At 48.8% G+C, this 144,179-nt stretch overlaps 1 protein-coding gene across 3 annotated transcripts; it reads left to right on the plus strand.

Moving 5' to 3' along the window:
* The first annotated feature begins 13,411 nt into the window (after positions 1-13,411).
* LOC146839163 (uncharacterized) lies at positions 13,412-116,212 on the plus strand. 3 transcript variants are annotated; one of them, XM_085603156.1, is made up of 5 exons: positions 13,412-13,666; positions 48,836-48,892; positions 50,944-50,995; positions 99,445-99,513; positions 113,251-116,212. In XM_085603156.1, the coding sequence occupies exon 5, from the start codon at positions 113,943-113,945 to the stop codon at positions 115,965-115,967; it is 2,025 nt and encodes a 674-aa protein (XP_085459282.1). In that variant the 5' UTR covers positions 13,412-13,666; positions 48,836-48,892; positions 50,944-50,995; positions 99,445-99,513; positions 113,251-113,942; the 3' UTR covers positions 115,968-116,212. The 3 variants fall into 3 exon arrangements, with proteins under 3 accessions (XP_085459282.1, XP_085459283.1, XP_085459284.1); XM_085603157.1 differs by lacking the exon at positions 48,836-48,892 and having other exon boundaries at positions 13,433-13,666; XM_085603158.1 differs by lacking the exons at positions 48,836-48,892; positions 50,944-50,995 and having other exon boundaries at positions 13,456-13,666.
* Positions 116,213-144,179: the final 27,967 nt, after the last annotated feature.

The following is a 144,179-nucleotide window of genomic DNA, read 5'->3' on the forward strand; positions in this document are numbered from 1 at the left end:
TATGCCCATCTACAGAAAATACCCAACTGGCGTTCAACTCCCACCATGCACTACAAGACTGAATAAATGAAAAAGGAAGGGTAATGTATGGCATTCCAGTATTCACCAAACTCGGCAGAAGACCACAAACCCAACAGTTTGTCGCATTCGTGGCCAATTGATGTTGGTGTAGCATGGAAACAAATGTGTTGTTGCGGAATTCACTCCTTCTCGACTCAACATGAGGTGGTAGAGTGCCATGTGTATGCATTTCAACCGTAACTTTGGGAGTAGGCTGTGTAAAAACTACGTGTAGTTCCCATCCTATGCAAGACAATATAATACACATCAAAATCAATATTATTAAAACCACTATAAAACGATTATGCAATAATTTACAATGCTTTGTGCTCATTGTTTGTATTTTGTCCATTCCCTTTTTAACAGTCATTTCCAGCTCTAAATATTGCCCGTGGCAGGAGGTTGCTTCACTCAGCTGTGATTGTCTGTAGTTCTTTATAGTTTCCTACCAGTCCCACAGGCCTAGAGCCACATCTTGGGTCACAAGTCTGAGACTTACGATCACGGCCCTGCAATCATGTGGAAATCGGGGTAAAGACAAAGTCAATGAAGCACTATTGAGGTATTTTGTTCAGTCTGGGCCTCAAATCGTACCTCCAGGAACCAGGTACAGTTTGCTCTTGGAAAAGGAGATGTGGTTTAGTAGTGTCCAATTTCACTGCCGGTGGTATAGCTGTCTGGAGGACCTCGTCGTCGTCTTGTCCTGCTCCGGCAAAGTCTAGGCACGCATCGCTGAATAGTCCAAATCTTGGTACTCTTCCGGTTTCAGAGTCACTAATTCGTTTATGAAACCATTGATCATAAGGCAATGGTAGGGGCACTTTTTTGCAATGTACCCCATGTACCCAGTTCTTTTTGCCGACCACCTTTACTGCAGTACGGGTTGTCAGTAGCACCTGATGAGGTTCTCGCCAGCGAGGTTCCAAGTTCTTTGACCTCTGGAAGTTTTTGACGCAGACCCAGTCTCCCGGCCGTATGGTGTGACCAGGATCCGTTGAAGCCTGGGGCAAAGTATCTTGTACCTGTTGGTGAAGGACACGTAACTTAGTGGTTAGATCATGTAAATAGTCAATCAACAATGGATGCTCTATCTCTGAGTATTTCTTTGGCCTTGGGACTCCCCAAACATTTGCAGGGCGTCCAAAGACAACCTCATAAGGACTAAGCCCCATACGGGAATGGGTGGTTGTTCAGGTGGATAAGAGAGCCAAGGGCAAGGCATCAGGCCAGGCAAGACCCGTGCTGGCTTGTATTTTCGCCAGTTTAAGCTTAAGGGTGCCATTATAGCATTCCACCAAGCCTGCTGACTGAGGATGGTTTGCTGTGTGGAATGTTTGCTGAATGCCAAGGCCTGTACATACTTTCTGCATGATCTGACCCACAAATTCACTTCCGTTGTCACTCCAAATAATTCTGGGTAACCCAAATCTTGGCAGAAACTCCTTCAAAAGGACTTTTGCCGTGGATAGAGCAGTATTATCTTTCAGGGGATAGGCATCTACCCATCGGGAGAAGGTACATACCACAACAAGAACGTACTTCAGATTGTTACATCGTTCCATGTGGATGTAATCTATTTGTAAAACCTCAAAAGGGTAAGTTGGGGGAGCAAAGTGTCCTGCTGGTGTTGGTGTTCCCTTCCCCGGGTTATGCATCAAGCATACAATACAATGCTTAACCAGATTGTCTGCACATTTAGGGATCCCCACATTCTTCCATACCGGAGCCAGAAGCTTGCATATACCTTTAGCGCTAATATGGGCTGGACCATGTGCCATGGTAACAACTGGGAGTACAAAAGCATCTGGTAACAACCAGCGTTGATGTTCTGACAAGTCTGTCCAGCACCCTGTCACATCCAATCTTCCTATACTTTCTTTCCACGTACTCAATTCTTTCTCTGTTGCCTCTGCCTGGATCATTTTCACACTGTCCACAGTATTCTCACACATCCCTCCTTGTGCAACCCATCTAGCAGAGCGCGCAACATACATGCGGCTTGTAGTGTCTCTAGCTGTCTCTTTCGCTATGTGGTCTGCGAAAGCATTTCCTTGACCTACATCATCAGTGATCTTCTTATGTGCACTACACTTCACAATCGCTATCTGAGTGGGCAAGGTGAGTGATTCAAGGAGGTCATTTACCAATTGGCCATGCTGTATCTTAGTGCCGTGGGATGTGAGAAACCCTCTTTCCTTCCACAGGCGGCCAAAACTATGGGCCACTCCAAACGCATACTGACTATCAGTATACACATTCACCCTTTTTCCTTTAGCCAACACACAAGCTCTAGTCAGTGCTTTCAATTCAGCTGCCTGGGCTGAGTTATGTATAATGCGTGCTGTTTCTACAACAGTGTATAAGGTAGTGACTGCATAGGCTGAGGTCGTTTCAACATTGGGAAGCTTAAAACAAGAGCTGTCCACCCATAAGGTCCCATCCGGGTCCGGGAGTGGAGTATCCTTTAAATCAACTCTGCCTTTTGTCTCTTCCTCCGTGCGGAGGAAGCAGTCGTGTTGCTCCTGAGTGTCATTTTCTACTGGAATCAGCAGCAATGTTGCCGGGTTCAAGGTATTACATTGCTTAATGTGTACGTGGCTAGCCAAGAGCGTCAATTCGTACCCCGAAAGGCGTGCACGCATGAAGTGTTGAGTCTTTGTTCTGTTTAGGAGGGTGTCTACTGCGTGCGGTACCATGACAATAAGGGTATTATCTAATACCAATCCAGCAGACTGGCGAATGGAAACTGCTGCTGCTGCTGTAGCCCTCAAACAACTAGGTAATGCCTTGGCCACTGGATCTAACGTGGCCGAGAAATAGGTACAGGGGCGTTGCTTGTCCCCAAATCGTTGCGTTAAGACTGCTAACGCGCAACCTTCTTTCTCATAAACATAGAGTGTGAAAGGCTTACTGTAATCAGGAGTACCTAACACAGGGGCAGAGCACAAGGCAGTGTATAAATCAGTGAAACTTTTCTGACATTCCGCAGTCCATGGAAGCGGGTGTGGTGTATCTTTAAGAGTGAATGCCAACAAAGGATTTGCCAGAAGGGAAAAATTGGGGATCCATTGTCTACAATAAGAGGTAATACCTAAAAAGGCACGCACTTCTTTTTGCGTACATGGAATAGGCATTTGGGCAATTGCTTGGATACGTTCTGGGGTCAATCGCCATCTCTCCTTTGACAAGAGATGACCTAGGTAGGTAACCTCTTGGCAGCAATATTGCAATTTTGATAGTGAAACCTTGTGGTTGTGGTCAGATAAGTGGCGTAACAGTGAAATGGTAGCCTTTTTACAAGTGTCTTCAGAATCTGCTGCGACCAACAGGTCATCCACATATTGAATGAGAGTGGCCCCTTGTGGTAAACACAAAGTATCGAGCTGTGATTTCAATGCTTGACTATAAATGGAGGGGCTCTCGCAATAGCCTTGAGGAGCTCGCTTGAACCGGAAGCTTCGGCCTGCTAAGGAGAAGCCAAAAATATCCCTACTTTCCTCAGCAATGGGAATGCTGAAGAAAGCATTTTTGAGGTCAATGACAGAAAACCAGGAAGCTGAGGCTGGTATCATTGTCAGCAGGGCATTAATATCCGGGACAACAGGGAATTGAGGTACCACAATCTTGATGACCTCTCTGAGATCAATCACAAAACGATAGACAGGTGGCTGGGAAGGGTTGGTTCGTTTAAAAACAGGCAGAACAGGGCTATTGCATACATTTCCCCTAGTCTCTCCGACTACATCGTTTTGTACCAAATCATGAACTATTGTCAAAAGATCTTTTTCGCCGTCACTGGGAATTTTATACTGTGGAATGCGAGGAAATTTAGTATGAGGCTTGAGTGTTACAATGTAGGGAGGAATCCGCAGGAGGCCCACATCAGTGGCCCAGAGGGTGGCTGGAAGAGATTGTAATTCAGGGGGAAGCTGATCTTTAGACAAGTACACCGGTGAGGTCAATTTCTTACCTAAGCTAAGACGTACACCAGAAGGGGAACAGTGTAATGTTGCATACAATCTCTTCAATAAATCCAAGCCCAACAAATTTTCACCACAACCAGTTGTTAAAAGGAGCGGGGCCTCCAATTTGTAAGGACCTATTGAAATGGGCAAAGGGCATGAAACGGGGTTCTGAACTGGGGCGCCAGAGAAACCTGCAGAAACATTTGTACAGCCAGACAAAGGTGCCCCAGGGAGTTTAGAGTGAATCATAGAGCTCTTTGTTGCACCAGTGTCTAATAGGAATGGCTCTGTAACACCTAGTGCTTCCACATCAACATAAGGCCCTCTTTGGTCCACCGGAACTGATACTACTCCCTTACTTTGTCCATGGCTGTCCTAGCTAGGTTGGGAATTCCGACTCTCATCCTCAGTATAGTAATCACTGTTGTAATAGTTGGTAGACTGAACATTTTGCTGATCAAAATAATTCGTGGAGTTTCCAGGGGGCATGGAACGTTGGTTATTAGGCGGCGTACCTCATCCTCTACCCCTTGGTGCTGACTGATAACCACCCTGGCCTCGTGACGCGGGAATACCGCTCGTGCGCTGTAAGAAAACCGGGCAATTATACTTTAAATGGCCTTCTTCTTTACAGTAAGCGCATTGATTTTGGCCCAGTGGGGGTCGGGGAACGAAAGGCCCAGACCTCTGCAACTGTCTCTGGAATTGTGGAAACGGTTGATATTCACGTTGGGCAGGGCGAGGAGGATAAGCTTGTTGTAAAAGAACTTCTGTTTTTAACTCTTTGGTCTTTTTATCAAGTTTCTCTCTTTCCTCTTTATCCCTATTTTCATAATACTGGGCAGTAGCCAATATCTGGGCCGAAGAGGAGACCGCCCACGCACTTTCGGAATTCTTCAACTTATTAGATATTTCCGGAACCAAATTTGACACAAATTTGTCTACAAACAACCGTTGGCCACCTTCAGTGCTCATATCCTGACCACTATGATCGATGAACGTCTCTTCGAAACGAGTGAAGAAATCAGAGATGTTTTCATCCGCTTTCTGCTTACAAGCTGCTAACTTATCCCAATTAACTCACAGAGGGGGCATCATAGTTTTCAGTAAGGCAATGATCGTAGCTGGGAGTTCTGTAATTAGAGGCTCAGGTTTGGCACCACCCACTTGGAGTCTGTCCGCAGCGAGTATGGCAGCCCAATCACCCCCCAGTTCCCCCACATGGTCCTCCTTCCGAATCCTAGCCCATAACGGTTGTGGGACCACATTACCCATTAGCTTGTCTATATCGGCCAAATTCATAATACATGCATCGACAGTTTGGGACAACTCTTTGTAGTACCCAGCAGGGTTTTTACGGAGGTCCGGTAACGACTGTTTAAGGGCCAATACCTCAGATCGTTTCCACGGAACGTGTACCCACACGCGTTGAAAGTGAGCAGGTATGATAGGATTAGCGCCCTGAGATGCAACCTCCTCTCTCCACACTGGGGGAACCTCTTGCATGGGATAGTGTTTTAATTTTCGCCTGACGGAGGAATCGCGTTTTGGCAAGGACTGGCAGGCAAGCATCATTCTAAAAGTGACAAGCGTTCCTACCGCGTCCTCGACTTCTGCGCCCACAATCAGCCCTTTATCAAACTCGGCCTGTACATCGAGCAGGCCCTGAGGGGCTGGTCCCAATCCCATATCCTCCCACTCTTGACTTAAAATGTTACACATAGCATCAAAAACATATCTCTGCGTTGGTGCCTCCCACTGCCGAAAGGTTACCATAATATCTTGCACACTATACTGGGGGCCATTCGTGATCCACCTTCGGGCTTGAAGATCTAGCACTTCCCATTCCTCCGGACCTGGTAGCTGACTACGAGTTTGTCTACGAGGAGGAACAGGGGTCATTTGAAATGTCCCAAAGAGAGGGGTCAAAAGGCCAGAAACGGTATTAATCATTTGCCTCCGAGCGGGGGGAGAATTCGTCATTAGGACAGGAGACAGAATATTAGGCGGGGCAGAAGAGGTAGTAACATTTACGGAGGGAGCCAAAGGTAAGGGAGAGCTCGGCAATGCCGGAGAAAGCTGTGGTGGGGGTGCAGGAACCGGTTGGGGAGCGACAGGTGGGACTACAGGCGGGACAGGCGGGGCAGGTGCTAACAATAAAGGTGCATTCGCGCCGGGGGAAGGCGGTAATCCAAAAGGTACATTAGCTCCCTGCGCATAGGGCGGGGGTAATCTCAACTGATGGGACATTAAAGGATCCTTCTCAGGGTCCACATTTTTCTCCGTAGGGGAAGTTGGCAACACTGGATAACATTTATCTACCGCCATACGATGTTGCCTATCTGAGACCTCAATCGCATGATCGGTTTCATTATTTTTAAACTGTTGCGCAGCTTGTAAAATAGACATATCCCTCCTATCTCTTTTAGCTTGTTTTATTTCTTTCTGTTTGGCCTCCTTACGCCATAGGCGAAAAGAGTCAAACATAGCCGGCCAGCCTTTTCGTTTAAACAAAGTGTTCTCCAAATTATCTAAAATATTGAGCTCAAAACTGCCGTTCTGTGGCCATCGTAAAACACCATCTTTCCTAGTATAGCGAACCCATGCCTCATTAAAAGCTATGGGGCCAATACTATGTTTAGAATATACTTCATAAGTGGGAGTTCCGGCCGGAGGAATTGGACAAGAGTCCTCCAGTCGGGAAGCCCTATCGCGATTACAACAAAACCATTTTCCAAACTTACTGAAACTAGGCATCGCTACCACAATAGTTTCTTTACAAACTTCAAGGGGTTAATTAGTCACTTTATAGTACAAAAAAACTGCACTCAGCCCTCGGTTTCGGCTTTTGCAAAAGTCGAACAAAGACAAAACAAAGACAAAGGAGTGGCCATTATACTTAACTTAACCAGATGTTTCCGTACGCCAACAGAGGTCCTTCTGATGTCTCGCGATACCAATTACCAAGGGAGCCAAAGCGTGGCCGCAGTCAGGGCAGCAGGTCTTTGCAGCCGTTGGAAGGGAGAAGCCACACGGTAAAATACCTTCGGTCCACTTACGACATGCAGGGGTCGATCACGTGGTGCGCGTCCTCCGGAATTTCCTTGCAGGGCTCCTCACGATCCTCGGGCTGGACCCACGACCTCTGAAGCGGCCTCACAGAGGGCACCAAATTGAAGAACCGGGCTCATTAAGCCTGGCGGCGCAGGGTACGCCTGAAATCTTCTGAGTTCGCCTTCCAAATTACAGAGACACGGAACACTCTCTCTGGCATATGAACTTCAATTTATTAGCTGCAGCTAGGTACAGTTGTCCTAGAAGTACATCAGTGGTAGGTTCTCAGGAGACTGCCACTTCAATCCGTGGCTCACAGTCTTTTATGCCGCTTGAATCCCCTAAAGCAACAACCCCCACAACGTGCAATAAAAATACAAATCATCCACAAGAAAACATTCTTTGTACAAGATACAGGATAATGGGTAATAGAAATTCCTTCCCTAAGGTCGTGTTCTCTACCCGACCCTATAGGTCAGGTGGCATGGCCATTCCTCGATTAAATTAATTTACGACAGGACGTGTTTGCGTGTTGAAGATGGTGATTCGTAAAACAACTGGAGAGGCCGAGAACGGTCACTAAAGGTCAATAGATGGTTATCTGGGGAATTAGTTGCTTCGAGCCGGGTCTCAGAATGGACTTAGTTCAGGGAAACAGGAAAGGTTGTGTAATATGTGCAACAGTACAGTGGGTGAAAGAAACGCTATGGAGGTTGAAGGGGCCTGAGTGAGGGCAACAGCGTAATGGTGTTACAAGCAAAGATGGGGCCGTATTTGAATTTCCTCAATACACTCACCCAACCATACAGTCCATCACAGATGCACTTTTAAAACCATGCACTCATAGAATCACCCACTCACACATCTATGCACAGAGTCACACACACCCTACCCACACAAACATTTAGGCACCCATACAGATACTCAGACAACCAATCAATAACCCATATAGACACTCATATAGCTATTCACAAAACTATGCAGCCACTTATACACCTACACACAGACACATACAGACATTCACACAGTTTAGTCACTAGTCTGCAGTAAGATACATTTAATGACTCACTTAAAGAGTCAGTTGCGCACCTACAAAATCATCCATTCACACACTTGTACACCCACTCATTCTTCAACAGACCTTTCCCGATATATATTAAACATATTAAATACTGTACAGAAGCACATACCTACTGGATGATGTCATCAGTGATGTCATCAGTGATGTCATTTGAGATGTCATCAGTGATGTCATCAGTGATATCACTGACCATGTCATGAGTGATGTAATATGTGACGTCATCAGCAGTGCATTGCGGGGGCGCGAGTTATAGTTAGCTGAACTAACTATAACAGGGGAATTTCTAGGGTTTTGTACAAGGGAAATGTCCAACTAACTATAACACCCCTGAAACCTATGGTTTTTTCAGTGAATATATATATATATTTATGAGTTACAGAAGCATAGCTCAGGCATAGGGAAAAAAGCAGGCAAGGGGAGAGAAATTCAGGGGAGAGAGGAAAGGACTAGGGGAGATAGAAAGAGAGTGAGGGAGGGAAGAGGTAGGGAAGGGGGTTATGAGTGATCGGATTAGGGGTTTCAGCATTATTCACAAAGGATGAGTAGTTGCCGATGTGTGAAACTGTGAGGCTTTATGCCCCGGTTTATCCATAGTGCGACAGGGCTTTTGGACTGCCGAAAGCTCGGATGGAACGCCCACCGGGGAATAGGGGACGCCTCCCGCCGCTAATGTAGAGGGACTGACTGTTGAGATGGCACGGAGTTATCACGAGGCATTATGTCCTCCGCAGGCGCCATTTTGAAGTCAGGCAGCGCCGATACCAGTTTGACTCAGTGTTTGGGGAGTTGGTATATAAACATTGCCCTGCATGTCTCGCCCGTTTTTGTGCCTGCCGCCGCCCCCAGATAGCCGTTTCAATGTCTTCCTGGGTGGTCTGCACTTCTCACCACACTGTGCGGCATCGAGGGGAAATGGCGGCCGCGTCTTCACCCGTTTCGCGCCTCGGTATCGCAGGTCGCCTTCACCGCCGGCACCGCTCACCAGTCCACGGCGCCTGCATGCATCAACTCGAGCACATACGGGAGCGGCGATCCACTCACTCCCCCCCAGCACCGCTCAACTCGTCTGTGCCCTTATAATACAGGCTCACCACTCGAGGCAGACGAGTCTTGCTTATCTCCACCACAGCTCCAGGAGTTCTCAATGGCGTGTCTGCCCGCTCCGCTTCTCTCCACCTGCGGTCACGAACCTCCTCAGCAACGCCGGTCTTATTGCGGGGGTTGGTCAGACCCGGGTCCGTCTCTCCTGCCGATCCCTCTCAGCAGGGTCCGGTCGTTCTCTCGCCCTCGCAATCGCAAAAGATGGGCAAACTCCCGGGAATTAGGTCCAAAGGAATTCCCCAGCCGGGGAGCTCCCGGACGGAGCTCCTACCCGGCGGCTATCTTGGCCCACACTGCAGCTACAGTGCCACCCTGTGGCCGGCAGCCAGGGAGAGAGCTAGTGAGTAGCCAGTCTTAGGTGGGACAAGTGCTAAGAGTGAGAGAGTCAGCGGTGTCTGTCACTGGGCGCTTTAGACAGACTGATATCAAACGAGTGTGATTCTATATTCTATTCTATGAGTTGGTTTTCTAAGGCGCTTCCACAAGTTCCAAGGCCTGGCAGTCTTACACTGACTGTTCAGAGACAGCAATGAATGTCACAATTGTTACTGCAACAGCTCAGCTGCAGTATTCACAACAGATGTGCACTCACGTGGGACCTGAGGGGGCGGTGCAAGGAGCAGGAGCGTTTTCACTTTTGGAGATGAGAAATTTGAAAGTTTTACATTATGAAACTTAACTGGATAATGTAATCACTGCACATGTGTGCGTGTCAGGGAGAAAAATGAACTCTATCCTGGTTGGCACAGGGGCGTTACCTGCCCTGTGTATTTATAGCGCTACGAGGTGCCAGCCGGTGACTGAAAGCACACTGAATGTAAAAGTCATTATTTTAAAATTACATTACACACAGTATCTCACAGGCTGCCGCAAAATGTGCAAACAGATTCACTCTTTTATGCCAAGTAGGTCAGTGCCACGAGATTTCTGAGGTTTCCCAATGGTAGCAATATTGTTTATACCTTTTTATTGCTCAAAATTGTGTAATATCTGCTTTTAATCTCTTTCATAATATGTCATTGCTTTGTTTTCCTCGTGAAAACGTGTCACTCAACGTGACACACATTTGGCAGTTTATGAGTACTTATGAGTGATAAATGTGTGGCACTTTGAGTGAGACGTTTTTACGAGTCAAACAAAGAAACCATGGACGTGTCACAGCTGACTCTAGAGCTAGTAGTGAAACACCCTCTCCCCCCTTCAGGCTCAGTGTCCTGACCCCCCCCCCCCCAGAGTGTGAGGATTCATGTCTGGATCAACCCAGGAGGCCAGTGCTTCAAGGACCGAAAACAAAAGAAGAGAAATGCCCCAAAATACAAAGTGCTGCATAAAGTGCCCTTTGGGGTTCACTGTGGGGAGTCTGAGGGGTCTCTGTGACCCCAAGTGTGAGACACAAACTGATGGAAGAACACTCCGGACATTTAAAGAATATCGGCGGTTCCATCAGCGACCACCCCCTCTGTCCTCAGACCCCATCCCCTGAGTGAGAGACCCCCGTGTGGGTGGAATACCCCCTCCGTCCTCAGACCCCATCCACTGAGTGAGAGATCTCTGTGTGGGTGAAATCCCCCCTCCGTCTTCAGACCCCATCCACTGAGAGAGAGACCCCTGTGTTGGTGAAATACACCCTCCGTCCTCAGACCCCATCCACTGAGAGAGAGACCCCTGTGTGGGTGAAATACCCCCTCTCTCCTCAGACCCCACCCACTGAGTGAGAGACCCATGTGTGGGTGAAATACCCCTCCATCCTCAGACCCCATCCACTGAGTGAGAGACCCATGTGTTGGTGAAATATCCCCTCCATCCTCAGACCCCATCCACTGAGTGAGAGACCCCTGTGTTGGTGAAATACCCCCTCCGTCCTCAGACCCCATCCCCCGAGTCAGAGACCCCTGTGTGGGTGGAATACCCCCTCCGTCCTCAGACCCCATCCCCTGAGTGAGAGACCCCTGTGTGGGTGGAATACCCCCTCCGTCCTCAGACCCCCTCCCCTGAGTAAGAGACCCCTGTGTGGGTGGAATACCCCCTCCATCTTCAGACCCCATCCACTGAGAGAGAGCCCCCTGTGTTGGTGAAATACCCCCTCCGTCCTCAGACCCCATCCACTGAGAGAGAGACCCCTGTGTGGGTGAACTACCCCCTCTGTCCTCAGACCCCACCCACTGAGTGAGAGACCCCTGTGTGGGTGAAGTACCCCCTCCATCCTCATACCCCATCCCCATACCCCATCCCCTGAGTGAGAGACCCCTGTGTGGGTGGAATACCCCCTCTGTCCTCAGACCCCATCCACTGAGTGAGAGACCCCTGTGTGGGTGAAATACCCCCTCTCTCCTCAGACCCCACCCACTGAGTGAGAGAACCATGTGTGGGTGAAATACCCCCTCCATCCTCAGACCCCATCCACTGAGTGAGAGACCCATGTGTTGGTGAAATATCCCCTCCATCCTCAGACCCCATCCACTGAGTGAGAGACCCCTGTGTTGGTGAAATACCCCCTCCGTCCTCAGACCCCATCCCCCGAGTCAGAGACCCCTGTGTGGGTGGAATACCCCCTCCGTCCTCAGACCCCATCCCCTGAGTGAGAGACCCCTGTGTGGGTGGAATACCCCCTCCGTCCTCAGACCCCCTCCCCTGAGTAAGAGACCCCTGTGTGGGTGGAATACCCCCTCCATCTTCAGACCCCATCCACTGAGAGAGAGCCCCCTGTGTTGGTGAAATACCCCCTCCGTCCTCAGACCCCATCCACTGAGAGAGAGACCCCTGTGTGGGTGAACTACCCCCTCTGTCCTCAGACCCCACCCACTGAGTGAGAGACCCCTGTGTGGGTGAAGTACCCCCTCCATCCTCATACCCCATCCCCATACCCCATCCCCTGAGTGAGAGACCCCTGTGTGGGTGGAATACCCCCTCTGTCCTCAGACCCCATCCACTGAGTGAGAGACCTCTGTGTGGGTGAAATACCCCCTCCATCCTCAGACCCCATCTACTGAGTGAGAGACCCCTGTGTGGGTGAAATACCCCCTCCGTCCTCAGACCCCATCCCCTGAGGGAGAGACCCCTGTGTGGGTGGAATACCCCCTCCGTCCTCAGACCCCCTCCACTGAGCGAGAGACCCCTGTGTGGATGAAGTACCCCCTCCATCCTCAGACCCCATCTGCTGAGTAAGAGATCCCTTTGTGGGTGAAATACCCCCTCCGTCCTCAGACCCCGTCCATTGAGTGAGAGACCCCTGTGTGGGTGAAATATCTCCTCCGTTCTCTGACCCCATCCACTGAGTGAGATACCCCTGTGGGGGTGAAATCCCCCCTCCATCTTCAGACCCCATCCACTGAGAGAGAGATCCCTGTGTGGGTGAAATACCCCCTCCGTCCTCAGACCCCATCCACTGAGTGAGAGACCCCTGTGTGGGTGAAATCCCCCCTCCATCTTCAGACCCCATCCACTGAGAGAGAGACCCCTGTGTGGGTGAAATACACCCTCCGTCCTCAGACCCCATCACTGAGAGAGAGACCCCTGTGTGGGTCACACCTGATGGTCTGTCTCATGAATTTACTGTGACTACAACCTGCTTCTTTCCTTGTTTTGAGAGTGAACCCCTGAAGGGGAGGTGCAGAAGAAAGCAGCACAGAGATGCAAACCCCGAAGTGGTGCAAAGCAACTGGAGAGAGTTGTTTGAGGACTCACAGCCCTGTCAAATATAAAGAATCACCCACAGGACCAGGAACATTAGAAACGCTGCTCAGTCTCATTGCAGCAGTTGTGTCTACATTTCACACATTTAATGAAATACAAGTCGTCATTTAAATTCACTCCTGAATATCATGTCTGTTTCTTTGCAGAAGTTTAAAAAATGAACACATTGCTGGTATTTCACTGAGGGAAGGGGGCAGAGGTAGCATGAGGGGCTGAATCTGAGGCTCCTCAAGAACACACCATGCAAGGGTGAGGCCTGTCATGGACTGTGTGTGTCTTAAAAACACGCATGTCTGGGTCTTTACAGGCACCAGTGCTTGTTTCACTGCTGGAGCCTGGAGGCGGCGGTTCCCTCACCGGCCGTTAGAGGGCGCTCCTCGCCTGCTGATGAAACCCTCTGAGCTGCACATTGGATGAAAGGAAGAAGGGTTTCCTCTTCCGGGTCAGCGGCGGCAGCGACAGCACCAGCAGCGGCGGTGACATCACTTCCGGCCTCCGCAAAGGAGGAAGGACCCCCTGTGTGTCAGTGCAGTTATCTTCATCTTCAGACCCCCTGGGACCCCAGATCTGCCCCTGCCCCCCTCAGACCCCAGATCTGCCCCTGCCCCCTCCCTCAGATCTTAAGCTGCCCCCGACCACCCCACCCCCCCTCACAGCCCCAGGAGGGGGAGGAGGACGGAGCCTGGACATGTCTGCACAGGTTTCTGCTCAGGTAGGAGATTGTCAGCACCTTCTGCTGTGTTTGTAGAAATAGACTGAATAATCCTGGAGGGAATCTCTGCAGGAGCCGGGCTGAGCTGGGCTCTTCTATCCGGGGGCCTGGGGGGCTTTTCTTCCACCCTGGGGGTGTTTGTGGGCATCATTAGAGTTAAAGTGGGGATCTGTGCACTGCATTCCATTTTACTGTACTGTGAGGGATCTGTGCACTGCATCTTTCTGCACTATGGGGGATCGGTGCACTGCACTGGATCTTACTGCACTGTGAGGGATCTGTGCACTGCACTGCATCTTACTGCACTGTGAGGGATCTGTGCACTGCATCTTACTGCACTATGGTGGATTTGTTCACTGCACTGTGAGGAATATGTGCATACTGCCCTGCATCTTACTGCACTGTGAGGAATCTGTGCACACTGCACTGCATCTTACTGCACTGTGATAAATCTGTGCACTGCGTCTTACTGCACTGTGAGAATTCTGTACACTGCACTGCGTCTTACTGCAATGTGATGAATCTGTACACACTGCACTTCATTTTACTACACTATGAGAATTGTGTGCACCTTACCGCATTATGCGGGGTCTGTGCGCACTGCATTTTACTGCACTGTGAGGAATCTGTGCAAGCTGCACTGCATCTTACTACACTTTGAGTAATCTGTGCACACTGCACTGCATCGTACTGCACTATGAGGGATCTGTGCACTGCACTGTAACTTACTGCACTATGAGGGATCTGTGCCCTGCATCTTACTGCACTGTGAGGAATCCATACATTACTCTGCATCTTACTGCACTTTTTACAGGTACAATAATTGAATACAGACATTAGCATCGGTAGCTGCGACCAGGACAGATGCAGCAGATTAGTCAATGGTTGAACACAGTTCAGGCAACAATTAAGATGGTGGTTTTACATCATGAGGGTAGTTGGTATCCTGGTGAAGAGAGTACTTAAGTCTAGCTGAGGGTGATTAACCCAGGTGTCTGTCAAATAGGAGGAGCTTGAGGTCCTTTTTAGGTCGAGGGACCGTCCGGTCTGCCGAAGGCAGAACCGGAAGTCCGTAGATCTTATGATGCTTAGAGTGGCTATTTAGCCCGCCTCTCTTTTTGGCTCTCCTCCATTGGCTGGCTTCCTAAACGGAGGCCAGCCATTGGAGGAGAGAGCCGTCCCTCCAAATAGGCTCCGTCTTTTTCAGATTCGGGGGCGTGTTCCGTGCTCTTCTTTCCACTTTTTAGCCACGCCCTTTTTAGGTCTCGGCTCAAAGACTGCGCTTGCGCAGTCTCGCTCCGAGATTTAATGTTTTGGAGAAGAGGGGCTTGAACCCGCCCCTCTTCTCTCCTCTTCTCCATTGGCTGGCCTCTTAAATGCTAGCCAGCCATTGGAGAAGAGTCTTTGTCTCGCAAAACAAGCCCCGTCCTTTTCGGATTCGGGGGCGTGTTTTTTCGCTACTTTTCGCTGGGCGTGTTTTTCTCTCCTCCAGACAATGGCAAGAGGAGAGAAAAGAAAAACACGCCCCCGAATCCGAAACCGCCGCTGCGTTTCTCCGAGGCATTTCTGCTTCGCCTCAGAGAAAGGCGGCGGTGTTCATGACTCTCGCTGCCCTATCCTCGCAACCTGGAGCTTGTGGTGAGGTGTGCTCTGATGTTTACGTTTCCAACTCAGGTCACAAACCATAACACGTTTAAATCCTGGTTTCTCCACTTGACACCAACCGTGTGATCTTGCGCAAACCACTTTAACTCCCAGTGCAAAGTTCCGAATTCCCCGGGAACAGTCTAAGCTCCAATATTAAGCCTTATCTTGGAAGACTGCATCCTCCTGCACTGGAGCCGCACTGTTGGGGTCCCCCGTACCCCAGGATATCCTCGGTGCTGGCAGAGCTGCAGAAAGGAGGTCCAAGGGTCCGACCCTGCCGCGCCGCGCCGCTCCTTATGCGCCCTTGGCTCCTCTGTGCACTGCACCCTCAGCTGCAGCGGGTGTAGAACGAAGAATCCGCTAAAGAGTGGGCGAGGTGCCCTGGCACCCCCAGGTCTGCACGGGTCCAGCTGGGAGTGCGAGGTGAGTGTGTGGGGTGCCACAGGTGCACTCTTCTTCCCCTGCAGTTAGCCTTGCGGAGCTCTCAGCTATGGCACAGTACCGGTGCTTGACACGGATCCTCCCCCCTACCTTTAAGTACAGTGCATCCGCCCTATCCAATTACAGCGCCATTTCCACCCCCCGCGGCCCCTCCCGGCCCCTTGTGCGCTCTATTGTTTGCTAACAAGCTTCTGATGCAATTTAAGAGCCGCCAGACTCTGCCAGGCCGGGAGGATGTGCCTTATTCATGAGGCGCTGCGGTGGCGAACCTTCAAGTCTTGGCACCTCCCACAGTGCCCTCGTGTGATGGGCAAGGCGCTATAGGTCACCCCTCTAAAGGCAGCTCAGTGTGTTGGGACCCTACTGCAAAGAGTACCGTTAAACCCAGGCTGTCATGATTGGGCAGATATAGGCCGCAGTCCTTACGAGGTCGATATATTTACAGCCATATGTGAAACTCAACCTGTTATCCTTCAGAGATCTATATAATCAGGGCCACTTGAATTATGCGATTCTGCAGCCGCAGTGTTTTCCACATAATTATAGATTTGCCCCATTTGCCACTTGATCCATCCACTGCTGTATCTGCAGATTTTAACCAAACAATGCGTCTAGCTGAATCACATCAAACGTTACTAAAAATGTGGCGACCCCTGTTTCCGCACAATAGAATGCCACCCGCAAAGGTTGACTGGTTATCCATCCTTCAGTTGTTTATGACCGTATTTGGTTGTTAAACTGGTACCAATGAGGTCAAATCTTTGGCCAGAAAGTGTTAGCAAGTATAAAAAACCACAAAATAATGAAGCAATACTATAAAAAAGTGCCTCATTATACTGCATAGTTGCCTTCTTTGCCTCCTAGTTTGGTCCTCCCTTTCTGCGTCATTCGAGTGGCCTAGGAGATAATAAATATCATAATTCAAATTAGGCATGTCATCTTTCCGAGGTCGATAAAAATAGTCCTGCAGGTGACACAGCGTTTAATACTTCTGAGGCTGCTAATGTGAAGGACATTCTACTCACTCTCTCCACTGTTCAACAGCAATCTAGATGATACCATGAAAGGGGCGGGGGAGGGGGGAAATAAAAGCTCTCTAATTGTATTATCTTAGCTTTTATTTGTCTCGAGGATTGTATTCACAATGTTAGCATACACTATACATTGGTTCTTTTCTCTCCGGCAGATCTAGCATCTTTGAGCTTACCCCTTTACTGCACCTCCTTTCAGCACTGAAGTTGGCAGACATAGTGATTGTGGTGCGGCTGTGGTGGGAAGGGAACGTTTGGGAGTACTGGTGAGGGGGGAGATTAAAGTTAACAACCTCTGACTGTTCGGGGCAACGCGTTCTGCTTACATGATGAGTGTGAGCTCAGATGCATGATGGGTCGTGTAGTTTCCTTGGTCCTTGCGAGGGTAGTTAATCCTGCCCAGATTGTATTTTTGTTACAGGTTCGGATTTATAATTCTCCTGTAAGAATGAGTTAAAAGTAGGGCTACAAGTCTTAGAAGGCACAGCGAAAAATATGAACTCGGCGAGCTGCTCACGCATGGATCAGGGCACACGAGAACTTAAACAAATTCGCCTTCAAAGTCTCCTAAGTAGTCGAGGTCAAAAGGCAGGTCAGTGGGTCCTATAATTCAAACAGAGGACGCAGACTTAGGGCTAGAGCAGCCGACTTTGGAGCTGACGCACAGGGTTCGAGTGTCGGCCTTGGTTGTGATATCTTAATCTTCTCGTGTTTATAAAAAATGAATGTGTCTTGTGTAAGGTAACTGGTGGTCATTCAAAGCGTTCCAATACCTTCGGGTAGAGGTTGCGCTATATCAACCTGCAAAAATATAAACAATGGATTTAGGAAGAGAAGGGGGCCGCAGAGGTGGGTGTTCATAGCTCTTTGACTTCACAGCCTGTAAGCGCTTTGTGAATATACACATCGTTAGTTTAAACAAGCGCGCGCCTCGCGCTACAAGTGGGAGGGGTGGGGGGGGAGTGCAAGAGCACACAAAGCGTTTCCCTTGCAGGAGCATTTGAGAGTGATTAAGCTATTGACATTGTAAATAACAATGCCGTTTCTTTAAATCTTTTAAAAACAACAACATAAACAAAAATAATGTCATGAGCAATGCCAATACCTTTAACTTTAACAATGCCGAGACCATTGCATTGTAAATGCTTGTTGAAGGCTGCTATGGAGGTTGTTAGGCAAAGGGAGGGAGGTAAGGAGCCCCAGATTCTTGTGGCAGAAGTGAGAAGTAGTGGCTCATGTACCATCCTCGGCTGAAGTTGGGGGGTTTCAAGGAGCAGGGATTGAGGTAGGACATTGTCAGCACCTTCTGCTGTGTTTGTAGAAATAGACTGAATAATCCTGGAGGAAATCTCTGCCAGGAGCCGGGCTGAGCTGGGCTCTTCTATCCTGAGATCTCTGGGAGGGTGGATCTCCTTCCTGTCCTGGGGGTGTTTATGGGCATCATTTGTGTTAAAGAGGTGATCTGTGAGTGCACTGCATCTTACTGCACTGTGCGGAATCTGTATACTGCACTGCACCTTACTGCACTGAGTAATCTGTGCACACTGCATCTTACTGCACTGTGAGGGATCTGTATACTGCACTGCACCTTACTGCACTGAGTAATCTGTGCACACTGCATCTTACTGCACTGTGAGGGATCTGTGCACACTGCACTGCACCTTACTGCACGGTGAGGAATCTGTACACAGTGCACTGCATCCTTACTGCACTATGAGGCATCTGTGCATGCTACACTGCATCTTACTGCACTGCGAGGAATCTGTACACAGTGCACTGCATCCTTACTGCACTGCGAGGGATCTGTACACAGTGCACTGCATCCTTACTGCACTGCGAGGGATCTGTGCACTGCGATGGAGGGCGGACGGAGACACCGACCGCCACACATCCGACGGGCTTAATGAGCCCATCGGTGCGTCAGAGGGACTGCAATCCCTACAAAAGTGGCGGTGCCTGCTCAGGCACCACCATAGGGATTGCAATGTACCTTTCCACCGGCCTTTTCATAGTGGTTATCCCGCCATGAAGAGGCTGGCGGAAAGTGAGATGGGGGTCCGTAGCAGGCCCCTCTTCACCCCCGGCTCTCTGATATGGGCCCTGGGAGACACCTATGGTGCCCCCCTACATATCCCTGCCCCACCTGGCAGGTACCTCACGGTGCCTGCCACATAGTGCAGGGATATTTGCAATGTGTTTATTTTGGACTGCGGCGTGTGCTGCAGCCCGCAGCACACGCCACTATACAAAATATATGGATTGCGACCGCCTTTAAGGTGGTCACATCCTAATCCCGATGGCGGGACCGCCGACAGCTAGTCTGGCGGTCCCGTTCCCGACATGATGGGGGTCAGACGCTCGTCCGACCGCCATCATAATCAGGCCCTATATTCTCAATGTCATTTAGAATTTAAAAGCACAAGTAAGTTAACACAGACATTCATAAATAACATAATAAGGAAAAAACGATGTATACATTTCTACCTGTTTCCTCTAGAAAATAGACAAAACACATCTAAAATGTATCCTTAATATCTATAAAAATATCAATAATAATTAACTAATAATAAAATAAATATATTTAATTACCTTCCCACCCATATATACACTTAAAAAATCTTAATAGCATAATTTACGTAATTATCAATTACACATTTAATATTAATAATTAACTATCAATATATTAATTGCATTTAATTAACTTCCCCCCCTTAACACCTACAAATGCAACCGCTCACTTAATATATAACTTAAATATTATCTTATTTACATTTTTCACACAATTAATATTCATTAACATAATTATTATACATTTATATGATTAATTATTGTTATTAAATTACTACACACTCTTTACCGCTACAAAAATCAACACACACACCAAACAAAATGTATTTCACAATTTACATAATTATCAATTAAGTTAATAATATTAATTAAACATTAATTATTAATTAATTATAATAATTTACTTCTCACCCTATACCCCTACAAAGCCCACAACCCGCATCTGGAACGTAACTAAAAAAAAATATACAATTAACATAAATAATTATCAATTAAGTAATTGATATTAATAAACACGAAATATTAATTGATTATAATTAATTTACTTTACACTCTATACCCCTACAAAACCTGCAACCCGCACCTGAAACTTATCTTTAAAAAAAAAAATACAATTAAGATAAATAATTATCAATTAACTAATTAGTATAATTACTAATTAATTATAATTAATTTACTTCCCACCCTGTACCCTTATAAACCCCACAGCCCACTACGGTACTAAAAATTACAAAAAATTATTAAAATGCATTTAAAACCGAATACAAATTTTTAAATTACATTAAAAAAATTAACAATAATTATATAAACAATTTATAACATATACTATTAAAATATATACTAAAATACGTAAAGATAGGTAAAAACTATATATTTTCAAACAATATTAATGATTTTGATATTATTAACATTTATAATACTTACTTAAAAATCGGTATTCTTTACAACGATATTCTTGCACACGATATTTCTGTATGATTAACTTTCAAACTCAGTTTTTCTGTCTGATGGTATTTTAATTGCGATATTTTGTCTGCATACCAGAGATTAGGTGTGGGAGATGTTTGGCTATTGGGGGAATTGTGGTGAGTCTGAATTCGATCTTGTGTGGAGAGAGTATTGTCGTGGAGGGATCGTGTGTTTACTAGGGAGGTGGGAGATTTGTGAGTTGTGGGTGTGGAGAACGATTTCACAGTGTCAGATAATTGACCGTGGAGGGAGATGATATTGTCTCTGCCGTGATTGGCATTGATATTGTGAGATGTGGTTTGATGGCTTGTGACCCCAAAGTGTCACGCCCACAGATGTACATGTTTCCAAAATTATTTCAGGTATCTCCTGTTCACGCCCTTGAACAGGTACTGCTGAGAGCCTCTGGTGCATGGCCAAAGCCGCTGCTTCTCGGCTCAGCATGATTGAGGAAACAGTTTTAAGATTTCCCATTCATCTCATTCCTAGATCTAGAGCTGGTGCAGCCTTGTACTCATTTCTGTTTGCCATAGTACAACGGGTAGTACCGCCAGTGAGGGTGTGCTATGCCTAGCAGTGTAGATACTTTTCCAGGTGTTGCACTCCTCTGAATGTGGCGCCCTTCCAAGGGGACGCAACACAGTCAAAATGCTAATAGCATTACAGCCTGTGGATTGATGGCTTGTATGGAACCCTGTGTCTCTGGTACAGGTCCTACTCGAAGCACTCTGCTTTGTTCTGTAGTACATACTGTCTGAGTCACCTATATAGGGTTTGGTGTGTGTACCCAGCCAGTACGGGTTCAGGGGGCCCCCGCGTTAGGGAACCCAGTCTGACATGCTGAGATGTGTGGGGTGAGTGATCAACAAACCAATTTTGGTGCTCTTGATAGGTCAAAGGGACCTCCAGGTCGATGGAGCCCCAATGAGCCTTTGGAGCCCAAAGGCGCCGATAGGGTCAAGCGTGCCCAAATATGAGGCACATGGCATCATAAAATTCTTTGAGCTGGGCAGGGTCACTCTGGCTCCTGGGAAGGCTGGGAAGTGCGTAGCCAACTTAAGCGCAGGTTCAGGAGAACGAGGCCTAGAGCGCAGAGACTCCTTCTCATCGGTTGACGGAGGGGGGAAATCAAAACACGCTTCAACTCCCTATGCTTTTTTGCTTCTTACCTGACTGACTCAAGGACTTTGAGTGGGAGGACGAAGACTTAGGACTCCCGGAGTGGCGCCTGGACCTTGTCTCTACTGGGACAGTTAATGAGACCTCCAAGGCGAATAAATTGGTCCTGAGCGCAGAACAAGTGTGAATTTGTCACCAGCATGGCGCGGTGGCAGGCGCCACACGGTTTAAATCCAAAAGTCTTCTTGTACAAGTTAGGAAAACTTACACACCAAAAAAGGTTTGACAAAACGCCAAAAAAAGCAAAAGGGGGTAGCTCTTTTCACGGATCTGCACTGGCTGGCGCTGAAAGAAAACAACTGACGTCAACGCGCCGAGCTGGTGCCTATATAGGTGACGGGGTTGTCACAACGGCAAAGACGACGCCAGTGATGTCACGCAGAGCCCACTGATGCCACCTATCAATGGGCAAGGGTATCGCAAAAAAATAATAATCTTCCGGATCCAGTCTGACGTCTGGGGAACTCAAATTCTGTGGCTAGATATCTCTATCAAAAATGTTTTTTGACTGCTCACATGCATGACACACGCAACTACTGGGCCTCCACCCTCCCTTACCCAATGTGCTGAGCCTTTTTTAGGCTATTTGGGGTAGTTTGTGCTTCTTTCTGTACCGAGTATATACCAATTCATATGGTTAATTATATGCAGAGTGCAAAGTGGATATCATGGAGACATGTGTATTTCTGAAATAGGCACAAGATATGGGGTTAAGGAGCTGCGGCTATTTGTGCATCTCTGGATTTGTGGGTACCCGCACTAGCATATGATTTGGAGAGGATTTTTCAAAATGTCTTCTTTCTTACACACTGGCTTACATTCGGAACGCACAAATGTAGCAACATCCAATTGGTAACAGCAAATGTTCTACTATTCTATCTTCCCACATGTCTTCGGATAAAATTGTTACCTTAATTGTGTGGGTCGGCCTAGTGCCCGCTACAGGAAACAGCCCAAAACGCAATATGTATACATCGAATTTTTCCACTCAAAACTGACTCTTTTGTACAAAGTGGGTAATGATGGATTTTGGTCCTGAGTTCAGCCGGCACTTAGGAAAACCTAATAAACTTGCACATCTTTGAGAACTAGATACCTAGGGGAATCCAGGATGGGGTGTCTTGCGTGGCTGTCACCAGGTGTTTTTTACCTGGAATCCCTTGCAAATCTCAAACTTTAACTTACAAAACACATTATCCTCACATTTCTGTGATGGAAAGTTCTGCAATCTGTGGTGAACCACAAACTTCCTTCTGCCCAACATTCCACCAAATTTCCAGATAGAAGTGGTACCTCATTTGTGTGGGTAGGCATAGTGCCTGCGACAGGAAACAGCCCAAAACCCAACATGGATACGTGACATTTTTTCACTCCAAATTAAATCTTTTTTTGTGAAGTAAGTAGCTATGGATTTTGGGCCCTTGTACAGCCGGTACATGGAGAATCCTAGCAAACTTGCACATTTTGGAAACTAGACACCTGTGGGAATACAGGGTGGGGTGACTTGGTCAATGGGAGTCCGCACACAAGAGCTGCCATTGGCCTTGGTCTCATCCGTTCCTGTCAGTGGCACTAGGCCTAGCCATGCAGGAGGCACACCGTTCTTATCAATCCAAGGGGCGTAATGCTTTGTGCTAGGAATTTTGTGGATTCCTGTGGATTCCGAAGTTTCCATCACAGAAATGTAGGTAAAATGCATGGTTTCATGCAACGTTTGAGGTTTGCAGGGCATTGTGTGTTGGAAAGCCTCATGAAATCCATGCAAGGCACACCACCCTGGAATGCCCTTGTTGTCTAGTATTCAAAAATGTCTGTGGTTCATTGGTTTGCATTGGTGGCGCCACAGCATGGCCCCAAAAACCACAGCTACCCCTATTGCTAATCTATCGACGTGGCGCTTTAGGGCTTTTTCAATCATGATCTCTTGGCCCACCCACACAAGTAGGGTACTGTTTTTATCGAGAGACATGCCGGAACTCAGGGTAGTAGGAAATTTGTGATTACCCGCAAATTCCAGAAGTTTTCCTTTAAAAAATGTGGGTTTTTAGTCAAAGTTTGAGGTTTGCTGGCCATTGTTTGGTAAGACAGTGTTGTGGGATCCACACAAAGCACACCACCCCGCACACCCGGGTGTCTACTTTTCAGAACTGTCTGGGTCTGGTAGGCTTTCCCAGGTGGCAGCCTACCCAAGCCCAAAAAATGCAGCCAGTCACAATTGCAAGTGCGACAAAATTGAGAGTTAGCCACACTCTCCTGGCCCATATGTAAAAACAACACCCAAAAGAATCAAATATCCCCTCGCTTGCCATTGAGATGGGATGTTTTAGTCCCCAGTGGAGCAGAAAGACTGTTTAGCTTTTAGGGGTGAGGGTGGTCCTGATGTTAGGATGGGTAAGGCCCACTCCATTATTTTATTAAAAATATATATTCCTGCCACACAGTGGGCTTTCTGCCCCCCCACCTGAGGAAAATTTGGGTCAAACCTCCTGTTGGTCCTTGAGGAGAGGGGGGAGGACAGAAAGACTCATTTATGCCATTTGGGGTGGGGTGGGGGTAATGCCAGGGTGGAAAACCTGCACCACTTTCATTTGCACTAATGGCAAAATTCCATGAGTCAGGTGGACTTTCTTCACCCCCCCCCCCCACCCCCTCAGTGGGCAGATGTGGGGCATTCTCCCCAATTCTGCCCTCAGAGGGGCAGAAAGGCACTATGGCCCCATCTGGGGGTATGGTTCGATGCCAGGGTAGGCTATACCCCCTTTTTTTTTGCTTTGACGCCATTTTGAATTCCCTGGTGTGCTATGGGATTTCTTCCCCCCACAGGGGCAATTTGAAGGCAAATACCCTGTCAGGCCTGGAGGGGGAGTGGGTTAGAAAAACTGCCTTGGCAGCACCCCCACCCTAAATGGGACAAACCAGTTTTTCTGCCCCCTCCCCTTTAGGGCTAGGCAGGGTTTTTCCCTTTATTTTTTCCCTGAGGGAAACAGAAAGGCCACTACACACCAGTGAATTCTAAATGGTGCCAAAACAAACAAAAGGAGGGAACAACCTACCCTGGTATTGAAGGGTATTGAGGGAGGGTGGTTGGTAGAAATTCCACCTGACACCAGGTGTTTTGCCTTTGGGGTAAAACTAAGTGGTGCGAGTGTTGCCATTGGTTTTGCCTTTGGGGTAAAAGAAAGTGGTGTGTGTTTTGCACTCTGGCATTGGCCACACCCCAAATGGAACAAACCAGAGTGCAACACCTGCACTACTTTCTTTTGGCTCAATCCCTGGTGTCAGGTGGATGTAGCATCTTCCCCAGCGCTGAAGCATGTAAATGAATTGTGCCACACGCAGCTTCAGCTCAGACTTCTTTAAGGTCCCACATTCACCCCGCACTGCACAATTGCATCATACATCCCATATGCACAACCTAACCTCCCAGCTTACCATGTAGTTCCTTCCCAGAGTCCCCCCAAAACCACAAAGGTCCTAGCGTGTACTGCATCAATAAGCTACATCTCCCCCTTTGTTAAATCAGAAGTGGCAGACAGCATTAAAATTCACATCGCCTTCATTGGTCAGCGAGGCGCTCGCATTGGTCTGCCATCTCTGGTAGTCCGAGGTGGTCGAGATACCCCCTGATCGTGCATCGGCGGCACAGGCTCAGGCATTTGAGTTGTACCTGCATGTGGAGTCGCCTCACACGTTGCTACATGATTTGGCGAATGTTGAGCTAGGTGTTCAAAGTGTGATGTGTCCTGTGTGATGAACTTTTTGGGACGATGTGCTGTCACCACGTATCCCTTACAACCCACTATACGCAAATGGTCAGCGGCAAAATGAGTGTCCCTTTACCATTTCTGTCACTGTTTGACCAGTACCCAGTCTCCTTTGTCAAAGTCTGTTTCCTGGGTGCGTTGTCGCTGACCTGCGTAAATTTCATTTTTCTCTTCTGAGTAGCTTCAGTGATGCCAACTTCGTCCGCATTCAGTTATTGATCCAATGTCCATTGAGGTAGTTTTGTTCAGATGGCTCTCACAAATAGCAAGGTGGCTGGACTCTCACCAGTCTAATTCATTCTAATTCTAATTCAAATTCGCTTTATTCGATTTTTGTTTTGAATTACAAAACCATAAAAGCATGATACACGGTATATATTACACAGTTTAAAACTTTCTATTTAAGTTCAATATTAGGAAGGTACTGAACATCACATAGTATTAATACTTCCTTAATTACATCTACCAGATAAAAGCATTTCTCCATATAAAACTCGGTTCTTAAAAGAAAAATGGGATGTATGACATTACAACGCGTGTCATTATAACGCGTGCAGTTACATCGCATGCCTTACAACACATGCGATGTTACAACGCTATGCCATTACAACGCAAGTCTTTACATCGACTTGCACTAGATGGCGTGCTAACATTAGAAAAGTGTAATTTACTATTCCAACTCCAGTCCACGTAATAGTAGGGAAGGTGTTGGGATAGTGACCTACACTATTTGTAATGTTAGCACGCCATCTAGCGCAAGACGATGTAAAGACTTGCGTTGTAATGGAATTGCGTTGTAACATCGCATGCGTTGTAACGCATGCGATGTAAAAGCTGCGCGTGGTAAAAACCGCGTTGTAATGGCTGTTCCCCAGAAAAATGAGTTATACAGATAAAACAGCATATTAAAATTCAGAGTCGTTTCCTAGATTTAATTAGTGCTTTTAAAAATAGTGCAATGTTTCTTGCATAGCATTCATTTTCCAGTAGTTGCAGTGCAAGATAGGCAGGGCAACATTGCCTCAAGCCCCAGATTTTTAAAATTGGAAGGATCCGCCTTTTTCTTTGTTCCCAATAATATTTACAAAATAAAACAGTATGAATTGGCGATTGGGCAGAGGAACCGTCACAGGGGCAGAGTCCTAAGTTTTTAGACCGATCATTTATTGTTGGAAACGATACTAATCGATAGAAGGAATCTAGTCTAAGACGTATAAGTACAAATCTATCATACCCAGTTCCACAGTGAGTCAGACACGGTTGCATTTCAGTTGAAAAGAGGATCTTCTGATTTAGTCGGACTGTTGGTTTATGAGCCTCGCTACCATAGCTGAGTTCTTCCAGGTGTGACATACATTGTTTTTTAAAATCTTTCCTGGAAATAGTACTCATTTTTGATGGGTTGTAAAAGAATTCAGGCTGTCCTAGGTCCATCATGAAGTCTTTAATTTACTTCAGCCATCTGAAAGCTAGGGCTTGGTCCAGTTTGAGAGAGACCCTTTGATTGAAAGTTGTTTTTGTTGAGGTCCAGATACGATGCCACAATAAAACTGGCTGGACCCTTATTTTGTCTGTAATGTATTGTAGCTGTGTGAAATAAAATTAAAACCCTAGTGGACAAGTGGACCCTTCTACCTCTGACTTTGATCGGTCGTGTAGCACTTTTAAAAATGTCAATTCTCCCACTTTTAATATTTTTGTTTGTTAACGTACCCTTAAAAATCAATGCTAAATATTTCAAGGAAATTGACTCTATGTTTAGGGAATTTGTTTGGAATAAAAAGGCGTCAAGGGTTAAACTGCCCATACTACAACTAGAGGCCTTGTTTATGGGACTAGGAGATACGGGACACGCAATTCGGTTGCTAACCTCCTTTTTCTGAGCGTACATTTTAGAGAAGTGATCTACCCATTGTCCTTCGTCAATAGCGATTTCTATTCTTGGGGTCGTCTCAGTTCTCAGAAAAGGAGAGTTGACCACATGCCACAATGCAGTACTGTCTCCATCTATACTTGCCTTGTGTAGATCGTTTTTATTTCCCTTTTCCTAGCTTGATTATATACATGCCTGCATTGTGTTATTTCCACTCTGTCCCGTTCCTTTTTATGTAGAGCGTGCTTTAGGGTAGTGTATGCTTTTGTACAATTATTATCGAGCCACCCACCTTTCTTTTCCTTCCCATTTTTCGCTTCCCTTTTCAATGTGTTCCTAATAGTCTCCGTTATGCATATATAGGACCCTAACATGTCTTCGTATGGAGTAGTCTCATCAAGGCATTTCAACATTTCCTCTATCCTGCTTTCTACCACTGCTTTCGTGATTACAGACGGTTCTACCTGGGTCCACTTTAGTGAGCAGCCATTTGTTTTGTTTATTACTAAACCCTTTAATGGTTGAATCCTTTCAGAGTGTGATGTTCATATTTTTGCAGGAACAGATATCTCCAAACTTAGGGGAAAGTGATCACTTAGCGCATGTTTATGGGTTTTAAAGTTTAGAACCCTAGAGGCAGACCTATTTGGGATTATTATGAAATCTATGATTGTACTTGACCCTCTTCCATGAAACGTCTGCAAGAACGGGGTAGATGGTGAGCTCACTACATTAGCAAAACCCATATCCAGAAAAAAAAGGATCTCATTTAAAGTCTAACCCTGTGGGCTTTGTAAAAATTGAGGAAGGTTACATTCTTTTTCGTCTACTAAACCACATAAGACATTATCACTATGTGGACACAAAGCAGTATTAAAATCACCCCACCAACCTTATAATGCATTTTCCCTGCTATCATTCTGAATGTTCAGCATTGCGTTTCTGAGTTGTTTTAAAATATCTATTACACATTCCCTATGAGCATTGTTATCCTCCCGCAGGGTCGGCTGGCAGGGACCTGGGCAAAAATGTCAGCAAAGTTCAAACAAAACAAGGGCTCCCGCTCCACCAGTTCACCCGCGTCTCTTCAGGTGCTCCTGCGCTCGTGACTCCTCCTGCAGGGCCGGCTGGCAGGGACCTGAGCCACAGGGCAAACTCGCTCCAGCTGGAAAAACGGAACCCCGGGCGGATAGACTCATCCTCTGACGGGCTGGCTGTGCTCTCTGTCAGAGGTCCTGTAATAACAGAGGGTGCCTCTCACCAGTCGTGGAATGAGGAGTTGATCGAAGTCCCGGAGGTCCTGCCAGCTTGGTTCGGATTGATTCTTTCAATTGACGTTTATTGAACCACACTCTTCAGGTTGCCCCTAAATCGTTCAACAACACCATTGGCTTCGGGCCATAGGGATGTACTCTTTTGGTGTTTGACGTTGAGTTGACTAAGACATTCTTTGTACTCTTTGCTATTGAAAGGTGGGCCATTCTCAGATTTGAGGATTTTGTGGATACCCCATGCCGCAAAGATGTAATCAAGCCGCTCTATGACCATGTCATGGGTTTTTAGGGATAGGTCTTCCACCAGAGTAAAATGCGCGTATTCGTGAATGACTGCCATGCGATGGTGTCCATTTCCAAAAGACCCAAAAAAGTCAACTGCAACTCTCTCCCAGGCACGTGCAGAAAGGTCAGGCATTATCACTGGGTGCTGTGTCACCTTAGGTGACAAGCAGTTGCAAATGTGACATGCTTACAGTTCTTTCTCGTTCGTCTAATTGAAAAAACCACACTCAATCTCTTATGGCTCTTTTGGTGGCTACAATACCTCAATGTCCTTCCTGGGCCAGCTCGATGACCTGCTGTCTTAGGCTCTCAGGTAACATGATTCTCAAGCCTCTCAGTATTTCGCCTTCTTGGGTGACTGCTAACTTATCCTGTAAATTTTTGAACTTTTCGAATTCAATAATTGACAAGAGGTCGGGTACTTTTTCTCCAGGATTGCGTTGTAATGAGGTATTTGATGATAAGCATGTCTTTGCCCATGTTGGTGGAAGCAATTACTTGTTCCATAGACAGAGCCGCTGTAGTGCTGGGCCTCAAAAAGAATTATAATTATCGCGCCACTTGTGAAAAATAATCTGCTGGGTTTTGATCCTTCCCTGGTTTGTGTATAATCTCATAGTCCTACCCTTATAGTCTTAACCCCCACCTCTTGATGCAAGGGGGCATCTTGGCCTTCAGATTTCCAAAAATAGTGAACAACGTCTGGTGTTCCGTGATGCCAGTAAATCGTTTTCCATAGAGAAATACATGAAAATGCTTGCCGGCCCACACTACAGCCAGGCTCTCCTTCTCTGGCTGAGAGTAAACATGTTCTGTAACAGATAGGCCTTGACTGGCATAGGCCACAATGTGTCTCTGAGCATCCAGGTGGCTGTTTTGTTGAGCAAGGGTTTCCCCCAGCCCCACCGGCCCCACATCTACTGTGATTTTGGTGTGTAATATGGGGCCAAAGTAGGCCATTTTGGTTGCATTCTCAATTGCATGCTTTATTTCTTTGAAACATTAGTCGCATTCCAGAGACCGGTGGAACGGTACATTTCGCGTTGTCAAGTCTCTCAATGGGGCACTCACTGTAGCATGCCTAAGAAGGATTGCAGTATTGTTACATCTTTGAGCGGGAGGACAAATGGATGACAGTGTTTGCACCTTATTTGGATCTGGAGTCATTCTCCCACCAGATAATATTTGCCCAAAAAACGTATGTTTGGTTTTGTTAAACTCACACTTTGCTGCATTCAGATTGAGACCTTCACCAGCAAGAAACTGGCACACTTGGATAAGGTCCATGTCATGTCCTTTTTCTGTTCTCTCAAAAAAACAGTATGTCATCAATGTAATTTAAAGCATGTGTAACAGGTTGCATTACTCAGCGAATAACATCTTGAAATATCTTAGCAGCCGAAGACTCTCCAAAGTTCCGTCTCTTGTATCTGAACAAACCAACATGAGTCGAAAAAGTAGTCATGTGCCTACAGTTCTCTTCTAGCTCAAGTTGACGGTATCCTTTATTCAGGTCGAGACTGGGAAAAGACTTTGGCTCAGTTCAGTTGCATGATCATGTCCGCTATCTGAGGACTAGGGTGTCTCCCCATCTCAATTGCTTTGTTTGTCTGGCGCATATCAACGCAAATGCGCGCCGTACATTCCCTGTCCTTTTTTGGTACAACTAATATACACAAAACCCATGGCGTAGGCCTGTGGAATTGTTCAATGATGTCACGCTTTAACAGTGTTTGTAGCTCTTTCTCTTTGGCTAAATGAAAAGTGACTCTGCGGTGTCGCTGGTCAACAGGGCGAATGTCCTTGTTAATATAAAGTTGTACTTTCATTTTCTCAAGTCCTCCCAGCCCATGAAACAATGATGGGAATTGTGAGAAGTTGGCCTGGTTTATGCTGTCCACTAACTAAAGAGGGAACCCTGGACCAGTCCAAATGACCCTTATGGTGATTAGGTTAAAGATAACCTTTATGAAAGCTATCCTATGGGTAGCTATGGAGATCAGCCTTCAGGCTAAGTCTTGAAGGAATGTAAAGTCAGATCAGAACCTCCTGAGTAATCAAATGAAAGGAGAACCACACAAGTGTTATATAAAATATATGTATTTATTACTAAACACGCTTTACTAACCTCTTTATGAGATTAGAGCACAAGGCACACAGTACTTAATCAATAGAACAACAGTAAATAGCACAATACACAGCGAGCTCCGGGGGGAGACCGAACCATATACTAAAAAAATGGTATAATAACAACGACTTCACTAGACACAGAGCTTAGAGCACGTAGAATTGCTGGGACCCCAAGGAACCACCCAAAGGAGTGACACAGGGAACCCACAGAGGACAGGTGCAGTGTGGGAACACAGACGCAAGCTCCGTACAACTCTATGGGAAAGTCGCGGTTGGAAAATTACAGTTTAAGGACACTTAAGAGAGGACTTTAAGCAAACCCTTTGGAATATAGAAGGTTCTAAGGCCAGCACCCTTGTGAGTACCGAGGTACCCGTGTTACCTATCCCAGAGGAGCCGGGTGCATAGGGGTCAAGTGGTGTCGGAAACCCTCGTCGTTTTCAATGATGTGATGCGAAGAAGTGCTGCTGCCGGGAAGATAAAAAGTGTCCAGTGGAATCCAAGCCTGGATCTAAGGTGAGAAGAACCTGAAAGCAGAGGGGACAGAGTCTGGATCACTTCAGGGTGACCAGGGGCTCTGTAGACAAATGTCCACCGATGTCGGGTGCTTCAGGTGAGAACATAGGATGCTTGGCTCTGCAGCCACGGGGACCAGGAGACGTCGACGAGGACCACAGTCCGGAGGTGAGCTGTCCCACGAAGGATGTGGAGTGCTGGGGGGTCAGTGTCCGGATTGAACACCAACAAGCCTTGGCAAAGGCACCCCACAATGGCAGAGGAAACAAGTTACGGTGAGGACCAGCAAGCTATGGGGAGGCATGGCACGTCTGGAGCAACCAGGGAAGCCCAAGAAAATTCAAAGTGACCTCCGCTAGGACCAACAGGCCAACGGACTAGGGATCGCGAAGGGACCTTGAGCTGAATCACGAAGTACCAGCCCACGGAGCACTCCTGGAGTGGAGGCCGGAGATCTTCGGTGGAAATACTGCTCGAGTCAGAACTACACATAGCCCAATCCACAGTCTCAGGGATTGCCAAAAAGCATATGCAGCTGCAAAATTACACGGTGCACAGGGGTTCGGGTTGCACGGTCCCCATGAGGGATACTGGTCTCAGGATTGCTGAGGGAGCATATCGACCTCAGAAACGCTCGGGAACCCACCTCCTGTGTTGCAGAAATCTTCGGAGTCCTCAGGAGCTCGGAAGATGCAAACCAGTCAGATGCGTTAAGGTGCCTGCTGCTGCAGGGGAGTAACTCCTTTACTCCAAGGGAGATCCTTCTGTCGTCCAGCGAAGTGTAGATTGTCGAAGTATGTGGTTTCTGCTTGCAGAGTTTAGTCCAGGTAAAATCCAAAGTCCTGTAGTCAGGTTTCCTACTTTATACCCAAGGAAGGGGGTTGGACTAACTCTGGGGATCCACCTAGGGGAGGGTCGGGACAGAGGGGTGGCTACACCCATGTCCTTTGTCCTGTTTTGCGCCAGAGCAGGAGCAAATGGCTCCTGCAACTGGTTTGAGCTGGACTTTGCATAGGGACACCAAATGTGCCCCCAGTGCAGACTTTCTGGCACTCCCAGAGTGCACCCACCCAGCCCCAATACACAAAAGTCTGTCTGGGAGGTGTTCACACCTCCCTGTGACTGGAAACCTTTTTTCAGGCCTTCCTTTGCTCGAGCTTGGCTCAGCAGCAGGAGGGCAGACTCGTGTCTGTGGCTGGCAGCATCCATTTTGTGATGCCCAGGTCAAGAAAGCTGGTACCGGGTGTACCGGTGTTTCACATAAGTCCCTCTAGAAGGGTGGAATCATACCTCTCCCGCCAGTTACTGGCAGGGAGGTATGATTTCAAGGTGTTTGACATTAAACATGACATGTTTCTTAGCATTTACCGCAAGTGTTAGATTTTGGGGTCTCTAGTTGGCAATGGTTTGCACTTTTGTCCAAATAGGGACCCTTGCATCTGGTCAGAGTAAGGGGCTACACTCCTAAAATAACCCCTGCTCACCCCCTTGGTAGCTTGGCACGAGCAGGCAGGCTTATCTCAGAGGCAGTGTGTAAAGCATTTGTGAACACATACAGTAATACAGTGAAAACACTACAAATGGACACCACACAGGTTTAGAAAAATAAGTAATCTTTGCTAGACTTAACACAAGACCAAACGACAAAAATCCACAATACTGTAATCAAAATAGGCTTCAAAATGGTAGGAAATAGCTCAGTTCACTTTAGATTGTAAATGCGACACTTTACTCTCAAAGTACCTTGGATGCGTAACACAGAACAAGCAAAAGGGTCGCAGGGAAGGTGATGCCTCTGTTTCTTACACTCAGGGGAGTGGATGCGTCGGTTCCTTACTGCTGCGCAGGGGAGTTGATGCTCGCTTCCTTACTGTGTGGGGAGGTGATGTGTCGGTTTCTTACTGCGATCCGCTGTGATGATGCTCCAATGCGATGCGACAAAATGGCGTCTTGATTACGGTGCAACAACATAGATGCAATGCGTGCACTCCCGATGGCCGTGCTGCGACTTGTTGATCTTCTGAGCCGCGACAGGCCCTGTGACACGCTTCTCCGGTGATACGATGGTGACCTCTGCAGCGGCGGTACGTTTCTCCGGTGATGCAACGCGCTTGGACGATGCGATGGTGACAGTGGCGGCATGCTTATTCGGCGATGCGACGACAACTGCTGCGGCTGCGACACGCTTCTCGTCATTGAGTCACACTTCCAGCTGCCAGCGACACACAGTCTCTTAGAAGGCCCAGCACAACAGCAGGCAATTCAATTCCCAGCAAGGGAATTCAAGGGGGAGCTGGGGGTGAAGTCTTGTATCCCTGAGACTTGTGGAAATATGGATTTTCATGATCAGTTATGTCCCCTATCTTGGACCCCAACGGTTCTATATGCATGTTACAAGCACATGTATGTTCCCTCCAGTTCCAGTTCTGATGACGCAAATACATGTGCGTCCACCGTCAACATGTCCTCTGTCAGATCCGCCATGAACGGGCTGGATATTCGATTCCTAAGTATGAAAGGCCACTGACTTTATATGGCTCAGTTACTCCATTTTTACAGTTCAGGCGAGTAGGCCCGATTCTGCCATCAAGCTTTCCTCTGCTCTCTGCCTCTGACAGCTTCAGCTTGAGCTCGCATCTGTATCCATGAACTTTGTCCTACTCCCTGTGCAGCTAACGGTGCCTGCCTCGGCCAGTTTTGCCTGCCTGCCAAGAAACTGTATTTCACCTTCGAATTATCTACTTTGCTCCTCAGCCGATGCATTCCTGTCTAGTAGTTTAGGTAAACATTTCCTTTAGCTACCGAGCAAAGGGCCCGGCCTCTCTGTCCTCATGCAAGTAATTCATAGCCCTGTTACCATGGAAAGTTTTCTGCCTCTTGCATCTCATATAGACACTTAGACGCTTGTGCACGCACACACAGTCAGTATAGAATAGATTCTGTCCGAGAGTCCTTCCTTGTGGATAACATAGTTCTTTAAACATAGGATGTTAGATATGATTTGGGATTAGGTTGACTTGACCCCCCAGACTTCTTGTCTCCACACGTAGAGCTAAATGTCAAGTCCCCTTCACCCCCTAGTTGTACGTCAATCACACGTCATGCTGCTGCGCGCGCATCTATGCCAAATATTATCTTATAGATCCACCTATATATGATATCCTAACCAATCATGTTTCTTTTTATTCCTTATTACGCCCATTTTCGGTTACGCATATGCATTGTCATGTTTCTTATCAATTGTTACGCCTTCTACATTTGTTTCATTGTAATGTACTTTCTATAAAAATAGTTGTCTGTCAATAAAATATCGTACTTCACTTCCTGAACCCCCGTGGTGACGGAACATGAAGGCCGCGACTCGAGTCGGCCATTTTGAAATAAAGCCCATTCAGAAACCTCTTATACCACGGATTCTGCCTCTTATTTTCCTGAGCTATTTTATTTAGATTCCGAATTAAATTCAGTCCCGGTAATGAAAATATTTACCACATGATTGGCGCCCGAACAGGGACACTTTCTCATCTCACGCGCCGGCGGTGCGTTGCAGGCCCGGTCTCCTGCCACAGCTGGACGGACCATAACGCGTACCAGCAGGATTTCCTGTAGCTCCCTCCGGTCAAGCGGGGGCGACTGAGGCTGCGATCAACCCAGACGAGGCGGTGAGAAGTGCGAAGTATCCCGACCAGAGCCTAGCTGAGAAAGCAAGATCCGAGGTATACAGAGGCCCACCAGGTTTTCGAAGTCCCGATGTCCAGAGGGTCCGATGTCCGCAGTTGTCGAGTCCAGTCCAGTCCATTTCCGAGGCCTTCCGTTTCGAGCTACCCGGTGAGTACCATTGCTGGGGAGGCGTTCTGACGTGCACATAGGTTGTGCCGGTCAAGACGGATTTGGGTACACAAATCCGGTCTGCACTGTTATAGCAGTGTATCTGTACTGTTTAGCAGTATATCAAGTATTCCGAAGTATCCAGTTATGGTCAAGAATTATGCTTGGTGATTTAGTTATGCAGACGATCATCATTGTTGGTCATTTTAAGACACAAAATGTTTAATGTTTAATGTCTAATGTGTTAAAAACGTCCTGCATATTGTGGTATGAATGACTGTTCGTTGTTGTGCTTTTCGTACTAAGTGTGTTCAAGATTAAGTATCAGATCAGTTGTCAATATGCCGCTCTTTTCGAAACTAAGACAGATCACTACTAGAAAAGGGGTACTTGAAGAAGCAGTCCCTATTCCTCCTAGGGACACTCCAGGGCACTTCATGTATCACAAACATGGCTTAGATGCCATACTATTCCTTGATTTATGGGTGGACTACACCAAAGAGTTACCAGAAAGTCAGAGATGGCCCGTAGCTGGGACCTGGGATGCAGAATGCATTATGAAAGTAGAAGAAGAGTTGTGGAAGAGGAAAGCCAGACAGTCACAGAAAGACGCTGTTGAATTATGGCGTAAAGAATCGCATAGACGTACCGAGAAAGCATTAAGACAGGAAGAGAGAAGTAAAGAAAGTGCAAATAAAGTCCGAGAAAATCTGTTGATTGAAGAGGGGATACGAGTAGAAGCAGAACAAACTGATAGACAAAGAAATGCCCTTATGAAAGGAATGTATCCCCTCCTGGCCGAAGGATTGCCTAAAGCTACTACGGCCATACCAAAAGACTTGCCACCTCCATTGTTTCCAATAAAAGTACATCCTAAAGGGCATCCCAGAACCGCAGAAGATGTTTTTCTTTCCTCATATTTAGATGACGCAGCTCCCGAGTATGCTAACCCTGCACCACATAGACCGTCTGCTGGGGGGGTTCAACATCAAGATCAGGTGTCTGCATCTGTACAACAGCAAGCCCCGACACAAGCTTCGGCAAGCACATCTGTTTCCGCATCTGTCCCCGCAACCGATTCTACAGTTGTGTCCACACCTGTAGTTGCTGTAGCACGTTCAACGAATCCTTTCACGTCCAGTACCCCAGAGGGGGCCACTGGAGGTGCTACTAGCATTTATTCTACGCCACCCCGAATGAGTAAACTTACTTTTCAAGAACCAGTGCATGCACGTACGCCCAAACTTGTAAACCCCCGTATGCTTATTGTAGATATGACCCGGTGCCCGGCAAGGAGGACGAAATGGTCCTAGCATCGTTACGTGTTAGACGAGCTGCATCGTTTTTAGGGAAACTACCAGGAATGACTATGCATCTAGATAGCATATATCATTTTGTCCAAACAGGGAAAGACCCTGAATGCATTAACAGAGCTATGGAATATCAGAAAGTGGAAATACAAGGGGAATTGTTACGTTTTCTTGTAAATTGTGTGATCAGAAATCAAGACCGACCGGGGGTGGACCCGGGAATAATGCAAACTCTTACGAAATGGAGTCAGAATATATCAGACGGGAGACATGATAAACAAGGAAGTATAGTAGCCATGTGCCGAAAAATTAGGAAAGAAATAGAACGTATACATGAAGAGAGATTGGAGACAGACGAGTTCGAGCAAGACGAAGCGTCCGAATCAGGGGATTCCGTAAGACAGTCAGACACCATAGCCTATGTAGGTAGAGGAAGGTCCTGTAATAATACTAGATGTTTTACTGATCCAATACATTCGACATGTCCAGATAATAACAGAACTTATCCGACGCCTATAATAAATCTGAAGTCTCCCGAACATTCGTTTCAAGCCGCTGACAAAATACTCCGAGAACGAAGGGGTTACCACCTCCTCGATTCTATGGATGAGCAAGAATTAGCTAGGTCAGCCGTTCACTGGATTGACAGTCCTGGAAAATACGGTGATGAGACAGTAGCACACACGTTTTTAAACCTCAGCCCAGATGAACAGCGTTTAGCTGGAATCTATATGATTCAGCAACTTCTTATATTATATAAGAATCAACATTCCGATCCTGGTCCCTTACCTGATATATTAACTGAACTACTCACGAATAGATGGAGAGGTTCTGGTAATAAGTTAATTAAAGAAATACTAGTATCAAGAAAGCAGTACATTCTTTTTGTAAGCCCAGATCCTTTCTCACTGCCCAACAAGGAAAGAACGCCGTATTACATGGATAGACAGAATCCTTTACGAGAAGTGCACCCAATAAAAGGCGAGGACAATCATTTTCATCGTGTATTCGTATATACACCCATATCTAAACTGGAGTTGTTAGAAATGAAGAAAGTGGTACCGAGTCATGACAAGGACCCAGCGGGTTTTCACCGAGAAATTAAAGACATGTTACTGATGGGAGAGTATACCTATCCTGACATCATGACGATATTAAAGGTGCTAATGCCTGCTGGCATTTATGAAAAACTTAAGGAAAAAGAGTGGGAAGTGGGAGACCAAAAGATAGACTGGACAGCATTAGAAACCGAAGAAAGAGGCCGAGCTGCAGGTTCAGGGCTCGGGGATAAAGTTAAAGCATTGCCAGGTTTACTAGTACAGGTACTGCCACGTTTATTAACTACGAAAAAGGAAGATTGGGGTGCAATCTCAGCCTGTAAACAGAAACAAGATGAAGACACTAGTGATTTCTATGCCCGATTTGAAAAATGTTTTAATATAAATAGTGGTATAAAAGCAAATAGTGAGTCATATCCACATTTATTTGTGACAAAATTAGTGGAAAATTCCTTGCCTCAAGTGAAGAATAGAGTGTTGAAGTTCGAGAGTACATGGCAGGGTAACACCCCGTCACAAATGTTGCAAATGTTACAGTATCATCACAATAGAATTAGAGATGAACAAGAACACGAACAAAGACGTATGAAGGACACTAAAATGAAAATGCTAGTTTCCCAGACAGTTCCAGCGGATGGTCACAAAAAGGGTGTGACACATGCCGGAGACTCAGCAGTTCCTGTAAAAGGAACATGCAATTACTGTAAACAACTAGGTCATTATGTACACGATTGTCCAGTTCTAAAACGTAATATAGCTGTAGGTATTGCAAAGGAAAGACCCCGACCACTAAGACAGGATCAGAATGAACAAGGAGCTCCGCAGCATGCACAGGCCATGCCAGCCGCACAACAGCCCATACAGTTTGTGCCAGCTGCACCACCGTTGCCTGTTGCTGCCACACAAACAACAACACGACAAATGTATCAGACCGCACAGTATGAATACCCTGAGTATCAACGTTACGCATGAACAAGCCTAGAGAGGGAAGTTGACTTACCCCTTATTGAAATCCCGGCAGATCAAGAAGGACCTTATGTGCATAGTGAATTATTAGGTCAAGACAGAAAATTTTTACTTGATACAGGGGCAAGTCGAACAACAATAAAACGTAGTGAAGTTCCAGGGGCACCCCTCTCAGGCTCTCAAAATGTTTCCCTTGGTTTTTCAGGAAAACCTATTGTTAATGAAGTATCACAGCCACTTCCACTTACGATTGGTCCCTTGACACGAACTACAGATTTATTGCTTACCAAATCATGCCCAGAAAACTTGTTAGGTATAAAGACATTGAAAGCTCTAGGGGCTATTATATGTTGTTCTCCGGAAGGAGTAAGATTGTTTTTACGTGATTTTAAAGGTCACTATGTGTCCAGAGACATGGATCCCCGACTGCAGACTTTACCCGCACATCTATGGGCACAAGGCCCTACTGATGTTGGTTGCATGAACATTACACCATACCGAGTCACATTAAAGGCAGGAGTGGTACTACCACGAATGCGACAATACAAGTTACCACCAGATGCTGTAGTGGCTTTACTGAAAATCATTGACGAGCTTATTGCCCAAGGAGTGGTTGTGGAAACCGACTCCAATGTATGTAATTCCCCGATAATTCCGATTCTTAAACGAACTGATCCAATGGCCCCGCCAGTGTATCGACTGGTTATTGATCTGCGCGAACTAAACAAGTGCATTGTGCCACAATTTCCTGTGGTCCCCGATATCTCATCATTGTTGACAGCCATTGATTCACAAGCAACGTTCTTTACAGTAATTGATCTCAAGAATGCCTTTTTCAGCGTCCCAATAGATCCGGAGAGCCAATATCTGTTCGGATTTAGTTTAAATGGACGAAGTTTTAAATTCACACGCGCACCTCAAGGATTTACAGAAAGCCCCAGCATTTATAGCCAAGCACTGAAACGAGAACTTGACAGTATACACATGCCAGTTTGCACTGCACTGCTTCAATACGTCGATGATCTGCTGATCACCGCCCGAAGCGAACCCGAATGTGAAAAAGCATCTCTGACAGTTTTACAATTTCTAGCCGACAAGGGGCACAAGGTGTCTCCTTCTAAGCTGCAATTCTGTGTCCAGCGAGTTGTTTATCTTGGTCACTCGCTGTCCAAGGAGGGAAGACAGCTTACACCCGACCGCATTCAGTTAATTGCTAATATGCCAATACCCAAGACACAAAAGGAGGTGCGGGCTTTTATAGGCCTCACTTCATACTGTAGGCAGTGGATCCCTCAATATGCATTTCTAGCAAAACCACTCATTCAGTTGACAACGCAGGAGGCAGCCACATCGACTGTCCTCCCTTGGACTCAGGAACATACACTAGCTTTTGAAAGCTTAAAGAAAGCTCTATGTCAAGCACCTGTTTTAGCGACACCATGTTACTATAAGCATTTTACACTCTTTGTTACAGAACGTGAAGGTACTGCTTTGTCAGTGCTCACTCAGGAACAAGCAGGATCACGCAAGCCATGTGCTTATTTCTCCAGTACATTAGATCCCGTAGCTCAGGCTTTGCCTGCGTGCCTGAAATCAGTGGCAGCGACAGCTTTAGCAATCAGACAAAGCGATGCCATAGTGTTAGGACATCCATTGACAGTACAAGTACCACATGCAGTAGAGGTTCTTGTGAACCGAACGCAAACACAACACTTGACCGTAGCTAGACTTACAGGGTATGAGCTGACATTGTTTCAGCCACATATAGAAATCTGACGCTGTAATACATTGAATCCTGCTACACTTTTACCTGTAATCGGAACAGACCCACTAGCTCATGATTGTGTTGAAGTTATTACAATAACAACGAAACCCAGACAAGACTTGACAGACGTTCCATTGTTAGATCCAGACCTGACGTTGTATGTAGACGGATCATGCAGGAGAACAAGTACAGGAGATTTAGTGGCCGCGTATGCAGTCACAACAGATACTGAAGTCATTGAAACAAACTGTATAGATACTTTGTCAGCCCAAGCAGCAGAGCTTATTGCTCTGACACAATCTGTATTCAAGCCACAAATAAGAAAGTTAACATATACACTGATTCACGTTATGCATTCGGAGTCGTACATGACTTCGGGGTGTTGTGGCGAGAGAGAGGTTATTTAACTTCTCATGGCACCCACATTCAGCACGGGTCCCTCATTCATGCTCTGCTAGACGCAATTCATCTGCCCACTGCTATATCGATTATGAAATGCAAAGCACATACGAAAGTCACTGATATCATTTCTCAAGGCAATGATTTAGCTGACAGAACAGCTAAACAGACTGCTCAGACTCGCACACCCGACATGACAAAGCCAATAGTTCCGACACCAACACAGTGTATGACGATTAAGGATCCCGCACTTGACATAATTGACATACAGACACATGCCACAGCAGACGAAATAAAGAAATGGACTGAACTAGGAGGGATCCAAACAGACCAGGGATGGATGACGAAGGAGAAATCTGTATGGTTCCTTCCTGATTCTATGGTCCAAGCAATCATAACTACTATTCACAGTCCGGCGCATTTAGGAGAGAAAGCTATGCTAGACAGCATCCAACACATTTGGTTCAACAAACATTTACGAGCAGCAGCTAAACAAAAAGTCCGTACCTGTATGATATGTTGTCAGTTTAACCCAGGAAAAAGCATTCCCGTAGAGCAGGGTGGATTTCAGCCTCCTGATCACCCTTTCGAAGTCCTCCAGATGGATTACATCCAGATGGAACGATGTCGAGGATTCAAATATGTTCTCGTAGTTGTCTGTGCTCTTTCCCGATGGACTGAAGCATACCCAGTATCAGATTACACTGCCCCGACTACTGCCAAACAGTTGGTTCGAGAATTCTTCCCACGGTACGGTTTACCACGTGTTGTCTATTCAGATAACGGCCAGCCTTTCTCATCCGAATTGATGAAACATGTTTCACTTTTGCTGGGATATCAGTGGAAGTTTCATTGTGTCCGACACCCCGAGGCAGCAGGTCTCGTGGAACGACATAATCAAACTCTGAAAATCAGATTGTCAAAAATATGTAGGGAGAAAGGTGTTGACTGGGTAGTAGCCTTACCAGTTGCACTCTTTTACATGAGAATGGTAGCACACTCTCGAACAGGGCTATCCCCTTATGAGGTGATCTTTGGCAGACCGCCGAATATGTGGGGGACGCCTATACCCCGTAAAATAACTGATGTTGATTGCAATATGCTGACAGATTACCTGGCTTCCTTGATGTCTGCACTACAATCTTGTCGTTCACAGGTAGCTGCAGCCTTTCCTGACAACACTGAGGTGAAACCCCATGACGTAATTCCGGGGGATCTTGTACTTGTGAGGAATTTTGACCGAAAGACTCAGCTGGAGCCCAGGTGGAAAACGCCCAAATTGGTCCTGCTCACCACAAGAACAGCCGTGAAGATCGAGGGCAGAAAGGGATGGGTACATTCAAGTCATATTAAGAAATTTCATGGACTTCCTTCGGATATAAATAGCCCTCCTCGTGTGTCTTCACCCATTGACTCAAAGCTACCTTTGGCTGAGGCCAGTAGCCAAGAACTGTATAAATTAAAACTCAGACCCAAGCCGTCGGACGATTTGATTGTTTAAGTCCTCTCCAAGGTGAAGCGGTTGAATCTGTCTCCGACATGTATCCCTTAGGTCCGAATCATGAACAATCGAAAAAAATGTTGAAACGAAATGCGTATTGTAAATCACTGCGTAGCCACTGTATAGTGACATTATTAATTTTGTTTTTCTTGAGTTTTATAATAATAACTGCAAGTATATTGTTGCATATGTACTATCCTATTTCTAAACATGTTTTCAGTATAACTGATGAACATTCTTTTAGTGACCTACCCCCGCATGAATTGTCCTATAGACTTGCGCTGCGTAATAACACTTTCATTAGTATGTTGCATCATTCCCATCAGACTAGTAATGCTACTAATTGTTGGGTGTGTGGCCGACTCCCTCCCTATCAGAAGTTGAAGGGAGTTCTGCCTTTCTTTCCACATCCGTTCACACATAATGGCTCCTGTGGAGCATGGTTTAGTTTAATAAATTCCATAGACTCAGACACAGCAGTTTATCAAGACCATTGGATATGGGGAAATCTGAACCTAGTTTTGTTCAAAGTCTGTTACCCTGATAAGGAGGGTCACCCCAGTAGAACAGGAACTGATCTAGAAAATGAAGTGTATGGATTAGGTAATTTTACACCTAATCTCATGATTCTGAATGTTGAATCCGAAGTTGAACTAATTTTGCCCACCATGTCAGTATTCCCAGTTAAGGGTGAATTATGTGTAAGAAAAATTGGTTCCATACATATGGGCCATAGCAAATGCACTACTACAGTAGAATTTAGTGATCAAGGCAAATCTTCATTTAGAGCTTCTCGCCATTCCTACTTTATATGTGGTCAGACCGCATATATGCGTCTGCCTCTAGATTGGGATGGTACCTGTTACGTTGCATTCCTTCTGCCACCTGTTTTCCTAGCTCCTCCTGATTATTACCGAAATGTTCATTTAGTACACAATAGAGAGCGGAGAGATCTCCCAGTTGTCGATTATACTGAGACGGCATGGGACAAGTATGTAGATTTCAATAAAGGCATCTTCCCCTATATAGGTACGATTTCCAATAGTAAGCTAATACGTAGATTAACTAAGACTCTTGAAGCTGTAGTGAATGAAACTATTGCCGCCCTAGGCAATCTGACAGAGGAGCAATCTGCGATGAGAATTGTTGTTCTTCAAAATCGTCTTGTCCTTGACGTCATCCTAGCCGATAGGGGCGGAGCTTGTAGGGTCATCGGATCAAGCTGCTGCGTATTCATACCAGAAAATTCGCCATCTGTATATAAAGCTATAACCCGCCTTCATAAGATTGTGAGCCAGATACACGAGAATCCAGGCACTTGGACTTGGTCCGGGTGGTTTTGGAGTGTGATATCAGCCTGGGGATGGAGAGTTCTATCCTTCCTAGGTATTGGCCTTCTTATACTATTCAGTTGCTGCTTATGTCTGCAATGTGGACCAGCGATTTGTGGCCTGTGTGCCACATCGTGTATTCCACATCAAGGTTTTCACTCAAGATCCCGGAAGAAGAAAGAAGAAGAAATGATGCTCCATGAACTAATCGATGGATTAATGAAGATTGATGTTTCTTGATGGGCAAGTAGGGGACAAGGAGGGAATGTGGAAATATGGATTTTCATGATCAGTTATGTCCCCTATCTTGGACCCCAACGGTTCTATATGCATGTTACAAGCACATGTATGTTCCCTCCAGTTCCAGTTCTGATGACGCAAATACATGTGCGTCCACCGTCAACATGTCCTCTGTCAGATCCGCCATGAACGGGCTGGATATTCGATTCCTAAGTATGAAAGGCCACCGACTTTATATGGCTCAGTTACTCCATTTTTACAGTTCAGGCGAGTAGGCCCGATTCTGCCATCAAGCTTTCCTCTGCTCTCTGCCTCTGACAGCTTCAGCTTGAGCTCGCATCTGTATCCATGAACTTTGTCCTACTCCCTGTGCAGCTAACGGTGCCTGCCTCGGCCAGTTTTGCCTGCCTGCCAAGAAACTGTATTTCACCTTCGAATTATCTACTTTGCTCCTCAGCCGATGCATTCCTGTCTAGTAGTTTAGGTAAACATTTCCTTTAGCTACCGAGCAAAGGGCCCGGCCTCTCTGTCCTCATGCAAGTAATTCATAGCCCTGTTACCATGGAAAGTTTTCTGCCTCTTGCATCTCATATAGACACTTAGACGCTTGTGCACGCACACACAGTCAGTATAGAATAGATTCTGTCCGAGAGTCCTTCCTTGTGGATAACATAGTTCTTTAAACATAGGATGTTAGATATGATTTGGGATTAGGTTGACTTGACCCCCCAGACTTCTTGTCTCCACACGTAGAGCTAAATGTCAAGTCCCCTTCACCCCCTAGTTGTACGTCAATCACACGTCATGCTGCTGCGCGCGCATCTATGCCAAATATTATCTTATAGATCCACCTATATATGATATCCTAACCAATCATGTTTCTTTTTATTCCTTATTACGCCCATTTTCGGTTACGCATATGCATTGTCATGTTTCTTATCAATTGTTACGCCTTCTACATTTGTTTCATTGTAATGTACTTTCTATAAAAATAGTTGTCTGTCAATAAAATATCGTACTTCACTTCCTGAACCCCCGTGGTGACGGAACATGAAGGCCGCGACTCGAGTCGGCCATTTTGAAATAAAGCCCATTCAGAAACCTCTTATACCACGGATTCTGCCTCTTATTTTCCTGAGCTATTTTATTTAGATTCCGAATTAAATTCAGTCCCGGTAATGAAAATATTTACCACAGACTTCAGGCAGGAGGCAAGCTCAAAGTTCGAGCCCTTGGAGATCTTCCACAAGATAATGAAAAGCACACTCAGTTCTCTTCTCCTTTGGAAATGAAGCAACCACTGCAGGCCAATCCTCAAACACACAGCACAGGGGTAGTCTCCTCCTTCAGCTTCCTGGTTCTTCTCCTCAGCATAGATTCGTCTTGATTCCCAGAACTGATCTAAAGTTCTGGTGTCTGGGTCTCCCTTTTTATACACACAAATCCTTAGTCTCTGAAGGCAGAGAGCGTCTGTACCTAGTCCAAACCAGTTCTGGGTGCACTCTGCCAGTGCACAACTTCTTCCTTGGTCAGTGTGGGCCAGGGTCATCAGACACAACACAGGAGGTGGAGCCAGCATTGTGGAATGCAGGCACAGACCTATTCAGGCCCATGCGCTACTCCTCCCCCACTCCCAATGCAGATAGGTCTACTCAGCCTAGTGCTGACTCACCCTGTCTACTGGAGCCACCCCAGCCCCTGTCACTCACAAACCAGACAAGCAATACACAACCTAGCAGAGGCAAGCTGGATGGTTAGGTAAGAAAATACCTAATTTCTAAAAGTGGTATTTTCAAACACAGAATGTTAAAACCAAATTTACTAAAAAATGTATTTTATCATTCTGAGTTCAGGCATACTAAACTCGAATTTCTAAACTAGTTCCCTGAGTCAGTTAGGATTATAAGATGTTATAATCAAACTGCCCATTCTGGCCTATGAGGACAGGTAGCCTTGCAATAGTGAAAAACTAAAATGGCTGTTATTCACTATCTGGACATGCCACACACATCAGGGCATGTCCTACCTTTCACATACAATGCACCCTGCCCTTGGGCCTACCTTAGGGGTGGCTAATGTAGAAAAGGAAGGTTTGGGGACTGGTAACTGGCTGCACTTACCAAGTCAAAATGGCAGTACTGGACTGTACACAGGCTCTGCGATAGCAGGCCTGAGCCATAGTTTACAAGCTGCTCCGGTGGGTGGCACAATCAGTGCTGCAAGCCCACCAGCAGCATTTGATTTACAGACCCTGGGCACACAGGGTGCACTGTACTAGAGTCTGATAAGTAAATCAAATAAGCCAATCATGGAGACACTAATCCATTACAACAATTTACAATAGGGAGCACTTGCACTGTGACACTGAATAGCAGTGGCGCAGTGCCCAAAGCATCTAGACCAGCAAAACATATTGCAAAAACACAGGAGGCAACAGCAAAAAATGGAAGGGAGACCCACGCCAATGGTGCCAGGTCTAACAGCGAGGTTATAATGCACTTAAATATATATGGTTGGCTGCATCACAGACAACCCCGGAAAATAGTTTCCGAAGGCTGCAGAGGGGCTCTGCTCATGCAGGGCCACCCTCTCACATAAAACCCAGCACCCTGCCTTCAGGATTGATGAGGCCTGCCATAGGCGTGACTGATATGTTAATATATGCAGTGATTTAGAATAGATATAGGTAACCTATATCTAAGTAAGGGGTGCATGCACCACCTTACCCAGGCTGCAGTAGCAGACCTGTGGTGTCATTTTGAATGGTCTCTCAGTGGTGGCACAATACATGCGCCTGGGAGGCCTCTGGGGTACCTATGCCCTGGGTACATGGTGTACCATATACTAGGGACTGATAAGGGCACCCCAGTATCCAATCTGGAGGGTACCTAAAGTACATGCATTGCCTTTTAAGGGAGAAAGCAGATAGACTGGTTTCTTGGATAGCAGGATCCCAGTCAGACTAGTCAAAAACCAGCAGAACACTAGGAAAAAAGTGGGGGTAACCATGCCGTCAGATTCCACCTTCCTACTGGCATCTGCTCACGATCTCAGACTGAGCACAGAGGTTGTAGTTGAGGGATATCAACTCCATGCCAGCATCAGTGGCAAAGCTGAGCAAACATGCACTAGACTAGGTTCCTATCAGAACATAATGGTGGGTTGCACTGACATCGTTTTGCATCACATGGTTGCCATGAATGACCTTTGATGTTGTAACGGTTAAGAAGCAGCCCAGGTATACACCTTCGTGTCTGATGGGGTGAGGCGTGGCACAGGGTATAAGGTATTCAACTTTTCCACTGGCATTATATTAATCGACATACCACTGTCTATAGTCAAGGTTATGGCGTAACCGTTCACTTTCAATGTCATTTTGGGATAGTGCCCAAATGAAGTTTGTCGCTTTGTGGGGTGAGTTTTTCTTTGGCTTTTGATCTTTACAAGCAGCTAGCCCCACATGTGCATGCCGTCCTTTAGTAGATATCATCAGCGCGCATCCGTCTTCTTCACTGGTGCTTGATAACAATGTTGAGGAACCTTTGAATGATGAACTTGATGCCGATTGACTTTGCTTGATTTCTACTTGTCGTAGCTGATGTTGCTTTTTGGCTTTGTGGGAGTGGCAAGAGCTCTCCTGAGATATTCTGGGGTCCATCTTTTCTTTCTGCTGTGACTCACTTGATTTCTCTTTAGCTCAGCACACCATTATGAAGTGGTTTTCTTTCCCACAACTTTGCAGACCTGTTCTATGGCCTGGCATTTACCTTCATGAGCAAAACGAAATCCACATTGGAGGTATAGCTTTGTTTTCTTTGACTACGTCAACTTGCGTGCATCGGTCTTTTGCTTATGCTTGCTTTTCATGGTCAATGCTGATTCCTTATGTGCTGTCCCTGCTCCCATGTCAGCAGTTTGACATTCTGCTCGTTCTTGTGCTCTCGCAGCAGTTAGCATTTTCTGTAGTGTCTCTTTCAGCATGTTCCTTCTAAAGGAATATGAACAGCAACCATCCGTTACTCTGAGGCACATGGCTTCTTCATTAGTAAGGTCACAGAAACTACAGTGTTTGATAAGTGCATCAAGTCGCTCAGAAACTCATCCATGGCTTCTCTGGTCTATCGTTGTGCTTGGTTGAAGATGTACCTTTTGTAGTCGACATTCGGCATTGGGTTGAACTTGGCTTCCAACGCTTCTTTTATTTTTCGGGGCGATGCCGTATCAGTTTGTGAGACTTTTTTTAGCACTTCTTTCACTCCCTCAGCGGCAAGGGTTTTCAAGTATTTAATGATTTTCGTATCATCCTCTTCCTCTAATGCATCTATGAAGTCATCAAATGTTTCAATCCACCTGGCTTCAATGTTCTGTTTCTTTTCTGTGTGGCATTGGTGGGTTCAGGAACGTAGCTGCAGTATACTTCACGCCCCCTTCTGCTGCCATTGAGGGCATGTGCTGTTTAGACAGTGCTCACCATGCACGGTGGCACTGACAACTTCTGCAAATACTAGCCTGTGCTTCAGCCTGGATCGTCACACCTGATCTGACGGTAAGTAAGTTTGCTGTTTCTCGTACCTGGTTGTCACTGCCATCATCTTTTGTCTGGTGTTTTGAATATGCTCTTCTATGGCCGTGTATGGGCTGGAGCAGTGCTTTGGCTCCACATGTGCCAGTCGCAGACTGCTTAGCATCGATTTGGGGCACACACGTGATGCACAAGCAGTTCGCCATATCATTGCAAACTCTCAGGGCGAACAGCATTTTTTCCTCAGGCACGTGTTCCCTACTCTTCGCCAGTTGCAGCGTCTTCCCTAGGCCTGGAGCATGTAAATGAATTACGCCACACGCAGATCTTCGTCTTAGACTTCTTTATTCTCCCACATTGACTCGCACACTGCACAATTGCGTCATACTTCCCATAACTACACCCTAACACCTCTGTGGGAGGGATGGGCGGAAAAAGAATCGAGGAGGCTTCATGTGCTTCTCAATCTTGCGCTCTTTATTTGGGGAGAGGGGGTGGACAGATTGAGTTTGTCAATAAGAGTCTTGGTTTTCCTCCTCTAGGTTACCCCGTCCCTTCTTCTTTTTTTCTAGGGTTGTCTTCATCCAGGAGGATCGCCCAGAAGGCTCGGGAAAGAAAAGAAGGTTGCGGTAAGTATCTCGGTTTTAAGATATCTGGGTTTGGATAGTATCGTTCACCACACCCGGAGTGATGGAAAGGGAAAACATCCAAGCTTTAGGCTATTATGATAGAGAGGTTAGGTTTCTGATAGCTGGGTCGATAACTCTACTGTCTTGTGTTTATTATGTTTCTCACTTTTTACCCTCGCCCCCCTTCCCAATGGAAAAAACAACAGTTGATGGACAGAATGCAGAACAATGTCATACATTCACCCCAGTACAGAGATCTGGGCCTAAATCCATCGTTTTTTTGCTCACCATGCCATTCCAGTTTGAACCCAGCCATATGCAAATCAGTCTTGACCCTGTGCCTCATTGGAACTGTCCAGCCCGAACTGCCAAGCCAGGTCCTCCCTGGACTGGAACCAAGCATCCTAGGACCGGTTTTGGGGTTTCACCCCTCTTCAGCCAGATTAGCTTGATTCCAGTGGCATGGAGAGCACGGGACACACGTCTGAACATACCCGTCCCACTCGGGGTGACAAATGTAAAAACAACAGTTGATGGACCGAATGCAGAACAATGTCATACATTCACCCCAGTACAGAGATCTGGGCCTAAATCCATTGTTTTTTTGCTCACCATGCCATTCCAGTTTGAACCCAGCCATATGCAAATCAGTCTTGACCCTGTGCCTCATGGGAACAGTCCAGCCCGAACTGCCAAGCCAGGTCCTCCCTGGACTGGAACCAAGCATCCTAGGACCGGTTTCAGGGTTTCACCCTTCTTCAGCCAGGATAGCTTGATTCCAGTGGCATGGAGAGCACGGGACTCACGTCTGAGCATACCCGTCCCACTTCGGGTGACAAATGCAAAAACAACAGTTGATGGACAGAATGCAGAACAATGTCATACATTCACCCCAGTACAGAGATCTGGGCCTAAATCCATCGTTTTTTTTGCTCACCATGCCATTCCAGTTTGAACCCAGCCATATGCAAATCAGTCTTGACCCTGTGCCTCATGGGAACAGTCCAGCCCGAACTGCCAAGCCAGGTCCTCCCTGGACTGGAACCAAGCATCCTAGGACCGGTTTTGGGGTTTCACCCCTCTTCAGCCAGGATAGCTTGATTCCAGTGGCATGGAGAGCACGGGACACACGTCTGAACATACCCGTCCCACTCGGGGTGACAAATGCAAAAACAACAGTTGATGGACCGAATGCAGAACAATGTCATACATTCACCCCAGTACAGAGATCTGGGCCTAAATCCATCGTTTTTTTGCTCACCGTGCCATTCCAGTTTGAACCCAGCCCTATGCAAATCAGTCTTGACCCTGTGCCTCATGGGAACAGTCCAGCCCAATCTTCCCAATGGAAGCAAGTTGGAAGCACACACAAGAAGGGAGTAGAGAAAAAAAACACATATAAGGAGTAAAACAAGAGTGGCCAGACTTTTCCTTGTGTCTTGTCCACTGCTCGTTATTAGGCACATATAATCCTTTTTGTCATCATTCTCAGTTGGTGCGCTATCCCCTTCCTTGTGCTTTAATGAATAAACATGCCACTTAAGGGGTACTAGCATAGCACTAAGGATGGCACACACAGAACAAAACAAAAAACAACAACGTTTCTTTAAAGGTGTCACACGGTGCTCTTTCCGCACTTTCTTTATGGGCTGTACTCAGGCCCACACTCACTCTGACCCTCCCTTAGATTCCCTTCTCCGTCCGGAGCACGAACCGCAAATGCCGCGACTCTCCTGAGTCGTGGTGGCGTGTAGGCATCCCCCGTGGGCGTGCACCACTCCTCACTCCAGTCCTTTGGAGCTTTGGCGTCATCCTCAATTTCCCCTGACCAGGGTTCTCCAGTCGTCTTTTCTTCTCTGCCCATCAGCGTTTTCCTGGGCATCGTCCGGGATTCCACAGCTCTGCCCTCTGTCTTCAACCGTGCCGTCTTCCAGGCTAGTGGCGTCCTCTGCTTGGAGTCCCTGGTTGGTCCGTGGTACGGGTGCCCGTCTTCTTCCTGCACAGGAGAGTCCATTTCAGGAATTTTAACCCTTCCTTTCTCTTCCTTCCAGGGACGGCGTCGTTGGTGTTCCGAGCTGCAACAGGAGGGCGGTGAGCAGAAAGGTAAGTCAAAGGGCTCACTTTGTAGTGTACCCCGCTCTCCCTTACATCCCCCTTCCCTACCTTTCCTTCTAGCAAGCAATGATTCTAAGGGATATCTAGACAGATAATCAGCGTTGGTCTGGTTCTTCCCCTTCCTATGATCAGTGGTGAATCGGAAGGGTTGCATGGTTAGAAACCGCTGGCAGATTCTAGCATTATGTCCTTTGCTATGAGAGAGCCGCTCCAGTGGGGCATGATCTGGAGACAGGGTGACGTTTGTGCTTTCAATGTAATACCTTAGGGATTTGATGCTCCATTTGATGGCTAATGCCTCCTTTTCCACCAATGCATAATTTTTCTCATGAGGAAACAGTTTGCGGCTGATGTAAATAATGGGTCTTTCTTGTCCGTGGAATCAGTCTGGGATAAGAGGGCCCCGAAGCCGGACTCTAAAGCATCGGTTGGTAAGATGAACGGTTTGGAATAATCAGGACTGAGTAGGACAGCTTTGGGTGTAAGGATTTATTTCAACTGGTGGATGCCTGTAAGGGAACGGGATGAGTCTGTCTGAGCTACTTTCCTGTTTTTACATCCTTTTTTAAGAAGCCAGTTAAGGGGGCAGCTATCGGGTATAAATCGTGTTTAAACCTTCTATAATACCTAAGATGCCTAAAACGGCTCTAAGGTCTTTTCTGGTTTTTGGAAAGGGCAGGTTTCATATGGTCACTACTTTAACTTCTTGGGGTTAAATGCATCCTTCGCCCAGCAGATATCCTCGGTATTTTACAGATCTTGTGGCCAAGCGGCTTTAGGCCAGATTAATGGTTAGACCACCTTCTTTTAAGGCTTGAATTACCTTCGTTAGGTGTTTTTGCGAAGAGGCGCTATGAATGGATATATCATCAATATAGACTGTAGCGAAGGCTTCATAGGGTTGTTTTTTTAAATATGTTTATTGAGCAGCTTGTCAGAGCACCAAACAAACATAGCCCCCAAAGAGAAGGGCTGAACACATTTTCGGAGCCAATATATCTTATACAAGCCATTTTATGTGTCGAAACAAACCACCCAGTGCTGACTAACCCACACCCCCCATCCTCCTCCCAGCCCCGGCACTAGTATATACATTTCTAACTTCTGGCAGTAGTACAGTGTGGCACCTTATAGCCTTAAAGAGCAGTCCCTCACCTCCCGGCCCGTACACAGCATTTACCCATTCAGGAGATTATGTCAAATCTGGATTTGCAAGGAGATACCCAGAGAGGGGAGCCCAAAACTCCTTAGGTCGGGATGCTTCAGGCAGCTCTTCCGCATATATTTCCAATTGGTCCCTACAATAAAGTAAATCTTAACCGTTGGTACAGCCTTCGCCCCCCAGCATTGTGCTACCGCTCTCTTAGCAAACAGGGTAGCTATGGCTACTAGTCGCCTATTACAGGGCTTAAGCTTCTGCACCCAGGCCAGCAGACATACTTCAGGCACACATCCAACAGTTTCCGTAGTAATCTCACTTAACACTTGCGTGACACGTACCCACAATTTGGAGATGCAAGCACAAGACCAAGCTAAGTGCATAAAATTCTCGTCAGCCTGGCCGCAACGCACTTTCACGCAAGCCAAACCTACATAATTGGGTCGGTGTGTAGTAAAGCTGGTGTAAATATTTTAAATGGATGATGTGGAGGTTGTAATTTGCCGTCAGGTGCCCCGTTAATGCACAGCAAAACCTCCAGGCTTCCAATGTCAGCGTAGAGGACAGGAGACCATTCCACCGATTATAAGAAGGAGATTCACTTATCTCTTGTTCCCAAAGAGACACATTATACAGTTTGGTGATCAGGCCGCTTCGGTTTCCCCCCCCAGCAGCGCCCATAAGGCTAGTAGTGTTCGCTGTTCATTAGGGAACTCGGGGTAAATGTCCTGAATCGCCTGCCGCACACGCACATAGGTAAACCCCAGCATCAATCCGGTTTCCCGACCCGCCTGCAGGTCAGACAAAATCCGGAATCGACCCTGTTGATATAAGTCGCCAATATGAGTAATCCCCGCCGCACTCAATATCTTCAAGGCTGCGGGTTCCCGAGCGCCCGAGATACCAGGGTGCGCAGCAAGCGGTAAATTTGGAGCATACAAATAATCCAACTGTGCTCTACGCGCAAGAGTTTTCCACCCCCAGGCCGTACAGTGAACCGGGCTAATTTCAGTACACGGGCCTCCTCCCCCGCCCATTAATGCACCCGCCATCAGAGGCATCGGCAGTACTGAGTCCGCCTCAATCGCAGTGTGCGGTTGAAACTTCTGTGGGAAATACCAAAAATGCGCAAACTGCGCTTGGCGCATAGGTAGCATAAGCGCATGTCGGGCGCCTCAAAACCGCCTCGGTCAAAGGGCAGTGTCAGTACACTCCAACTCCAACGGGGCTTTCTACCACCCCCAAGACAAATGTTAAAAGGGTCGACTGCAATGCAGTAAACAGCTCTTTGTTCAGATGGATAGGAATGTTAACAAATAAATAAAGCAGTTTAGGCAAAAAAGACATTTTAATGATCCGCAAGTGAAAGAGGAAGTTTAGCCCAACGCGCAGCTTGACCTGTAATTTTATCAACGACCCGGCCATAATTAGCCGTAATCACCACCTCAGGGTCCCTATGTAACCATATACCAAGATATTTCACTGGGTCGACTGACCACTTCAAAGGATATTCTAAGTCAAACTCCGTAGTACCTGCCGTTAACGGAAACACGGTGGACTTAGCCCAGTTAATGCCCAATCCCGAGTATCTCTCAAATTTGACATATTCACGTAGGAGCGCAGATAAATGTGTGGAGGGTTCTCGGACATAGAGCAGCATGTTGTCGGCATACAACTACACTACCAACGGTCTCTGTCGAAACCACAGCGCCGCCTAGGCATGCAGTTGGCGCAGCTTGCAGGCCAGAGACTCTAGCGCCAATGCAAATAACATGGGCGACAGGGGGCAACCCTGCCGATTGTCCTGTTTATTAAAAAAGGGATCGGAGACCCACCCATTCACACAAATCCGTGCTACTGGTGCAGTGTACAGGAGGTGTATCCATTTTAAAAAGAACGGTGGCAGGCCCATCCGCAGCAGGACGGTAAACATGAACACCCACTGGAGGGGATCAAAGGCCTTAGCCGCGTCTAGGAGTAGGGCAGAAAAGATTGTGCGGGGATTGTGCATTGTTGATCTTGAGGGCACAAACCCCGACTTGTCCGGTAGAACCAGTTTCGGAACTAGTGGCTGGAGCCTGGTTGCGATCAGTTTGACCAATATTTTGGCATCAATGTTTATAATAGAAAGGGGCCTGTAGGAGTCACAGACACCCGCCACCTTATCGGTTTCCTCAAGCATTACTACTAAAGCTTCCTTAAGGGAGAGAGGTAGATCTCCCGAGTCAAACGCCTCTGCAAATACCTCTAGCAGGCGCGGCGCGAGAGCATCAACATTAGCCTTATACAATTCACTAGGGAGCCCGTCTAGCCCCGCTGCCTTGCAGGTCAGGAGAGACATAATGGCCAGCTTAACATCATCCTCGTCAAATGGTTGCGTGAGGTATTCTCGGTAATTTGGTGGCAGCCAACCCAGTGCCACATTATCCAAGTAGGCATGGAAATCCTCCGCAACCGGCGGTTCCCGGTCCCCATATAAGCCTGAATAATGCTCCAACACAACTTTGCTAATCTCAGTAGTGCCGAAATGCGCTACTCCCTCCCCGTCCAGCAGTTCGGTAATGTAGGCCTGGCAGCCAACTTCTGCGCCAATGAGCGGCTAGGGCGTCCTCCCTCCCCATGATAACGGGGAGTGCACCTCCAGGATCTGTGCGCCATTTCTTGATCCACTGTCTTGGTATGTTCAGTTACCAGATCACGAATCGCCGACAGCATCTCGGGGACTGGATCACAAGCATAGGCCCGCTCCAGTGCAGCTATTTCCTCAGCCAGCTTATGGATTCTGCAGCGTAAATCTCTGAGGACCCTCGTCTGTGCACCAATACAAACCCACTCCCACGAGTTGATGAAATGGCTGAGAGACGAGGAGAAGCACAATACATCAGCACACTGGATTTGTGCAAAGGCGATTGGCAAGTACCTTTAAGGGAGCAGGATAAGGAAAAACTGCTCACAGGGCAGCAGTCTGATGGGCAGGCCACCAGTGAGCACCAAGTGTACACAGTCAACAGGGTCAGCCCCTCAAGCAGCTACAATGCTTACTACGGGCGTAGAGAGCCACAGGTCAAACCGCAGCACACCGACTTCAAGACCGCCATTTTAGATGATGGTCGCCGTGATCAGCCTCTCCTCACCAGTAAGCGCATCTACGATTCCAAGCAGCGATGACCACTCCAATCCGGGTAGGACACCCCAGAGATGAGAAGCGCTCGATTTTCAGCGCTAAAATGCAGTGTCGAAGGCGGATATTAGGTGGATTGAAGGCTCAGCCGGGCAGAGCCTCTCTAGTGAGCGGCCATCTTGCCGCGCACTCAGGCCACGCACCCGGCTTCATAGGGTTTAAGGATCAAATTCATAAGCCTTTGGAATGTAGTGGGGATCCATGTAATCCAAGGGAAAGCATGGTAAACTGATATAATCTTCCAGGGTATGTATCGAACCAGGATATTTTATTGACTTCTCTAAAGTCAATACAAACCCTGTTGGATCCATGAGGTTTAGGAACGATTACAATGGGTGAATTCCTTTCACTATTAGACTGTTTTATTATCCCCATTTTTAGCACTTACTGTGTCTCATTTTCAATGGCTTCCCACCGGGATTCGGGTATACGGTGAGGGCGAAGCTGTTCCTTTTTCCATGGGGGGGGGGGGTATGTATCGTATGTTCCATCATCGAAGTTCTCCAGGGGTCAGAGAAAACAAGTTCTGGAGGGGCTGTAAATACTTGTTCAATTCCTGCTTTTGCTGAACAGACAACTCAGGGTCTATGCTTTGTTGGTATAATGGGGTGGAGACTTCTACCTTTCCTGACAATGCAGGCCTAGCACCTTCCCATTTCTTCAATAGGTTAATATGAAATCTCCGAGTGCTGTTTTTTTTCTCAGTGTCCATTTCGAGGTGGTATGTAGCCAGGGTCATTCTTTCTATGACCCGAAAAGGACCTTGCCATCGGCCTAACAACTTGTGATCAGAGGTGGGCATCATTAGTAATGCTAAAGCACCTATCTCTAGGGATCGCTCTTTAGCTTTTTTGTCATACTGCATTTTTTGGGGAGCCTGAGCCTGTTCTAGATGGGTTTTTACGATACTTCAGATTTCACGCAAGAGGCTCTAGCAGGCTAAGAACATATTCAGGAAGTGGTTTTGCTCCTTCTAGTTCCTCTTCCCATTCTTTCCTTATCATGTCCAATAAGATGCAGGCTGTCTACCATATAACAATTCTAAAGGGGAATAACCAGTACTTTTCTGTTGTTTACAGCGGATGGCAAATAGAGCTAAGGGTAGCACATCCTCCCATTTTCGAATCTCCAACTTCAATAGTTTTTTTTAGGTTTATTTTAAGAATTCCATTATACCTTTCTGCCAATTCATCTGTTTGTGGATGGTAAGCGACAGTGCCTATCTGTTTGATTTTGAGCTGGTGGCAGACCTGTTTCGTTAATTTGGAAATGAAGGGTGTCCCTTGGTCGGTTATGATATCCTTTGGGAAACCTACCCGAGAGAAGATGTTAATCATGGTTTTAGCAATCTGGGTGGCATTAGGTTGCCTCTGGAAAACAAGTTGCATAGTCTACTAAGACCAGTACATAGCAGTGTCCACTACAGGAGGGAAGAAGGGGCCCAATTATGTCCATCCCTACTCTCTTGAAGAGCTCTTCAATTATAGCTAAGGGTTTCAATCGAACTCTCATGGCTAAGGTCCTACTGTTGTTTTTTGGCAAATAGGGCATTCCCTGCAATATCTATGGACTTGATGGTAAATTCGAGGCCAATAAAAATTCTTAAGTATAGCTTTTTCTGTTTTCTCCCCCCCCCCAAAGTGTCCCCCCTAGCAAATAACTATGTGCAAGAAACAGTATTTTCTCCCTATCTTGCTGGGAACTAACAGTTGTGGGGTGAGGGTTTCCCCCGTAGGTATAGTAATCCCTTTTTTATAAAGAACCGGGGACCTACTTGATTGGGATCTTCTGCGAGGGTGGCTCTGTTCCATGCCTCCCACAGAGTGGGATCTTCTGCGAGGGTGGCTCTGTTCCATGCCTCCCATAGAGTGGGATCTTCTGCGAGGGTAGCTCTGTTCCATGCCTCCCATCGAGTGGGATCTTCTGCGTGGGTGGCTCTGTTCCATGCCTCCCACATAGTGGGATCTTCTGCGAGGGTAGCTCTGTTCCATGCATCCCATCGAGTGGGATCTTCTGCGTGGGTGGCTCTGTTCCATGCCTCCCATAGAGTGGGATCTTCTGCGTGGGTGGCTCTGTTCCATGCCTCCCATAGAGTGGGATCTTCTGCATGGGTGGCTCTGTTCCATGCCTCCCATAGAGTGGAATCTTCTGTGTGGGTGGCTCTGTTCCATGCCTCCCATAGAGTGGGATCTTCTGCGTGGGTGGCTCTGTTCCATGCCTCCCATAGAGTGGGATCTTCTGCGTGGGTGGCTCTGTTCCATGCCTCCCATAGAGTGGGATCTTCTGCGAGGGTAGCTCTGTTCCATGCCTCCCATAGAGTGGGATCTTCTACGTGGGTGGCTCTATTCCATGCCTCCCATCGAGTGGGATCTTCTGCGAGGGTGGCTCTGTTCCATGCCTCCCATAGAGTGGGATCTTCTGCGAGGGTGGCTCTGTTCCATGCCTCCCATAGAGTGGGATCTTCTGCATAGGTGGCTCTGTTCCATGCCTCCCATAGAGTGGGATCTTCTGCGTGGGTGGCTCTGTTCCATGCCTCCCATAGAGTGGGATCTTCTGCATAGGTGGCTCTGTTCCATGCCTCCCATAGAGTGGGAGCTTCTGCTAGGGTGGCTCTATTCCATGCCTCCCCTAGAGTGGGGTCTTCTGCTAGGGTGGGTCTGTTCCATGCCTCCCATAGAGTGGGATCTTCTGCGAGGGTAGCTCTGTTCCATGCCTCCCATAGAGTGGGAGCTTCTGCTAGGGTGGCTCTATTCCATGCCTCCCCTAGAGTGGGATCTTCTGCATGGGTGGCTCTGTTCCATGCCTCCCATAGAGTGGAATCTTCTGTGTGGGTGGCTCTGTTCCATGCCTCCCATAGAGTGGGATCTTCTGCTAGGGTGGCTCTGTTCCATGCCTCCCATAGAGTGGGAGCTTCTGCTAGGGTGGCTCTATTCCATGCCTCCCATAGAGTGGGATCTTCTGCAAGGGTAGCTTTGTTCCATGCCTCCCATAGAGTGGGATCTTCTGCATGGGTGGCTCTGTTCCATGCCTCCCATAGAGTGGGAGTTTCTGTGAGGGTGGCTCTGTTCCATGCCTCCCATAGAGTGGGATCTTCTGCGAGGGTGGCTCTGTTCCATGCCTCCCATAGAGTGGGATCTTCTGCGAGGGTGGCTCTGTTCCATGCCTCCCATAGAGTGGGATCTTCTTCGAGGGTGGCTCTGACCCATGCCTCCCATAGAGTGGGATCTTCTGCGAGGGTGGCTCTGTTCCATGCCTTCCATAGAGTGGGATCTTCTGCGAGGGTGGCTCTGTTCCATGCCTCCCATAGAGTGGGATCTTCTGCGTGGGTGGCTCTGTTTCATGCCTCCCATAGAGTGGGATCTTCTGCATGGGTGGCTCTGTTCCATGCCTCCCATAGAGTGGGATCTTCTGCGTGGGTGGCTCTGACCCATGCCTCCCATAGAGTGGGATCTTCTGCGAGGGTGGCTCTGTTCCATGCCTCCCATAGAGTGGGATCTTCTGCATGGGTGGCTCTGTTCCATGCCTCCCATAGAGTGGGATCTTCTGCGTGGGTGGCTCTGTTCCATGCCTCCCATAGAGTGGGATCTTCTGCATGGGTGGCTCTGTTCCATGCCTCCCATAGAGTGGGATCTTCTGCGTGGGTGGCTCTGTTCCATGCCTCCCATAGAGTGGGATCTTCTGCATGGGTGGCTCTGTTCCATGCCTCCCATAGAGTGGGATCTTCTGCGTGGGTGGCTCTGTTCCATGCCTCCCATAGAGTGGGATCTTCTGCATAGGTGGCTCTGTTCCATGCCTCCCATAGAGTGGGAGCTTCTGCTAGGGTGGCTCTATTCCATGCCTCCCCTAGAGTGGGGTCTTCTGCTAGGGTGGGTCTGTTCCATGCCTCCCATAGAGTGGGATCTTCTGCGAGGGTAGCTCTGTTCCATGCCTCCCATAGAGTGGGATCTTCTGCTAGGGTGGCTCTGTTCCATGCCTCCCATAGAGTGGGAGCTTCTGCTAGGGTGGCTCTATTCCATGCCTCCCATAGAGTGGGATCTTCTGCGAGGGTAGCTTTGTTCCATGCCTCCCATAGAGTGGGATCTTCTGCATGGGTGGCTCTGTTCCATGCCTCCCATAGAGTGGGAGCTTCTGCGAGGGTGGCTCTGTTCCATGCCTCCCATAGAGTGGGATCTTCTGCGTGGGTGGCTCTGTTCCATGCCTCCCATAGAGTGGGATCTTCTGCGAGGGTGGCTCTGTTCCATGCCTCCCATAGAGTGGGATCTTCTGCGAGGGTGGCTCTGTTCCATGCCTCCCATAGAGTGGGATCTTCTTCGAGGGTGGCTCTGACCCATGCCTCCCATAGAGTGGGATCTTCTGCGAGGGTGGCTCTGTTCCATGCCTTCCATAGAGTGGGATCTTCTGCGTGGGTGGCTCTGTTCCATGCCTCCCATAGAGTGGGATCTTCTGCGAGGGTGGCTCTGTTCCATGCCTCCCAAAGAGTGGGATCTTCTGCGTGGGTGGCTCTGTTCCATGCCTCCCATAGAGTGGGATCTTCTGCTAGGGTGGCTCTGTTCCATGCCTCCCATAGAGTGGGATCTTCTGCGAGGGTGGCTCTGTTCCATGCCTCCCATAGAGTGGAATCTTCTGCGAGGGTAGCTCTGTTCCATGCCTCCCATAGAGTGGGATCTTCTGCGAGGGTGGCTCTGTTCCATGCCTCCCATAGAGTGGGATCTTCTGCTAGGGTGGGTCTGTTCCATGCCTCCCATAGAGTGGGAGCTTCTGTGTGGGTGGCTCTGTTCCATGCCTCCCATAGAGTGGGATCTTCTGCGTGGGTGGCTCTGTTCCATGCCTCCCCTAGAGTGGGGTCTTCTGCGAGGGTGGCTCTGTTCCATGCCTCCCATAGAGTGGGATCTTCTGCGAGGGTGGCTCTGTTCCATGCCTCCCATAGAGTGGGGTCTTCTGCAAGGGTGGCCCTGTTCCATGCCTCCCATAGAGTGGGATCTTCTGCGAGGGTGGCTCTGTTCCATGCCTCCCATAGAGTGGGAGCTTCTGCGAGGGTGGGTCTGTTCCATGCCTCCCATAGAGTGGGATCTTCTGCGAGGGTGGCTCTGTTCCATGCCTCCCATAGAGTGGGATCTTCTACGTGGGTGGCTGTATTCCATGCCTCCCATAGAGTGGGATCTTCTGCGTGGGTGGCTCTGTTCCTTGCCTCCCATAGAGTAGGATCTTCTGCGAGGGTGGCTCTGTTCCATGCCTCCCATAGAGTGGGATCTTCTGCGAGGGTGGCTCTGTTCCATGCCTCCCATAGAGTGGGATCTTCTGCGAGGGTGGCTCTGTTCCATGCCTCCCATAGAGTGGGATCTTCTGCGATGGTGGCTCTGTTCCATGCCTCCCATAGAGTGGGATCTTCTGCATGGGTGGCTCTGTTCCATGCCTCCCACAGAGTGGGATCTTCTGCGAGGGTGGCTCTATTCCATGCCTCCCATCGAGTGGGATCTTCTGCGAGGGTGGCTCTGTTCCATGCCTCCCATCGAGTGGGATCTTCTGCGAGGGTGTCTCTGTTCCATGCCTCCCATAGAGTGGGAGCTTCTGCTAGGGTGGCTCTATTCCATGCCTCCCCTAGAGTGGGGTCTTCTGTGAGGGTGGCTCTGTTCCATGCCTCCCATAGAGTGGGATCTTCTGCGAGGGTGGCTCTGTTCCATGCCTCCCATAGAGTGGGATCTTCTGCGAGGGTGGCTCTGTTCCATGCCTCCCTTAGAGTGGGATCTTCTGCGAGGGTGGCTCTGTTCCATGCCTCCCATAGAGTGGGATCTTCTGCGAGGGTGGCTCTGTTCCATGCCTCCCAGGGAAGTGGGATCTTCTGCTAGGGTGGCTCTATTCCATGCCTCCCCTAGAGTGGGGTCTTCTGTGAGGGTGGCTCTGTTCCATGCCTCCCATAGAGTGGGATCTTCTGCGAGGGTGGCTCTATTCCATGCCTCCCATCGAGTGGGATCTTCTGCGAGGGTGGCTCTGTTCCATGCCTCCCATCGAGTGGGATCTTCTGCGAGGGTGGCTCTGTTCCATGCCTCCCATAGAGTGGGATCTTCTGCGTGGGTGGCTCTGTTCCATGCCTCCCCTAGAGTGGGGTCTTCTGCGAGGGTGGCTCTGTTCCATGCCTCCCATAGAGTGGGATCTTCTGCGAGGGTGGCTCTGTTCCATGCCTCCCATAGAGTTGGGTCTTCTGCGAGGGTGGCTCTGTTCCATGCCTCCCATAGAGTGGGATCTTCTGCGAGGGTGGCTCTGTTCCATGCCTCCCATAGAGTGGGAGCTTCTGCGACGGTGGGTCTGTTCCATGCCTCCCATAGAGTGGGATCTTCTGCGAGGGTGGCTCTGTTCCATGCCTCCCATAGAGTGGGATCTTCTACGTGGGTGGCTGTATTCCATGCCTCCCATAGAGTGGGATCTTCTGCGTGGGTGGCTCTGTTCCTTGCCTCCCATAGAGTAGGATCTTCTGCGAGGGTGGCTCTGTTCCATGCCTCCCATAGAGTGGGATCTTCTGCGAGGGTGGCTCTGTTCCATGCCTCCCATAGAGTGGGATCTTCTGCGAGGGTGGCTCTGTTCCATGCCTCCCATAGAGTGGGATCTTCTGCATGGGTGGCTCTGTTCCATGCCTCCCTGTAACGCCCTGAACGTCTCAGGATCGTTTAACAGACACGATAATGAGGACGCAACCACTTGTGAAGGGTTAGTTATTTTAATGAAGGCAAAAACAATACAACGAATAAACAAAAGTTATAGTCACTGGAATCCTCCAGGCTAAGTACGTTACCAGCCCACAGCACGGATGGTCCTAACCGTCCTCTGCATATACGCCGATCCCGGCGTATGCCAACAGAGGGCAGAAATGAAATGGCCGACAATGCCAATCGGTAGGCTGTGAGGGGCACGACGAGTGTTGGGGAGAATCGAGGAGTCAGGGAAACACCCAGCCGGGGTCTCTACCTGAAGGGAGCAGCCGCTCAACCTCTTCCTCCGACTGCACCGGGACGCGGAGTCACCTCCTGGTGATGCGTCACCGATACCCCAATCAAAAGCAAGAAGACTGAACCGAGAGCAGCCGCTCGATCGATCCTGTGGACTTCCGAGTCTGTAACGCGGCAAACACCTCCTGGTGTGCGTTACAGCTGGCAGTCCCTGTATCTCTGGTCGGGCTGGGAGTTACGACTCCAACCAGCAAAAGCGCCACTGCGCTTTGACTCAGCCGAGTCAAAAAGCGAAGCTCAATGGTTGACCGGTAGAGCTTCCGGGTCCTTCACAGGTGACGATGGGGCAAGACACGGCCCAGGGAGTAACGACTCGACCTACCTCCGTTCTTGCCTTACTGGAGCACCACTCCGGAACACTGCTCTTCACGAAGCAGGTACGTCGGTGTAAACACAATATCCGACAGCCTTGTACCTCCCGGTTCCTCCCTTTATAGGGCGTGTTTTCCTTGAGTTATGTAACAGCTCTCCTGTTTACATAAGGGCGTGTTTTCCCTTGAGTTATGTAACAGCTCTCCTGTTTACATAAGGGCGTGTTTTCCTTTGAGTTATGTAACAGCTCTCCTGTTTACATAAGGGCGTGTTTTCCTTGAGTTATGTAACAGCTCTCCTGTTTACATAACCTCTCAACCGCTAAGCATCCTGGGAGATGTAGTCCGTTTACGCTGGTTACCGTTTTCCTCCCCTCGCATGACAGGAATTCTTGACAGTACATCCTCCCTCTCAGCGGCTCCCCACGGGTCCAGCGCTGGCAGGAAAACGCCGATGGAACAAGGAGACCAAGCGCGGAGCATGAACCCCTTCAGCCGGTTCCCATGATTGCTCCTCCGGGCCATAGCCTTTCCACGCAACCAGGTACCACAGCTTCCCCCTGCGCCATTTGGACGCCCGTATGCCTGACACTTCATACTCCACCTCCGACTCCACGCATACCGGCCTAGGTGTCCCAGACGGCTTGGAGGGTGCTGGTTTGAGCAATGATACATGAAAGACAGGGTGTATCCGCAATGACTGGGGCAAGCACACCTTCACGTTCACGGGACCCATACACTTGGTAATGCGATAGGGGCCCATGTACTTGGGATGGAACACACTGTTCTTTCGAAACCTCATGTTTCTTGTGGATATCCAGACGTAGTCTCCAGTGCGGTACAGTGGCCCGGGCCTTCTCTTCCTGTCGGCCGCAGCCTTGTATCGTCTCTTGGCCTCTATTAGGACAGCCCTTGAGCGCATCAACGTGTCTTTTATGTGTGCCACCCTGTCCGCTGTGGCGGGAATCCTGTCCTCTCTGAACGGATGTAGAAATGGCAAGAACCTGGGATGTTGGCCATAGTTGCTATAGAACGGAGATGACTGTGTGGAGCTGTGAGTGGCGTTGTTATAGGCTATCTCTGCAACCCATAGCAAGTCGACCCATTCTTCCCTGCCCTGGTCCACAAAACATCGCAGATACTGTTTGAGCGTTTGGTTCAGGCGCTCGGTATGGCCGTCCGTTTGAGGGTGGTAGCTGGTGGACAGGGCGGTCTTAACATGCAGCGCAGTGCACCAAGTCTTCCAGAATTGCGCAGTAAACTGCGACCCCCGGTCCGACACAATCACCCCAGGTAATCCATGCAGTCGTACCACATTCTTTAGGAGTAGTGACGCCAATTCCCCGGCCGTAGGGACTCTCTTGCAGGGGATGAAGTGCCCCATTTTCGTCAAGTAATCCACCACCACCAGTATTTCCGTCATCCCCTGGTCTACCGGTAGGCCCACCACGAAGTCCAGTGATATGCTATCCCATGGTCTATCCGGGGTCGGAAGTGGATGTAAGAGCCCTTGGGTTCGGCCATGGTCGGCCTTCATGGTAGCACACGTAGGACACTCCTGTCCCCACCTCCTGACATCCACTCTCATGGTTGGCCACCAGAAATGCCGTCCCATGCTAGCCACCGTTTTTTCAAAGCCCAAATGACCTGCGCATGGAGAGTCATGGCACCAGATGAATGCTTGTTTCCTTAGCCTAGGCGTGGGTATCAACAGGCACCTGCCCTTCAGGGGTATCCCGTCCTTCAGCTGCCATTCTCTGTGACTGAGGAGCCACCTCCGCCATGCGAATGACCTGATCCCTCTCTTTATTCCCCTCAGGAAAGTATCCGGTTGGATAACCCCCAATACCATCCTCGGGGAAATGATGGAACGCTCGGTCGCAGGCAATGGTTCCTTAACTGCAGATTGACGGGACAGGGCGTCCGCCTTCCGGTTTTCCGTCCCCGGCCGATATGTGATGTGGAAGTTGAACCCCGCAAAGAAGATCATCCACCGCAGCTGCCTGGGAGAAAGGTGTCTTGTGGCCGTCATGAACTGTAGATTCCGATGGTCCGTGTACACCGATACCACATGTCTTGCCCCCATCAACCAATGCCTCCATTCGGTGAAGGCGTCCTTGATTGCGAGAAGCTCCTTCTCCGCAATATGGTAGTTGCGTTCGGCGTCGTTGAGTTTGCGGGACATGTACGCAACGGGATGAAGCACCCCTGTGTCGTGGTTGCGTTGGGACAAGATAGCCCCCAGCGCCACATCCGAAGCGTCCGCTTCCACCACGTAGGGGAGATCCGGATCGGGGTGAGCCAACACCGGCGCCTTACCAAAGGCGCTTTTCAGGGCCTCAAAGGCTGTGTTCGCTTCAGGGGACCAGACAAACTCCTTGGACTTCCTCAGTAGCTGTGTGATTGGGGCCACCAATCCTGAAAATCCATCTATAAACCGCCTGTAAAAGTTGGCGAAGCCAATGAAACTTTGGACGTCCTTCACGCTTTGGGGCACCGGCCATTCTTTCACCGCCTTGATCTTTCGTTCTGCCATCTCCTGTCCCTCTGGACTCAGCATCACTCCGAGGAATTCCACGGACGTGACGTGGAAGTCACACTTGCTGAGTTTACAAAACAGCTTGTTTTCCCTCAGCTTTTGGAGCACAGCATTGACGTGGTGTACGTGCTCCTCCACACTGGACGAGTAGATGAGGATGTCGTCGATATATACGACCACGTAGATATCCAACTCCTCTCTGAATACCTCATTCAAAAAGTACTGAAAGGCTGCCGGGGCGTTGCACAGACCGAACGGCATGACGAGGTACTCAAAAAGGCCGAACCTGGTCTTAAAGGCGGTCTTCCACTCGTCTCCGTCCCTCATGCGCACCAGATGGTATGCCCCTTTCAAATCCAACTTGGTGTAGATACGAGCTTTCTTGACCTGTTCCAGCAGTACACTGATGAGAGGCAAGGGGTACCGATTCTTTATGGTTATCGCATTCAATGCCCTAAAGTCCACACAGGCTCTCAGCTCCCCATTAGCTTTCGGGATGAAGAAGAGTGGCGAGGCGGCCGGAGACTTGGACGGGCGGATGAATCCTAGCTTGAGGAGTTTATCCAGGTACCCCCGGAGATGCACGTTTTCAGGCTCCGTCAGGGCATACAGCCTGCCGCTGGGAACGCTGGCCCCTGGCACCAGGTCGATCTGGCAGTCAAACTGTCTATGTGGTGGTAGCACTTCCGCCTTCACCTCATCAAATACATCCTCAAAACTGTGATAAGCCTGGGGGAGAGCCACATCTTTTTCTGCCGCTGTAGCCACCGTCTGACTCCCGCTCTCATCTGCGTCAAGGAATTCCGTTCTTTTTCCACAATGCAGGATGCAATACGGTGACGTCATTTCGACGCGATGTGTTGGCCAATCCACAGAGGGGTTGTGTTTCTGTAGCCACGGCAATCCCAATATGACGCCATATTGGGGCGCTCGGATGATGTTAAAATCGATTTGTTCCAAATGGTTCCTCCCATATCTCATCGGAAGGACCCCCGTGTGCTGCCCGATGGGCCCCGTCACCAATCGCCTTCCGTCTACAGCATAGACGTCTTCGGGTACAGCTTTGGGAAGAAGCACTAGCCCTAGCCTGCATGCCTCGTTGTGGTCCATAAACATGCCAGTGGCCCCTGAATCCACCATGGCCACAACGGGTATCCACTGGTCATGCACTCCCACGTGCACCGTGAGAAACAGGTGTCGGTGTCCCTTAGTGACCGAGTTGGAGAGTGAAGGGATGGATGAGTGACTCCGAGATGCCCCTTCTTTGGTCTGGGAGTCCTCTAGTTTTCCGCCGGTATGTCCACCACGGCTGTTACCGACCGGTTGGCCCGATAACGTGACGTCTTCGGTTTGGCAGGGCATTCACGTACGTAGTGGCCTTTTTTGCCACAATATAGGCACAATCCTTGTTTACGGCGTGACTCTTTCTCCGTGGCTGTGAGGCTCGCTCGTATTGCGCCGATGTCCATGGGTTCTCCCTTGGATGCGGTGGAAGTTTCAGGACTTCCCACCGTCACATAGGATGGAAGGGATTTTCCTTTTCTCCCATGATCCCCTTTTCTTTCACTCAGCCTATGTTCCAGCCGTAATACCAGGTTGATAAGGCCCTCACATGTCTTGGGTTGAGGGTCAATATGAGCCACGGCGTCTTTGAGCTCATCGCACAGCCCGTGATGGAAGAGCGCCGTCTGTTTAGCAACAGGCCACTTGGTTTCCGCAACTAGCCGTCGGAACGCGTTGAGATACTGCACCAGGTCGTTGGATCCCTGTCTCAACTCAAGCATTTCACGGTCCGCTGTGTACGAGTCAGCCCTTCTGTCGAATACCTTCAGGAATTCCTCGCGAAAAGCACCCCAATCACATAAGATGGGGTCGTCCCTGCTCACCAGAGGTACGGCCCATTGTGCCGCGTTTCCAGCCAAATAGGAAATAAGGAAAGCCACACGAGCCTGACTCGTGGGGAACGCCTTTGGTTTGCACGATAAATGTAGCGCCACTTGTGTGAGGAATACCTGCACTGTGTTAGGATCCCCACTGTACCTCTCTGGTGTTGCCAAGGGGATGGCTACCGGCATTTCCACTACTACCGCAGGGGTCTGGTTCGTGAGGGAGGTGCTGGGCGTGAGCGGGTCCAATTGGATAGCATCCAGTCTGGCTTTTACATCGGCTGTTTCTTGCCTAGAGGCAGCCACTTCAACTTGCACGGTCGCTAAAGCAGCCAGCACATCATCAAGTGTTGCCATGTCTGTTATCGACCGGGAGACAGTTAGTGTTATTACGGTCGGATATTTTGTAACGCCCTGAACGTCTCAGGATCGTTTAACAGACACGATAATGAGGACGCAACCACTTGTGAAGGGTTAGTTATTTTAATGAAGGCAAAAACAATACAACGAATAAACAAAAGTTATAGTCACTGGAATCCTCCAGGCTAAGTACGTTACCAGCCCACAGCACGGATGGTCCTAACCGTCCTCTGCATATACGCCGATCCCGGCGTATGCCAACAGAGGGCAGAAATGAAATGGCCGACAATGCCAATCGGTAGGCTGTGAGGGGCACGACGAGTGTTGGGGAGAATCGAGGAGTCAGGGAAACACCCAGCCGGGGTCTCTACCTGAAGGGAGCAGCCGCTCAACCTCTTCCTCCGACTGCACCGGGACGCGGAGTCACCTCCTGGTGATGCGTCACCGATACCCCAATCAAAAGCCAGAAGACTGAACCGAGAGCAGCCGCTCGATCGATCCTGTGGACTTCCGAGTCTGTAACGCGGCAAACACCTCCTGGTGTGCGTTACAGCTGGCAGTCCCTGTATCTCTGGTCGGGCTGGGAGTTACGACTCCAACCAGCAAAAGCGCCACTGCGCTTTGACTCAGCCGAGTCAAAAAGCGAAGCTCAATGGTTGACCGGTAGAGCTTCCGGGTCCTTCACAGGTGACGATGGGGCAAGACACGGCCCAGGGAGTAACGACTCGACCTACCTCCGTTCTTGCCTTACTGGAGCACCACTCCGGAACACTGCTCTTCACGAAGCAGGTACGTCGGTGTAAACACAATATCCGACAGCCTTGTACCTCCCGGTTCCTCCCTTTATAGGGCGTGTTTTCCTTGAGTTATGTAACAGCTCTCCTGTTTACATAAGGGCGTGTTTTCCCTTGAGTTATGTAACAGCTCTCCTGTTTACATAAGGGCGTGTTTTCCCTTGAGTTATGTAACAGCTCTCCTGTTTACATAAGGGCGTGTTTTCCTTGAGTTATGTAACAGCTCTCCTGTTTACATAACCTCTCAACCGCTAAGCATCCTGGGAGATGTAGTCCGTTTACGCTGGTTACCGTTTTCCTCCCCTCGCATGACAGGAATTCTTGACACTCCCACAGAGTGGGATCTTCTGCGAGGGTGGCTCTATTCCATGCCTCCCATCGAGTGGGATCTTCTGCGAGGGTGGCTCTGTTCCATGCCTCCCATCGAGTGGGATCTTCTGCGAGGGTGGCTCTGTTCCATGCCTCCCATAGAGTGGGAGCTTCTGCTAGGGTGGCTCTATTCCATGCCTCCCCTAGAGTGGGGTCTTCTGCTAGGGTGGCTCTATTCCATGCCTCCCCTAGAGTGGGGTCTTCTGTGAGGGTGGCTCTGTTCCATGCCTCCCATAGAGTGGGATCTTCTGCGAGGGTGGCTCTGTTCCATGCCTCCCATAGAGTGGGATCTCCTGCGAGGGTGGCTCTGTTCCATGCCTCCCATAGAGTGGGATCTTCTGCGAGGGTGGCTCTGTTCCATGCCTCCCATAGAGTGGGATCTTCTGCGAGGGTGGCTCTGTTCCATGCCTCCCCTAGAGTGGGGTCTTCTGTGAGGGTGGCTCTGTTCCATGCCTCCCATAGAGTGGGATCTTCTGCGAGGGTGGCTCTGTTCCATGCCTTCCATAGAGTGGGATCTTCTGCGTGGGTGGCTCTGTTCCATGCCTCCCATAGAGTGGGATCTTCTGCGTGGGTGGCTCTGTTCCATGCCTCCCATAGATTGGGATCTTCTGCGAGGGTAGCTTTGTTCCATGCCTCCCATAGAGTGGGGTCTTCTGTGAGGTTGGCTCTGACCCATGCCTCCCATAGAGTGGGATCTTCTGCATGGGTGGCTCTGTTCCATGCCTCCCATAGAGTGGGAGCTTCTGCTAGGGTGGCTCTGACCCATGCCTCCCATAGAGTGGGATCTTCTGCATGGGTGGCTCTGTTCCATGCCTCCCATAGAGTGGGATCTTCTGCTAGGGTGGCTCTATTCCATGCCTCCCATAGAGTGGGATCTTCTGCGTGGGTGGCTCTGTTCCATGCCTCCCATAGAGTGGGATCTTCTGTGAGGGTGGCTCTGTTCCATGCCTCCCATAGAGTGGGAGCTTCTGCTAGGGTGGCTCTATTCCATGCCTCCCCTAGAGTGGGGTCTTCTGTGAGGGTGGCTCTGTTCCATGCCTCCCATAGAGTGGGATCTTCTGCATGGGTGGCTCTGTTCCATGCCTCCCATAGAGTGGGATCTTCTGTGAGGGTGGCTCTGTTCCATGCCTCCCATAGAGTGGGATCTTCTGCGTGGGTGGCTCTGTTCCATGCCTCCCATAGAGTGGGATCTTCTGCGTGGGTGGCTCTGTTCCATGCCTCCCATAGAGTGGCAGCTTCTGCTAGGGTGGCTCTATTCCATGCCTCCCATAGAGTGGGATCTTCTGCATAGGTGGCACTGTTCCATGCCTCCCATAGAGTGGGAGCTTCTGCTAGGGTGGCTCTGTTCCATGCCTCCCCTAGAGTGGGGTCTTCTGTGAGGGTGGCTCTGTTCCATGCCTCCCATAGAGTGGGATCTTCTGCATGGGTGGCTCTGTTACATGCCTCCCCTAGAGTGGGATCTTCTGCATGGGTGGCTCTGTTCCATGCCTCCCCTAGAGTGGGGTCTTCTGTGAGGGTGGCTCTGTTCCATGCCTCCCATAGAGTGGGATCTTCTGCATGGGTGGCTCTGTTCCATGCCTCCCCTAGAGTGGGGTCTTCTGTGAGGGTGGCTCTGTTCCATGCCTCCCATAGAGTGGGATCCTTTGCGTGGGTGGCTCTGTTCCATGCCTCCCATAGAGTGGGAGCTTCTGCTAGGGTGGCTCTATTCCATGCCTCCCCTAGAGTGGGGTCTTCTGTGAGGGTGGCTCTGTTCCATGCCTCCTATAGAGTGGGGTCTTCTGTGAGGGTGGCTCTGTTCCATGCCTCCCATAGAGTGGGATCTTCTGCGTGGGTGGCTCTGTTCCATGCCTCCCATAGAGTGGGGTCTTCTGCTAGAGTGGCTCTATTCCATGCCTCCCATAGAGTGGGATCTTCTGCGTGGGTGGCTCTGTTCCATGCCTCCCATAGAGTGGGGTCTTCTGTGAGGGCGGCTCTGTTCCATGCCTCCCATAGAGTGGGATCTTCTGCGTGGGTGGCTCTGTTCCATGCCTCCCATTGAGTGGGGTCTTCTGTGAGGGTGGCTCTGTTCCATGCCTCCCATAGAGTGGGATCTTCTGCGAGGGTAGCTTTGTTCCATGCCTCCCATAGAGTGGGATCTTCTGCGTGGGTGGCTCTGTTCCATGCCTCCCATTGAGTGGGGTCTTCTGTGAGGGTGGCTCTGTTCCATGCCTCCCATTGAGTGGGGTCTTCTGCGTGGGTGGCTCTGTTCCATGCCTCCCATTGAGTGGGGTCTTCTGCGAGGGTGGCTCTGTTCCATGCCTCCCATAGAGTGGGAGCTTCTGTGCGGGTGGCTCTGTTCCATGCCTCCCATTGAGTGGGATCTTCTCTTTGAGCTGTATAAAAACCTCGCTCATGTCCCCAATACTGTTTTTCTTAGCTTTGGCTAAAGCGACTCGGGTCCAGACTTTATTTTCTTCTCATCTCTGCCTTTTGTATTTCCAGGTGTTTCTTTGGGGCCATTCATGGTCAGACACGTGGGAGAACTGAGCCGTTCTATTCCATTCCTCTGCTTTTCTCCATGTTTCCTGAATTACACTATTCATATTGGGATAGTCATTGCCCAACAATAGGGGTTCGGGTAACTTGGGAATCAACCCCACTCTTTGGGGAATTGGTTTTACAGAAGGCTCATGTTGTATGCACACTTCAGTGATGGGATACTGTTTATTGTGGGACACCCCCGCGCCGCACGGCCACCAGCTGCTGCGTGTGCCCCATTGCCTTGCCCACTGCCTCGCTGCCTGCCTCGCTGCCGCTGACCACGCCCCTTCCTCCGAGCAGCGTGGTCCGTGCTCGCCTGCCTGAACTTTTGTTAGTTTTTGGTCTTGTTTTTTCTTTCCATTTGTGCCTGTTTCATTGTAATTTTGTGCCCGTGTTAGCGTTTTCCTTCCTGTTTGCCTGCCTACCTCGCCGCCCTCCGCTCTCCCTCCCCGCTTCCCGCCACCTCCGATTACCCCGCCCCTTTTTCTCTTCTGTACCCTCCCCGCTCCCGCCTCCCAGCTGCTCCGCCCACCCGCGCACTTCGCCTTATATGGCGACCGTGCGAACGCGCAGCGGTCACGCGCAGCGGGTGCGCCGATTGTGCGCCGAAGGCGCGCCCAAGGTAAGCCCGTCTACACCCGCCCGCGCCTGGCCCGTGCCTGGCCCGCGCCCAGTGCCAGGACCCCTGGCCCTCGAGGACCCCGACCGACCCGCCTGACGTACACCGCCGCCACCCTCATCGCACTCAACACCGGCCGACTCCCAGGATGCTGCAGAGCCACCCCACGACGCGTCCACGGACCCTTCAGCTGCAACACCTGCAAGTTCTCCTGCATCCGGACCTGCCCGACACCAGCACCTGCCATGCCTCGCACCAGCAGCAACCACCTCAAGTGCATCCTGCTCAACACCCGCTCCGTCCACAGACACACCATCGAACTCTGGAACCTCCTCGACACCACAGCCCCTGACGTTGCCTTCATCACGGAGACCTGGATGAACGCCTCCTCAGCGCCCGACATCGCCATCGCCATCCCAGAAGGATACAAGATCACCCGGAAGGACCGCAACGCCAACCTGGTGGGAGGAGGCATCGCCATCATCCACAAGAACACCATCCGCATCACGACCAGCACCGACAACACCCCACCCTCCGCCGAACACCTGCATTTCCAGATCCACACCGACCCGAAGACCACCCTCAGAGACACCCTGATCTACCGACCTCTGGGACCACGCACTCAATTCAGCGAGGACATCGCCGACTTCGTCAGCCCGCACGCCCTCCCCTCCGCTGACTACATCCTCCTGGGGGACTTCAACTTCCACCTGGAGAACAACAACGACTGCAACACCAGCACCCTGCTCGACAACCTCGCCAACCTTGGACTCAAGCAGCTGGTGTCCACCCCCACCCACCTCGCCGGACACACACTCGACGCCATCTTCACATCCAGCAAAGACATCGCCTTCAGCCACGCCACAGAACTCCACTGGACAGATCACAGATGCATCCACTTCACCTTCAGAAGAACGACGACCCACCACCACCAGCAACAGGTTGCCCGAAGAAGCTGGAACAAGATCACAGCCGACCAGCTCGCCGCCTCCCTGAGCCAGCACCCTCCGGCCAGCTCAGCGAACCCCAGCCAGGCCGCCGACAACCTCACGAAGTGGATCAGCAACTGCGCGGACGAACTCGCCCCACTGAGGACCCCGCCCAGCAGACCCGGCAGCAAGAGAGCCCCATGGTTCACCGACGAACTCAAGAGCTCCAAGAAGAACTGCCGAGCCCTCGAGAAAGCCTGGAGAAGGGAACCCACGCCGGACAACAGGACCACCCTCAAGCTCGCCACCCGGAAACACCACCAACTGATCCGCATCGCCAAGAAAACGGCTTTCAAAAACCGACTGGACAACAACGCACACAACTGCAAGGAACTCTTCAACATCGTGAAAGAGCTCTCCAACCCCAACGCCGGAAACAACGACACCACCCCTTCGCAAGACCTCTGCAACTCCCTCGCCTCCTACTTCCACAACAAGATCGCGGACATACACTACAGCTTCAGCACTCAACCGACGCACGCCACGACCGCGGCATCGCCACCCACCACCACCCTCCGCGCCTGGACCCCGGTCAACACCGAAGAAACCGTCCACACGATGAACTCCATCCACTCCGGATCTCCGACCGACCCCTGCCCTCACCACGTCTTCAACAAAGCCGACGCGGTCATCGCACCCCACCTGCGGGACATCATCAACACCTCATTCGACACCGCCACCTTCCCCGAGAGCTGGAAGCACGCCGAACTCAGCGCTCTACTGAAGAAACCTACAGCAGACCCCACCGAACTCAAGAATTACCGCCCCATCTCTCTACTCCCGTTTCCAGCCAAAGTCATCGAGAAGACCGTCAACAAACAGCTGGCCACCTTCCTCGAGACGAATGGATCCCTCGACCCATCGCAGTCCGGATTCCGTGCCAACCACAGCACCGAGACCGCCCTCATCGCCGCCACTGACGACATCCGAACCCTGATGGACAACGGGGAAACAGCGGCCCTCATCCTCCTAGACCTCTCCGCGGCTTTTGACACGGTCTGCCACCGCACCCTAGTGCAGCGCCTCAGCAACGTCGGAATCCAGGAGAAGGCGCTGGAATGGATCGTCTCCTTTCTCGACGGAAGAACACAAAGAGTCCGCCTACCACCGTACAAGTCAGAGGCCACCAAAGTCATCTGCGGCGTCCCTCAAGGATCCTCACTGAGCCCGACTCTCTTCAACGTCTACATGAGCCCCCTCGCGGCCATCGCACGCCAACACAACCTCAACATAATCTCCTACGCCGACGACACCCAGCTGATCCTCTCCCTGACCAACGACCCCGCCGCCGCCAGAGCCAACCTGCACGAAGGGATGAGAGAGGTAGCCGAGTGGATGACGACGAGCCGCCTGAAGCTGAACACAGATAAGACGGAGGTCCTCATCCTGGGCTCCTCGCCCTCCGCCTGGGACGACTCCTGGTGGCCCCCCGCCCTGGGCACCGCACCCAAACCGACGGACCACGCACGCAACCTGGGTTTCATCTTGGACTCTTCCCTCTCCATGACCAGGCAAGTCAACGCCGTCTCCTCGTCGTGCTTCAACATCCTGCGCATGCTTCGGAAGATCTTCTGGTGGATCCCCACAGAGACCAGGAAGACCGTCACCCAGGCCCTCGTCACCAGCCGATTGGACTACGGCAACGCACTCTACGCCGGAACCACCGCCAAGATCCAGAAGAGACTCCAGCGCATCCAGAACGCCTCAGCCAGACTCATCCTCGACATCCCACGACACAGCCACATCTCCGGACACCTAAGAGACCTGCACTGGCTCCCGGTCAACAAGAGAATCACCTTCCGCCTCCTTACCCACGCACACAAAGCTCTCCACGACCAAGGCCCGAGCTACCTCAACAACCGAATCAACTTCTACGCCCCCAAACGCCACCTCCGATCCGCCAGCCACGCCCTCGCCGCCATCCCACGCATCCGCAGAGCCACTACAGGAGGAAGGTCCTTCTCCTACCTGGCCGCCAAGACCTGGAACTCCCTCCCGGCCGACCTGCGCCTGACCCAAGACCACCTCTCCTTCAGGAAGAAGCTCAAGACCTGGCTGTTCGAGCAGTAGCGGCACCCCCCCCCCCTCCCCCCAAGCGCCTCGAGACCCTACGGGTAGGTAGTGCGCTCTATAAATGTCTCTGATTGATTGATTGATTGTCCCCATGTACGCACCTGATGTTGACGACCCTTGACCCAGAACAGCCTGGGGTTGCATAACGCTCTGTAAGCATCCTGTGTCCATCAAGGTTTTTTAGGCTCTCCGTTTATGGACACTTGTCGGTGGTAAGGAGGGGTATGCCCTACTTGCACACAATAGAGGGTGTAGTGTAGTCCTAATAGTACCCTGTCATGCAAGACCTACGCTGTTTACTGAGAACATATACTGCGGGTCTGGTGGCAGACTGACTCTGTGCACCCCCACCGCATATGTCAGCCTATGGTTTGGGGAAACTAGACGCCACGAACAGCACTTACCTGCTTGGAGACTGCCTCTCGCCGTCCTGCTGCCAGTGCCGCTCCTGCTGCCCCTGGGTGCCTTCTTGCAGCGTGTCTCCCCCGCCGCCGCTATTTCCTTTCGCGGCTGAGAGCGGGGGGAGACTACAGCCCCCAGAGTCCTTTGCGGGCTCTGACGCGATACACGCGCCCGGAGGCATAAAAGCCGGTCGCTCCTCCCGCATCGTGGGACGCGCGCGGGCGGCGCCGGGAGAAGCCCGGGACAAGGGCGGGACCGTCTGAGGCCGTCCGAGGTCGAGCAAGGACGGGACGGGCCACACCATTGCCGTCTGTGACACTGAGCTACCTCTTTTGGGACTGCCACAAAACAGGTACTGTTACTGATGATCACATCTATTGTTTAGGGTTACCACTTCCAGATTTATTTGCAGATAGCCGCCACATATGGATACAATGTCCAAAGCAAGGTACTCTACAATGACTAATACTATGGACAATTATTTGGTCCAGATTGTCAGTAAAATTAACAACGATAGGAGGACTTCATTGGGGTTAACATGTTCTCCTAGCTCTCCACCACTGATTCCTTTGTCTGGTTTACCGTTGGTTTCTCCTTTACAGGCAACAAGTAGCATGTCCCTTGATCTAATGAGTGTAGATAGTGACATACCTGATTCTTGTCTGCCTTTAGCTCCTAAGTCGCCACTAGAAATTGTATTAGATATAGATGAGGCGGCTACAGGAGCTGACTTGCAGTCGCCCGCTCTTCCCTTGAGAAGTAGGCTAGTTAGAGCATGCAGAAAGTCCCAGTTTAAAAGTAATGGGTCTCGTACAGGGAGGAAAAGGGCTACTATTGTGAACAAAAGTATTAGCAAAGAAGATGCATCAGGGTCAGTCTCTAACATAAATCCTGATACTGAGCTCTCTGAAAAGATCAGAGACATGATCGATATTAAAATAGGAGGTATTATAACCCCATTGGTAGCCAAAATTGACCATCTTATGGCAGAGATAGCTAGGTTGAATGCCATAATAAACAGACCTGTGGATGAAGTCGCTAGAACTATACCTATATCCCCAAATGTACGTATCTTAAATGGGGTACCTCCGAACGGAGGGCAAAGAATAATAGGAAATGTGATAGCGAACATCCCAATCCAGCCACCTGGAACTAATAAAAATCTCCCGAAGGCAAGCACAGATACCCCTAAGGCACTAACAGTGGCAAATAACCAATTTCAATGTATTTCCCAGGAAGAACCTCTTACATTGGTTCTTGCCAATGTTCCTGCTTTGACTACTGACAAATCGGAAACTACATCTTCTCTGATCAGTAAATCTTTGTATTGGCTGGTGAATAACATGAAGATGTCTCCTTGGGGTAAGCAGAAACTAGCCAGGGAAATTATTATGGCAAGAAGGGTCCAATGGCTAGGGCATCACCCGAAAAAATTTAAAGGGGATTGTGTGGTTTTAAATTTTTCCAATCCTGATGTCCTCCCAGATATCTTGGCCAATATAAACCCCCCGCAACGAAGACAAGGTGTCATCATCCCGTTAACCCTCAAATATTTTTATTATAAGAGAAACCGAGGCAATCACAAAGGATTACCAAGATCAGGGTGGACACCGTCTCCAAGTAAAGGGGGTAGGAGCGTCTCCATCAGCAATTGGAACATTAGCCTGGAGAATAGGTTTGAGGTGTTGTCAGGCTTAAATGATTGCGATTGACTCAAAGATAGAACTAATGTGGTGAATACGGATATAGGGTTGGCCGTAGCTGGGGCAGACCCCATTCCTTTTGCTAGCTTTAGAGTTACTGAGACATTAGGGAATTATCAAAGAATTCAGACTGATGTCATTGACCCATTGGGGTCTAATTCCTTAAATAATCTTGGTGGGATGTGTTTAGCATTCGATCCATTGGAAAGTGTTTTACCAGCTAATCTAAGTGTTACTATTGATTGTCTGGGTAAGACAACAGGTGAGATACAGGATCCACTGACCAATAATTTACTTGATTCCCTAGCATTTGATTCATTGGTAAATGTCGCATCAGATATCTTAAGTCCCACTAGTGATTGCCAGGACAGGGAAACTGGTGAGACCATAGGACCATTGATCAAACACTCTTTCTATCCTCCTGCAACTGATCCAGGGCTGTCTATTTTATCCTGGAATATTGCAGGTATAAATAACAAGCTGCATTCTGGTGTATGGAGTAGTTTTGGGGATCAATTTGATATTATTTTATTCCAAGAATCTTGGTCTGTGGCCCCAGTTTTTCGCCCTGGATTCCTTAGCTTTTGTATACCTGCCACTAAAAAAGCCAAAGGCCGACCACTTGGTGGTTTGATAATATGGGTACGTCAGTCACTATGTTGTAAAATCACCCAACTCAATCTCCTATCGCTAGATATTTTGTCTTTAATCCTACATTGGCCCAACAATAAGAGTATGGCTGTTTTTAATATCTATGCTCGAGGGATGGTTGGGGGTACTTCGCCAGATGTGATAAATGTCTTGGACCACCAGCTTGCAGTGCTCCCCCCTGAAATGATAAAAATTGTTGGAGGAGACTTTAATACAACCTTTGAGCCTCTTGGTCCGGAGGACCAATTCCTTGCTATTGAAGAGGACAATAGGTGGGGTATTCCCCAGTTGGACCTTCCCCCAGTCAAGAGATGGTCCGCTGCAGCCATCCAACTCAAAGCCCTTTGTTTAGAAAGAGGGCTTAGAGCTGCTAATGGGCGCACTAAATCAGACCGGCAGGGTGCAAGCACATTTGATAACGGAAGGTCTGCTAGTCGAATCGATTACTTCCTGGTGGATATTAGAGTTTGGAGTAGTCTGAATGACATGTCCGTAATCACACGGGATGAAAGTGATCATAATCCCTTGTTTTTAGAGTTACATCTATCAAATACCCCTAGAGAATCTAAAACTGAGGGGGGGAAAGTAACTCTGGATATCGTCACATCAAACAATATGCGACATATCAAATGGGATAGATTCATCGAGAAGGTGGAAATCTTGGATGACCTCAAGAAAACTATCATTTGTGAGGTGGCCAATTTAGGCCCTAAATCAACTAACTCCGACTTCCATCTAGTTATGCTCGAGGCCCATAACATCTTTTTCACTAAACTGCAAGGGTTTTTTATGAAACCCCCTAGTAGTGGGAAAACCATCAAGGGTTGTCCACCTGAAGAGGGATGGTTTAACAAATCCTGTAAAATAGCCCGTAAGAACTTGAGTGTTGCTCTGAGATCAGGAGTAGCGGAAGATGTGAGATCAGCCAGGAAGCTCTATAGGCAAGTTCAGGTAACAGCTAAGAAGGACTGGGATGAGAACCAGTGGCAGGATTTGAAACACGCATGCTTGGCTAAAGACCAAAAACGATTGTGGGCCACATTAAAGTGGGGCAGAGGCGGCTCTGCACCCTCCCCACAAAACCACGTGGCAAAAAACCAATGGGTTGATTTTTTTAAACCACAGTATGCTTCTGTCCCATTCGCAGAAGAGCAACCACTTCCTCCCACTGTTTATTTCCAAACACAGGTGTTTTCAATTAAAGAGGTTAACCTAGCTTTGGATAGTATAACAGCGGGCCGTGCACCGGGAATGGATGGGATACCTGCGGATGTGTTTTTAACTGATAGATTATCTTGGTGCCAATACTTTCAATGGCTAGCTAACTCAGTGGCCATGGGTGCTCCCATTCCTTCTTCATGGAAAGGGGCAGAAATAATCCCGGTTCATAAAAAGGGTGACAAATCTCTCCCAAGTAATTATAGACCTATTAGTCTTATAGACTCAGCACAAAAACTAATAGGTCGGCTGGTACAAAATAAACTCCAATCTTGGGTTGAGGATAATAACATCTTGTCACCATATCAAGCCGGGTTTAGACCTTGCACCAGCTCTATTGACCAAGTTTTTTACTTCCTAGCTCTTTACTGGAGGAACGTGAAGTTGTCCAAAGGGACCCTTTATGCGGTCTTTATTGACCTGCGATCAGCCTTCGACCTGGTGCCCCGCTCTAAACTTTGGAAGGTTCTCGCCCAAGCAGGTATGGCCCCGGAATTACTAACCTTACTCGTCCGCCTACATCAGAACAATTATGCACAAATTAGATGGGGAAGCCAGGGGGAGGTGACGGACCCATTTCCCGTTGAACGTGGTGTTCGGCAGGGATGCGTCCTGGCACCGACATTATTTTCTTTATACATAAATGGGATAGTCGATTACCTTGGCAGTTCCCCTACTGATGCCCCTATTCTGGCAGGATCCAGAGTGCCTGTTCTCATGTTCGCGGACGATACGTTGTTGGTTTCACGAACCCCAAGCGGATTGCAGAAAGCGTTAAACATATTCGCTGAATTTTGTCAGGATCGGGGTCTCGAGATAAATACCTCTAAAACTAAATTCATGTGTCTAAACCAACGACAAAATTTTAGAGGAGTAATAAAATATAATGGTATTCCATTGGAGCAGGTTGAGGCTTTTACATATTTAGGAATATCGCTTCAGCATAATATGAAATGGTCAAATCACATTGACATGACCGTCTTAAAATTCCACCAGCTTGCAGGTGCAATTATTTCCAAGCATAGATCTTCATTGACTAAGCCAATTAGGCCTGCCTTGGAAATCTATAATATGAAAGTTATTAGTGCATCGCTGTATGGTTCGGAGCTATGGGGGTTTGCAAATCTAAGTGGCTTACGGCTGGCAGAAAATAAGTTCCTACGCAGCCTAACAGGTGTTCCCCAAAGCACCCCAATGATCCCATTAAAATAAGATCTAGGGAGGAAAAAAATTGAGGATCTGGCACAATTACGTCCACTTCTGTATTGGCGGCGGATCATGACAACGCCGGAACTTGAACATTATGATAGTGCCCTGAAGGACATAATTAGGGCTGATTGTTTTCATTCCATCACTTGGCTTAAAGAAATTAAGAACTTGCTTACAAAACTGGAGCTAGGGCATTTATGGAATGATATAAACAGTTCAAGTATTCCATCAAAGTCAATCCTCAAGAAATTGTATTGGGATATGACCCTGACATCTGCCTCTCGTGCTGGCCAAGGCTCTAACTTGACTGGCCGTTTCTTTGATATTAAATTTTTACCAGCTTGCGAGGCATATTGGGATATCATAGAGAGGCCCATGGACAGGAAACTGTATTTCCAGTTCAGAATCGGGTCTCTCCCTGTAAAAGCTTTTACCCACAAATGGTCAATCTCCAAGGATGATAAATGTCACCACTGTCTAGACTTGATTGAGGATGCTGGTCATTTGTTGTTTGTGTGTCCGCTATACACTGCCCCCCGCCATAGATGGATAAAGCCAGTATGCCTAAATTTGGGAACACGTAGCTACAAGGAAGCTTTAAGAATTTTAGAATCTGATTGCACCCCCTGTTTGGTAATCGCTGTTGCTAAATTTTTGGGGTGGGCTTGGATATTACGCTTTCGTGCTTTGAAATCCACTGAAGCTGATCAATGAGTGTTTTGCCACCAAGAAATGTCTATTAATTTTATACAATGTTTGATCTTTTAAGATCTTTTAACTATTGATGATGTTTTTATCTGATCTTATCCGCCAGCATAATGATTTAATGTATTTTTAAGCTATTTTACCTTAGTATTTATGGAATTGTTAGGATGTATTTGCTTTTATGACATGCTGTCGAATAAAGCTTTTGAAACTTGAAAACTTGGTTTGCAATCTGCTAGTTCGCAGTGCCACTAGACTCTCCTGTTATCAGAGAGATTCGTAAGCCGGAGCCGCATTCCCCATTCAGGCCTCGAAAAATCATAAAAATGTTACTGGACCTGCAGGTGACTTGAATAATCTACTCAGCCGAACAGTAATGTACTTGACCTGTAATCTGGTCTCAAATTGTGTGATCCTAGGCAAATATTCTATTTTACAGAGCCGCCTTTTTATTTATTATCGCATATGAGAGCACCTTCAAATTATGCAAGTTCAGCGTTTCTGCTGTACAAAAAACTCTTTTGTTTGATTTAATAGACAAAACGTTTGCTCCACATAGAAGAAGAATGTCGCTCACATATAAGGTAGATATATCCCCTGACCTGCCTCTTAGTTCACCAATAGCATTGTCGTCATGCCAAGGCAGGATTGGTTCGCAGTCCGTGTTTCAAAGCTCACTTTTAATGAATGAATTACTAAAGCATGATCTGGCGGCGCACTGCCGTTTACAAACAGCGTATATCCTATTGAAATGGCCACAAACCTTCCCACTAACATGCAGTTTTACTGATAAAACTATATAGCGTACAAAACAATCTGTGGAAATTGTTTCAGCATAAAAGGTTTATCATTTGCACATCACCAAGTTAAGTGTTCTGATATGTTTTCATCCTATTAAAACCATTTTCACCACACAGAATTACAAAAAAAGTGATTTCCTAACTAATAAAATATATTTGAAGCGTTGGAACAGTTTGTTGGACTTGGCCCTTTTTGCAGGGTCATCCCTAAACTTTTTGCCTTCCTCCTGCATTTTTTCTGACCTGTTGTTGGCTGTTTTATGACTCTGGGCACTTTACCACTGCTGATCAGTGCTAAAGTGCATATGCTCTCCCCATTGTAAACTGTATATGTTGGTTGGATTCCATGATTGGCTTATTTGGTTTACTGTCAGACCCCAGTAAAGTGCACCAGGAGTGCCAGGGCGTGTAAATACAAATGCCGCTGGTGGACTCGCAGCACTGGTTGTGCCACCCACAGAAGCGGCCTGGTAAAATGTGTCTAAGGTCTGCCATTGCAGAACCTGCGTGCAGTCTGGTACTGACATGCTGACTGGCAAGTGCACCCACTTGCCAGTCCCCAAACCTTCCCTTAACTTCATGTTAGTCACCCCTATGGTAGGCCAAAGGGCAGGGGGCATTGTAGCATAAGGTAGGACAAGCCCTGATGTGTGTGACATGTCCTAATAGTGAATTACCGCCATTTTTGTTGTTCACTATTGTAAGGCTACCCTGTTCTCATAGGCCAGAATGGGCGGTTAAGATTGTTACATCCTATGATCCTAACCGACCCAGGGAACGTGGTAGAAGATCGAGTTTAGTATGCCTGGACTCGGAATAATAAGGTACATCTTTTCGTAAGGTTTATTTTAATATTCTGCGTTTGCAAATGCCACTTTTAGAAAGTTGGCCTCTGCCCCCTGTGGAGCGTCTGATGACTCTGCCCTGCACACTGAAAGAAGAAGCCTGCATCGCATCAACAAAGTGCTCCAGAACTGGACTAAACTAGGCAAGGGCCCCCCTGGCCTGGGAGAACAAAAGAAATGCTCCTAAGAAATCAGATCCGCTTTTGACCCAAGAAGAATCTCTGCCTGAGGAGGAGTCACCAGGAAAGCTGCAAGGAGGAAGACTGTCCCTATCCTGGGGGACTGGCCTGCAGTGGTGACCTTGCTGCCAAAGGAGAGAAGAGGAACCTTTTGCTAGAGACTTTGCTTTATTTTTATTTTCAAGAAACTTGTGCTTTTCAAAACGATCTCCAAGGGCTTGGAAGCGAGCTTGCCCCCTGAACTGAGCCCCAGGACCATTGGGCTCAACCTGACCTTCACTCGCCCACCGCTGGACTGTGGTGTTCTTTCCCTCGCTGGAGCCGTGACTCTCGTACCCCCCGGCCCCTCCTTGAGCCGTGACCGGACTGCTTAGCCGCCCCTGCCTTGGGAAGAGCCTCGCTCGATCTGAGCCGCTCCCACGACGCCGTGCTGGGCTGCCCCGTCACCTCGCTCGCCGGAGGCTCGCTGCGCACCTTCACCCCTCCCGCCGGAATCGGCGTTGTGAGCATCTTCAAGCCTCGGACGGCCCGGACGTAGACAGCGTGCCCGGCTGCCTCGCTTTGTTCACTTGCCACCTGTAACACCCCGCTCTTGCTGTGAGCCTGAAGGACCAGACCCCCCTCGTGAAGTGTGGTAGCCCCGCACGCCGCATCGCCCTTCTAAAGAGAGCCGCTGAAGTCCCGCACCCGCCTTCACAAAAAGAGACAAGGTACTGTACTTACGAACTCGACCGCGAGCTCGCATCGGATCCAGGGTCCGCAACGTTCTGTTTTCCCTGTGGTCTGACGCGTGCCTCCCGGTTGCCGCTTCAGCGCGAAGTGCGCTGAGGCCCGCAGTTCATCTTGTTGCCCGCATAAGAACTTTCCGTATAAAGAGTACTTTCCGTATTCATAGAGATTGTGGCTCCACCGTTTTCACCGTTACTGGGTCTTGTACTAATTCTGCTGAAAATATATAAAAGCCTTATTTTTGTATACAACCTGCCTGGTGTCCGTTTGTGGTGCATGCAAGGGGTTTACTGTGTGTATAATTGTAAGTGCTTAACCGTGTACGCCCTGAAGTTTAGCCTTGACTGCTCGCGCCACGCACCTAGAGGGTGAGCAGGGGTTATTCTAAGGAGACATCCTTCGCTCTGACTAGAAGTAAAGGGTCCCTGCTTGTCGCTGGTACTTGCCTGCGCCAACCAGAGTCTCCTCATTTCTAACATTGGAGGCAGCGGTGAGGATTATCGGATTTACATTTGTAGTTTGTATACAGTAAATCATTGATCGCCACATAGTGAGTGCAGACCAGTAACGCAGCCACAATACTATTGATTTTTTTTTGTTTTGCCAAGAATCTCCATTTATGAGAAACCATGCCTGGTTCACTCCCTGCAGGAAGGGCAGCCTCTATAGTCTCTGGAATGGATGAAATGGAATGGGAAGAAGAGAGATTAGAGAGCTACACCAAGGCCCAGCTAAAGGGCTTCTGCAGGAAATTCAAAGTCCCCACTGTTGGATGCAAGCTCAAAGTAGATCTTTGCAAGGTGCTGAGGGCCTGGATGGAGTCAAGAAAAGACTCTGATGAGGGGGAGGAAACTGAGCGGGCAGAGAGCACCGCTAGCTTGGGCAGAGGCCTGTCGCCAGAGGAGTTGGCCGACAGGAAAGAAACCAGAGCTCATGAGATAGAGATGGCGAAACTAAATGGACAACTGGAGCTGGAAAGCAAAAAGCTGGCTCTGGAAGAAAAGAAAATGCAAATGGAGCATGACTTGATAATGAGGAAGTTTGATATGGAGCTCGAGAGGCTTGAGGCCATGAGTGTCTCAGCCCAGCAACAAGAAAGGTGTGTAGCTCAGAGATTGAGCTTTGTTGAGTGGGAGGAGGAATCCAGCTCAGATGGTGGCAGCAATATTGAATTTTCTAGTGCTGAGAGAGTAGTACACACACCCAGAGATATGGCACCTGACTTGAAGGAGGGGGTTAACATACACCAGGAGGTTCAAGGACATGAGGTAGCTCCAGTAGTGCGCAGTATCCCTGAAGGGAATAGGGTAACTGGCGCAGGGGTTCATGGTCCTAGTGGCGGGAGGGACACTCTACTGACTCTAGATGAGAGGTGCAGGGAGAGGGGTTCCCCCAAAATTGAAGTCCTGGTATGTGAGTGTGCAGACCGCCCAGAAGAGTGTGGGTTGTGTGACAGAGACAGTCAGATACTGTCTTGCCAGTCTCAGGGGAGGGGTGTGGAGTACAGGTGCGAGACACTGGATGGTGAGGTGAAGGATAGTTTGGTTAACCCTGCTAGGGGGCTGTGTGATCCGATTGTGGGAGAGCATATTGTAAGTCCCTGTTTTCCAGAGCTATGCCAACACCTGTGTGAGGGTGAGTTCTCTGACCGCAGTGAGCTCACATTGGAGGCAGACCTTTTGGTGGAGTCCAGAGGGTCTGGAAAGGCATTGGGGAGTGATCCCAAGAGGAGTGGTTCAGGTATCTTCAAACCCAGTGTGGTGGAAGTGGCTCAGAGTAGCCCAGCTAGGTCCTGTAGTAGTGAGAGGGGTGTAGGGCCTCACGTCCTGTCTTTAAGGGGAAGGAGTGAGAATGGGTTATGTCCTGGTATTGCCCAACCTCAGTCTCAGAGCTTGGATGGTTCTTTAAGGGAACACCAGGTGGGGAGCCTAGTCTGTCCTGAGGGGCTGCCCGTTGTGCGGGATCCCCTAGTGTCTGATGAACGGGGAGTGTCTGTAAGCAGGCCTCCCTCAGTTCTGGTGTCTGGCAGTACCGCTCCAGTTGGGAGGGTGCAGAAGTCCAGAGTGAGGGGTGAGAGGGGGAAAGAGTCCCCAGTGGAAGAACCAGTGGGTCAGGGGCCAGCCAGAAGGGCTGCGGCACCAGTGAATGACCGTGGTGACACCACTTCTGTCCTGGGGGATCTTCATGCACTGTCATATGGACAGGGGTCGGGAGATCTGCGCCAGGCAGACTGTCACACAACACATGAGTTATGTGTCACCCTCAGGGGGGGCATGCGTGCTCCCCGGGAAGTCCTGGTGCGCCAGGCGAGCGTTCAACCGCATGGGTTGGTCCCAGGGTTGGGAAGCCAGGTTCAGGTGTTATCTGACCTGGAGGGTGGGACAACTGTAATCTGTGTCCTGACCCATGTTGCTTCTAGGGGTACCACTCCAGTTGGGAGGGTACAGCCATCTGGAAGGGAGTGCAGAGGGAGGGAGTCCTCGCCTCTGACCCCGGCTCAACTGAAGGGTTTAGACCCTAGGTTGGAGGGCCGGATTCAGGGTGTCCCCCCTGACCTGTACGCCCAGTTGCAGGATAGAACCCCTGAACTGGTGGGCGAATTGCACAGGACACCTGCCACAGGTGCCCTGGCAATTCTGGAAGGGGGTACCATTCCAAGTGGGAGGGTACAGAGCCCCAAGGAGGAGGACCGGGTGTTGGAGAGGCCACCCCAGTCTTTGGTCCAGCCGCCGGGTACAGGCCTGGGGCTGGTGGGTCGGTGCCAGGATTTCATACCTGACCTGACAGGAGGGAGAATGGACAAAGGTTGCCAAGCACCTGGGGCTACTGCCCCCCGCTCCCTGGCGCCACCGAGGTTTGAGAGCCCTGAGAGGCATTAGGCCTGGGTCTCATCACTGACTACTGTCAGTGGCCACTGTGGCATTTTGCTGTCTGTCTGTTGGGATACACCTGTGAGCCAGTTAAGGTTAGGTGCTGCACAGGTGGTGTCCACAGGTGAGGAGAAGGGTTCCCCATGGATTGGCTTGGTGGGCCCTGAGAGTATGGACAGAGGGATTCCAATAGGTTCAGATTGGCGTAGAACTGGAGTCTGCCCCTGCAGTTGTGGGCCAGGTCCTTGTTCTATCGCCCCAAGCAGGGAAGACCATCACGGTGGTGATTGGTCTGCCCTGCGTTTTGGCTGGAAGGGGGTAGTGTTGGACTTGGCCCTTTTTGCAGGGTCATCCCTAAACTTTTTGCCTTCCTCCTGCATTTTTTCTGACCTGTTGTTGGCTGTTTTATGACTCTGGGCACTTTACCACTGCTGATCAGTGCTAAAGTGCATATGCTCTCCCCATTGTAAACTGTATATGTTGGTTGGATTCCATGATTGGCTTATTTGGTTTACTGTCAGACCCCAGTAAAGTGCACTAGGAGTGCCAGGGCGTGTAAATAAAAATGCGGCTGATGGACTCGCAGCACTGGTTGTGCCACCCACAGAAGCGGCCTAGTAAAATGAGTCTAGGTCTGCCATTGCAGAACCTGCGTGCAGTCTGGTTCTGACATGCTGACTGGCAAGTGCACCCACTTGCCAGTCCCCAAACCTTCCCTTAACTTCATGTTAGTCACCCCTATGGTAGGCCAAAGGGCAGGGGGCATTGTAGCATAAGGTAGGACAAGCCCTGATGTGTGTGGCATGTCCTAATAGTGAATTACCGCCATTTTCATTGTTCACTATTGTAAGGCTACCCTGTTCTCATAGGCCAGAATGGGCGGTTAAAATTGTTACATCCTATGATCCTAACCGACCCAGGGAACATGGTAGAAGATCGAGTTTAGTATGCCTGGACTCGGAATAATAAGTTACATCTTTTCGTAAGGTTTATTTTAATATTCTGCGTTTGCAAATGCCACTTTTAGAAAGTTGGCCTTTGCTTGCCTAACCATTTCAGCCCGCCTCTGCGTGATGTGTATCTGCTGTCTGGCTTGCGTGAGTGACAGGGCTGGCGAAACCCAGATGGGCAGGGCTAGGTAGCCTGGTGGTGAATAGAAAGATTGACAGGTAGATGGGTGGGAGGAGTACACCTGGACTCTGAATAGGACTGTGCTCTGCCACCACAATGCCGGCTCCGCCCCCTGTGGAGCGTATGATGACTCTGCCCTGCACTCTGAAAGAAGAAGCCTGCATCGTGCCAACACAATGCTCCAGAACTGGACTGAACTAGGCAAGGGCCCCCCTGGCCTAGGAGAACAAAAGAAATGCAGTATAAATGTAGGAGCCCTGCTCCTAAGAAATCAGATCCGCTTTTGACCCAAGAAGAATCTCTGCCTGAGGAGGAGGCACCAGGAAAGCTGCAAGGAGGAAGACTGTCCCTATCCTGGGGGACTGGCCTGCAGTGGGGACCTTGCTGCCAAAGGAGAGAAGAGGGACCTTTTGCTAGAGACTTTGCTTTATTTTTATTTTCAAGAAACTTGTGCTTTTCAAAACGATCTCCAAGGGCTTGGAAGCGAGCTTGCCCCCTGAACTGAGCCCCAGGACCATTGGGCTCAACCTGACCTTCACTCGCCCACCGCTGGACTATGGTGTTCCTTCCCTCGCCGGAGCCGTGACTCTTGTGCCCCCCAGCCCCTTCTTGAGCCTTGACCGGACTGCTTAGCCGCTCCTGCCTTGGGAAGAGCCTCGCTCGATCTGAGCCACTCCCCCGACGCCGTGCTGGGCTGCCCCGTCACCTCGCTCACCGGAGGCTCGCTGCGCACCTTCACCCCTCCCGCCGGACTCGGCGTTGTGAGCATCTTCAAGCCTCGGACGGCCCAGACGTAGACAGCGTGCCCGGCTGCCCTGCTTTGTTCACTTGCCACCTGTAACACCCCGCTCTTGCTGTGAGCCTGAAGGACCAGACCCCCCTCGTGAAGTGTGGTAGCCCCGGATGCTGCTTCGCCCTTCTAAAGAGAGCCGCTGAAGTCCCGCACCCGCCTTCACAAAAAGAGACAAGGTACTGTACTTACGAACTTGACCGCGAGCTCGCATCGGATCCAGGGTCCGCAACGTTCTGTTTTCCCTGTGGTCTGACGCGTGCCTCCCGGTTGCCGCTGAGGCCCGCAGTTCACCTTGTTGCCCGCATAAGAACTTTCCGTTTAAAGAGAACTTTCCGTATTCATAGAGATTGTGGCCCCACCGTTTTCACCGTTACTGGGTCTTGTACTAATTCTGCTGAAAATATATAAAAGCCTTATTTTTGTATACAACCTGATTGGTGTCCGTTTGTGGTGCATGCAAGGGGTTTACTGTGTGTATAATTGCAAGTGCTTAACCGTGTACGCCCTGAAGTTTAGCCTTGACTGCTCGCGCCACGCACCAAGAGGGTGAGCAGGGGTTATTCTAAGGAGACATCCTTCGCCCTGACTAGTAGTAAAGGGTCCCTGCTTGTCGCTGGTACTTGCCTGCGCCAACCAGAGTCCCCTCATTTCTAACACAGTTCATTTACAAGCTATTTAAATGTTGTGTGTTAGAGACAAAAGCTGACATTCTACAGCCTTTCATTTCACACTCTGTAAAGCACGGTTGTCAGACAGTTCACTTTACAAAATCCTGTAACTTTGCTGCTTATTGTATTCTGGAGGTTGTGTGCACTTTTCATTCTCTGACTTCAAATTGTAAAACATAAGCTGACATTTGTCTCTGAACGTAGAGCAAATGTGATAAGATAAAACAAGACGGCCAGTAGACTCAGAAAATAGCCCGCCCTGATAAAATCTGACTCAATATATTGAGTGGGTGAGTAGATTTCTCAAGTCCTGTGAGAAGATTTTATAGTGTTCAGCCACATTATTCATTCATTATTATATCACTCAGTACACCCGCTCTGGTTGTGTAAGACGACGCAAGGAGAACAAGCAGGATTTAATCCAATTAAATTTTAAGCCCGACATATTTCTGAAATCTTCAGGCATTTCCATCACCTATGGGAGGGTCCATGAGGTTCATAGAGGTATACCAGTATATCATCCACATACAGCGAAATAACCTCCAAGGTGCCACCGATTGGTATCCACCATTGTGGCCCCTGTAAACGCACCAGGTTAGCAAATGTTTTAATCACCAGGACAAATATGGTCTTTGACAATAGAAATCTTTGCCTGGTGCGTTTTGCAGTCTGTATTGAGAAGAGACAGCGGTCTGTAAGAAGGCACCTCCAATGGCTGTCTGCCAGGTTTGGGGAGGACGGTGATCAATGCTTTGCTCATAGTCGCTAGTAGTTTGCCCAATTCCCTCACCTGGTTCAACAGTTGTAAGTGTTTTGGGTAAAGTGTAGCTCCATAGGTGGAGTACAACTCCACTAGGGGTCCGTCTGGCCCTATTGTCTTATTTTGAACCATTTGATCGATTGTGCATCTTTGTTCCCCGATCGCCAGGGGTTCGTATAGTATATTGTATTGCAGTGGGTCAAGTTGCGGCTGGGGGATGCTATCTGAGTAATCTTGTAGAGAAGGGCCATCCCCAGATGCCGTCCCTTTGTATAGCATTTTATACTAATCCGAGAAGGCTTTATTTATGTCGTCTTGTACATTCAGTAATACCTCTGTTGTGGACCTATTTGCAGTCACTTGGGATGTGGGGGATTCAGAGCACAGTGCATTTAGACGTGATCTAGCGAGGCTTGAACTGCCCGTGCAGTCCTCACCGTAGTGGTGTACTTAGTGCCCTACAGTGGGGGAGAGAACCTATCTAATATGGTGTTGTGCACTGCATTGAAGTCCCCGCCCCATATATTTGACGCTAGGAGGGAGATTAATCAGGAATTGTGATTTGTTGCAATTGGACACGTATATCATGACCAAAGTGATTTTGTGTCCTTCTGGGTCTATCAGTGTACTGGGTATCCCCAGGGGTGCCATAGGAGCCAGCAAGATGAGCACCCCCCTGGAATAAGCCAAATAGGCGGTTGACACTGGTTGGTCCTCCACCGACTTTGTAGTTTATGGAGTTCTGTAGCACTGAGATAAGTTTCCTGAAAAAATCCAAGGTGAGTCTGCTTTGAAAGTAAGAATAAAAGAGGTGACGGCATCTGGGTGTGGCCATTCCCTGGCTATTCCAGGTCAGGATGATATATGTGGGCACAAATGTTGAGTGACGCATCAGCATTTGCCCATCCGCCCTCCTCTAGGCTCAGAATTCTAGAGCCTGTGATCACAGTCGCTCCCCGACCCGCATGCATAAAGTAATGCTGTGTGTCCACGAACAAAAACATAAAACAATTACCTCAACTTCCAGTCCCTGATTGTCTCTCAAACATGGCCATGACCAAAGGAAATCTAAAAAGGAAATCAGAAAAGAGAGGAATATGTACCATCTGGATCCAGGGGATTACAGTCTCTTGAGTTGTCAAAGAGAGATATATACAATCTGTATAATGGTGGTGCCCATTTTTCCTCCCCCTACGCCTCAGCCGAGGCCAGAATGAACGGAGCCTTCTCCCCCTGATCTGAGAGGCCACTCCACTCCAAAAGAGGACACAGTTTGTGGTGTCGAATCACTTGGTCAGATGTCATTGCCATGAGTTCAAGGCCTGAGCGCAATTCTACCGGAGTGAGGTCCAAATCAAAGGTCATCTCTTGGCCCGGCTTGATGGAGGGGACCTAGGGAAGGCCGATGTTTGAATGTGGCTGGATTCAACCTCTGCCACAACTCGGAGCGTTATTTCGCTGCCTGCTCCTGGAGGGCAGGAGCTGATGCTTTGTGATCTGGAAGGTTTCCTGCCGGTATTGCGTTGAATATCGCAGGGCATTGGCAACACCTCCTTCGTCTCCAGCCAGGCCCAGGCATCTGCCGGTGTTGTGATAAACAGCATGGCTTCAGAGTCCACCATACACAATTTGGCCGTGTACATAAGTGAATATTTCAGGCCGAGTTGCTGGAGCTTCTGTTTGACCAGCAAGAATGAACCTCTGAGTTCTCTGTACTTCTGTAGTGTAGTCTGGATAGATGTTCACGGAGGCGTTGGAGATTTACGAAGGACCCTTGGACCTGGGGACTTGCAGTATGTGGTTGCGTTCCCAGTAGTTAAAGAGACGTGCCACCGCCGACAGTGGTGAAGGCTCCGAAGGAGGGCCTGGCCTGGGTCCCTGTGGAACTTTTCCAGCGAGAAGACTGCGGTACATTTACAGCCAATGGCAGAATGAAGCAGCCGATCCTCAAAAATAAGCTCCATACTGGGGACTTCTGGGAGGCCCACCACTTGTATATTGTTCTGGTAGATCAGCCTTCAGTGTCCCCGCACTGGTTGGGATAACTCCACCTAGAGGGCCTTGATGTGGGACTGCATCTCCGTCAGCGCGGGGCGGATTCCAGCCAGACCTGATTTGTTTGCCTCTTCTCTGTACCTGAGGGTGGCCTGATCTGCTCATAGGAACCCCATATCAATCACTGAGGAGGTCAGTTTAGTTCCCAGAGTAGTTTTAACATCCTTAATGCCCTGTAACAGCTCACTGAATCTCTTTACCCTGTCCTGTTCTGGTGGAGTACTGTGCCCATCTTCCCTCTGGGCAGGCTGGAGACAAGCCAGGGCCTGAGATCTTCCTTCTGTCTCCCTCATGCCGTTGTTAGACCATGATCATGGGAGTAGCTTTCGCACAGGTGGGAGAACGCGGAGAGTGCCCTGGATAAATACGAGGCCCAGTGTGGCATGGTAATGGGGGCTTGCAAGAAGGGGGCCCCTGAGTCTCTCATACTTAGTCGGTCTCTCCCTTTGCCTCACCCTGTGGACTCACAAGATCACAGCAGGGCCATCTTCACAGTAGCTGGTCTGCAGCAGCCACCTGGCTGTGGATCCGGTGAAGACAGACAGTTCCAGGATGAGGAGACGACAGGGAATATGCTCCAGCTCCTTCCCAACAATGGGCCGCTGTGTCTGTGGCTTGTCACTGTACTCTGGGGGGAGGGGAGGTCTACTCCCTTATGTGTTCGGGCCCTCCTGGCCCTATTGCAATGGAGGAGTGGGAGCCCCCTTAAAATTATGGCAGTGCCGGGGCATCCTTAATAAAGGCAATGCAGCAGCATGACAGTGCGGGCAGGATCGCCCAGCTCCTCAAGATGTCTGCCCACTCCCAGTCCAGTTCCTCTCCTGGGCAGGGTGTGAGGTGGGGGGCACTATTGTAACAGGGGGGCTCCACTCCCCGTGCAACGATAGCAGGCGTGTCAGCAATAACGTTTTGTAACCCGGGGCAATGCAGGTGCAGGGCGGCACAGTCCCTCAGGGCTCTTTCTCTCAGTCGAGCTCCCCTCCCCTCTTGGGCTGAGTATGTGGGAGCAGGGGCCAGCAAGCGGTCTCATGAGATGCGCCACAAGAGTCCCTCTGCCCCCTTCACTGCTGTTCGGACCGCAGGATTGTTTTGCCCCTTGTTGTGTGGGTCCAAGAGGGGACCCGGCACGGCTCCAGTAGCCCGCCGAGAGCAGTGAAGTGCACTGGCAGCAGGGCACGAGTCGGGGTACACGCGGGTGGACGGCGTCCACCCATTTTTTATACAGGGTGGACACCGTCCACCCTGCCAGGAAGTTGGGCCCCACTAAAAAAGATGCTGAATTTGTCCCGGTGTAATTTGCAAACACCGGGACACTTTCAGCAGCGCCAGCACGTTGTTATCTGCTTTTGATCGCAACAACCTGCAGGCGGGGACGGGGTGGGGCTCTCTTATTTAAGACTCCTGCTGTGCCAATAATAAAGGCCGAGTCTGAGGGGGTCTTCAGGCCTCCTTTTGTTCGAGGCTCCTGGCTGGCAGCAGTCAGGAGCCTCACACCTAGAAGCAAATGCAGCAGAGGGGAAACAAAGGCTCACACCTTGTTAGCACTTTACACATACTTAAGAGAGGCAGCTTTTCACTGTGTTCAGGCTCTGTTTAGGAGATATGCATGCACTGTAAGTACTACAGATGTGTTGGTCTTTCCTAGTATTTGCACAAAATAAATAGCATTTATATAGCGCTTACTACCCCAGAGGAGGCGTTGTAATAATTTAAATATCACTATTTTTTCTTTTAAAGCACTATGGGTAGAGGAAACTTTATACTGACAAAAGGTAACATTGGTGTCTGTGAAGCTCAAAAAAGTGTGAATCTTCTGCCTGAATCAGGAGGGTTTGCAAATATACTGGAAATGTGCTCAAATGTACTCATGATAGACCTGCTACACATATCCGTGAGGGCTTAAGATCTGATGCCACTTCTTGTGATGCCACTTCCTGTGATGCCACTTCCTGTGATGCCACTTGCTGTGATGTCACACGCCGCGATGTCATGCGCCGTGATGCCACTTTTTCTTTTTTTGCATATTTATATAGCGCGAATTCGACCCGAAGGTATTGGAGCGCTTTACATAGCACCGTATTTATATTACACATTCAGGCACGGGGAGATTAAGTGATTTGCCCAGAATCACAGGATGTGGACGCGACCCCGAGGCTCGAACCCTGGTTTCCTGCACCAGAGGTGGCAGCGCAGCCGACGGACCACATCCTCTCCCCTAATACTGATTAATTAGGTTAGTCCCCCCACTTCTTTTTAGGTCTCGCCTGCGAACGCAGCGCGAAGCGCTGCTGTCCGCAGCGAGATCTATTGTTGCTGACTTGCCTCGGAAGTGGGACAGGAGATGGGCACGAGCAAGGCTTTTGGCGGATTTGAGCCGGTGTACGCGCACGTGCACACGCACGTGCACACACGCAATGTGCACATCTCCTGTCCCGCTTCCGATAACATGCCAGCCCCGTTGGAGGCTCCGTGTGGGCTATTGTTGGCGTAAAGTGTAATTCTGAGCAACAATAGCCCACACGGAGCCCCCCCAGCCCTTCTTTACTCACCGGGCTGCTCTTCTGGGGGGGGCTCCTCCTCACGGCTGCAGCACTTCTGTTGCGGGGCTTCCCTACACTCCTGGAAGCCCCGCGCTGCTGTGGTCATCCTCGGCCGCCGCATTCTTCACCCGGGCCGCCTCCTGGGACCCGGGGCTTCTCTTCACTTCGGCCGCCACCGCGGGGCTCTCCCTTCAACATGGGAGCCCCGCATTAGCACGGCACGCCGGTTTCTGTTTTTGCCGGAGCAGGCCCCACCCACGTCCCGGGCAAGGGCGCCTGACTTCCGGCTTGAAGACTAGAAGTTAACAAGCAATTTCAATGCCATAGTTCTCGCATTGACGCGAGTTTGAACTATTGACATTTGCAAATAATAATGCCTTTTATTTTTGTTTTCTTTTTAAAAACCTAAATAAAAGGCATTGTTATTTACAATGTCAATAGCTCAAACTCGCATCAATGCGAGACCTATTGCATTGCAAATGCTTGTTTAGGACTTGTGCCCTGGCTGGCAGGAGTGACTGTACAGGCCGCAGTCTGAGGCATGACACAGGTCTAACTTTGTACCTGCCCCGGCGTGTCAAGTAGAAACCTGCTGGACTCATGGAGTGAGGTAAGCTGGACTCCCAGGGTCCACAGAGGCAGCTTGTGCTTCGACTGGTAAGGGGGAGCCTACGGAATACTGTGCAGCAGGCCGGAGATATGGAGCTGCCTTCCTCCGCGTCCATCCTGATTGCCATTGTGACAACACACGCCTAAAAAAGCGTCTCTTAGGTACTAGAATGTGCCTGTTTTTTAGGGCTGAGCCTTTGGAGGTGCAAAGTTTTGTTCCACCTTTCATTCCGTCTTTTCTCTTCTTTACCACCTTTCTTTTCTGCCATCTAATTATGTTCTCGTCCCAGAATGCTCTTCCCATGACATGTTGTGTAAATACTCAGAATTAAAATTGTCTCACGTTTTCAGTCTTGTAAGCTCTCATTCATTAGAGATACAGTGTCGAGTATTATGCATTATTTACCATTCTTTGTCCATACAGAAGTCAGGAAAAAGCGTCAAATTCCCAGAACCCATTGTAACTCACGACTACAAGAGACTAAACCGGTTGCATTTTAATGACTATCTAGGTCACAGCTAAGCCTCCCATGCAGGCAGCCAGCCCTCTTCTCTGATGATGCACATCGAAAACAAATTGGAGAAAAGTCAAGAAAGTAAAGATCATCGGTCACTGGAAACATCAGAGTGAACCAACAGGGAATCTGACTCTGGACAATTCATGACCATTGGTGACAGGTGCTGGAGAAAGAAGAGAAAAGAAAGACTGCATGGGTGGTAGCATGACACCCAGGTCACAGCACTGGGAGGATAAAACTGTGCCAGTAATAAAAGTGAGACACAGAAAAGAAACAGAAACCACTGTACACCATGGGCCTGATTCAAATGTCAGTGGACGGACACTCCATCACAAATGTTGCTAGTAGCCCGTCCGTCTTATTAAAAGTTCATTATATTTTGTGGAAAATGTAATAAAGCGCACAGGGTATTCGCCTTGTTCGTGATGCAGTAACCTGTTTGCCAATTCTCGAATTCAGGCCTCAAGTCTGCAACCAGCGTGGTAGGAGAGAGATCCAACATTACAGTACTAGAGAGGGGGGCGGCTGGAGGCAACCGTAGCCCCAGGAGAACTGGAAAAGGAATCAGAGTTTCAGAGTGGACTGATAGCAAATGAATCCTTGAGTCTGTTGTGAGCACAGGTGTCTCTTAGGATCCTTTCATCTCACAAGCTTGTCTTGTGTGACACTTGGATCCTCCCATCGAGGCAGGCAGCCTCCGGGTGTTGTTTTTTCTGAGACTCTTCTCCCCTCGAGTAAAGTGTCAGTAACACTGATGCATAAAGTGCCCGATGGAGGCCGCAGGAGTAGGTTGCATTGTACACCAACACACCGCCCAGTGGAGAAGGAAGCAGACCCGGAAACTAAAACGCACCTACCTGTGCACCGCCTCTGCTTATACCTTAAAAGCACCTACCTGTGCACTGCCTCTGTTTATACCTCATAAGCACCCACTTGTGCACCGCCTCTGTTTATACCTCATAAACACCAACCTCTGCACATCCTGTTTATACTTCATAAGCACTTATCTGTGCACCTCATCTGTCTATACCTCCTAAGCATCTACCTGAGCCCCTCCTTTGTTTTTTACTTCACAAGCACCTACCTGTTCATCTCATCTGTTTATACCTCATAAGCTCCTAGCAGTTGATCGCCTCTGTTTGGGCCTCATAACCTACCTGTGCACCTCCTCTGTGTAAACCTCTTAAGCACTTATCTGTGCACCTCCTCTGTTATACCTCATAAGCACCTACCTGTGCACCTTCCCTGTTTATTCCTCATAAGTACCAAACTGGGGCCAAGATGGCGGCGAGGTGAGACGTGTCCTCTCGTCTCTCTCTCTGGCTGTCCGGGAATCCACCAGGCTCGGGCCTGCTACAGCCGTCGCTGTGCTAGAATCCTGTCCGGGATAGCACGCTGGGGTCGGCAGCACCCACTTTTCCGACAAATATCCCTGAGGCGGTGGAGTAGAGCGGTGCACAAGATCGCGGCCTGCGGCTGAAGGAGGAGCTGCGGCCTCCAGTTTGGAACTGCGCCGGGCTGGCGCTGCAGGGGAAGGGCCCTGCGGCAAGTGACTTGGAGTTCGGTGCCTCGGCCCACTATCTCAGCCGGGGGCACTGGGACCGCCACACCGCCGCTGCTGACCCGAGGAGCTGCGATCGGCACCAGTGGCGACTCCGGAGCTGAGAGGCGGTTACGTTGGACCCTGCTTAACACCCGTTGGCCGCACCTGGTGAGCGGAGCCGAGCGCCCACGTCTGTCGCTGCGTGCATTCCAGCCAGCAGACGGTGGAGTTGACTGAGGAAGTCCGGTCCTGCCTGAACCTTTGCACAGCCCTGGAGAACATTGGAGGTGAGAGGGGACACCTAGGACGGCACCTCTACACGTGGAGCCCTTCACCCCAGCTGGCGGAGCGCGCCATCTGCTTGCAGTGCCCCGTGGAGATCTTTTGGCCGGTGCCCCACGTTCCCTGCGGGTACTACACACACGGGCCCTATGTTGACTGCCTGCACGGGGGCACGAGCGTGACTGCTGGTAGAAGTGTTCGCCGAGAGGCGGCCCGTCTCGTCTGGGTGTGGCTTGTGGTGGGCTGGAGGCTCCCCGCTCAACCCCCTTTCAGAACACGCACAGCGGCTTACCACTCTGGAGTGACTGGCACCTGGGGCGGTGAATATACCCTTGTGGACATTAGTGGTGCGCCCTGGCCCCCGTGCCTTGACAACAGTGAAGGGCCTTTGAACTGCGAGCGCCAGTTGGGAATTGTGGCGACAGCTTTGGATGGGCGGTGAGGCCCTGTCATCTGCAGAACTTGGCAGCTTTGCCGGATCTATCTGGCCCTGAGACTTTACCAGCGAACCTCCCTCACGAGGATGCTCTCTAGCGACCTAACACCCATCCCTAGTACTCGGCCAAGCCAGCACAGTGACATACGGCCACAACCTCCCTTACGTCCCCTCCTTGCTGGGGCAGCACTATGGCCTCCATGCGGGGGGTGGAAAAGTAAGTCCCTGCAGGAGCTCTTTGCATACCCACAGGGGGGAAAACGCCATCGGACTCCGCAAAACAGACTGGCACTACTTCGACATCCATGGGTGGCCTTTCTGGAATCTTTGTTCTCGGCCCTCCAGGACGATTTAAACACTGTGAAGCGGGAACTCACTGCGGAACTTAAGGACGCCCGAAAAGACCTGGATGGCATTGGGGACCGGGTGGTGGGTTTGGAGGACAAAAGTGACACACGTGATGAGGAGGTCTCCTTCTTGCAGCAGGAACTTATCCGCATACACGACCAGCATGTGGACCTCCAGACTCACTTGGAGGATTTGGAGAGTGAGACCAAACGCAGAAGCGGGTGATATATTCATGTTTGTGCGTGAACTGGTTAATCACATCCTAGGTAACCCCTTAGATACTGAGCTCCAGATCGACAATGCTCACTATGTGGGTCCCCCCCGCCCTGACAATGCTCCACCTGCGGACATATTAGTCTGGGTGCACGACTTCCGCACCAAAGAGGAAATTCTTTGGAAGGCCTGGACTCAGCATTCAGTCACGTTTAGAGACCAAACTCCGGTTCTTTACCAGGATCTCGCTGCCCTTAAGCATCAAAAATGTAAGACCTTTCGCCCCATCACTGAAGCTCTGTGCCAGCGCCACATTGTGTACTCCTGGGGCCACCCATTCCGTCTTATATTCCGATACGATGGCAAGCTTTACCAACTTCGCTCCCTGTCGGAAGCCAGCCGAGTTGTGCTGATTGAGATACCAGACGAGGAGGACGGCAGCGACACTCAGGACTGGGGGCCCGGCGATGCTCAGCCGCGTTGAAGGTAGCAGGGACGCAGATGTCGCCCCAACCGCCCGCAGCGTCCAGGCCCCAATGAGATCGCAAAGGGACAGTAGGTCGCCCTAGTGGCATTACCAGTGACTCATGCTAGGTCGCCATCCTCGTCATAGGCCTGAGCCATATATCTCTTTCAAAGCATTTCTGCTCCTTGGGCGGCCTGGGGTGGGGGGGATGTGATTGGCAACGTAGTTCCCGTGTAGATGTTTACTCTGATCTTCCGTGGAAGACGGACTGTCACCAAGACTTTTGATTCATTATGGCACCTGTTGTACCGGGGTTTCCTTACTCTTTTCCAGGGACTGTTTCTCTTTTTTCCTCCCTCCTGTGCTCCCCATTGCTCTCCTACCATTGCTGGGATCGGCTTCCTCAATTGGCAACAGGCGCCCTCTAGCCATCCTCTGCTGCTGCAGTTCTGCATTCTCCCCGCCATAGATGCCTCCTCACAGTCTTAAAGTCCTCACACTTAATGCACGGGGGCTCAATCATCCCATCAAACGTCGGGCGATTTTGGCCTACCTGGAGAGCTCAGGGGCTGACATATGCTTATTGCAGGAAACGCACCTGCTGGCTAAAGATTGTCATAGACTCCGGTCACGTGCTTTCCCGACACAATTCTTTTCCTCTGGTTCTTCTAAATCAGCTGGGGTGGCGATTCTGATTTCAAGGGCTTTTCAGGGAAAAGTAGTACAGAAGGAGGCCAACATCAAAGGCAGACTTCTCACCTATCAGTTTGTGATTGGGTGACTGTGACACCTTTACTGGCATTCCTGATTGGGTTACGAAATGAGGAGGTACGTGTATCCTTTGTGATTCTATTTTTTTACTTTATTTTCTTCTGTTTAGGTAAATTATCACAGATTCTTTCTCTGCAAAATAGTATGTCTGTCCCCTTTTTACAGTCCTCTTCGTCTCTCTTCCTTTTCCAGGTTCTTCAATGCACTTCTAGAACGTTCTGGTTCCCCTCCGACGATCCCTCGGGAGAAAACAGGACCCAGGTAAGTGTTTGCCTTTAATTCTTAAAGGATTTGCCTTGTTTATTTTAGATAATGCAGTAGGGGGTGTGAGGAGCCATATATTCTATTTATAACCCAAACCGTCACCAGTGTAATCTTTCGTGACTACCTCCCCCCCTTCACCTCAGTTCTTCTTCCCAAACCACCCTCCCTCCCTAGTCTCTGCTCACTCCTTTGAGCAGTTCCCAGCCAACTACAGATCTGGCCACGCACCTGAGAGAGCCTCACTCCTCCTGGAACGTGGCGGGGCATCGTGTCTCCTTCTCTCCGTTTCTGGCATGTCTGTCCTGCAGAGCAGCACCGCCTTCTCTCCTCATCTCGCATCTTCCTCGTCCCTCACGTCCTCCTTCTGACCGGGTGGTTGAGTCCTGCCTCCCTCTTCTTCCGGGGTTGTTCTTAAAGGACCAGTACCGCTTCTAGGCTCTTCCTGCAGCAGCGGAGTACTGGTCATGTGGGCAGCCGGCTCTGATTGAGCTGCCTCGCTCCTGCTGACGTCGGGAACAGCTGAGACTGCAGGCTGTGAAAAAGGGGAGAAGAAGTGGGGCAAAGTGATGAATACAAGCCCCAGCTAGGCCCGCAAGAGACAAGGGTTCGCTCTTCTGTAATGAAATCTACAAGGAAGTTGGCACGGAAACTGCAAAGTACAAAGACAACGTTTATTAACCCTTAAGGGTGGTCCTACAATCCACACAACACTCTTCAGTATTGCAAGGAGTAGCACACAGAACGTACATACACAGTCCCCTTATATACACAACAGAGGGGCTCATGAGTGGGTGGATAGCACATGAAGTCGAAGAACATTACCATGTAAGGTCATTCCCAATTCTAAATCGATACATGGGCGGAGCTAGCATGCTCCTTGAGTCCGAAAAAACACATGGTCAAGCAGAACTAATTATAACAGACGTGGTCAGTTCTGGGCATGCGCCAGATGGACAAGAGGGCTATTTATAAACTGTTGCTAGGCAGATTACAAGAGCAACTAACACAGAGGCCGGACTCTCCTCATGGCGAACACGTGGCATCATGTCAATACAAAATGGAGTCCAAACTTCGGCCAACATAACGAAGAAAACTCGATCTAAAGGGGAAGCATTAATGTTTTCAGTAAATGCTTAATCACATTCTGCTTTAATTTACAACAGACGACCCTTTCAGCATTTACTGAAGACATCCGGCTTCCAGGAGTAGTCATCATAGATGTCAATTATCATCATTCCTTTAACCTCTTTAGCTAAACCCTTCTGGCGAGCAACCTCAGCAATAGCTTTCTTATCTGGAATGCAGAATGAAATGCATACAGAACAGCATAATGGTCCACATTGGATACACATACAGAGGAAAAACAGAATTGCTATGATAATACAGAGACCAGTCAAAACCTTCCAACCCCAGGCAGTAACCAACGCCCAAAACCATCCAGAAAAGGACCATGTGCCGTTTTCTGTGTGGATTTCGGCAGCTATCTTATGCAGTTTATTGATGGCACTATAAACAGATGGCGTATGATCAGGAATAAACACACAGCAGCTACTTCCGATAATTTTACAAGCTCCTCCTCGATCAGCTAACATCACATCTAGCACCATACGATTTTGCAATGCAACTATTCTAGTAATTTGCAGTTCTTCCGTAATATTCCCAAGAGCGGCAGCAGTCTGATTAGTCACAGCTTCTACTACTCTCGTTAATCTTCGGATTTTCCTACTATTCAAAGCAGCTCCAACAAAGAAGAACAGTCCCAAGTTGAAATCAATATACTGTTGCAAACTAGTGTCTGTCTGGTCTACTTCATTAATCGATAAAGTGCGCTTGTATCTATTTATAGTCACATTATTCAGCAATTTCAGGTCTTTATGATATGATGCAGGTGCTAGGAATACAGGGGGTAATAGGAATGATACATAGCATACCCCAGACCACCCAGCTGGCAAACGGTAATAACCTTTATTCCCGCACACAAAGTAGGTATTATGGGATGCTAGAAAGGTGCTGTTGTTCAGCCCGTCAATGTTCAACACCTTTACGCAATCACTGACACCAACAGGAATAAAACCCACACTCTGGACACACAGGTCCGCTTGGGCTTGTGCTACTTGGATCACAAATTTGTCCATTCCTATAGTGTCTCTTGTGTTTGTGAAGATGTAGGGAATGGATTCATTGTCCGGTCTGTACTCTTCCCATTCCCAAATTGTTCCATTCGCTTGTGGGTATCCATTTCTGTCCTGATGACATTCTTTATTAAGTCTGAACAGCAATCGTCCCACTGTCGGCTTCCGAGTAGCAAACAACAAAGTGTACCATGCCCTACAAGAGCCATTGTGAGAAAAGGGAAGTGGAATGAATGGCGTACCTCCTTTCTTCTGATGAGCTGGCATCATCCCACATATCCAACAGTTCGTAGCGTTCGTAGCAACGTGGGTATGATGCAGCATCTGAATAAAAGTGTTATTTAAATAGGACTGCCGATGCTTCAATTCTTGATACGGCAATGTATAAAAGTAGTGCTCCGCAGGCACTGGAGTTGTCAGCACAAGCGTGTTCCGAGCAGGAGTAACCTCCTCCACAAACCATGTCGTTATGCCAACAATAGCTATTGTTAGCATGAACCCCAACGCACAAAAGATTTTCTTCTTCTCCATGTCAAAAAGAAACAATACTCTGATGTCTTCCTGTAACTAAAAAGGTCTGTCAGAACTCTTTCCCCTTGGGCAGCGGTTGATTTCTTCACCAACGGGCCAAGACGGGTGTCGCTACACTAATGCAGGGCTGATCCCCCCCCCTTGCCACAGCGGCTCTCCGTTTCACTAACCCAAGGGCCGTTCTGACAGTATGTCCCGGTACTAGAGATCTCACTTTCTTGGTCGCAGATGATATCGCCTTCCTCCAGAAGTCGTGTGGTCCGAAAAGAGCTCCTCAGTGTCGTTTGGCTTTGCAGCACGGCCTGTCTCTGCTGCTAGGACTTCTCGTTGATCGGTCAGCACGGCAGACTCCACCAATCCGGGCGGCACCTTCCGACAATGCAGGGAATGAATCCAGTTCTTTTTGTTCGAGACTCGCACTGCCGTCCTCGTCGCCAGAAGGACTTGCTCAGGGCCGGTCCAGCGGGGCTCCAAACTGTTCGACCTGTCGAAGACCTTGACCATCACATGGTCGCCAGGTCGGAGACCATGTCCTTCGCCAGTAGACCGATCAGGGAGCGCCTCTCGGACCTGTTGATGAATAGAAACCAAGTTATCCGTTAGTTGTGCCAGATAATCACTCATCATCACACAGGGTACATCATACACAGCCTTAGGCCTCGGCGGACCCCAAATGTTCATTGGGCGCCCGAAAACAATTTCGTACGGCGTAAGGCCGGTTCGGGAGTGTGGTACTGATCTAATTGATAATAACGCCAGTGGCAAGGCATCTGGCCAAGTCAAAGATGTCGAAGCTTGGATTTTGGCGATTTTGAGCTTCAATGTACCATTGTACTTCTCAACTAGTCCTGCAGACTGTGGGTGGAACACAGCGTGGAACTTCTGGGTGATGCCTAGGCCCTTCAAGACATACTTTATAACATCCGCTACAAAGTGAGGGCCATTATCACTCCACAGAAGTCTACAGACGCCGTATCGAGGGAAAAACTCTTTCAGTAGTAGCTTCGCTGTGGTCATTGCCGTATTGTCTTTCGCAGGGTATGCCTCGACCCATTTACTAAAGGCGCACACCACTACCAGAACATACTTCAAATTGTTACAGCGCTCAAGCTGGATGTAATCCATCTGCAGGACCTCGAAGGGTGCAGTGGGTGTCGCAAATCCCCCTGCTGGAGTTCGCGTGCCTTTCCCTGGGTTATACTTCAGACAGATCATACAGGTCTGTACCACCCTCTTTGCCGTGCTAGCAATCTCTGGATGCTCCCAGACTTGGGTAAGCAATTTCACAATTGCGGAAGCTCCAACATGTGCTAGCCCATGTGCCATTTGAACCATAGGTTGTACGAAAGCCGTGGGTAACTTCCATCTATCCATCTGTCTATTTCTCCAACAACCCTCGTCATCCAACTCTCCCTCGCTAGCCCATTGCTCCCGCTCCTTTTCAGAAGCGGTCCTTTGTATCTCTCGCACTTCTTCCTTTGCATCACGCCATCTCTCCATCTGCGATTTCACTACATACATGGCAGTAGCACCGGGCTGCATCGCAGTCTCTCGTGCCACTCGGTCTGCTAACGCATTCCCTTCTCCAACTTTGTCAACTACTTTCCTATGGGCGCTACACTTAACAATAGCAATTTTCTTTGGGTACGTCAATGCAGTTAAAAGATTGTGAACTAACTCTCCATGCATTATCTGTACCCCATGTGATGTTAGAAACCCTCTCTCCTTCCAGAGTAGACCGAAGTCATGTGCTACTCCGAAGGCATAGCGGCTATCTGTGTATACATTCACACACAATCCTGTACTGAGCTCACATGCTCGTGTTAACGCTATCAGTTCTGCTGCTTGAGCTGACTTCTGTGGTATGCGTGCTGTCTCCACTACCGTCTGTAACGTAGTAATTGCATACGCTGCTGAAGTCGTACCATCTGGTAGCTTCAGACATGACCCATCTACCCATAGTTCTCCATCTACCTCTGAAAAGGGCGTATCCTGGAGATCGATACGACCCTTTGTCTGTTCCTCAGTCACAAGAATACAATCATGCGCTTTCTGTGCCTCAGGCTGGGTCTCGGGGTATGGCAACAATGTGGCCGGGTTTAATGTCACGCACCTTTTCAACGTAATATGAGGAGCCAAAAGCGTCAACTCATATCCCGTTAAACGGGCACTGGTCAAATGTTGCGTCTTTGTTTGGTTAAGCAGGGCATCAACAGCGTGGGGAACTAACACCAACAGTTTATGGGACAACACAATTCCTTCACTCTGCCGTATTGACACAGCTGTCGCCGCGACTGAGCGAAAACACCCTGGCAATGCGCGGGCGACAGGATCAAGTACAGCCGAAAAGTATGCACAAGGGCGTTGCTTATCACCATGCATCTGTACTAAAACTGACAATGCACATCCATCTTTCTCATGCACATACAATGAAAAGGGTTTTGCATAATCAGGGGTCCCTAACACTGGTGCTGAACAAAGGGCCTGTCGTAATTGCTGGAAAGCAGCATCACACTCATCTGACCACGGGATTGGGATGGGCGTATCTTTTGTCAGGAGAGCTAGTAATGGCTTAGCCATATGTGAAAACCCCAATATCCACTGTCTACAAAAAGAAACGAGACCCAAAAATGCACGCACATCCTTCTGTGTGGATGGTCTCGGTGTGTCCAAGATCACTTGGATACGATCTGGTGTGAGTGCACGCCCCTCCTTAGACAAAAGGTGACCTAAATAAGTCACCTTTGGTCTACAGAATTGCAATTTCTTTTTAGAGACCTTATGATTGTGGGAAGCTAAAAAGGAAAGTAAGGATAGTGTGCTCTTCTCGCACAGCTCTAGGGTGTCAGCCGCCAGCAAAATGTCATCGACATATTGAATGAGGGCGACCCCCTCGAGCAACGCAAAGGAATCCAGCTGTCGCTTCAAAGCCTGGCTGTAAATACTAGGGCTTTCTGTGTAACCCTGGGGAATTCTACAAAAGCGATAAGATCTATTGTTTAATGTGAAACCAAAAAGAAATCGGCTATCAGGGTGGATGGGAATAGAAAAGAAGGCATTTTTCAAATCAATCACCGAGAACACGGTCGCCGTAGGCGGGACCAGGGTGAGCAACGTCGTGATATCGGAAACCACCGGGTACTGAGGTATCACGATTTTGTTCACTTCTCTTAAATCAATTATGAACCGATAGACCTTTGCATCCGTGTCCTTTTTCAGAATAGGGAGAATCGGACTGTTACAGATATTATAGGGAACTTCTTCCACTACTCCTACTGCGATCAAATCCTGCACGATTTGTATGAGAGCTTCCTCGCCCTCCTGTGAAATGCGATACTGTGGGAGGCGTGGTAGCACCGCCCCCTCCTGGACACTAATGTGGACCGGAGGAATCACCATTTGTCCCACATCCGTGTCTGAAGTCGCCCATAAAGCGCGGGGGAGGGTAGCCAACAAAGCCTCCTCTGAGATCGTACACATCCGCTCGGATCGGGGGTAATTGTCATTTAGAATCACTCTCACACCGTCAGGGGAACAGCGAATCGTAGCCCTGAAGTGTTTTAACATGTCAAGGCCCATAATGTTATCCGGGGTGTACGGGGCAAGTAGAAACGGACAGGGTGCCGAAAAACAATCAACCTTAAATGAAAGGGGCTGTGAAAGAGGGCTTTGAGAGAGTGTACCGTCAAACCCTACCGATGTAACCATTGAGCCGGATGGGGGAGCCCCTGGAGCCAAGTACCTAGACAATGCACTACGTGTCGCTCCTGTATCCACTAGGAACTGATCAGTAGAACCTAAAACCTCAGCCGATACATAAGGACCCGTCTGATCGACCGGCACCTCAACTGCTTCAGACCCCCATCCAACGCATTCCTATGCATGCTGCGAATCATGATACCCCGAATGATCGGCGTCTGATACATGATACTGGTGCTGACGATCGAACACATTTGAGCTGTCCCGCTGCTGCCCCGCAGTGTCGAAGCGGACATTATTATTAGAATTCCCTCTAAAGTTCGAGAAGCCTCCTCTACCCCTCTGGCCACCCGGAGTGTGCCCCTGCCGTGAAGCATGCAACTCCGGGCACTCCCGGGCCCAATGGCCCAACTGCTTACAGTACGCACATTGGTTTCTATTCAAATCAGAGCGGCCCGAAGGGGGACCATAAGATCCGCCCCTGCCCCTATTGCTATTATTACCCCGGCGGGGCGGGCCATATACTTGTGCTAACATGACTTTTGTTTTTAGATCTTTCGATTTCTTCTCCTCCTGGCCCTTCGCCTCCTGTTCCTGTCGCTCATAATACTGGGCGATGGTCAGAAGGGCCGTCGGTGTCGCGGAGGACCAAGAACTCTCACTCGCTTTTAGCCGTGCCGCAACGGCCGGCAGCATATTAGCCACAAATTTGTCCGCGAAAAGGTGGCGGCCTGTGTCGTCGGTAAGCGACTGACCACTAAAATCATGAAACGTTTCCTCAAAGCGCGTGAAGAAATCTGCCACTGACTCATCGACCTTTTGCTTACATGCTGCCAACATATTCCAATCAATCTTTTTAGGGGGGATTATTGTTTTTAATTTGGCGACAATAGCAGCCGGAAGTTCTAGAATACTCTGGGGCGGCTTCTGTGCGGGCTTCCGTTCCCTATCCTCATCCTCAAGGTCAGACCACCGAGCCTTAAAGGCAGCGACATCATCCACCTTTCGGACAGAGCGCCACGTGTCTGGTGGTAGAATAAGGCCAAAGAACAGATCTATATCCGCTAGGGTCATAACGCAAGAATTCAAGGCCCCCTCAACTTCTTCATAGAAGGCCGCTGGATTCTTGCGAGGGTCAGGCAATGCATTTTTTAACGCCATAACATCGGCCCTATGCCACGGGGTATAAACCCAGTTATACACGAAATATCCCTTAGCATCGGCAGAGTTAATATCAGAACTAGTCCCCGCTCCTTTAGGAGGAACGTACAAAGGCGCTGCTTCTCGCATTGGTTTAATATGCACTACAACATCCTTATCTGACTGGGAGGTGGACGAGTGGCCCTCTGCTGCAACCGAATCCGACTGCTTCTCTTCCTCCACTCGTTGGCGTGCCTTCTCTCGAAGGGTCAGCACCTCGTCCCGCAAGGCGAACAGCCGCCGAGCCGCATCCAGAGCCTTAGAGGGAGAAAAAGCACCATTACGTATTGCCCTGTAATCCAAAGCCACATCATCAGGCTCTAGAACATCAGAATACTTTCGAAAAGCCGAAATCACTTCATCCGCGAAATGTCCCAGAAAATACACTCTATCTCTCTCCTGCCACGGCCCCCAAGTGCGAACTAGGTCCTCCAGAGATACCTTGCCCTTCAGCGCGCGGAAAGAAAGTTTGCGAAGCTCAGCCATTTGCTCGGCCGACAGCATGGACCGTGTGTCTACTTTACCCGAAGCTGGGTCAGAATCCTGCGGCCGTGGAGCAGACGCACCAACATAAGGAGGCGGAGGGCGATCTAGTAAATAAAAATCATCATCAGGATTATTAAGGACAGGATAAAGCGGTTGGCGAACGACATATTGACCCGAGACTTGGAGTCTACGCTCTTTCTCCTGCTTCTCCGCCTGCTCTTTGTCCTCCCGACTTTTCGCTTCTTCCGCTCGCACATGATCATTCTTCCGTTGCTCTTTATCAAACAGTGCTTTCTCACGTTTCTCTCGCTCACGCACTTCCTTCACCCATAATCGCACACACTCAAACATATCCTGACGAGCACGTCGCTTACACAGACACTGTTCCACATACTCAATCTTACGCATATCAAACGATCCATACAACGGCCATCGCAACTCAGGATCCTTCTTAGTATATTTCCTCCACAATGTGCTGTACATTATGGAAGAAAGACCATGCTTCACATACATATCCCTACTAGGAGTCCCCTCTGGGGGAGCTGGAGCAGATTCCTCGAGGTTCAACCGGTTTCCCAAGCAGCAGCACCACTTACGGAGTGCGCTAAAAGCAGGCATGCTAGAAATAGTGCAAAATATGCAATATTATCAAATAAAATGGCACTTAATCGTTGCGCCGTTACAAGTTTACACAGCTCCGGAGAAATTTCTCCACATTACCTGCCTATATGTGTTGCAACGCATATATTTCACAAAGACATATTCAAAATATGACTAGTCACCATCAATCAAGCTCAAATAGCCAAACCAGGCTTCAAAAACTCGGAGCAAGTACCGTACAACGGTTCTTACCAATCAAGAGTCCAGGTTCCAACTGCCAAGCTCCACAATCGCCCAAACGGCTCTCACGGCAGGACCGACAGAAGAGGTCTCAGTCGATGACCGGCGCCACCCAGACGGTCAGCTCGGAAGGGAAGGAAGAAAAACCTCGGGATGCCAGGGCTAAGACGCCGCTGGCAGTGATCACGTCCCCGGCCAAACTCCTCACCTTCGTCGCGACCAGTCCTTCGAGCATCCGAGTCGCCGATGAGCCCCACGTGACGGGCGCCAATTGATGAATACAAGCCCCAGCTAGGCCCGCAAGAGACAAGGGTTCGCTCTTCTGTAATGAAATCTACAAGGAAGTTGGCACGGAAACTGCAAAGTACAAAGACAACGTTTATTAACCCTTAAGGGTGGTCCTACAATCCACACAACACTCTTCAGTATTGCAAGGAGTAGCACACAGAACGTACATACACAGTCCCCTTATATACACAACAGAGGGGCTCATGAGTGGGTGGATAGCACATGAAGTCGAAGAACATTACCATGTAAGGTCATTCCCAATTCTAAATCGATACATGGGCGGAGCTAGCATGCTCCTTGAGTCCGAAAAAACACATGGTCAAGCAGAACTAATTATAACAGACGTGGTCAGTTCTGGGCATGCGCCAGATGGACAAGAGGGCTATTTATAAACTGTTGCTAGGCAGATTACAAGAGCAACTAACACAGAGGCCGGACTCTCCTCATGGCGAACACGTGGCATCATGTCAATACAAAATGGAGTCCAAACTTCGGCCAACATAACGAAGAAAACTCGATCTAAAGGGGAAGCATTAATGTTTTCAGTAAATGCTTAATCACATTCTGCTTTAATTTACAACAAAAGTGTCAGCTTCCTCCTCTCCTTCCCTCTCTGTCAGTGCTAAAGTGCATATGCTCTCCATGTAAATTGTGTTATAGATTGGTGTCTCCATGACTGGATATTTGATTTACCTGTTAGCCCCGGGGGCCTGAAGCACTGGTTGTGCCACCCCCGTGAGTAGCCCTGAAAACGGTAACTCAGACCTGCCATTGCAGAGTCGGCACGCAGTTTGTAACTGCCATGTCGACTAGGCCAGTGCACACACTGGCCGGTCCCTAACCTTCCCTTTTCTTACATGTGAGACATCCCTCAGGTAGGCCCAAGGTACCCCTGTGGGCAGGGTGCAATGTATGTGAAAGGTAGGACACTCCCTGGTGTGTGTGGCAATAGTGAATTACAGCCAATTCTGTTTTTCACTATTGCAAGGCTACCAGTTTCCCATAGGCTAGAATGGGAGGTTTGTATCTTATAAACATAACTGGCCCATGGAATTCGGTAAGAAAATAGAATTTAGTATGCCTGAACTCAGAATCTAAAGATGCATCTTTTAGTGAAAGTGATTTTTACGTTCTGTGTTTGAAAATACCACTTTTAGAAAATAGGTTTTTTCTTGTTCAGTCATCCCGTGTGCCTCTGCTGGAATGTGGATTGCCTGTCTCGGTTTTGGATGACAGAAGGCTGGGGGCCCGGAGGGGCTCCAGATGGTCTAGGTAGGTCAGGAAAGGGCCAAATAGACCTGAACTGCGATGGGGGAAGGGGGAGGAGATTTCCTTGCATCTCAAAGGGCCTGTTCTGCCTCTGACAAGGCCGTCTCCACCTCCTGCCAGGAATTCACACCAGAGCAGGCCCAACTGGTTCTGACCGAACACAGACACTCTCTGCCTGTAAGATCAAAGGATTTTTAGATACAAATACTGGGTCCCAGACTCCTCAACTTTAGAACTCATCTGGAACAAGAAGACTGCCAAGAAGAGGGGCCGGAGAAGCTGCAAAAAGGAACAACTGCTTTTCTGGACTGACCTGCAGTGGCTGCTTCTGTCTTGGGCAGTGAAAGGCCTGGACTGGACTTTCTGCAACCTAATTTGTGAGTCTCTCCAAGGGCTTGAGGTAGAGCTTGCCCCCTGTTCACAAAGTCTCAGGAACAGCAAACACTTCAAGTTCTTCGACCCACAGAACTGTGGACTGTGTGTTTTGTGCTGCCGACTCCGTGACCTAAAGGCACCACAGAGGGCACTGCCGCAACGCTGTACCGCAACCCTGGTCTCAACAACGATGCCTGTTAACGCCGCCACCAGGCCACTGCTTGCAATGCAACCTGTGGGCACCACACTCGCACCACCTCGCTTCACGCTGAAGCTTTGGCACCGCAGAGGACACCGCCGCAACGCCACACCACAACCCTGGTCTCACCGATGATGCCTGTTGATGCCGCCACTGAGCCGCTGCTTGCACCGCGACCTGTGGGCACCGCACTCCGCACCACCTTGCTTCACGATGAAGCTTTGGCACCGCAGAGGGCAACGCCGCACTGCAACCCTGGTCTCACCGACGACGCCTGTTGACGCCGCCACAGAGCCTCTGCTTGCTCCACGACCTGTGGGCACTGCACTCCACATCGCCTCGCTTCATGCCAAAGCTTTGGCACCGCAGAGAGCACTGCCGCAACGCCGCACCGCGACCCTGGTCTCACCGACGATGCCTGTTGATGCCATCACCGAGCCGCTGCTCGCACCGCGACCTGTGGGCACCGCACTCTGCACTGCCTCACTATACGACGATGCCGTGGCCTTCCTGACGCTGCCACTTCCCGATGAAATCGACACCACTGCTTGCACTGTGGTTTGTGGGCACCGCTGGTAAGTTACACGATACACCTCCCTTATCTCACACCGCAGCCTTGGCCCACCAACGCCGGTGTCATCGTCTCCAGTTTGTCAGCCGACGACAACGCTTCAGCAACGACCACGACGCTACTTGCATCGCGACCTGCTAGCACCGTGACGAGCACCGCCTCATCTCGCACCGCGACCCTGGTCTCACTGACGACGCCATCATACGCTGCCACTGAGCTGCTGCTCGCACCGCGACCTCGGGGCACCGCACCGCTGCGCTTCGCACCGCAGCACCCGACTCCTGTTGGCGCCAGCACTCCTGATCCCATCAGAAAGGAGCTCAACATGAAACGCAAGTGACTTCAAGGGCCCCATCGCCTTGCATCTCTGAAAGGTACTGTTTGCGGGTCTTCCCGACACCGTAGCTGGCCTGCGACCCCGCCGTCAGCCAGAACTGTTTTTGGATTTGTGTGTTCACGACGCCGTGGTAGCCCGGACAGAGCAATCCACACAAGGAACTCTTTTTAATCAACGTATTTTTGAACTGTGATCTTTTAAGTATAGTATTGTGGATTTTTATCGTTGTTTTTGGTCTTGTTTTAATTATATAAAAATATTGGACATTTTTCTAAACTGGTGTGGTGTCCTTTTGTAGTGCGTACACTGTATTACTGTTGGTTATGTGCAAATGCTTTACACACTGCCTCTGAGATAAGCCTGGCCGCTCGTGCCAAGCTACCAAGGGGGTGAGCAGGGGTTATTTTAGACGTGTAACTCCCTTATCCTGACTAGAGTGGTGATTTTTGCCTGGCTTTGGCCCACTCCCTAGCCTACCAAAAACCCATTTCTAACAGCATGCGATTACAATGCGGTTGATACAACGACCGTGTTGTTACAATGCTAAACATTACAACGCAAGTCGTTTGTAGCGGGCGCTCTAAACTAAGAAATAGTATAATTTACTATTCCAACACTTCCCTTACTGTTGCGCACGCTGGAGTTGGAATAGTAAATTATATTCTTCCTAAGTCCAGCGTGCCCCCTACAGCAAATCTTAGAAACCACTTGTGATGTAATGTTACGTGTTGTAACAATGCGGTCCTTGTAATGAACGTGTTGTAATCGCATGCGTTGTACCGCATGCAATGTAACTTTGCATATTCAAACGGTCAACACTAAGTCAGATACCCTTGAAAGGAAGAGATAAAAAAGATGAATATGCGGACATCTGATGGCTGCAGGGATATGTCAGATAAATTATTGGTTGTCAGAGTCTTAATAATAAGGACTAAATAACTGATATCATTGAATATTAAATCATCAATCAATGTTTATTTGCCTTATCTGCACACATAATGTCAAGGTCGGCCATTACAATGAACCACTCGTAGTTTTACAACAAGAGCTCTGGAAGGAGCTGCGGCTTGAAATGTATGGTCTAAACTTTGGATACTTTAGGATGAACTAAAGAATCTCTTGTGTATGTAACATGTGCGGCCAGAGCCAGACCCTGTAAGATGCACTAGTTTTAGGGAGATGGATGGATGTTACAGCAATGAAACATCCACCTCAACACATGATAATATTCCAAACTTTCAGGTTAGAAGAAACCAGAAAGGCCTAAACAAACTCCGGTGAGGGGGTGGCTGAGAAAGTGGCAAAGATTACTTAATAAACAGCAAGATAAAGACAGGAAATGGCACTTGATCTGATCCAATGTGACCAGGAAAGCATTGAAGTATGTGACTACAGTTACCTTTGTTATAGACTTCCAGAGGAGTTAACTTTGTTATACACTTCCTCAAAGTGAAGAAAAAGCAGTACACCCTGATGCCTCTTTTTCCACAATCTGTTCTTGTTTAAATTAAATCTTGTCCATGTGCATCTACCTAAAGCTGTACCTCTAGCACGTGGTGCTCCGTCATCACCCTTTCTTTACTAAGTTACTCTGTGAACACTGGTAAAACACCTCCTTTTCTAAAGTTAATAAGATGTGACATGTTCAACAGAACATTTTAGTTAAATTTCTTTTTATGGTGAGATAACCCTTGCTGAGTTTAAAAGAAGGTAAAGAAGAGATGGTGTTTATAGCCAGTTAAATATTGTGTATTCACTTTCTGTTACATTTGCATTTTGTAATTTTGAATCTCTTTATATCCAACAGAAAACAAGCCTCAAATGCATAAAATGCTTATGAATAACCACAATCGTTCTGTAAGTCTACAAATAATGGTCCGAAATAATGAGCTCCAGTATTCAGGAAAACATCAGCGCAGTCAGAGACGGATGGACCTGAACATAAACTGACAGATCCCGGAAGAGGCTGTGAAGGATAATTCAGTGGATGTAAGAGTCTGAGCTGCACACCTCCACGCTACAAGACTAAGAAATGACCTCTAGGAAATTAAGCAACAACACTGATAAACCGCCTCCTGTATAAACCGGTTTCCAACACCAGCTTTGAAAGTTGGATTAGTACGATGTGGTTACAGCAGTGCTTTGATTCTTAAAATGATAACAGACCATCATTCAGTGCTCTAGATGTATTGTAAACTCTTCCTGGTGCCATACAGAGTAACCAGAGAAAAGCACAGCGGAGTGGAAGCAGACAACTGAAGGAAAGAGGAGTACTGTCCCTGTTTGCACCGGTCTGAAGGAGGAGGATTAATCTTTACCCACAACCGTAGAAAACTGTTATCCAATCTAAAGACAAAATCTCTCGGAAGAAAGCCTGACACATATAAGAGTGGCACGTATTTTCGTAACCATTGTACTTTACTTTTGAATTGGAAATCAAATGTCCTAAATACCAACACATACAGGAAATGTGAGAATAACACAAGTGCTTTATCAACCATGTTGGCCCTTCAGGAAACACATTCATGGGATGTAGACAAATATATCCCCGGCCCAGAGACACTAACCAAGAAAGAAGAATCATACACATGCATCGAGAGCTTTAGTTTCTCATCAATATTAAAGTGCCATCAGCAACCACAGATAGGAGAAAAGCCATTCAGATGCAGTGAATGTGCGAAGGGCTTTAGTCTGTTATCAACCCTAAAAAGACATCAGCGGACACACACAGGGGAACAACCATTCAAGTGCAGTGCATGTGTGAAGAGCTTTAGTCAGTTGTCACTCCTCAAAAAACATCAGCAAACGCACACAGTGGAAACACCATTCAAGTGCAGTGAATGTGTGAAGAGCTTTAGTCGATTACTAGATCTACAGAAACATAATCGAACACACACCGGGGAAAAGCCATTTAAATGCAGTGAATGTGTGAAACGCTTTAGTGACCTATCAAACCTATATAATCATAAGCGAACACACACAGGAGAAAAACCATTCAAGTGCAGTGAATGTGTGAAGAGCTTTAGTCAGTTATCACAACTCAAAAGACATCAGCAAACACACACAGGGGAAAAAGCATTCAAGTGCAGTGAATGTGTGAAGAGCTTCAGTCGGTTATGGAACCTCCAGGTACATCAGCAAACACACACAGGGTTAAAATCATACAACTGCAGTGAATGTGCGAAGAACTTCAGTCGGTTATCAAGCCTTCAAAGGCACCAGCGAACACACACAGGTGAAAAACCATTCAAGTGCAGTGAATGTGTGAAGCGCTTTAGTCAGTTATCACTCCTCAAAAAACATCAGCAAACACACACAGTGGAAACACCATTCAAGTGCAGTGAATGTGAGAAGAGTTTTAGTCGCTTACTAGATCTACAGAAACATCATCGAACACACACCGGGGAAAAGCCATTCAAGTGCAGTGAATGTGTGAAGAGATTTAGTCAGTTATCCCAACTCAAAAGACATCAGCAAACACACACAGGGTTAAAACCATACAACTGCAGTGAATGTGTGAAGAGCTTTAGTCAGTTATCAGATCTTCAAAGGCATCAGCGAACACACACAGGGGAAAAGCCATACCACTGCCGTGAATGTTTGAAGAGATTTAGTCAATTATCAATCCTCCATGTACATCAGCGAACACACACAGGGTTAAAACCATACCACTGCAGCAAATGTATGAAGAGCTTTAGTCAGTTATCACAGCTCCAAAGACATCAGCGAACACACACAGGGGAAAAACCATACCACTGCCGTGAATGTTTGAAGAGCTTTAGTCAGTTATCAAACCTCCAGGTACATCAGCAAACACACACAGGGTTAAAACCATACAATTGCAGTGAATGTGTGAAGAGCTTTAGTCAGTTATCAGTTCTTCGAAGGCATCAGCGAACACACACAGGGGAAAAACCATACCACTGCCGTGAATGTTTGAAGAGCTTTAGTCAGTTATCAAACCTCCAGGTACATCAGCTAACACACACAGGGTTAAAACCATACAATTGCAATGAATGTGTGAAGAGCTTTAGTCAGTTATCAAACCTCCAGGTACATCAGCAAACACACCCAGGGTTAAAACCATACCATTGCAGTGAATGTGAAAAGAGCTTTAGTTGTTTAACACTCCTCTCCAGACATCAGAAAACACACACAACAGAAAAAACATACAACTGCAGTGAATGTGTGAAGAGATTTTGTAAGCTATCAGATCTCCAAAGACATCAACGAACACACACAGGGGAAAAACCATACAACTGCAGTGAATGTTGGAAGAGCTTTAGCCAGTTATCAGCCCTTCAAAGACATCAGCGAACACACACAGGGGAAAAACCGTACCATTGCGGTGAATGTGTGAAGAGCTTTAGTCAGTTATCAGATCTTCGAAGGCATCAGCGAACACACACTGGGGAAAAACCATACCACTGCCGTGAATGTGTGAAGAGCTTTAGTCAGTTATCAGATCTTCGAAGGCATCAACAAACACACGCTGGGGAAAAAACATTCAAGTGCAATGAATGAGAGAAGAGATTTATTCAATTACCAAGCCAACAAAACCATCATCCAATTACAGAAGTAATAGTATTACAATTATGGTTGACATTCAAATGCCAAATGATAAAAAGTAGATGATAGAAACCCTGACAGAAAACAAGAAACACACAGATATTTATAGAATTGTAACAGTGTCTACATAAAAGAAAAAGAAATGAAGTAGCAGGTAACACATTAAAAAATCAGCAGTGTGTGAATTAAAAGAAAAGAAACAGTGTATATTTCTTTGATAAAGTAGAGTTATAAAGAAAAACATCCAAGCACACCTGTTCATGCTGCCTGGAAAAGCAACACTACCATCAGTGCTTGGACTAACAAGTGTATTTTCAGCTAATTTTAGGGATGGGGTGACAGAGAGCTAATTGCAAGATGGCTGTACTGGCATGGGGGTCCTTCAGTTCGGGTGAATTACACTGTCCTAATTGCACCCATCTTGCCTTAACGTTTGGCTAACTGTACAGAGCTTGCTGTGGGAGTGAACCCTATGGCCAGATTGTTGCTGTAGCATTGACGCTAAGGAAAACGCTGATTCCAGCTTATCTTGGTGCGGGCCGTGTGACAATGATGGCGGCCGACTAAACATCTGGAGCACTGGAGGGCTTCATGCAGGCCGGTGAGTGACCAACGACAATGTTACTTGGTAGTACCTGTATCAGGAACCACTGCAGGTGGATTGGTGCAGTTCCCCTGTGGGTGGGATGCCTGGTCCAGCTGCAGTGGAGGAGTGTGTGAGAGGCACCGCTATTGGCTGATGTGGCCTGCTGCTGGGGGATTGCTCCTGTCCTGGCCTCCGCTGCTTCAGCTGGAGGCCAGGATGGACTTGGAAGCCTGCCTGCTGTGAGGCTGCGGCTACATGTCATTAGAGTGGCACCCAGAGAGCAGAGAAAACAAGGCTGCTATAACACGTGCACCACGATCGGTTAGGCCTGCAGCTGAGCTGAGACCTCGTGGGGATAGCTGCTTACAACATCGGCTGTGTAGTATTGGAACATACCTGGGAGCCCACCCTGCTGGTGATGACAGAAGAGGTTTTGTGATTTGCTACGGGATGCCTGCTGGTCTGGCAGGTGGTGTGAGCTTGCTGCATTCCCGGGCCCTCGAGGTCCAGGATGCGCTGAGGAAGAAGATACCTGCCTAAAAGATATATAGCAGTGCCCAGGCTATAAAGCCCTCTACTGGATTGACAGGGTTCGATTTGTGCAGCATCTGTACACTTTTGGCTGACACGCTGTTGCACCACTGGCATAGAGCTGAGTGCACAGTACCATCGGGAGCGGTGGGCCACTGGGCCCTTGGGGATTGAACTGTCATCACTGAGTGTGGCACAGCATCCTGGGGTGCTAGAGGGGCTCTGTGCCTGGTGTTGCTTGTGCGTGCCTGGAGACTCTGCAGGGGTAGGGCGAGACTGGGAATTTGGATGCAGGTGGCATAAACTGCTTGTGATCTCCTTTCATCACTGGGGGGTCTTTGCCATTGCTGATGGGTGGATGATGGTGCACTGGGATAAACTGAGCTGAGATCGACACTGCTCGGATACTTGCCTATTTGATTCCAGTGCGTTCCTGTGCGCTGCTCTGTTTCTTGTATAATGCACCACTGATGCTCTGTTGTGAATATGGGGAAACAGACGGGCGCCAAACTAAACTGCAATTCGATACTCGCAGAGCAGCCCATGTCCCATCCAGTTCAGTGGAACGGCACTGACCCCAATGATACGGTAGTTGTGAAGACGCTGCTGATGGCAATGCAACAAAGCCTCCTGTCCAGAGAGGCCAAAATGGACACTATGTGAACCAGAATTGATTCCCTAACAAATAAATTGGAAAAGCAAGTCGTACGCATCACTGAGGCAGAACAAAGAATCTCCGCCGTTGAAGATACTGTCACCAATTGCAGTGAACCTTATTTCTCCTTTTTGCTGGCTTTCCATCCACCCATCTGTCACCTGCTAGCCTTCCAGCCTTAACAATGAGTTCTAGTTGCCCCTCCCGTTTTTCCTTCTTCTCATTCTTATCCCGCTGGTGTACAAGTGACAAAATCGCTATAGCGCCAATATGGCAGTTATGGATCTGCTGGACACTTTTTTACTTATTTGTGAGGGTGGGATGTACCTGACGGGTTTGGGCCATCAGTGTGAGGGGAGGTGAATGTTTGAAATGGTTTACCTGTGCACACCGATCAATACCAATGCTGGCGTTCTGTTCTCACTCCACTAACTGTTATTGCCTCAACTGGCTTTTCTTGCATATGTATGGAAACTCACTCTGTGATGGCTGCCAGTGACATGGCACAAACTCATTCTGCACACATAGAGTATAACTGCTTAACTTCGAATTTTAGAGGACTGATGAATCCCCGTAAGCGCCGACACATACTAGCTTACTTGGACAGGCATAGTATTACTATAGCTTTACTGCAGGAGTTGCACTTCATAAACTGTACACAGACAAAGTTTGCTGCTCGCTGGGTCTCCCACAGACGGTTCTCTACCTACTCCTCATGCACACAAGTCACCTTTATCCGAAAAGGCATGCCTTACACCACCTTAGGTGCCCTGAATGAAACACAGGGACGCTACACCATAACTTGGGAGTGACTGACATTGGAAACTGCTATGACCCGAACACAGGTGACCCAACCTTCTTTGATAGGCTATGGAGGAAGATAGCAGATATTGTCTCTACACACCTTTTATGGAGGGAAGACTTTAGTTTTGCTGTAAATGTGTTACAGGACAGATCACACTCCACTGCCACACTGCAACTGCCCGGCACATTCAGGATATCATAAAAGAACTTGAGCTTATAGATACAAGACAAAATCTACACCCTGCGCTCCAGGAGGGCGCCTATTACTCAGGATTGCACAATAGCTGGTAGTGAGTACACTATTGGCTAGTTTCTTGCAGACATGCCTCTTGGATACCTAAAGTAACACATCTGGAGCATACATACTCAAGCCACTCTCCGGTTCTGTTCGAATTGTGTCCTCCGGGCCTTGCCTCTTCCCACGTGACATAGAGGCTCTCCCCCACTCTACTTCTTGACAGTGGTGTGGCAAGGTCAGGGGGTACCCGGTGCAGAAAATTTCTTGTCACCCCCGGCTTGACAAAATGGCAAAAATATGTGTTTAAAACACATATTTTTCCCATTTTGTCACCCCCCTCAGTGATGACACCAGGGGCGGCCCGCACCCACCGTACTCCCCTTCCTATGCCACTGCATCTTGATGACCCATTCCGGGAGGAGCTGAGACAAGAAAACACTGATTTTTATGAAACAAGGATTCTGTCCCAGACCTGGGTAACTTGTGGGAGGCTTTTAAAGTCATTATCTGGCGATGCTGCATTGCCAAGGGCGGTGGAATCCTGCGCTCCATTCAAGACAAATTGGCCGAAGCGAGAATTGAAATCACTGGAGGCCCGTATGGGTTCCTCTGGGGAGTTAGAGTTGTCTGCACAAATCTGACACACGTTATCTGAATATCAAGAGACTGCCAAACGGGAATACTTGTTTTATAGTAAAGACGCTAAGGCCTGGGCATATGGCGAAGGTGAACGCCCCAGCTATACACTTGCAACCATGATCCACAGTCCGCGTTTTGCCAATAAAATTCTGGAGATACAGGATGAGAGGAGGAAACTGGTCAGAGGCACATCAGATGTCTTGCACACTTTTACCACATACTATAGTGCCCTTTACTTACGCATATTGCAAACATTGATGCTCATCTTCATGAGGTGGCTCTGAGTCGGCTTAATGACACGCAGCAGCAATTCCTAACTGCCGCTATAGAGGATGACGAAATTAGGGAAGCAGTTATGCAGCTCCAGTGAGGCAAGGCTCCCGGTCCAGACGGACTGCCTACTGAGTGTTCTAAGATGGGCAGTGCTGTGCTGATACGATCCCCAAGGAGGTTTACTGTGCAGCGCAGGCAAAGAGGCGCCTTCCGCCATCCATTCGGGAGTAGACGATTGTTGATTTGCTTAAACCAGGGAAGTCACCTGACAACTGTGAATCCTATAAACCTCTGTCACTTATTAACTGTGATGCCAAGATACTAGCAAAAATATTGGCTAATCTGTAGTCTCCTGTTCATGTTAATGTTCTGCCATTTTCACTACCTGCTCAGCCAGTGTGAATGTGCTGCATGGAATGTTGAAATGATGATGCGTATGGGAATGTTGGGTACCTGTGAGGTGAAGTGGAAGTGGACAGTGGTGAATGGGCTGAGCAGGAGGCAGGCTGCTTCACAAGAACATATCAACCTGCTACACTAGAACTCTTCTACATGTGACTTACCTCAATAAATCTACTTAATCTACATCCTACCTGTGTTGACGTCAATACTACATTATTTTGGCGACGAGTTGGTGACTACCTATGTGCTACAACAGGATTTCAGGGACCTTGCGAACAAAGAGGACCTGAAGATGAAACAATCTACAGAGCCTACAGATGCTGCCAACACAAAGTACAAGAGGAGGTATCCACTGAAAAGAAAAACCGCCAACAAGAAACAAGCAAGTTCTACCCAGAACAACAAAGAGGTCAACAAACCAGGAAGGGTTTCCTAGCGGTATGAGTACAGCGCCGGGAAACCCCGAAATGGGGAAGCTGTGCGCTATATAAGTACAAACACATTTTACAGCGTTGATATGGCAGTCCATTTTGAGTTCGGAGTCCAGGATAATTCTGAGGTTGCGTGCGTGATCCATGGGGGTGGGTCGGCTTCAGAGGGCGGGGGGCCACCAGGTGTCGTTCCATGTGTCAAGGGTTAGAGGGCCTATGATATGTGTTTCCGTTTTGTCCGTTTTGAGTTGTAGGCAGCTGTTCTTCATCCATCTGGCGACTGCTTTCATTCCTTCTTGAAAGTTGTGTTTGGGTTTGTTGGATAGAGAGAGGATGAGTTGGGTGTCGTCGGCATGATGATGCCAAAGAGTTCGTTGCTGTTATGGGCGTGGGTGGAGATTCTGTCCTGGAAGGCTTTCTTCCTTGGGTATCTAATAAGTTTATGATAGGCAGTGGTGGCTGCTTTGAAGCTGTCGACGTCTGCTGTGGTTTTAGAGTTCCTCCATATCTTTTTGAGGCGTCTGCCGGTTCGTCTAGAGTCTCTGGGTTCGGTGGATAACCAGATGGCTTTTTTGGCATGAGGGTTGGAAGTTTTGTTGAGGGGGAGATGGTGTTGGTGCAGTCGGTGATCCAGTTGTGTAGGGTACGGATGTCGGTGGTTGGGTCGTCGTTCGTAGCGGTGGGAGCGGAGCTGCTGAGGGAGGCGGTGAGCTGGTCATTGGAGATCTTGTTCCAATTCTGACGCTGAAGCTGGTGGGGACGTTTGTGGGTGATGTTGGTTTTGAAGGTGAAGTAGATGCAAGTGGAACATACCGCTGGCCCCAGGTCGGTTTGGTGCTGAGAGGCAACATATTATCGAAAACTCCCGTGACGATACGGGATTACCAACGCCCAAGCCCATGGAGTATTTCTCCATGTGTCTTTTAGGTCACTAACAGGAGCAGAGCTGTAGTTTTTCACAGCACGAGCCCGCTCCTTTCACACTGGGGGATAGTATCCCCTTAGCACTTGCACACTTCACTTCACTATTTATTACTGGTCTTGAGGAAGCTCCAAGGACCACTATGACCATCTAGGCCAGAAACATGTCGACCTGACCGTTTTAGTTACCAGGTGTACATTATTGCCCATAGGCGTAATGCACAACCTTTTGGTTTTTTAGCATGGCAAGTGGACCAATGAAATAAAAGATTTCTTCCCTCTGGTATCCTTTAGCCATTTTTATTGTTCAAACACACCTTCACTGTGCACATAAGACCCACTCCACACACCCACATTCATCTAACAGCTGTTCTCTAAAAAGATCTTTGCTAAAGTGACCCTTCGGGGGCCCTGTAGGGCATTGCAGCGTTGGCCCGATGAGGAGCAAACGCCCAATGATGAAGCATGACATCCTTCGGGGTGAGTGAGGGCAACAAGAGACAAGACTTGTTCTCCCCCCTGCAAAGTGGGTCCTAGACCTAGGTTTATCCTTTCCCACTTTCCACTCTCTTCTTTACCTCGCATATCGATGTGAGGGTGACTTTTTAGCACCCACACCGATGGAACAGTGACCCTCCTTTTGGTTTAACGATGCAATGATGGTCTGTCCATGGGAGTTCGGAGGTGTGTATGAAGGTGATGGAGTTTCCTGCTGTGAAGATGGGGTCAAGGGTGTGTCCTGCTGAGTGCGTTGGTTCTGGTCTGATCTGTTTGAGTCAGATCTTGTGGAGGTTGTCCAGGAGGGAGATGGTGTTGGGGTCTTGGAGGTTGTCATGGTGGATGTTGAGGTCTCCAAGCAGGGTGTAGTCGATGGAGGTGATGGCTTGCGGGTTGATGATGTCGGTGAAGGAGTCAGAGAAAGGAGTGTGTGGTCCGGGGGTGTTTAGATGAAGGTGCCTCGGAGAGTAGTGAACTGATTGGTCAGTATCTTGAAGAGGAGGAGTTCCATCAGGTCCATGGGCCTGTCGGTGTAGGTGCTCAAACGAAGGTTGGATTTGTGGGCGATGATGATTCCTCCTCTGGGGTGGTCCATCCGGGTGATCTTGTAGCCTTCGGAGATGGCGATCTTGATGGCAGGTCCTGAGGCGGTGTTCATCCAGGTTTCGGTGCAGAAAGCGATGTCGGGGTGGTGCTGTCGATGAGGTCTCAGATTTCCGTGGCATCTCTGTGGAGGGAGCGGACGTTGAGGAGGATGCAATGCAGGGTTTGGGGTGCAATGGAGTTGTTGCTGGAGGGAGGAGGAGGGTCTTGAGTCTCGGTGAAATAAAAGGAGTGTCGGCAGGAGAAGGGTAAATAGGTGTTGATAGGTGAAGAAAGCTTGCAGTTGATGTTCTTGCTGATGTTGAGTGCATGGAGAGCCGAGGAGCTGTAGTGCTGGTGAGTCGGGGGACCAGGGTATCTGGTACTGGTCGCAGTTGGGGCATGGACAGGCGCAGATGGGTTCCCTTTGGCTTGCCGGCAGCGTGGCCACACAGCGGCCGCCATTAAGCAGGGGTCCGGGGAAGGGCGGGTCAGCTGGAAGGCTCAGGGACGCTCTGGAACCCACCTACTGTGTTGCAGAAATCTTCGGAGTCCTCAGGAGCTCTGGAGATGCAAACCGGTCAGATGCATTAAAGGTGCCTGCCTTGCAGGGGAGTAACTCCTTTACTCCAAGTGAGATTCTTCAGTCATCCAGCGTAGTGTAGATCATCACAGTACTTGGTTTCTGTAGCAGAGTTTAGTCCAGGTAAAATCTAAAGTCCTGTAGTCAGGGGTTCCTACTTTATACCCAAGGAAGGGGTGGGACAAACTCTGGGGACCCACCTATTGGAGTATCAGGACAGAGGGGTGGCTACACCCATGTCCTTTGTCCAGTTTCGCCCCAGAGCAGGAGCAAATGGCTCATGCAACCGGTTTGAACAGGACTATGCACAGGGACACCAAATGTGCCCCCAGTACAGACTTCAAACACTCTCAGAGTGCACCCACCCAGCCCCAATACACTAAATCCTGTCTGGGAGGTGGTCACACCTCCCTATGACAGGAAACCTATTGTCAAGCCTTCCCCTGCTTGAGCTCGTGTCTGTGACTGGCAGCATCCATTTTGTGATGCCCAGGTCGTGAAAGCTGGTACCGTGTAGCCCGGTGTATCACATAAGTCCCTCTAGAAGGGTGGAATCGTACCTTCCCCACCAGTTACTGGTGGGGAGGTATGATTCCAAGGTGTTTGACACCAAACACGACATGTTTCTAAGCAGCCGTTTTAAAGTTAGCATTTACCGTGAGGTTATTATGCACTTAAATATATATATTGTTGGCTGCATCACAAACAACCCCGGAAAATTGGTTCTGAAGGGTGCAGAGGGACTCTGCTCATGCCTGGGCACCCTCTCACATAAAACCCAGCACCCTGCCTTCAGTATTGATAAGGCCTGCCATAGCGGTGACGGATAGGTTTATATGTGCTGTGATTTAGAATAGATATAGTGAACCTATATCTAAGTGAGGGGTGCATGCACCACCTTACACAGGCTGCAGTAGCAGACCTGTGGTGTCAGTTTGAATGGTCTCTCAAGGGTGGCATAATACATGCTGCAGCCCCTGGAAGGCCTCCGGGGTACCTATGCTCTGGGTACATAGTATATCATATACTAGGGACTGATAAGAGTACCCCTGTATTCAATCTGGAGTGTACCTAAAGTACATGCAATACATTTAGGGAGAAAGCAGATAAACTGGGGTCCTGATTAGCAGGATCCCAGTCAGGTTAGTCGAAAACCAGCGAAACACCAGCAAAAAAGTGGGGGTAACGATGCAGTCAGATTCTACCTTCCTACAATGATCACCGGCTCGATTCCTGACACCTCTGGGGAAGAGTCACTGTGGCGGGTGCATTTACAGATGAATGTGATTATGGACATGAGCACTGGCTCGATGCTGAACACCTCAGGGGAAGTTTCACTGTGGCGGGTGCATTTACAGATGAATGTGATGATGGACATGAGCACCGGGACGATTCTGGACACCTCTGGGAAAGGGCCACAGTGGCGAGTGTATTTACAGATGAATGTGATGATGGACGTGAGTACCAGATAGCTGCTGGAACCCTCTGGGGAAGGGCCACTGTGGCAGGGGCATTTACATATCAATGTGATGATGGGCATAAGCACCGCTCAATGCCGGACACCACGGGGGAAGGGAAACTGTGTCAGGTGCATTTACAGATGAATTTGATGATGGACATGACATGATCACCGGCTCAATGCTGGACTCCTCTGGGGAAGGGCCACTCTGGCGGGTGCATTTACAGATGCATGCGATGATGGAAATCAGTATCACTTCTCCCATGTCAGGTCTTGGGAGGTGCACCGTGCACTGCAAGCATGAGCCCTGAGGCTTACAGCTCACATTTCCTTCTTTCTCTTCTCGTGATTTTGGACACTGTTCTCTGGCCGCTGTCACAGAACCGTCAGTGTTGCATAAAGCACCCAAACACCACAATCAGCTATGAATATTCTCTTGTGTATTCTTGTGAAATCAAGTGTGTTGGGTTTATAGGTTTTAGCACTAATCTCTATAGTTTTATCTATTTTTTTGATACATTTGTTTATTTAATTTTCCAACATAGTGCTACACACATTTGAAGAAATACAGCATGCAAACAGTTGTACAGTATCTGACCGTTATCATATCAATCATTTTTGACCACATCATTCTCATTAATCAGTTCGGGTTACATCAGCTTGCCATCATTCACAGAGTACCGTTTACACATAGGAGAAATCCCTGAGGCCTGCAGTTGGTTCCTTCACTTTGTGTACACACAGATCACGCAAAAGGGTCACAATTACATGAGACAAACAGGTACGCAGCATTGTGGTCATATCCCACCAGGTGATGGAGCGCAATGGGGAATAAGGTGTCTTAACAAGCTCCTGGGGCGAGCACGGGGTAAGGTGGGAGAATCATTCCCCTCCCCCTCTTTCTGCATCTGATTTGTTAGGTATGTGTTCAACAGATCCCATAGATTTCTGTGCCAGCCTCCTCACACAGGGAGTCTCTATCTGAGCAGTGTAGTCTGAGATAGAAAAGAGATGTCTAGGACTCTCTGCTTTTAATAATGTGTGTAGCGTATCAAGTGTGGGTGGTTCCTGTGGAAAAGCAGGGCTAGCAGCCTTGGTGTTCTGTCTAATACGTATATATAGAAAAATGTCCAGTGGTGTGAGCACCGACCCAGCAAAGAATGTATCTTGGGTAGCAAATGAATCATCCCCATATAGGTCACCCCAAGTGGCAATATTATACTTTTGTAGCAGCTGTCTGCAAGCCGTCTCGTGCAACCGGCATTAATGAATAATGTACCAGTGGCATCTGCAGGGAGTATAGAAGCAGCTTGCGAAGCCTCCTAGCTAGTGTGCACCATGCCCATGATGCATGTCCTACCATGAAATCCATTGAGAAGGGCAATCCTGTCAAAGTCCCTAGATAGGAGTGTGGGGGATAGAGCCGTATAGCCCTGTTAAATTGCAAAGTGGCATAAAAGGGGTGGGCCTATACCACTGGATAGCGTAATGTGCCTGGGCGCATAAATAGTAAAGCTCCATATCCGGAGCCTCAAAGCCACCTCTAGAGAACAGCTGTGTAAGGATGTCCGAGTAAAGACAGGGTTGCTTACCTGCCCATGTCAATTGTCAGGATATTGCACAGCACAGCTCCACCGTGAGTGCCTTCCCCCCGGCGCCCTCCGCTGTTCGAGGCCCCTGTGCCTCATTCAGATCCTTGACGTCAGCCTGATCCGTGGCTTCTGCTTCTGCCCTGTATTTTTCTGCCCTTGATTTTGGTCCTCAATGCCTCTTTCCTTTTTTAATTTGCCTTTTTACATTTTAATTTTTCCCCTTTTTACCCCTGCTGCTGCTGCTCCTCCTCCTCCTGAGGTTGATCTGACCTCTCAGCAATTCTGAGACCAGTATCCCTCGTGGGGACCGTGCAACCCGAACCCCTGTGCACCGTGTTTTTTTGCAGTAGCATTTGCTTTTTGGCAACCCCTGAGGCCTACACTCCACAAGTGTTCCGTGTGCTGGTATTTCGTGATTCAGCTCGAGGTCCCTTCGCGATCCCTGGTCCGTTGGCCTCTGGGTCCCTGTGAAGGTAACTTTGGCTTTCCTTGGGCTTTCCTGGTTGCTCCAGATGTGCCCTGACACTCCATAGCTAGGAGAGTCACCAGAACATTGCTGGTCCTCCCCGAAGCTTATTTACTCTGCCCGCGTGGGTTGCAGTTGCCAAGGCGTGTTGGTGTTCGATCCGGACACTGACCCCCCCAGCATTCGACATCCTTCGTGGGACAGCTCACCTCCGGACTTTGGTCGTCGTTGACTTCTCCTGGTCCCCGTGGCTACAGAGTGAAGCATCGCATCTTCTCACCTGAAGCACCGGACATCGGTGGGCGTTTGTCTATCGTGCCCCTGGTCACCCTGAAGTGACCCAGACTCTGTCCCCTCTGCTTTCGGGTTCTTGTCACCTCAGATCCAGACTTGGATTCCACCGTACACTTTTCATCTTCCCGGCAGCAGCACTTTTTCGCATCACGACATTGAAAACGACTAAGGTTTCCGACATCACTTGACCCCTGTGCACCTGGCTCCTCTGGGATAGGTAACACGGGTATCTCGGTACTCTCAAGGGTGTTGGCCTTAGAACCTTCTATGTTTAAAAGGGTTTGCTTAAAGTCCTCTATGAAGTGTCCTTAATCTCTAAAATGCCAACCGTGTCTTTCCCATGGGATTGTACAGAGCTCGCCCCTGTGTTTTCCTCCGTGGGTCACTGTGTCACTACTTTGGGTTGTTCCTTGGGGTCCCAGCGATTCTACGTGCTCTAGGCACTGTGTCTAGTTAAGTTGTGGTTGTTATACCACTTTGTTAGTATATGGTTTGGTCTCCCCCCGGAGCCCACTGTGTATTGTGCTATTTACTGTCGTTCTAGTGATTTACTATTGTGTGCTTTGTGTTCTAATCTCATAAAGAGGTGTTTAGTAATAAATACATATATTTTATATATCTCTTGTGTGGTTCTCCTTTCATTTGGTCATTCAGGAGGTTCTGATCTGGTAAAACAAGCTGCTTTACATTGCTTCGAGACTTAGACTGAAGGCTGCTCTCCATAGCTGCCACTAGGATAACTTTCAATAAAGGTTGTATTTAACCTAATCATCAATAAGGGTTGTTTGGACTGGTACAAGGTGCCCACTTTAATTAGTGGTCAGCATATACCAGGCCAACTTCTCACAATCCTGTCATGTCCATCATCTAATTCATCTGTAAATGCACCCGCCACAGTAGGCCTTCCCCGGAGGTGTCTATCTTTCGAGGCGCTGCTCATGCCCATCACCACATTCATCTGTAAATGCACCCGCCACAGTGGCCCTTCCCCAGAGGTGTTCAGCATCGAGCCGGTGATCATGTCATGTCCATCATCACATTCATCTGTAAATGCACAGGCTACAGTTTCCCTTCCCAGAGGGGTCCAACATCGAGCCGGTGCTCATGTCCATCATCGCATTCATCTGTAAATGCAACCGCCACAGGGGCCTTACCCCAGAGGTGTCCAGCATCAAGCCGGTGCTCATGTCCATCATCACATTCATCCGTAAATGCACCTTCCACACTGGCCCTTCCCCAGACGTGTCCAGTGTTGAGCAGGTGCTCATGTCCATCATCACATTCATCTGTAAATGCACCGGCCAGAGTGAACCTTCCCCAGAGGTGTCCAGCATCGAGCCAGTGTGCATGTCCCTCATCACATTGATCTGTAAACGCACCCGCCACAGTGGCGTTTCCCAGAGGTCTCTAGCATCGAGCCAGTGCTATTGTTCATCAAAACATTCATCTGTAAATGCAACCGCCACAGGGGCCCTTCCCCTGAGGTGTTCAGCACGAGCCGGTGCACATGTCCATCATCACATTCATCTGTAAATGCACCCTCCACAGTGGCGTTCCCCAGAGGTGTCCAGCATTGAACCAGTGCTCATTTCCATCATCACATTCATCTGAAAATGCACCTGCCACAGTAGCCCTTCCCCAGAGGTGTCCTGCATTGAGCCGGTGTGTAGTGGAGACGGAGTTCCAGGTATATACATTGCTATGTTAGCATAAGCGTCTTAGATTTAAAATGCCATCTTGCCACTTTTGCTGCTTTTGCACACGACACTGCAGGTAGCTGTTATTCTATGAAATAATGCTTGCTTGCTTTTCCTTCACTTGAGAACGGTCTGTTGTTCACATCCCTAGACGTGCACCATGACCTTTGCCTGAACACTGTGTGCAGACGCCGTCAGGGACAAATAACAATGTATGCTTTTGAATTCATGTTGATCGGGCAAACGTTCTAGACATAACACGCACACAGCTGCAAATATCTGAAAATCGAGTGCCTTTAATATTGCATTTTGTATGCAGGATTAGAGACTTTGTAGAAGACCTTTTCCAGACACAGAGCAGAGCTGATCCTGTGATATGATTCACCTAAGCAGATCTTTACGGTATGGGGTTCCCCATTCAAACCTAGAGACATAGGGAGGGTGGTTGTATTCCACTATCATTTGTAATATGATTTCTCCCTTCATTTTCTATGGTATTGTAACAATGCTGATGGTTTTATTTTTAATCATTTGTCTGCTTATGTTAGCCATAGTACTGCATCTTAGGGCACGTAGTTCATAAAATAAACATTTTAAACTTTACCGTGTCTTCGATTACTCTTGTTGTGGACTGATACAAGAATAACAACGAACAGGTGTTCCTGATTCCCACCATTCCTGAGAGTACTCTAAGTCGCTTGTTCTGGGTTTTCTAATCATTGGTAGCTTCGAGATGATACAGAGAACGAATGAGACACTGATGCTAGTCGGATAGGGGTTCTGGGTACTGAGGTGAGTTTTTAGGTACACCACAATTCACTGAGGTCCTGGTTTCCTGCGCATAGTTCTGTGCAATAGCAGAATCCCCGCAAAAGGGTTCGGTGGAGAAACAGCTGGCTTTTTTGGCATAAAGGTTGGACGTTTTGTTGAGGGGGGCAATGGTGTTGGCGCAGTCGGTGATCCAGTTGTGTAAGGTACGGGTGGCGGTGGTTGGGTCGTCGTTCGTAGCGGTGGGAGTGGAACTTCTGAGGGAGGCGGTGAGCTTGTCATTGGAGATCTTGTTCCAATTCCGATGCTGAAGCTGGTGGGGACGTTTGTGGGTGATGTTGGTTTTGAAGGTGAAGAGGATACAAGAGGAACATACGGCTGGCGTAGGTGCTGAGAGGCAACATATTACCGAAAACTCCAGTGATGATACGGGATTACCAACGCCCAAGCCCATGGAGTATTTCTCCATGTGACTTTTAGGTCACTAACAGGAGCAGATCAACTAACTAGCTGTAGCTTAGCTGTAGTTTTTTGCACAGCAAAAGCCCTCACCTTTCAAACTGAGGGCTAGTATCCCCTTAGCACTTGCACACTTCACTCCACTATTTATTACTGGTCCTGAGGAAGCGCCAAGGATCTTTATGACCGTCTAGGTGCAAAACATGTCGACCTGACCATTTTAGTTACCAGGAGTACATTATTGCCCATAGGCATAATGCACAACCGTTAGGTTTTTTAGCATGGCAAGCGGACCAACGCAATCAAAGATTTCTTCCCTCTGGTATCCTTTAGCCATTTTTATTGTTCAAACACACCTTCACTGTGCACATAGGACCCACTCCGCACCCCCGCATTCATCTAACAGCTGTTCTCTAAAAAGATCTCCGCTAAAGTGACCCTTTGGGGGACCCGTAGGGCATTGCAGCATTGGCCCGACGAGGAGCAAACGCCCAATGATGAAGCATGATATCCTTCGGGGTGTGCAGAGGGGGAACTAATTCCCCTTGAATACTGGGGATCCCTGGGGGCCAACAAGCCCACCAGGAACCTCCAGTATATGCCAGGGGGCTGCGTTGCAGAGAGGTGTAATGAGGCCACGCCCCTTTGTACACCTCTCTGCAACGCAGCTCCATGGCGCTTACTGGAGGTACCTGGTGGCCTAGTTGGTGTAGCTAGCGTCCATTCTACTCCATCATTTTATCTCCATCTTCTGTGCACAAGAAATTGGAAGAGAACAGTCTTAACTTGCTAATTCCAATCATCTGTCTAATGTTCACCATCTGCTCCGACATTTACGTTGCTCTAAGTCTAGTGTCACTAACTTCCTTGGCCACGAGACACAATTTTAAAATCTTTTCTATTAGCTAACTCCAACTGTGTGCGCTCTGTGGCAGTACTTCCTGGATCTGCCCTAGCCTTCGGGCTACCGCTTGTGGCTGCCTCAGCTGCTGCTGAATTTGGACGCAGGTAGGAGTAATACTGCAATATTTGGTGTAATCTTCTGCTGTAACACTGTTTTTTGACTTTAGTGTGGCTGGGGCCCTGCTATTCAGGACCCCAGCCTAGCTGCTTCATCTTTACATTTATTCCATGTACTTTAGGTACACCACAGATTGGATTCTGGGGTGCCATTATAAGTTCCTAGTATATGGTATACTATGTACCAAGGGCAAAGGTACCCCAGAGGCCAACCAGGGCTGAAGCATATATTATGCCACCCCTGGGAATCCCTCCTAAATGTCACCACAGGTCTGCTACTGCAGCCTGGGTAAGGTGGTGCATGCATCCCTTACAGAGATATAGGTTCACTATATCTCACCTATCACTGCACATAGACACCTATCAGTCACCCCTATGGCAGGCCTTATCAATCCTGAAGGCAGGGTGCTTGGTTATATGTGTGAGGGTGGCCAGGCATGTGCTGAGTCCCTTTGCAGCCTTCAGAATCCATCCTCCGGGGTTGTCAGTAGTGCAGCCTGACCATATATTCTTAAGTGCATTATAACCAAACGGTAAATGCCAACTTTGGACTGTCTGCACGGAAACATGTCGTGTTTGGTGTCACACACCTTGGAATCATACCCCCACACCAGTAACTGGTGTGGGAGTATGATCCCACCCTTCTAGAGGGAGAGACATTACAGCACTGGTATACCCGGTACCAACTTAAAAGAGCCCTGGAATCACAAAATGGATGCCTCATCCAAAGACACGGGTCTGGCCTCATGCTGCTGAACGAAACTCCGGCAGGGGAGGCCTGGACAATAGGTTTCCTGTCACAAGGAGGTGTAACCATCTCCCAGACAGGATGATGTGTATTGGGGCTGGGTGGGAGCACTCTGAGAGTGCTTTGAAGTGCTGCACTGGGGGCACATTTGGTGTCCCTGTGCATAGTCCAGCTCAAACCGGTTCAGGTGCTACCAGCCCGTGCTCGGGTGTGAAACTGGACAAAGGAAATGGGTGTAGCCACTCCTCTTTCCAAACCCTCCCACAGGTGGGTCCCCTGAGTTAGTCCAACCCCTTTCTTAGGTACAATTGAGGAACCCCTAGCAACAGGACTTTAGATATCCCTGTACGAAACTCTGCAACTGAATCCTGGAACTTCGACGCTCTACTCTCTTGGGGTCCAGGAGTGACTCCCCTGCTTGGCAGGCACCAACAAAGCAATTGCCGGCCTGCATCTCCAAAGCTCTGGATGGACTCCGAAGTATCTGCAGCCCAGGAAGAGGATTTCCAGACTTCTCAGAGGCCGACTCGAGTTCCCAGCAAAAATGGGAGACCCGCAGCCCTCGTTGATGAGTACAGGCCCCAGCTAGGCCCGCAGAATACAAGGGTTCGCTCTCCTGTAACAAAAGTTAGAAGGAAGTTGGCACGGAAACTGCAAATACAAAGACAGAGTTTATTAACCCTTAAGGGTGGTCCTACAACCTACACAACCCTCTTCAGTATTGCATAGATTAGCACAAAGAACTTGCGTACGTGGTCCCCTTTTATACACAACAGAGGGGCTCATAAGTGGGTGGATACAACATAGAGCAAAATTCATTACCATTTATGGACATTTTCGATACAGGATCAATATATGGGCGGAGTTAACAATTTCCTGAGCCCGCGAAAACATGGTCAAACAAGGACTAACTGATAACAGATGTGGTCAAGTCTGGGCATGCGCCAGACGGACAAAGGAGCTATTTATAGACTGTTACTAGGCAGATTACAAGAGCAACTAGCGAAAAGGTAGGACTCTTCTCGTGCAAAGCACGTGGAGACATGACAATACAAAATGGAGTCCGGACATTAGTCAACATAAGACAAGAAACATATTTCAACTAGAGAGAATTCATGTCTTTAGTGAATGCTTAATCATATCGCTGTTTTAGTTTTCAACAGACGACCCTTTCAGCATTTACTGAAGACATTCGGCTTATTAGGATAATCATCATATATGTCAATTTTCATCATCTCTTCCACCTCTTTGTTTAAATGTTTCTGATAGGTGACATTGGCAATAGCTTTCTTATCAGGAATACAGAATGACACACATAAGGAACAGAGTAAAGGACCACACTGAACACAGATGCAACAGGAAAACAGAACTGCTACAATAATACAGAGACCAGTTAAAACTTTCCATCCCCATGTAGTGATCAATGCCCAAAACCATCCGGAAAAGGTCCAAGTGCCATTTTCTGTATGAATTTCAGCTGCAATTTTATGCAATTTATTAATGGCGTTATAGACTGATGGCGTGTACATACGATTCTGTAACGCAACAATTCTAGTGATTTGCAATTCTTCCGTAAGATTCCCAAGAGCAGCAGTGGTTTGATTCATTACAGCCTCTACAACTCTTGTTAATCGTTGAACCTTTCTACTATTTAGGGCAGCTTCAACAAAGAAAAACAATCCTAAGTTAAAATCAACATACTGCTGTAAGCTAGTGTCAGTTCGGTCAACATCATCAATAGATAGAGTACGTTTATACCTATTTACAGTTACATTGTTCAATAACTTCAAATCTTTATGATAGGATGCAGGCGCTAAGAATACAGGGGGCAATAAAAACGCTACATAACATACTCCGGACCAGCCGGCTGGTAAGTGATAATAACCCTTATTCCCACATACGAAATACGTATTATGGGAAGCTAAGAAAGTACTATTATTTAATCCATCTATATTCAAAACAATAATACAGTCACTAACACCAACAGGAATATGACCCACACTCTGAACACACAGGTCCGCTTGAGCTTGTGCCACTTGAATCACAAATTGTTCGTTTCCAGCAGTGTCTCTGGTGTTCGTGAAGATTTAGGGGATCAATTCATTGTCTGGTCGATATTCTTCCCACTCCCATATTGTCCCATTCGCTTGTGGATAGCCTTCTTTATCTTGATGACATTCCCTATTAAGTCTAAAAAGCAGTCGTCCCACTGTAGGTTTCCGTGTGGCAAAAAGCAAAGTGTACCATGCTCTACAAGAGCCACTATGAGAGAAAGGAAGAGGTATGAACGGCGTTCCTCCTTTCTTCTGATGAGCTGGCATCATACCACATATCCAACAGTTCGTAGCATTTGTAGCAACATGGGTATGATGCAACATCTGAATAAAAGTATTATTCAAATAAGACTGAAGATGCTTCAATTCTTGATACGGAAGGGTGTAAAAGTAGTGCTCCTCAGGCACTGGAGTAGTCAAAACAAGTAACTCACGGGCAGGAGTTACATCCTCAACAAACCACGTGGTTATACCAACAATGGCTACAATGATAATAAAACTGGTCGCACAAAAAATCTTCTTCTTCTCCATTTTATAGTAAAAGTCAATATCTTCCTGAAATTAAAGGTTGTCAGAACTCTTCCCCTTAGGCAGCCGTCGATTTCTTCACCAGCGGGCCAAGACGGGTGTCACTACACTAATGCAGGGCTGATCCCCCCCCCTTGCCTCATTGGCTCTCCGTTTCACTAACCTAAGGGCCATTCTGACAACGTCCTGATACAGAAAGAAATCACTTCCTCGGTCTGAGATGATATCTTCTGCCTCCAGGAAGAGCTCCTCAGTGTCGTTCGGTTCCACAGCACGGCCTTTCTCCGCAGTCAGGATTTCTCGATGGTCGGTCAATACAGCAGGCTCCACTAATCCAGGCGGCACTTTACGACAGTGCAAGGAGTGAATCCAGTTCTTCCGATTGGAGACTCGCACAGCTGTCCTTGTTGCGAGCAAGACTTGCTCAGGACCAACCCATCTCGGCTCCAGACTGTTCGTCCTTTCAAACACCTTGATCATAACATGGTCTCCAGGCCGGAGATTATGTCCTTCACCTGTGGACCGATCAGGGAGCGCTTCTCGAACCTGTTGATGAATAGAAACCAAATTATCCGTTAACTGTGGCAGATAATCATTCATCATTACACAAGGTACATCATACACTGACTTTGGTTTCGGTGGACCCCAAATATTCATTGGGCGTCCAAACACAATCTCGTAGGGTGTGAGACCGGTCCGAGAATGCGGTATCGATCTAATTGACAATAATGCCAGCGGTAAAGCGTCTGGCCAAGTCAAAGAAGTCGAAGCTTGGATCTTAGCGATCTTAAGCTTCAAAGTACCGTTATATTTCTCAACCAATCCCGCAGACTGAGGGTGAAACACTGCATGGAACTTTTGGGTAATTCCCAGTCCTTTCAGGACATACTTGATAACGTCTGCTACAAAATGAGGTCCGTTATCACTCCACAACAATCTACAAACACCATATCGAGGGAAGAACTCCTTCAATAGCATCTTGGCTGTAGTCATTGCAGTATTGTCTTTCGTAGGGTATGCCTCAACCCATTTGCTGAAGGCACAAACCACTACTAGAACATACTTCAGATTGTTACAGCGCTCAAGCTGAATGTAATCCATTTGCAAAACCTCAAAGGGTGCAGTAGGTGTTGCAAATCTTCCTGCTGGAGTTAGTGTACCCTTTCCTGGGTTATACCTCAGGCAAATCATACAAGTCTGCACTACCCTCTTTGCTGTACTAGCGATCTCCGAATGCTCCCAAACTCGTGTGAGTAATTTGACAATTGCGGAAGCTCCGACATGCGCTAGTCCATGTGCCATCTGAACCATAGGTTGTACGAAAGCTGTGGGTAACTTCCATTTATCCATCTGCTTACTTCTCCAACACCCTTCATCATCTAATTCTCCATCATTGGACCATTGCTCCCGTTCCTTATCGGAAGCGGTCCTCTGTATCTCCAGCACTTCTCTCCTAGCATCGTGCCATCCTTCTGCCTGTGACTTCACAACATACATTGCAGTAGAGCCAGGCAGCATCGCAGTCTCTCGTGCCACCCGGTCTACCAAAGCATTCCCTTCTCCAACGTTATCAACCACCTTTTTATGGGCACTACATTTAACTATAGCAATCTTCTTTGGATATGTTAATGCAGTCAAAAGGTTGTGAACTAACTCTCCATACATTATCTGTGCTCCATGTGACGTTAGACACCCTCTTTCCTTCCAGAGTAGGCCAAAGTCGTGCGCTACTCCGAAGGCATAGCAGCTATCTGTATAAACATTCACACACAATCCTGCACTGAGCTCACATGCTCGTGTTAATGCTATCAGTTCCACTGCCTGAGCTGATTTCTGCGGTATGCGTGCTGTCTCCCCTATTGTTTGTAATGTGGTAATTGCATATGCTGCTGAAGTCGTACCATCTGGTAGCTTCAGGCATGATCCGTCCACCCACAGTTCTCCATCTACATCTGTAAAGGGCGTATCCTGGAGATCAATACGACCCTTTGTCTGTTCCTCAGTCACAAGAATACAATCATGTGCTTTTCGTGCTTCAGACTGAGTTTCCGGAAACGGCAACAATGTGGCTGGATTTAACGTTGCACACCTCTTTAACGTAATATGAGGAGCCAAAAGCGTCAACTCATATCACGTTAAACGAGCACTGGTCAAATGCTGCGTCTTTGTCTGATTAAGCAGGGCATCAACAGCATGGGGGACTAATACCAACAGCTTATGAGATAACACAATTCCCTCACTTTGGCGTATTGACACAGCTGTCGCCGCAATCGAGCGAAAACAACCAGGCAATGCTCGGGCAACAGGATCAAGTACAGCCGAAAAATATGCACAAGGGCGCTGCTTGTCGCCGTGCATCTGCACTAAAACTGATAATGCACATCCATCTTTCTCATGCACATACAGTGTAAAGGGCTTCGTATAATCAGGGGTACCTAACACTGGTGCTGAACAAAGGGCTTGTCGCAATTGCTGAAAGGCAATTTCACACTCATTTGACCAGGGAAGGGGAATTGGGGTATCTTTTGTCAAAAGTGCTAACAATGGCTTAGCTATGTGTGAAAACCCCAATATCCATTGCCTACAGAAAGAAGCAAGACCCAAAAATGCACGCACATCCTTCTGTGTGGAAGGTACTGGCGTGTCCAAAATTGCTTGAATACGATCTGGTGTGAGTGCACGCCCCTCCTTAGACAAAAGGTGACCCAAATAAGTCACCTTTGGTCTACAGAATTGCAATTTCTTCCTCAACACTTTGTGATTGTGAGACGCCAAAAAGGAAAGCAAGGATAAAGTACACTTTTCACACATCTCAGGAGTGTCGGCCGCCAACAAGATGTCGTCGACATATTGTATAAGGGCGACACCATCCGGCAGAACAAAGGAATCCAATTGTCTTTTCAATGCTTGACTGTAAATACTAGGACTCTCTGTATAACCCTGAGGGACTCTACAAAATCTATAAGACCTATTATTCAAAGTAAAGCCGAAGAGGTACCGGCTATCAGGATGAATAGGAATCGAAAAGAAAGCATTTTTCAAATCGATAACCGAGAATGTGGTCGCGGTTGGTGGGACCAGAGTAAGTAACGTCGTGATATCAGAAACCACTGGATACTGAGGTATCACTATCTTATTCACTTCCCTTAAGTCAATGATAAAACGATAAACCCTAGTATCGGTATCTTTCTTCAAAATGGGTAAAATAGGACTGTTGCAGACGTTGTAGGGAACTTCCTCCACTACTCCCACCTTAATCAAATCCTGCACAATCTGTATGAGTGCCTCCTCCCCCTCCTGGGAAATACGATACTGAGGGAGGCGTGGTAACACCGCACCCTCCTGGACACTAATGTGGACAGGTGGAATCACCATCTGTCCCACATCAGTATCCGAAGTGGCCCACAAAGTACGAGGGAGAGAAGCTAATACAGCATCCTCTGCAACCACACACATCCGTTCTGCCATAGGGTGATTATCGTTTAATATCACACGTACTCCAGTAGGGGAGCAGCGGATCGTAGCTCTGAAGTGCTTAAGCATATCAAGACCCATAATGTTGTCAGGCGTGTTCGGGGCAAGCAAAAACGGACAAGGTGCAGAAAGTTGTTCAACACGAAATGCAAGGGGTCGGGATAGAGGGCTTCGAGAGAGTGTACCATCAAACCCTACCGATGTAACCATTAAGCCAGATGGGGGAGCCCTCGGAACCAATTGTTTGGACAGCGCACTGCGAGTAGCTCCTGTATCAACTAGGAACTGATCAGTAGAACCCAGAACATTTGCTGAAACATAAGGACCCCTGTGATCAACCGGCACTTCAACTGATTCCAACCCCCATCCAACGCAATCCTACGCATGCTGCGAATCATGGTACCCAGAACGGTCATTCCCAGACATTTGATACTGATTTTGCCGATCAAATACATTAGGTCTATCTCGTTGCTGCACGTTAGGCTCAAAGCGAGCACGATCATTGGAATTCCCTCTGAAATTCGAAAAGCTCCCTCTACCTCTCGGCGGTCCCTGACCACGTCCCTGACGGGGTGCATATAGTACCGGACAATCCCTGGCCCAATGACCCAGCTGTTTACAATACGCACATTGATTTCTATTAACATCTGACCGACCCGAAGGGGGACCATAGAATCCTCCTCTACCTCTTTCGACACCCCGACGAGGCAGACCATACACTTGTGCTAACATCACCTTAGTTTTCAAATCTTTCGATTTCTTCTCTTCATTCCCCTTCGCTTCTTGTTCCTGACGCTCATAATACTGAGCCATAGTCAGGAGGGATGCCGGAGACGAGGTGGACCAAGAACTTTCACTCGCCTTTAATCGAGCTGCTATTCCCGGTAATAAATTCGCCACATATTTATCAACAAAAAGATGTCGACCCGTATCATCCGTAAGTGACTGACCACTGAAATCATGAAATGTTTCCTCAAAGCGCGTAAAGAAGTCTGAAACTGATTCATCAACCTTCTGTTTACATGAGGCTAACATATTCCAGTCAATCTTTTTAGGGGGGATAATCGTTTTCAACTTAGTCAAGATAGCAGCAGGAAGATCTAAAATAAGCTGGGGCGGTTTTTGCGCGGGTTTTCTCTCCCTATCCTCATCCTCAATCTCAGACCATTTGGCCTTAAAAGCGGCTTGATCATCCACCTTCCGCACAGATCGCCACATAGCCGGTGGTAAAATGAGCCCAAAGAACAAATCTATATCTGCTAAAGTCATAGTACAAGAATTCAAAGCCCCTTCGACCTCTTCATAAAAGGCCGCTGGATTCTTGCGGGGGTCAGGCAATGCATTCTTTAATGCCATAACATCAGTCCTATGCCAGGGAGTATAAACCCAATTATACACAAAATATCCCCTAGCATCGGGGGAAGACATGTCTAGACTAGTTCCTGCTCCTTTAGGAGGAACATACAAAGGTGCCGCCTCTCGCATCGGTTTAGCATGCACTAGTTCGCTCTTATCTGAATGGGAGGTAGACGATTGTTTTCCGCCGACGTGTGAATCCGATTTCTCCTTCTCCCCTGTCTTTTGGCGCGCTCTCTATTTAAGTTCAAGCATCGCGTCCCGCAATGTAAACAGCCGTCGAACCGCATCGGGTACTTTGGAGGGAGAAAAGACACCGTTACGTAATGCTTTAGAATCTGATACTACATCATCAGGCTCAAAGACATCAGAATATTTCCGAAAGGCAGTAACCACTTCTTCAGAAAAAGTTTCAACAAAATACAACTTCTCTCTATCCTGCCAATTTTCCAAAAATTCCAGTAATTCAGTAAGAGATAGCTTGCCTTTAAGCGCGCGAAAAGAAAGTTTCCGAAGCTCACCCATACGATCAGTTGATAACATGGACCGCGTGTCTACCTTATCCGAAACCGATCCAGAATCCTGTGACCTCGGGGCAGACACACCAACATAAGGGGGCGGAGAGCGATCTAATAAATGAAAATCATCTTCAAGATTAGTAAGGACAGGATAAAGTGGCTGGCGGACAGCATATTGACCCGAGACTTGCAACCTACGCTCTTTCTCTTGTCTCTCCGCCAGTTCTCTTTCCTCCCGACGCTTCGCGTCCTGTGCTCTCACATGATCATTTTTCCGTTGCTCTTTATCAATCAACGCTTTCTCACGTTTCTCTCGCTCACGCACTTCCTTCACCCATAACCGTACACATTCAAACATGTCTTGCCGAGCACGCCGTTTACACATACACTGTTCCACATACTCAATCTTACGCACATCAAACGATCCATACAGAGGCCATCGTAACACAGGATCCTTTTTGGTGTATTTCCTCCACACTGTGCTGTACATTATAGAGGAAAGACCATGCTTCGCATACATATCCCTATTAGGAGTCCCCTCTGGGGGGGCTGGAGCAGATTCCTCAAGATTTAACCGGTTTCCAAAGCAGCAGCACCACTTACGGAGTGCGCTAAAAGCAGGTATGCTCAAAAATAATGCAAAATATGCAGTATTATCAAAAATGGCACTTAAACTTTGCGCCGTTCAAATTTAAACAACTCCGGAGAAAAATCTCCACATTACCTGCCTATATGTGTTGCAACGCATATATTCTCACAGTAATCAATACAAAATATGACCGGTCATCACAAATCAAACTCAAATAGCCAACCCAGGCTTCAAAAACTCGGAGCAAGTACCGTACAACGGTTCTTACCAATCAAGAGTGTCCAGATTCCAACTGCCAAGTTCCAAAATTCGCCCAAACGGCTGTCACACGGCCAACCGACAGAAGAGGTCTCAGTCGAGGACCGGCGCCACCCAGATGGTCAGCTTCGAAGGGAAGGAAGAAACCTCGGGATGCCAGGACTAAAAGACGCGGCTGGCAGTGATCACATCCCCGGCCAAATTCCTCACCTTCGTCACGACCAGTCCTTCGAGCATCCGAGTCGCCGATGAGCCCCACGTGACGGGCGCCAATTGATGAGTACAGGCCCCAGTTAGGCCCGCAGAATACAAGGGTTCGCTCTCCTGTAACAAAAGTTAGAAGGAAGTTGGCACGGAAACTGCAAATACAAAGACAGAGTTTATTAACCCTTAAGGGTGGTCCTACAACCTACACAACACTCTTCAGTATTGCATAGAGTAGCACAAAGAACTTGCGTACGTGGTCCCCTTTTATACACAACAGAGGGGCTCATAAGTGGGTGGATACAACATAAAGCAAAATTCATTACCATTTATGGACATTTTCGATACAGGGTCAATATATGGGCGGAGTTAACAATTTCCTGAGCCCGCGAAAACATGGTCAAACAAGGACTAACTGATAACAGATGTGGTCAAGTCTGGGCATGCGCCAGACGGACAAAGGAGCTATTTATAGACTGTTACTAGGCAGATTACAAGAGCAACTAGCGAAAAGGTAGGACTCTTCTCGTGCAAAGCACGTGGAGACATGACAATACAAAATGGAGTCCGGACATTAGTCAACATAAGACAAGAAACATATTTCAACAGAGAGAATTCATGTCTTTAGTGAATGCTTAATCATATCGCTGTTTTAGTTTTCAACATCGTGAGTAATGTGGAACTGGAACTCCTGGTCACCGTGTACATTTGCAAGTGCATTGAATTCTCAACACCTCTTGAAGTTGTGCTTTAGGTTACTTGTAGCCCAAGGCCCAAGCACCTTTTGCCGTGAAGATTGTGGGCCTACACTCCACGAGTGTTCCGTGAGCCCACTTCTTGCATTTCCGCTCGAGGCTCCTTTTCGATCCCTGGTCCGTCGACTGGTGGGTCCCTGTGAAGGCAACTCTGATTTTCCTTGGGCTCCAAAATGACACCACAGGTCTGCTACTGCAGCCTGGGTAAGGTGATGAATGCGCCTCTTACAGAGATATAGGTTCACTATATCTCACCTATCACTGCACATAGACAACTATCAGTCACCCCTATGGCAGGCCTTATCAATCCTGAAGGCAGGGTGCTTGGTTTTGTGTGAGAGGGTGCCCATGCATGAGCAGAGCCCCTCTGCATCCTTCGGAATCTCTTCTCCGGGGTTGTCTGTGATGCAGCCTGACCATATACTCTTAAGTACATTATAACCAAACGGTAAATGCTAACTTTGAACTGGCTGCACGTAAACATGTCGTGTTTGGTGTCAAACACCTTGGAATCATACTCCCACACCAGTAAGTATGATCCCACCCTTCCAGAGGGAGAGACATGACAGCACCGGTATACCCGGTACCAGCTTAAAAGAGCCCTGGCATCACAAAATGTATGCCTCAGCCACAGACACGGGTCTGGCCTCCTGCTGCTGAACGAAACTCCGGCAGGGGAGGCCTGGACAATAGGTTTCCTGTCACAAGGAGGTGTAACCACCTCCCAGACAGGCCTTAGTGGATTAGGGCTGGGTGGGAGCACTCTGAGAATGCTTTGAAGTCCTGCACTGGGGGCACATTTGGTGTCCCTGTGCATAGTCCAGCACAAATCGGTTCAGGGGCTACCAGCCCCTGCTCTTGCATGAATCTGGATAAAGGAAATGGGTGTAGCCACCCTTCTTTCCAAACCCTCCCATAGGTGGGTCCCCTGAGTTAGTCCAACCCCTTTCTTAGGTATAAGTAAGGAACCCCTGGCAACAGGACTTTAGATAACCCTTGGCGAAACTCTGCAACTGAATCCTGGAACTTCGACGCTCTACTCAAGATTAGAGGACTGAAGAAATCTCCCTTGGGGCCAAGGAGTGACTCCCCTGCTTGGCAGGCACCAACGAAGCAATTGCCAGACTGCATCTCCGAAGCTCCCTATGGACTCTGAAGTATCTGCAGCCCAGGAAGAGGATTTCCAGACTTCTCAGAGGCCGACTTGAGTTCCCAGCAAAGCTGAGACCCGCAGCTCTCCTGAGTAACGTGGAACCATAACTCCTGGTCACCGTGTACATTTACAAGTGCATTGACTTCTCGACGTCTCTTGTAACCCAAGCCCCTAGCACCTTTTGCACCAAAGATTGTGGGCCTACACTCCACGAGTGTTCCGTGAGCACTCTTCTTGCATTTGCGCTCGAGGTTCCTATGCGATCCCTGGTGTGTCGACTGGTGGGTCCCTGTGAAGGCAATTCTGATTTTCCTTGGGCTTCCCTGGTTGCTCCAGAGGCGCCCTGACTCCCCACCATGGGTCTGGCCTCCTGCTGCTGACTGAAACTCTGGCAGGGGAGGCCTGGGCAATAGGTTTCCTGTCGCAGGGAGGTGTTACCACCTCCCAGACAAGCCTTATTGGATAAGGGCTGGGTGGGAGCACTCCAGGAGTGCTTTGAAATCCTGCACTGGGGGCACATTTGGTGTCCCTCTGCATAGTCCAGCTCAAACCGGTTGCAGGGTCTACCAGCCCCTGCTGTGGCGCAAAACTGTACAAAGGAAATGGGTGTAGCCACACCTCTTTCCAAACCCTCACATAGGTGGGTCCCCTGAGCTAGTCCAACCCCTTCCTTGGGTATAAAGAAGGAACCTCTGTAACCAGAACTTTAGATATTCCTGGACGAAACTCTGAAACTAAATCCTGGACCTTCGACGATCTGTTCAACGCCAGATGACTGAAGAATCTCCCTTGGGGTAAAGGAGTTACTCCCCTGCTTGGCAGGCACCAAAGACGTATCTGTCCGGTCCGCATCTCCGAAGCTCCCGCCGGACGCCGAAGACTTTGCAACACCAGAGGTGGATTTCCAGACTTCCCAGAGGCTGAACCGAGGCCCCAGCAGAACTGAGACCCATAGCCCTCGTGTGTACAGTGGAACCGGAACCCCAGGACACCGTGCACATTTTCTAGTGCAATAGCTTCTCGACTCCCCTTGAGGCTTTGCATTGGCTTACTTGTAGCCCAGACCCCGAGCAGTGAATCCACTGAAGATTGCTGACCTGCCCATTCCAAGTGACCCGTGGGCCGCAATTTTGTGATTCCTCTGGAGGTCCCTTCGTGATCCCTTGTCCGTCAACTTCTGGGTCCCTGAGAAGGGTAAACTTTACTTTCCATCGCTTGTGGAGTCCCCAGGACCTTGCTGGTCCGCACCAAAAGCAGCTTTCTCCTTTCTGCGTGGGTTGCTGTTGCCAAGGCTTGTTGTGTCCAATCTGGGCACCGATGCTGCATCACTTGACATTCTTTGTGGGACAGCTTGATTCCAGCTCCTGGTTATCCTCGACACCCCCGGTCCTCGTGGCAGAAGAGTCAAGCTTCACCTCTTTCACCTGAAACACCCGACATTGGTGGGCATTCGTCCATCGTGCCCCTGGTCACTGGCAAGTGACCCAGACTCTGTCCCCTATTCTTTCAGGTTCTTCACATCTCTGATTCAGGCTTGGATCTATTTGGACACTTCGCATCTTCCCGGCAGCAGCACTTCTTCGCCAGCGGCCATTGAAAACGACGACGCGACCCAAGACCATCTAACACCTA

Source organism: Triturus cristatus, chromosome 4_2, assembly GCF_964204655.1.
Source record: "Triturus cristatus chromosome 4_2, aTriCri1.1, whole genome shotgun sequence".
Classification (NCBI taxonomy): domain Eukaryota; kingdom Metazoa; phylum Chordata; class Amphibia; order Caudata; family Salamandridae; genus Triturus; species Triturus cristatus.

What these genes read in the sequence shown, in the direction of transcription:
- LOC146839163 (XM_085603156.1), top strand. Translation starts at nt 113,943, where the DNA reads ATGTTGGCCCTTCAGGAAACACATTCATGGGATGTAGACAAATATATC.